Source organism: Manis pentadactyla, chromosome 15, assembly GCF_030020395.1.
Source record: "Manis pentadactyla isolate mManPen7 chromosome 15, mManPen7.hap1, whole genome shotgun sequence".
NCBI lineage: Eukaryota > Metazoa > Chordata > Mammalia > Pholidota > Manidae > Manis > Manis pentadactyla.
In genome coordinates this window covers 15,725,570-15,851,768 of record NC_080033.1, presented here as the reverse complement: position 1 = coordinate 15,851,768, position 126,199 = coordinate 15,725,570, and the positions used below count along the sequence as shown (strand labels likewise).

The window sequence follows — 126,199 nt, the reverse complement described above, 5'->3', positions numbered from 1 at the left end:
TGGGGATAGGGTACTGCCACACACGGACAGGAGTGGCAGTGGCTTTTAGTTGGACCACTATTGGTGCCCAATGCTTTGCCCATCCAATGCCTCCCGTCTCAGCCCATACTTCTGGAATCTCTTTTAGCCACTTATGGAGGAGCTCATAGTTGTCTTTTTCTCTTCTCTGGTTAAGGTAAAGTCTATGTTCATCATAAAGCGATAAGGTAAGAATGCTGACAGGGGCTCCATTCTGGTCATTTACAGAAACTGAGTCACCCTCAAAGTGGATGTGGGCTCCCACCTTGGACAGGAAATCTCTCCCAAGAAGTGGGTAGGGGCACTCAGGGATAACCATGAATGGCTGGGATACCCATCCCAATTTTAAGTCTACGGATCTTTGGGTAGTCCATGAATATGGTTAGATCCTGTGGCTCCTTGTACCCAGGACTGTTTGGGAGAAAGGGGCCCCAGGGGGTTCTTAAGAATTGAATGTTCTGCTCCGGTGTCAACCATAATAGTCACTGTCTTCCCCTCCACATTCAGGGTTACCCAAGGCTCAGGGAGGGGGATCGAACCCCATCCCCCTCAGTCGTCTAAGCCTTCTATCTGGAGGACCTTGGGTTGTTCCCTGGCTTCTCTCTTGGGGCATTCATTTTTCCAGTGGCCTCTCTCTTTGCAGTAGGCACACTGGTCTTTTTGCAGAGAGTTCGGCCCTTGGGGGAGGTTTTGGAATCTCGAGGGCCTCGTTGTTCAGTCAGCCTTTTTAATTCTCGGTTCCGGTCAGGACCTTCTAACAAATTAGCCAACAAAATCTTAGCTAACCCGTGGGTCTGTCACTCTTCTGGGGTGTCTCGGTTATTGAACACTTTCTCAGCCACTGCCAAAAGTTTGGCTAGCCTTTTTCCCTCAAAGCCTTCTAATCTTTGTAACTTTCGTCTGATGTCTGGGGCCGATTGATTGACAAAGGCCAAATTTACTGCAGACCAGTTTTCAGCAGCTTCTGGGTCCAGGGGAGTATAGGTCCTGTAGGCTTCCAGCAGTCTCTCAAGGAAAGCTCCAGGAGATTCTGTGGGTTCCTGTTTCACCTGACTTACTTTAGACAAATTGGGATTTCGTGCTGCCACCCGGAGACCCCCCATCAGAATCTGGCGGTAGACAGTGAGCCTCTCCTTACCTTCATCCATATTGAAGTCCCAGCCAGGCCTACTCAAGAGGAACCTGATGTTTATAATATCTAAATCCGTGGTTGGTCTCCCATCAACCCCAGGGACTAGTTTCCGGGCTTCAGTCAGGACTCTCTCTCTTTCTTCAGTGGTGAAGAGAACCTGTAAAAGCTGATGACAGTCATCCCAGGTGGGCTGGTGGGTAAAAAGGACCGAATCTAACAAGTTTATAAGTTTACTGGGTTTCTCAGAGAAGGAGGGGTTCTGCATTTTCCAATTATACGAGTCACTGGTGGAGAAAGGCCAATGAACTAAGAACTGTTGGCCATCAGGGCCTGGTGGGCCCGCCACCTGCAAAGGTCGGGCCACTGTGCCTGGGGTGTTCTTGGGAGCTCGTCGGTCTCGAGAGCGAGTATGGGGAGGACTCATGGGTGGGTCCTCCAGGTCAGGTTCCTCTTCCATAGGTGAAGGTTCAGGAGGATCGGGAGGAGGAGCGGATTCATATGACGGCAGATGGGGAAAGGATGGCTCTTCCGAAAGGGGGTCCGATGGGGGGAGGACAGGATAAAGAGATGGGGTGAAGGAACCGAGGGATTGGGATTCGACTTGCAGGGTGCCTTAGAGGAGCGTGGAGCTTTAGAGGAGGCAGTGGCCATGAGGGTTGCCTTTAAAGGTGGAAGAAGGGGAGCGAGCCATTCAGGTCGACTTTCCACTAGAGTCTGCCAAGTGGTGATGTAAGGAACCTGGTTGGGGTGCCCAGCATGTCCATATACAAGGTCCTTGACCCTGAAAATAGTGGTAAGGTCAAATGTGCCCTCCTCAGGCCACCCGACCCCGAACTTAGGCCATTCATTCCTGCAAATGATAGAAAGTTTACCCTTTTTGACAGCAAAACCAAGATTTTCAGCCTGGGTTCGAAAGTCACTGAAGTGAGATATGAAGATAGACAGGGGAGTACAGGGAGTAGAGTGCGACTGGCCCATGCCGAAGAGAAACAAGAAGACAAGACAGACAAATATGAATACACAAACAGAGAATACAATGTAAGGGCGCCTCTTTCCAAAAAAACCAGATGAAGAGGGATGGCCTCTCCCATAAATGGGCTCCATCACGCTCTCCAAAAAGAAACAGAAACCAGATGTGGGAGGATGGCCTCTCCCGTAAAAGGACTCCATCAGGGAGCGACCTCCCTTCTCCTGCCAGATTGAAAAATAAAGTCCAAAAAAAAAACAGAAGTGAGCGAGGGACGTCTCCGTGCTCACCAAGGTGTGGGGAAAAATAGTGCATCCACCTAGTCCCCGGACCGCCAGATCAGGTTTCCATAGACAAACGGCACAAATACAAGGACACATGGCACATAAACAGGCAATCAAACACTGCAGTCACACTCACACTTACCTGCACGCTCCACACAGTCACCGGTTGTGGGAGTGCGATCCCAGACGAGCCCCCAAATGTTGGGTCCATGTAATCTACCTCCAAATAACCGGGAGATGCGTGGATGCAAAAGCAAGAGCATTTATTGGGTAGCCAGCATGCTGGGGTCTCGCATGCGCAGGTGGAGACTCCAAAGTGCAAGTTTATTCTTCTTTTATCCCAGAGCGGGCCGTGTGCAAAGTGGGCCATGCGCAGACATGGGCCATGCCCAGAGCAGGCCATGCACAAAGCGGGCTGTGCACAGAGCGGGCCGTGCACAGAGCGGGCATGACCTGTTTCTCACAAAATGAAGTCATTAATAAAATGGAGTAGCTTATGCCCAGACTCTTTAGTCAGGACTCTTCAGGTAGTTGGGTGGGAAGAGTTGGGGTTCATATGAGAGAACTGAGAGTGATAAGGGCAGACTTCATGATACACCACCATTCCAACCATCACATCCATGTTCTGCTCTCTCACTCAGCCCCTCAGAAGGTGGACTCAGATTAAGAAGCCTGTAGAGGTTGTGGTTCAAGATGGTGACAGAGGGGGCTCCTGAGCACACCACTTCCCACAGATACAGCAAATCTACAGCTACATATGAAGTAATTCCCTCTGAAAGAAACTGAGTGACTCCTACTCTTTAGGTTATTGAGTAAAAACCCACATTGAAATGGGAAGGAGAGGCTGAGACACAACCTCACCATAAACCCCTACCTGGAATAGTGGAACACAATCTGGAGGAAAGTCAACTTCCAGCTTCCCCCTGAGGAGTGAAATGTTTGGGCCATATATCTGGTACCCCTACATTTAAGACTTCTGCCTTAGAGATAGGCTCCCAAAATATTTAGCTCCAAAAGCCAATAGGGCTTGTGTCCATAAGACCTACAAGGCTATCGCAAACTGAGAAACAGTTCTTAATAGGCATTTTAAGACTCACATGGCTATCCCCCCAGGATTCAACACAGAGGAAGCAGAATGAAACTCCTAGTCTTTCTGTGAAAGATGCCTATTTGTTCATCTTAAAACTATGACTTGGGAGTAGGTTTCTAATTTAACACACATCTAGGGGCCAACTGCATTTTCCTCCAGAGACCAGGGATGCCAGAAGGCACGATCCATGTTCTCCCTCTCCAACACAGGTCACTGGAGATTCTGGGAAAGGAGCTTTTGCACATGTCTGATACCCCGGCTATGGTGGCTTCCATCCAGAGGATACATCCCTTGAAAGCTTAACTCTGGTTGCCAATGGGGCAGTTTTCATGGGTTCAATGGATGGTCGTAAACAAAGGAATTGTTCTTAACTGCCTTTCTGCCCAGGTCTAAGTGCAGAGGGAGCAAACAGAAAAGCTTATCTCTTAGTCTTTCCATGAAAGAAGTATATTTGCATGCTTTAAAAGCTGCTGCCTGGAGGTCTGGTTTCCAACTAGCCTATATCTGGGTGCTGACTGAAATCCTCCCTTTGGGACACTGACAGGTCTTGACATACCCTAAACTACTGGGAGCCACTAAGAAGAAAGGCTGCTTGGATAATCACAAAGGTTTCATAGACAACCAGGAGACAAGGCATGGTTGAATGATTCCTTCAAGACTTGAAAGGGTGGCTATTTTAGCAAAAGCACAGAAACCAATACAGAGTAAAGGAAAATGAAGAAATGGAGGAATGTGTTGCAGACAAAACAACAAGATAAAATTCTAGAAATAGACCTTAGTAAGATGGATGTGACATCTGATAAAAAGTAAAAAATAATGGCTAAAAAGATGTTCATTGAGGTCAGAAAACAATGCATGAACAAAGAATTTCAACAAAGAGAGAAAAATATAAGAAATTACCAAACAGAAATCAAAGAACTGCAGAGTACTATACTGAAAAAGAAAAATTCAACAGAGGAGTTCAAAAGCAGACTCAATCAAGCAGAAGAAAGGTGGACTAAAAGGGCAGTGGAATTCACTGAATCAGAGGAGCAAACAAACAAAAAAAGAGATGAGTAAGGAATTTAAGGAACAACAGCCCTAGAGAAAAGCAGGTTTGGATTACAGCAGGAAGAACACTTGAGAAGAAATGTTTCAAGGAAAAAAACCCCTGAAATACTAGTTTTCCTAATGCATTTAACTACATAACTCTTCTCAAGATTACTAGGAGGCTGTGTAGTGAAGAATTAACTCCCTAAGGAGAGTGTGGCCTTATCTGGGCTTCTAGAAGGTAACTCTAAACCCTTGGAATTTCTAAGTGATAGGAATGTCTCTGTGCATGATTGGCCCCTCAGAGCACATCTGATACTTTTTATATTAATGAGGTGACTTATCATGGGCTCCTCAATAGTTTATGCCAAAGAGATGACTCAGGGTAGCAACTGGGCATACCAGAAAGAACATCCATGTGATTAGAGGGTTAGTGCCTTCAGCCATATAATAGCCAGACCTCTAGGGATGGGAAGGAGGCTGGGAGAATGAGTTCAGTCATATGGCCAGTGATTCAACCAATCATGCCTATATAATGAAGCCTCAATAAAAACTCTGCATATAGAAACCTGGGTTGGCAATACTCCATGCACATATTATCACTCACTGCATCTACGGAGACCTGGAAACTTTTGTACTTGTAACTCTCTAGGTCCCACAATCTGCTCTACATGACTTTTCCTTTGGCTGGTTCTGATTTGTGTCCTTTTCCTATAATAAAGCTGCAATATTTGATGGACAGTGACTGTAATGAGGTATGTGGTGGGGACTTGATAATGGGGGGAGTCTAGTAACCATAATGTTGCTCATGTAATTGCACATTAATACCAAAAAAAAAGAAACACTACAATACTAAGTACAGCATTTCCACAGAGTTCTGTGAGTTGTTACAACAAATTATTGAAACCAGAGGCATCTATGGAGACGTCTAAATTTGTAGACAGCTGGTCTGAAATGAAGATGGCCATGGGAGCCCTTTGACTGCAGCTGGTGTCAATCTTGGGCAGACTTGGAAGTCAGGAGGATTATGCCCTTAGCCTCAAGTGTGGCCCCAGCTTCAGGGCCTTTGTACTTGACTGTTGCTTCTGCCTAGAAATGTCTTCTCCCAAATTACCATGTCTGGCTCCCTTCTCCCCCTTCAAATCTTTGCCAGATTTCATCTTCATAATGCAGTCATTCCTGACAATTCTGTTTAAAGTTGCATCTCTCCCCTCATCCCTATTGCACTTCTCTGCTTTCTTTATTACCATCTCACTGCACAGACAATTTGCATATTTGATTGACTCTTTCCATCCTCTAATCTCTGGCAATACTGCATGCAAATCTCATTGCAGACAGGGATTTCTGTCGTTGTACTGATGTATCTTGTTAACCTTAAAAATAAAAGTTGGTTACTGCTCTAGAAGGAAGTACTCCTAAGGCTAAATAGCAGTCATCAGAGAAAATAAAACTACAGTAAAGGAAGTAAACCAATTACTAAGCAAATACAAAGTTAAATCTGCTACCCACAAAGTTAGTCAAGGAATGAACAAAGAGTATAGAATATGACACCCAAGATATAAAGAGTGGAGGAAGAGGAAAAAAAAAGAATCTTTATATTGTGTTTATAATAGTGTAATAGGTGAGTTAAGTTAGGCTGTTAGATAGTAAAGAAGCTGCTCTTAAACCTTTGGTAACCATGAATCAACAGCCTGCAATGGCAATAAGTACATACCTATCGATAATCACCCTAAATGTAAATGGTCTGAATTTACCAATCAAGAGACATAGAGTCACAGAATGGATAAAAAAGCAAGACCCATGTATATGCTGCCTACAAGAGACTCACTTCAAACCCAAAGACATACACAGACTAAAAGTGAAAGGATGGAAAAAGATATTTCATTCAACTAATAGGGAGAAAAGAGCAGGAGTTACAGTACTTGTATCAGACAAAATAGACTTCAAATCAAAGAAAGTCACAATAGAAAAAGAAGGACATTATATAATGATAAAGGAGTCAGTCCAACAAGAAGATATGGCTATTATAAATATCTATGAACCCAACACAGGATCACCTAGATATGTAAAAAAAATACTAACAAAATTAAAGGGAAATAGAATGCAATGCTTTCATTTTAGGTGATTTCAACACATCACTCACTCCAAAAGATAGATCAACCAGACAGAAAATATAGAAGGAAACAGAGGCACTGAATAACACATTAGAACAGATGGACTTAACAGACATCTACAGAACACTCCATCCAAAAGCAACAGGATACACATTCTTCTTGAGTACACATGGAATATTTTCAAGAATAGATCATATACTAGGCCACAAAGAGGCCTCAGTAAATTAAAAAAGATCGGAATTGTATGAACCAGCTTCTCAGACCACAAAGATATGAAACTAGAAATAAATTATGTAAAGAAAATGAAAAAGCCCACAAACATATGGTTGCTTAACAACATGCTCCTAAATAATCAATGGATCAATGACCAAATAAAAACAGAGATCAAGCAATATATGGAGACAAATGACAACAATAATTCAACGCTGCAAAATTTGTGGGATGCAGTGAAGGCCATGCTAAGAGGGAAGTATATTGCAATACAGGCCTTCCCCAGAAAATAAGAACAATCCCATATGAACAGTCTAAACTCACAATTAATGAAACGAGAAAAAGAAGAACAAATGAAGCCCGAAGTCAGTAGAAAGAAGGACATAATTAAGATTAGAGCAGAAATAAATAAAATCGAGAAGAATAAAACAATAGAAAGAATCAATGAAAGCAAGAGCTGGTTCTTTGAGAAAATAAGCAAAATAGATAAACCCCTAGCCAGACTTATGAAGAAAAAAAGAGAGTCTACAGACATAAACAGAATCAGAAATAAGACTGGAAAAATCACTATGGACACCACAGAAATACAGAGAATTATTAGAGAAAGCTATGAAAAATTATATGCTAACAAACTGGATAACGTAGAAGAAGTGAACAACTTTCTAGAAATACAACCTTCCAAGGCTGACCCAGAAAGAAACAGAAAATCTGAACAGACCAATTACCAGCATAAAATTGAATCAGTAATAATCAAAAAACAACCTAAGAATGAAACCTCTTTACCAGATGGTTTCACTGCTGAATTTTATCAAACATTTAGTGAAGACCTAATACCCATAATATTTAAAGTTTTTCAAAATGTAGAATAAGAGGGAATACTTCCAAACTCATTCTATGTGACCAGCATCACCCTAATACCAAAACCAGGCAAAGATAACACAAAAAAAGAAAATTACAGACATAGATGCAAAAATACTCAACAAAATATTAGCAAACTGAATTCAAAAATACATCAAAAAGATCATCCCTCATGATCAAGTAGAATTTATTCCAGGGATGCAAGAATGGTACAACATTGAAAAATCCATCAACATCATCCACCACATCAACAAAAAGAAGGACAAAATCCACATGATCATCTCCATAGATGCTGAAAAAGCATTTGAAAGAATTCAACATCCATTCATGACAAAACCTCTCAACAAAATGGGTATAGAGGGCAAATTTCTCAACATAATAAAGGCCATATGTGACTAATCCATAGCCAACATCATACTTAACAGTGAGAAGCTGAAAGCTTTTCCTTTAAGATCAGAAACAAGACAAGGATACCCACTCTTCCCACTTTTATTCAACATAATTGTGGAGGTCCTAGCCATGGCAATCAGACAACACAGAGAAATAAAAGGCATCCAGATTGGTCAGGAAAAAGTTAAACTGTCACTGTTTGCAGATGACATGATATTGCATATAAAGAACCCTAAGGAATCCACTCAAAAACTACTAGAACTAATATCTGAATTCACCAAAGTTGCAGGATACAAAATCAATACAGAAAAATTTGTTGCATTCCTATACACTAACAGTGATCTAGCAATAAGAGAAATCAGGAAAACAGTTTCATTCACAATTGCATCAAAAAGAATAAAAAACTAGGAATAAACCTAACCAAGGAAGTTAAAGACATATACCCTGAAAACTACAAGAAACTCATGAGAGAAATTAAAGAATATACCAATAAATGGAAACACATCCCGTGCTCTTGATAGGAAGAATTAATATTGTGAAAATGGCCATCCTGCCAAAAGCAATCTACAGATTCAGTGCAATCCCTATCAAAATACCAACAGCATTCTTCAACAAACTAGAGTAAATAGTTTTAAAACTCATATGGAACCACAAAAGACCTCAAATAGCCAAAGCAATCCTGAGAAGGAACAATAAAGTGGGGGGAATTACACTTCTCAACTTAAAGCTCTACTACAAAGCCACAGTAATCAAGACAATTTGGTACTTGCACAAGAACAGACCCATAGACCAATGGAACAGACTAGAGAGCCCTGATATAAACCCAAGCATATATGGTCAATTAATGTATGATAAAGGAGCCATGGATATTCAATGGGGAAATGACAGCCTCTTCAACAACTGGTGTTGGCAAAACTGGACAGCTACTTGTAAGAGAATGAAACTGGATTACTGTCTAACTCCATACACAAAAGTAATCTCAAAATGGATAAAAGACCTGAATGTAAATCATGAAAGCATAATACTCTTAGAGGAAAACATAGGCAAAAATCTCTTGAATATAAATATGAGCAACTCTTTACTGAATGCATCTCTTTTAGCAAGGGAAACAAAAGCAAAAATGAACAAATGGGACTACGTCAAACTAAAAAGTTTCTGAACAGGAAAGGACACCATTGGCAGAACAAAAAAGGCATCCTACAGTATGGGAGAATATATTTATAAATGACATATCTGATAAGGGTTTAACATATAAAATATATAAAGAGCTCACATGCCTGAACTCTTAAAAAAGCAAATAACTGAATTAAAAAATGAACAGAGGGACTGAACAGGCAATTCTCCAAAGAAGTATTTCAGATGACCAAGAGGCACATGAAAAGATTCTTCACATTACTAATCAGCAGGGAAATGTAAATTAAAACCACAAGGAGATATCACCTCACACCAGTTATGATGGCCAACATCCAAAAGACAAGGATCAACAAAACAAATGCAGGAGGATGCAGAGAAAGGGGAACCCTCCTACACTGTTGGTGGAAATGTAAATTAGTTCAACCAGTGGAAAGCAATATGGAGGTTCCTCAAAAAACTAAAAGTAGAAATATCATTTGACTTAGGAATTCTACTCCTAGGAATTTACCAGGAGAGAACAATTTCCCTGATTCAAGAAGACATATGCACCCCCAAGTTTATCACAGCACTATTTACAACAGCCAAGAAATGGAAGCAACCTAAGTGTCCATCAGGGATGAATGGATAAAGAATAAGTGGCACATATACACAATAGAATATTATTCAGCCATAAAAAGAAAACAAATCCTACCATTTGCAACAACATGGATGGAGCTAGAGGGTATTATGCTCAGTGAAATAAGCCAGGCAGAGAAAGGCAAGTACCAAATGATTTCACTCATTTGTGGAGATTAATAACAAAGCAAAACTGAAGGAACAAAACAGCAGCAGACTGACAGACTCCAGGAAGGGAGTAATAGTTACCAAAGGGTAGGAGTTGGAGAGGGTGGGTGGCGAGGGAGGGAGAAGGAGATTAACGGGTATTATGATTAACGCACATAATGTAGGGCAGTCACGGGGAAGGCAGTATAGCACGGAGAAGAGAAGTAGTGACTCTATAGCATCTTACTACACTGATGGACAGTGACTGTAATGGGGTATGTGGGGGGGACTTGATAGTAGGGGTGAATATTGAAAGCACAATATTGCTCAAATGAAACCTTCATAAGATTGTATATCAATGATACCTTAATAAAACAAATGAACAAAAACAACAAAAATACATAAATATGTAAAAGTCAGTTACTTTACTAGCAAAAATGGGTTTATTTAGGAAATAGCAGAGAACTGCAGTCTGAGACTTGCAAGCTTTGCAAAACCGTAGGCATGTCCAGGAAACAACAGAAAGGAACAATCTTTTATAGAGTATAGGTTCAAGTTGGGAGGGCTGTTCTTAGCAAAAGTTCATTGGAATAAATCGAAGTCCCACATATCATTGCTTCTCATTGTTTGAGTTGTGACAGTTGTTTTCTGGCTGAGCTGTGGAGGGCAGGAAGAAGGCAGAAGAAGCCTTCCTTCTTCCTGCTGGGTAATAAAACAGCTAAAACAGTATGGCGTCAATCCCTTGCGATGGCGTCTGAGATTTATGAGGAGTGGTGGGTGTGAGAGCTTCCCCTGCAGGCCTCCCAAAGCCATGTCAGTGAGGTTTCCCTTTATTAATGTCCACAATCTTGTCTATCATATAATTAGCACTCAATATGTATTTGCTCAATAAATGGACCTTAGAATAGAAAAAAGGCAGTTTCATTTTCTTGTAGGATTGTAAATTGGTTTAAAATTATATGAACAGCAGTCCATCCATAACAAAATTACAAGTACATTTAATCTCTGACTTGTTCAGGGGAGAGGTCAGTTCTGAGATGCAGGAAAGTCAGAGTACAAGGTGAGGAAGGAATTTATTAAAGCGAGAGTGTCAGGGAACGACAGATTAGAATAGTAAAGGAAGTGCATTAAACTGCTACTCAGAATGGGGCACATCCCCTGCTAACTTCTTAAGCCAGTGTCACCTGGTGTCCAGTGTCTGTTTGGATCTGCACTGCATGGGAACTGAGTCCCTACCACCCCAGGAATTGGGGGAGCCTCAGAGCACTGGATGGAGTGAGATTATGTTCTGTGAACTTCCTAGAGACAAAGAAAGGAGACTTTCAGGCAGGCTACTAAAGAGCATGACTGTAAGCTGTATTTCCTTCTCGGACACCCAGGTGACCGTAATTTGCAGGCATTGATCTAAGCCCTCAGCAGCCCCTCCTTACTTATCTGAAATAGGACAGAGGGAGTGAAGCTTTGAGCTTAAATTTGGAGAATTAGAATGACAAAAAAAGTAACACAGACTCCACTGGAGAAGCTCAGAGGAAAAACTTTGTAAGTTGAGCAATGAGAATTTTATTTGAAGCAAAAAGGTGCACATTCGGAGAAAGAAGAATGTGGGCTACCTCAAAGAAGAGGCAATGAAAGATTGGGAAAAGGCTGCGCACTTAGAAAATGCAGGTGACCTCAGAGTGACAGAGGCGCAACTAAAGTTTTAGGGTCTGGGGTTTATAGGTAGTTGAAGATTTTCAGGAATGCAGTAAAGGGCCAGGTGTGGACTGGCCCAATTGTCCCAGAATGTTCATCTTTATTTTTTTTAATTTTTATTTTTTTGTGGGAGAGCAAGGCACAGGTTTTTATTTAGAGATAAAGTGAAAGGACAGAGCTCCCGGCTCACACCAGGAGGGAACAAAAGAGTCCTGTTCATCTTTATTAAGACATTAGCTTTCTTCTTTTTTAAACTTAACACAAGAAATTTACTGCTTTGATTCCTTTCCAGGGTATCAGCTTCTATCTGGAAGCATATCAATCAAGACTGTCTGCCCTGCTTCCAAGGTGAGCCACTGTCCATTTGATTAAATGGAATCTTAGCTTTAAGATAGAATTCTTTCTGAATAAGCTGGGCCTTTGAGCAGGCTAAAGTAAATCTTACAATGGTATATGTTCTAATTGACACAGTGAAAACATAGGCTATGCTGAGATACCTTTCTTTATCTGGGGAGTGTTCAACATTCTAGGTCAAGTTGCTCCTGGGCTTCTGAGCTTTCTATTTTTAACTGGTTAACCCTTCGAGTCCTTTCTAGTGGGTTTTACTGGCCTTATTCTCTTCCCACCCTGCTTATATCTATTTTCCTGCCTAACAGACAGCATTTCCAGTTTGGGGATTTATCATAGATACACTAGTACATACATTCAAATCTCTTCGTACACAGTATGTAGTAAAGAGTCAACGTTGCATGCTCAGGATTCCCAAATGCTGTATGTTCCAAAGAAAGGACTGGTCCTTGACTAGCCCCCCAGGAGAAAACTTCTGAGCCCTTGGAATATCCTGCCTGACACAAGTGTCTTTAAATCTCTGAGACCTACAACCACAATGGATAGTTTATGTTAACAATGTGATTCATGGTAAATGTCTGCTTTTTGTATGCCTGAGGTGCTAGGCCACACTCTGTTAGTTTGACCTTTAGGGAACTGGAAACTGAATAGTTAAGGTCATTCATGTAAGTGCTCAAGCCTCTGTGAATGACCCCCCAGTTAAAAGTCTGGGAATTAAGGCTCAAGTAAGCTATCCTAGTTGACAACACTTTGCATATGCTGTCACACATCATTGCTGGGAGAATTAAGTGCTGTCCGTGCAACTCCACTGGGAAAGGACGACTACAAGCTTGTACCTGTTCTCTCTGGATTGTACCCCATGCTTATTTTGCCTTTGCTGGTTTTAACCTGTTTCCTTTCACTTAAAAGACCATAACCATGAACATGAATAGCTTTTTGGGGTCTTTAGAGCACTTCAGTTAAATCATCAAACTTTAGAGTGGTCTTGGGAACCCTCAACACAGCAAGGGTATTTCTTACACATTACAAATATGCATAAACCTGGAAATAATCTAATGGAGCTTGGAAAATGAATTATTCACATGCAGAAGAATGAAGTTGGACCCTTATCTAATATCGTATAAAAAAAGTAACTGAAAATGGAACCAGGACCTAAGCAAAAGAGCTAAAACTATAAAACTCTTGGAATAAAATACAAGGAAAAATCTTCATAACATTGGATTTGTTAATGCTTTCTTGGGTATGATACCAAAAGCAGAGACAACAAAAGAAAACATAGATAAATTGGGCTTCATCAAAATTAAAAACTTTTGCATATCAAAGGACATTATTAATAGAGTGTAAAGGTAACTGACAGAATGGAAGGAAATATCTGCAAATCATATCTGATGAGGAATTAACATCCATAGTATATAAAGGACTCCTGCAACTCAGAAACATTAAAACAAACAACTCAGTTTAAAAAAGGATTGAATACATACTTCTCCAATGAAGATACATAGATGGCTAGTGAGCACACAAAAAGATGCTCAACATCATTAATCATTAAGGAAATGCAATCAAAACTGCAGTGAGATACCACTTCACATTCATTAGGATGACTGTTATAAAAGGATATACATATAACAAGGGTTGGTGAGGATATAGAGATATTAGACCTCTTGTGCATTGCAACAGAGAATGTAAAATGCGGGGGCAACTGTGGAGAACACTATGGTGGTTCCTCAAAAAATTAAACATTTAATTACCGTATGATTCAGTAATTCCACTTCTGTGTATACAAATATAAGAACTGAAAGCAGGGTTTCAAAGATATGTTTGTGCACCCATTAATCACAACAGCCAAAAGGTGGAAACGACCCAATTGTCCTCCAACAGATAAATGGATAAACAAAATGTGGTATAAACATACTTGGCCTTCAAAAGGAATGAAATTCTGATAGAGGCTACGACATGCATGAACCATGTGAACCTTATATGCTAAGTTAAATAAGCCATACACAAAAGAACAAATACTGTCTGGTACCAATTATATGAGAGATGCCTAGAATAATCAAATTCTTAGACACAGAGTTGCATTATGTTATCTGGGGCTGAGTGGAGGTGAATGGCTAATTATTGTTTAATGGATACAGAGTTTCAATTTAGGGTGATGAGAAGTTCTGGAGATGTCTAGTGGTGATGATTACACAACATTGTGAATATACTAATGCCACTGAACCATACATTTAAAAATGTTACAATGGTAAATTTTGTCATATGTATAATTTACAATAAAAAATAAGTAAATAAATGAATACACCTAGGATAGAAATAAATTTGTTGGTATAAAGTCAGTAAATGTTGAAGCCATGGTAGAGGAGTATGGTTGCTCCAAAAACAAAAGTACAGATTAGGAGAAGATGGTTAAGGACAGAATCCTAACTTTTAAAAAGACGTGGGAAAACAATTTACTAATGTTGTTACTTTTGTTAATTATTTTTGTGATCAGAGGATCAGAATTACAAAAATGCAAGAGTGGTTTCAAGGAAATCAAGGAAATTGTCAATAATGTGGTTATGGTGACTTTCTGGAAAGAAAGAAATATGATAAACACAAAAAATCAACTCTTCCTTCTCATGTAAAGATGACAATACAAAAATTAATGTAGAAAGAATATGTTCCCAAAAGTATACAGTGAAAAATTACTCCTTTGTACCTATTCATCATATTGTCCCCAATGTCTGCCACAAAAATCACTTTTATTAATTTCTTATGGAAATTTCATTTATTTGTGCAAACACATTTATTCTTATTTTTCCCCTATGTTATACAAAAAGTTGCATAGTTTAACATAAGATTCTGCATTTTGTTTTCTGCTTTTGCTGCATGTATCTTGGAGGGTTTTCATATCAGGCCATAGACAGTGCTCATTTCTTCCTTCAATTAGATAGAATCATACTGTTCAGTGGTTTATTTATGGCTATGTGAAGACTGCTGCATGAATAACCTTGGATGACATGTGTTATTGTAACTATATCTGTAGAATAAATCCCAAAGGTGGGATTGCTCAGTGAAAGGGTAAATGCAATTTGAATTTTGAAAGATATTGCCAAACTGACTTCCAAAAAGTTTGTACCAAGCAGCAGTCTTTCTAGCAATGTAAGTTTTCAAATTTTGGTAATTTTTGCCATTCTATTCATAAGGAACAGTATCTCTATATAGTTTTGTTAGGAAGGAAAGGACTTGGCTCGGTGTTGCAGGGAAGTCAGATACAGTGAGAAGAGAGACCAAAATCAGGAAAGCAAAGCAAGTTTTAATACACTCTGCAGAGAGTAACAGAGCGGGCCTGCCTAAGATAAGACAGGCAGGCGTGGATGCTCATTCTGAGGCTTCTTTTATGTGGTTTTGGCAGGGCAGAGAGCTCCTTGATTGACAGCTGTCAGCTCTCTAGGCTTGTTCTGATTGGTGAAATGGGGACAGGGGCTGTGCTGTGTCTGTGCTTCTGATGTTTTTATCGGGGGGACCTTGGACATTTCCTGAGTCACTCTTAGACCCTGTGGCTTCATCATTTTTGTCTTTCTGGCTCTATTTGATCAACTCCCTGAGTCGTCTTTGGGGCACCCTTTCTCCTTTCCATCCCGCTCATTTCTGTCTTTCTGCCTAACAATTTTAATGGCATTTGTCTTATGAGGTTGAGCATATTTTTGTATTTTTTAGAACAATATGTAGACTGTTCTGTGTATTATTAATAAATTTCTATTGGGTTGTTAGGCTTTTTAAAGCAATTTTTTTGGAAGGTACTCCTTATGTAGTAGAGAGATTAGCCATTTGTTCATAACATAACAATATTTTTCCAATTTGTCAAACTTTTTTTATGTAGTAGGGATGATCAATCTTTTGTTTTGGTTTTTGGATTTTGAAGTTTGGAAAGGCCTTCCTCACCCCATGATTATAAAGTAATTGACACAAGTTTTCAGTCTTTGTAATTTAATTTAATTTTTTGTTTTAGTTTCAAATTCTGAACCATTTGGAGTTAACTCTGGATTTAGTACCTGGCATAATCATTCTTTTTTCCAGAAAGGTTACCAAATTATCCCTATTACCTTTATTGAAAACTAGAGATGCCCCATTCACCATACACTAAAATCCTTTTTTTTGTTCCATTTTTAAATCATTTATTATCTTAATTACATAATCTTTTACCTATCAAATCTTTTTTTATTAAATTGATGCTGCAGGAAGATTTATCCATTCACACACACACACACACACACACACACACACACTCCCATTGCAGGAAGATTTACACACACACACACACACACACTCCCACTGCAGGAAGATTTACACACACACACACACACACACACACACACACACACTCCCACTGCAGGAAGATTTACACACACACACACACTCCCACTGCAGGAAGATTTACACACACACACACACACACACACACACACACACACACACTCACTCACTCACTCCCATTACTTGATTCTTCAGCACCCTTGCCACCCCCAATTCTCAGGCCCTGACTTTTACAAAGAAGTTAGTAACAAAATAACTCTAGCCCTTTTCGCAATGTCGGAAACTCCCGTGTTACTATTAGCAATTCCTCCCTTCCAACCTCCCCAGTGTCGTTGCAGGTTCCTGTTCTCCTCCCTTTCGGCCACCTAGAACAACTTTGGTCTCAGAAGCTCAGGTCCCACAACTCTGCACTAAGGAATCCCAGGCCACACTTAGGCCCGAACAAAGGCCAAAATCGCGACCCAGGAAGCCTGCTCATTCCTTGGAAGCAGTGACACGCCCAGAAGCCTCCCGCGTGTGGCTCAGAGCAGTCTGTGAAGAAACAAGACGAATTTCAAACGGTCTGTCCACCACTTTCCCTGCTCCGAACTACATTTCCCAGAGGGCTCGGCGGTGCGAAGTATCGTCCCTTGCAGACTAGCCCTCCTCTGTCTGAGCCAGTGCTCAGGCGGATGGTGGGACAAGAATGGGAAGGAAGCCTATTTGAAACGCGCGGAGCGGCCTCTGAGAGCCACGGCCTGAGGCTGAGCCAACCTCCGTGAGTCCTCTGGTGCCGGGACCTATGAGGGGGCGCAATCCTTTGCCCTGGGCCGCAGCTAACCCCGGATAGGAATGCCGACAGTGGGGAACCATCTTGACCGTCACAGGTAAGTCTATGACTACATTTCCCAGAGGACTTCTGTGCATGAACGTGATTCTCGCTGAATTCAGGCTCAAAGTCACGCGCCGGCGGGATCCTCAGGTTTGCACGGGCAACTGTTCTGTTGCTGCAAAGGGATTTGCAGTTTTGGAAGCTTGGAAAACCCTGAGGCAAGGAACCCGCGGAGAGGGCGGGGCGGGAGCCCCAGCGGAGGAGGTGAGATTGAAATTGTGACTGTCTGGTGGTGTGTAGTGAATGACCGTGTGATTGTGACTGGCTGTTTCTACGGTGTGTGGTTCCAGTGAGTAGGAGCCTGTGACTGGGCTGGTGTGACTGGATGCGATCCTGTGGTGTGTGTGCGCGATTAGGACCACGTGCGGCATTGTGTGGGCAGGTGTGGGGAGCTTGTGACTCGAAGGGTATGATACACCGTTTGTCCCCTGTAGGGGTGTGTGATTGTGTGACCGTGTGCTGCAGAATACTGGTGGGGGTATCTGTGAATACTGTGGTTTTATCTGTGGTTAGTGTGATGATGACTGGGACCATTTGCAGGTGTACGCTGCCTGTTACAGTGCGGTCGTGACTGAGTGTCCTCTTAGTAAATGTGTGATTGTGTTTATGTAACCGTTTGAGGCCCTGGGGGGTGCGGCCCTGTTGTTTTGGTAGTGATTTACCTCTGGCTGTATGTCCCCATGGAGGCTGTGTGATTGTTTGTGTTACGGGATAAACTATGAGGATTTTTCGCCTGTGTATAACTCTCTAAGCATTATACTGTAGTTTTCCCCGTTTTTGAACTTTATATGAGTGTTACCATATTTTTGCTTATTTGTACAACTATGTTTTTGAGAATTGTCTGTATTAGATGTAAGAGTGGCTCATTTGTTTTCTTTGCCATATTGTATTGCATCCTATTATTTAGCCCTTCTAGTAAGTGGTGGACATTTGAGTTATTTCTAGTTTTTGACTTTATAAACAATGCAGGAGCATTCTTCTACACCTGCCTGAATTTACCTACGTATGGAATTGCTGGTTCATATATCTTCCACTTTACTAAATAGTGCCAAAATATTTACTAAACTGGCTGCACATATTTATATTTGCTCAGCAACTTTTTAAACATCTTATTGCTCTATATCCCTATCAAAACATAGTTCTGATAGTTCTTTTTTAAGTTTATAGTACAGCATAAAGTGCACAAACCTTAAGTATACAGCTGTGTAATAGTTCCCTAGATCAACATGAACTTGGTCAGCACCCCAGAAATTTCCTGCATGGCCTTTCCCAGTTATTTCTCTCCCAGAATCACTATTCAGAATTGTTTCACCATTAGTTTTAGCCATTCTTGAACTTCATATATAAATGGAATTATGTAGTCTGTGCTCTTTTATTCCTGGCTTCTTTTGTTCCATGTTATGTCTGTGGGATTCGTTAGTGTTGTTGAGTGTAACTGTACTTAATTCTCATTATTTGGGGATATGTTGCAGTTTATCAGTTGATTACACTGCTGATGGACATTTAATAATTTCTAGTTTTGAAGTACTATAACATACATGCTTTTCTCTTGGATGAATACTTAGCAGTGGAATTGCCAGGTATATGTTTAGTAGATAATTACCAATTTCTTGTGTGGTTATACCAATTTACACTCCATCCAGCAATGTATGAGAGGTTCAGTTGCTCCACATCATCTCCATTATTTGATATTGTCAGTCTTTTATTCTGGTGGTTGTATAGTGGAATTATTATTTGCAGCTTTAATTGGTGTTTTCCTGATATGGAATGATGTTCAGCACCTTTTCATATGTTTATTGGCCATTTGGATATCCTGTTTTTGTTTTTTTAAAAGATGTAATTGGCTTTATTAAGTGATGCATGAATCGGGCAGCATTCTCTCTAGCAAGTGGAGAGATGCTCCTGGATTTCCTGTTTTTTAAAGTGTGTATTCAGGTCCTTTTGCTCACTTGCCCTTTTAAAAAGTTTTTTCATTTAAACTACTTTTTTCTTTTCTTTCTTTTCTTTTTCTTTTTTACTGCATCCTGTGATTTTCCAATAAAACTTTAATGGTCCCCATGCCTGATCTGAGGGGCTGCTTTCCAACCTGGAGGTGACTCATACTTTTTTTTTTTTGGTGTCATTAATATACAGTCACATGAGCAACATTTTGGTTACTTGATTCCCCCCATTCTCAAGTCCCCACCACATACCCCATTACAGTCACTGTCCATCAGCTTAGTAAGATGTTATAGAGTCACTACTTACCTTCTCCGTGCTATACTGCCTTCCCCGTGCCCCACCCACATTATGAATACCTTTTTATTTTCATACTGTAAACAGTGTAAAGCATTCCCATATACTCTTCTTTCAGGCGACCATGGTACAATTATGAAAATCAGAAAATTTACACTGATATGTGACTTTGGACTAATTTACAGACCTTATTTAAATTATGGTAAATGTCCTATCAGTGCCTTGTTCTGTTCCAGGATTCAATCTGAGATCCCATTTTGATTTAGTTACCTTGTCTTCTCCCATGTTTAGTCTTTTTATCTTTCTTCTGAGGAATACTGACCAGTTATAGTCTATATATAAAATTACAGAATGTCTTTCAAGTTGCATTTGTTGGTTGCTTCCCTCATGGTCAAATTTAGACAATGAATTTTTGGCAAAAAGATCACAAAAGATGTTGGATTCTTGTCAATGTGACATACTAGCAGTCATATGATATCAGTATATCTCAAAGTAAAGTAATATTTACTTTGATCACTTGGTTACGGTGGTGTTTGCCAGGTTTCTCTTCTGTAAAATTAATATTTTTCCCCTTTAATTAGTAAGTTTCTTGTAGGGAGATACTTTGAGACTGTAGAAAAATGCTGTTGTGGGTAAAATTGTAATATTTCCAGAATATCTCACCTGGCTTTAGTGCTTTTGCATATCCACAGGGGTGGAAAGAAGTTCATCTCCGTATCAGTGGGTAATTACCTGGGCAACCGAGGGTGTGTCTGAACCTGAGAGGTTAGGGGGAGGTCCTTGCTTGCTTGCTTCTGCTGGAGCAGGAAAGAGAAACAGCCCTGGACTGCAGTTTGTAAGCAATAAATGGATTTTAAACTATTTCTCCCTTTGACTGATTTCCGTTTTAGAGGTATTTTGCCCCAGGATTTCCTCTCCCCAGACTTACAACTGTTCTCATAATACTTTAACCCATTAACTTTAACATCCATTGATAATTCTTATCTGTAAAAATCATTACTGTGATGTTTGCCCAGTGATTTCTCTTTGCATCATTCCTTCTGTGTTTATTAATTTAAATTCTACTGTATTTAAGAAGAGCTGTCTCTCAGGCCTCATGTGTTTATTCAGTTATTTACTTACATAGATACTTATTTTATCCTATGAGTTTTAATCCATTATTACTGTTACATACTTTGTTGCTCAAATTGCCCCAGATTTGGCTGTTAAGACCTTTTTCAAACTGGCTCCTGTGTCTTTTTCAACATGCTGTTATTTGAGCACTTTCTGGCACCGTGATGTTCTAGGCTCATCTCGTACTTGCCCTCCTCCAGCCCTGGAATCAGCAGTTTCTCCCACAAGCCCTGTTTCTGCTTTGGTGAATGAATTTATATAACGGGCTCTGGACACTTCGTGTGCTCATTGCTTTTGGGATGTGTGGGTAAAATTGTAACAGTTCCAGAATATTTTACCTGGCTTTAGTACATCTGCATATCAGTAGGCATTCAGAGGTGGAAAGAACTATGGCTTTAGTGCATCTGCATCATTCCTCAGGAGTGAGAGAAGTTCATCTCCATATCAATGGGTAATTACCTGGGCAACTGAGGGCTTATCTGTACCTGAGAGGTGACAGGGAGAGCCAGTTTTTGGCTTCTGCTGAAGCAGGAAAGAGAGAAGCAGCCCCAGACTGCAGTTTATGAGCAATAAATGGGTTTTAAACTTTATTTCTCCCTTTGACTGATTTTGGTTTTTAGAGGTATTTTGCCCTGGGATTTCCTCTCCCTGGACTTACACCTGGCGCAGTTGGCAGGATTCCTCTGAACCTGAAATCTGTTATAATGGGTGTGACCTTTGGGAGGGCCACCCATAGAAATGATGGGAAGGAGTGGCACTTGAGCTGAGGGACATGTGTCTATACTCGTGTGGTCGTGGAGGTGCCACCACTGCTGCTGGCCGCACCGACCACAGCCCTTGGCCCGAGCCTAAGGCTACTGATTCTGCCACTGCTGCTGCTCCTGCTGCCGGCCGGAGCCTGGTCACAACTATGGAAAGGAGCAGAGGTCACCTTGATAGAGAAGCAACTGGCTGCTGTGTACCACGCCTTGCTGGCTACAGAGCCCATTGATGGAACAGCTCTGACCAAGGTAATAACCACCTATCCCATTGTGGGGTGGGTGAGAGACTGGACCCAAAGACCATGGAGTGCCAACCGTATATGATGTGACAGGCCATTTGCCTTTGGCATCCCCAGGGAATACTGAAGCAGACTCATTGACCCAGGTGCGATACCTAGAAGGAAAGCCTGCCTCTGATGTGGCCCAGTGGCTATATCAGCATTTGTTGCATGCAGGGCAAAAGACAATGTGGGCTGTAGCCCATTGGTGGGCCTTGCCATTGACCTTTGAAGAAGGCAGCTGAGCCCAGAAGGAGTTCCCTGTCCATTGTGCAGATCAGCAAACCACCAAGAGGGGCCTAGAGTGTCTCTTTGCAGCCTATGGCCAGTCGCCAGTGATTGAGAGCAATCAAGGCAACCACTTTATTGAACATCCATTGTAAGGATGGGTGCAGCAATTAGGAGTAAAATGGACGTGGCCCTGGACATTTCAACACATGGACCGGCAATGGCTGGCTCTTCTGGCACTTTGGGGAAAAGACCTGGAAGCTGGCTTCCTGTGTATTCCTGGAATAACAGAACTGGCCCCCCACAATCATGGTTATTTGCTTCTACAGTCCTTGTGTCCTGGATGCACCCCCTGGCTGCAGCTGCCGCGATGGCTGGAATGGACGAGCTTTGGACTTAATCTGCATGGGACTTTGAACCTAGCTGAATCCTCTGGTTTGAGAGTTATGATTGTGTTGCTGTTGTCAAGAAAAAATGCTTAAAGAGAGGCTTGACTTTATCTAATGTTTGGTAAAAGTTTTGTGAGCAATCTAGCATGGTTGTTAGGAATGAGTAAACAAGTGTAGGAACATATTTTGTTCTTAGAGGTTGTGCTGTAAAGCACATTTACTCAATCTGCATAGGCTGAATCTTCTGGCGTGAGGATTATCAAGATTTTATTGCTGTTGCTACTATATGTTATTAGATAGGTCGGAAGAGGGGGAACGAGTAAATTGCAAGGCAAGATTTCTGGAGGGGTGGCCTGTGGGTAAAACTGTAACATTTCCAGACTATCTCGCCTGGCTTTAGTACATCTGCATATCAATAGGCATTCAGTGGTGGAAAGAAGTATGGCTTTAGTGCATCTGCATCATTCCTCAGGGGTGGAGAGAAGTTCATCTCCATATCAATGGGTAATTACCTGGGCAACGGAGGGCTTATCTATCCCTGAGAGGTGAGGGGGAGGGCTGGTTTTTGGCTTCTGCTGAAGCAGGAAAGAGAGAAATAGCCCCAGACTGCAGTTTTTGAGCATTAAATGGGTTTTAAACTTTATTTCTCCCTTTGACTGATTTCGATTTTTAGAGGTATTTTGCCCTGGCATTTCCTCTCCCAGGACTTACAGGATGTAATTGCTGTCATTTCTGTCAGTGAATAGAGCTAGAAAATATAGAAATGTATATACACACACCTGTATATTTTTATCTAGCCATCTATTTATTTGCATATATTAAAAAACTACCAAATCGTAAGAGACACTACAAAAACAAAAAACAAAAAACTACCTCTTATGGCTCAAAAAAAAGCTAACATACATCTAAAAACAGTGAAAGGAAATTAATGTAATACTTAATTTGTTTCCAATGTTTTTCTGAAAATGACCCATTTTTAGCTCATATGACTAAAATACTAAGCAATAAGTACTGTTAGATAAGTCAACATAAAAAATTGCCACTTAGTAAGTAGGCAGTTTATGCTAATCTCATGCAATCCAAGTATAATAATAAAACCAAGATTAGTATAGGGCAAGCAACAAGGACATTATAACCTGAAAAGTTGTGTTTAAAACAATTTATATTTGCCTTGTTCTTGTTAATTACAAAAAATACTAATTTTGAAATTATAAACAGCATTCAAGCATTCAAAAATGTATGCTAATTAATTGGTATGGCTTTGTCTCTAATTTTAATAATTCTGTAGTTTTCTAAATTTGTATAAGAAAGAAGTTACTTCCAGGGCTAGTCATAGAGGTTTATTTGTGTGGAATGGACAAAGAGAATAAGTGAAAAGCAGGTAAATGTTAAGGAGAAGAAGTTGCTACATGGTCTCTAAAATGAAGAGTAGCTAATGTTTACTGAGTGCCCACTTGGAGCAGTATGATAATCAAAAAGAATGACTCTAAATGATTGTAAACATCAAATACGTAAAAATTGATTAGTCCATGGTGAAAAAGAGAGAGATGCTACACATTTGCTACTATTGCAAACATTCAAATCCCATTGGCATACAACCTCCCACTCAGTAAGTCAAACATCTGATATAATGTAAGCAAAACCTTCAACAAACAAGTAGAAACAAGATATGCAATAGTAATATAGTCCTTAAAATAAGTATATGTAGTATGTTAGATACAATTAAGTGAATTATTGTTATGATTTTATATGTACGAGAAAAATTTGAAAGCAAGCTGTGTAGCTTAAGAATTTCTTGTTATTCATGAGGTTATTCAAATATATGCTATCCATATATTTCATTTCAAAATAGATTATTAATAAAAAGAAACTTGATCTATAAAAACAAAAAACAACAACACTACCAAGTCATATTCATACTTTTGATTCCAATACAGTACTACTGAATTCTGTCAAGAACTGTGAAGTGAATGAGATTTTTACCCTACTTGTAAGTTAACAAGTTAGCTTGCCATTTTTCATTCACAGATACTGGCAGAAGACATGAGACTTTTGGGTTGGAGGTGAAAAGACTGTTTATTGCTCATAGCAATAGCAAAAGTATCAACATTTTCCTGCTCCGGTTCACTTGTACCCATACAGTGATTCAGAATACACAGGTGTTTGTGGGCTCCCTTGAATTGAGGGAAACTGAATTTTTTATAATGGATTGGAAGCATGCCTGACCTTTGCCTTAGAGAGAGATTATCTCTGTCTTCCAAGCTGTTCATTATATAAACATCTTGGAGAAAGAGTCCAGAATACCAGCATTGAGTGCCTGTAATTGCAAGATGTGCAGAACCACACAAGACCAATGGAAAATGGTCTCCCATCAGGTTTGACCATTTCCTTATTTGTAACTCCCTTCTCCAACAGTGAGACAACTGTTTTTTAGTATCAATTTTTTATATAAATCCTAGAATACATCATTTGAAAATTGATAATGGTTACTTGTGAAGAAAAATTTACTAGCTACAGTAAAGCAATTGTATGCAACATTTTTTTAACCTTTAGTATATAGTATAAAAGTATATATAACATTTTCCAAAGTTACTCCATTTAGTTTTTTTCCTTCCCACCCTCTTCAGTGTAGCTTTGTTACCCATTTTCATACCTGTCATGTGTTATACTTTGGGTTTCCCCACATCCTGATTGATTATAACCTGTCACAATGATGCCGGGGTTCTTGTTTGCCGGTTGAAGAATGAACTTAGCAAACACCCAAGGTAGGAGAGCCAGGGAGAGGCTTTTATTGAGAGGCAGTGAGAGGACAGAGCTCCTGGCTCATGCCAGGAGGGGACAAGAGAGCCCGTAGTTGTGCGTTGTCTAGGGGTTTTATAGGCAGTTGAGGATTTTTGGGAACCAGATAAAGGCTTAGGGGTGTGGACTTGTTAAATGGTCCCTGAATATTTATAATTAACTTAACACAAGAAATTTACTGGTCTGATTTCTCCCTGGGGTACTGGAGTCTTGGTCTGGGAGCATATCAAACAAGGCCGCCTGCCCAGCCTCCAAGGTGGGTTGAGGTATTGTTTGTTAAAGAGTAAGTTAAGAATCTTACTTCTTAACTTCCTGGGTGTTAAAATGCGATCTTGTCTTTAAGGTGGAATCCTTCCTGCCTTTTACTGTTTTGTTTATGGCTGGGCCTGCATGCTAAATTAGTTGCCCAGTTTGCAAATCACCTCATCAGGTCTGAAGGAGGAAAGACAGCACATAGGCCTGGGCCTTTTAGCATGCTAAAGTGAATCTTACACATGATTACAAATGATTAGCATAATAAAAACATGTGCTACTCTTCTTTATCTGGGGAGTATTAACTGATCTCACTGAAGAATGACTCTAGAGCTTAATGTTTAACACAAAGTTTTGGTAGGGGGATTTCCTTGAATGCAGTTACATTGCTCTGACTAAATATTCTGCCTTACTTTTTCCAGAGGCCCTCACCCTACTCCGACTACACCCCAAGGTCCCTATCTCAACAATATTTGAGATGAAACATTAATGTGGTTCCTGTCCACCCCCTATACATAATCAGCCTCATTAGTTTCTACTTTATCCATCTGGTATTTCTTTTGTGCATCTGAGTAGATGTATGTGTTCTTGTGAGTGATCTCTTTTTTGCATTAAAGATAGCATACTCTAAGTACTTCTTTGAACATTGTTTTTTTTACTTAGTGATGTGTCCTGGACATTGTTCCACAGCAATTCAATGAGATGCTTATAATTGTTTTTTTTTTTTACAGCAACCTAATATTCCAGTATATGAATTTATCATAGTTTATCATAGTTCAAATCATCTCCTGTTAATAATGGGCATTTAGGTCATTTACAATATTTTGCTACTAGGAACACTGCTGTAATAAATAACTGTATATATGTATTTTTGCATTGCTGGGGCTATATCTTCAGGGTAGATTCTTAGAAATGGGATTGCTGGGTCAACAGGTAGCACATCACAAAAGGTAGCATAAAAGTACATATGCAGGTTTGTTAGGTATTGCTTAAATTCCCCTAAAGAACTGTTGTTCCAGTTTTCATTCCTACTTGCAATGTGTAAGAGCACCTGTTTCCCCCCCACAGCCTAGCCAACAGAATGTGTTGTCATGCTTTTTAGTTTTTACCATTCTAACACCTGAAAAATAGTATCTCAGTGTTGTTTCTTATTTATTTATTTATGAGTGTGCTTGAACATTTAAAAATCTTTCCTTGGGATTGCCTATTTATGTCTTTCCCCATTTTTTTCTAGCAGGATTTTAGCTCTTTGTCTTTTATATCACTGTGTTTTTATATCTTGAGAAGAAATCTTTATTTATTCCCCAGATCTTGAAGATACTCTCCTGTGTTTTCTTTTAAAAGCTTTATAGATTTTATGTACATATTTAAGTCTGTGATCCATTTTGAATTAACTTTTATGGATGGGGAGAAGTAGGGGTAAAGATTAAGTTTCTTTGTTTTTTGTGTTTTTTTTTTCCATTCAAGTATCAAGTATCTTATTGTTTCAGCATTATTTATGAAAAACATCACCCTTGTTCATCTGAATTGCAAGGAGCTTTTATCATAAATCACATGATATTATATATGTAGTTCTCTTTGACTCTATTGTGTTTTATTTGTCTTTTTGTCAGTACCACTATCTTGAAATCTGTAGCATTAATCTAAATTTTTTCTTCTTTTTAAAGACTGTCTTGGCTATTATAATACATCTGACCACAGTGTATTAAATTTTTTTAAAAACCACTGTCTTAGATATGCTTATACTTTGTGTAGAATTTCTCTGTGTGTTCTTGAGAAATATTGGCCCATAATTTTCTTTTTTTTCTGATGTCTTTAATAAGTTTTAGGCTTATATTAGCTTTATAAAATGAATTAGGAAAAAATTCCCTGTGTTTCTTCATACACTACATGTAAGACTGAAGTTATTCCTTGTGGGATTAATATATAATAAAGTAAACATCAGAATCCTTGTTCTGTGAGGCTTGCTCAGTCTCCAGATCCTTGATGACGTGGTTGTTCTAAAAGGGGAAAAACAAGACCAGAAGGTGAACGTGCCCGAATATGTCCAGAACGCTGGGCACACAATAGGTCTTGTTGATGCCGGGGTTCTTGTTCACAAAGCTGAAGAACGAGCTTCACAAACACTCCAGGTAGGAGAGCAAGGTACAGGCTTTTATTTAGAGATAAAGTGAAAGGACAGAGCTCCCAGCTCAGGCCAGGAGGGGTCAAGAGAGCCCGGGGTGGTACATTGTCTAGGGGATTTATAGGCAGTTGAGGACTTTTGGGAACTGAGGGCTTAGGGTGTGGACTGTACCACCTGCCCTGCCCTCAAGGTAGGCTGGGTTGTTGTCTGTTTGCTAGGGCTGTTTACAGTGAAGTCACGGGTTATGCTGAGATACCCTTGGGGAACACTCAAACATTCCAGGCCAAGTTGCTCCTGGTCTTTTGACCTTTAATTGATCTCACTGAAGATGTCTATATTCCTAGTCTAGTATCTTTACCATAGAGAATTAGTGTGACCTTGAGTTTGCATAATGCTGAACACAGAGTTTCAATAGGGACTTTACATTGTTACATTGCTCTGACTGTAAATATCTTGCGTTGCTTTTTCCGGAGGCCCTCACCCTATTCTGTCTAAGGCCATGGTCCCTGTCTCATTGTGACTCCCCTTGTGTTTTTCTACAATAAATAAATACTTCTTGGGAGTGTCACGTCTCAATGGGCTGGAGACTGCATGAGAGCTAAACACAGATTTAAGAACTGATAGTATTGAATTCCTGCTTGAACCCCTACAGGTATTCTATAGATGTTAACATTTACTTGCTCAATAAATATGAGGAGTGCCTTCTTGGCATCACTCTTGTGCTGCAATGCCTTGAGTACCCTGGCTGGTCCTTTCAGATCTTCAGCATTTCGTCACGTTCTCCCAAATCTTCAGGTCAGAAGTAAGGGGGGACTGACATTCCTTAAATATGGAAGAATTCACTTGTGAATCTATCTGAGCCTGAAGTTTTCTTGATAGGAAGATTTTAAGTTATGGAATCAGTTTAACTCTTAAGATGTTCTGTTGTTTTGTTTGCTTCATCAGTTTTGGCATGTTTTAAAAGGAATTTGCCTATTTCACCTAAGCTTTTAAACTTTAAGAACATAAAGTTATTAGTATTCTCTTACTATCTTTTTAATATCTGTGGCATGTGTAATGATGTTCCCTTTTTTATTCCTGATTTTGTTCATTTGTGTTCATCTCTCTCTTTTTTTCATCAGTGCTGACTGTACTGTGTCTTTTCTTCCTTTGTGTACTCCAAGATTTTTTTCCTTTCTGTTTGGTTTTTATCAGTTTGACTATGATATGTGTTTGTGGTTTTACTTTTTGTTTTGTGTGTTTGTTTTTATTTTTGTTGTTCTTTAGATTTACTAGATTTCTTGAAACTAGTTGAGGCTTTTGATCAACTAATCTATTCCAATATTAATTCCTCTTCCAATCTCTCTTCTCCATTGAGACTCCACTTACATATATGGTAGATCTTTTGACTGTACCCCATGTGTCTTTTATACTCCTGTTTTTTCTGTTTTTTTTCCCCCCTGTACTTCATGTGGACTTACTGTTGACTTGTTTTTGAGTTCAGTAATCCTACTTTCTGCTTCTGTGGTCTCATGTTAAAAGCATGCAGTGGTTCTTAATTTCTTAATTTGCTAATCTGGATTGTCTATTTAATTCTTTTTTATGGATTTTGATTCTGTGTAGTTTCATCTTATCCAGTTGCCTTTTTTTTTTTTTTTTTTGGTTGTCTTTAACATTTTGATTATAGCTGTCTTAAATTATTTGTTTGCCAGCTCTGGTATCTGAATTGCCTGTGGTTCTCCTATTTTCTGTTCTTATATCCTTGCAGGTCTAGTAATTTTTTAATGTATGGTAGATACTGTTTTATGTCTAAAACAACTGTGGGGGCCAAGTCCAGCCACTACTTACTTCTAGTCTTCTCATTATATAAGAAAAAATTAAACTGCTTTTAGGTCTTTGTTACTAACAAAGTTCCTAGCATACAGGGAAGTTTTCAGGATAATGCTGAAAATAATTTAAAACATTATATATTGTTATTAAAATACAGGTTTATTATTTAGAAAATGAGTGCAAAATTCTCAAAAAAATTTAAGTTATTTACTAGATTTCAAAGGACTCTTTTTCTGCAGTGGTATATTTTGGCTGCAGTGGTATATTTTGGCAGCACTCCATACCCCAGGTGTGGTCATTTTGCAAGCAAACTACAGTCTTGGCCACAGAGGTTGTTGGCTTTAAAAGGGAGGAGTGGATTCCCCCAGATGCAAGAATTCAGCATGGGAGGATGAAGAGAGTTGGGATTGTGATGTACAACATGGAGCTATTAAAGTAGGATTGTTTCCTGCCCATTTTGCTTGGAATGTGTGGCACTTGAGGATGTCCTGTTAACCAGGGACAGGCCAAGAGAAGAAATCAGAAATGGGGACTTAAAGTAAGGAGTGTGGGAGAGGGAACTCTATTTCCAAGTCATTCTGGATTACTGTTGATTCTTTAGTATCCAGCACAATGCTTGGCACATAATAGGCTATGTGGTTGATGAAAGAATTCTAAGAGTTTAGTAAATAGTAATAATAATAATAATATTAAAGGAGTGTTTTCAGGTTTTAATAGGAAGACACATTTATGAATTACTTTAGTTTTCATTTCCTGGAATATGTATACCCCTGGGGTAAAAGTAGCCATTAAATAATCAATAACATGGTGCTACTTCCTGGGTGGTGAGTTTTGTATGAAGTTATTGATAAATCATTTAATGATAAGGAATTTAGCGCATAGAGAATTCTCACATTTATACTTTTATAATCCTCAGTTTATTGTATTCCTATGTCTTATAAAAAACTTTAACATTTAAACATCCACCACAAATTCAGTTAGTCCCACTAAACAATTTAAACTTAGTATTTTAATGTAACTTATTCTTTTAGAAGCTCATAGAATATACACAGTTACTACAAATTTTGTTCTGTATGTATAGTGAAAAGTATCAATAATGTGGGTTTAGTCTATTTCTATGTTCTTTAATTAAAATTATGCTAATTTTAATATATAAAGTTTCAGTGATACTACTTTGTTTGCTCTTCTGAATTTCAGTGTAAGGCAAGGCTCATTAGCCCCAAAAGTCTTCTCAAACTAGGCAAGATTAGATCTGGTTTACCAGTCAGTTGTTTCTTGATCAGGACTTGGGTCTTGATTGTACAACCCAAGATTGCTAAAAACTGGTTTGACCAATGTCTATCCAGACTAACCTGCATATGATCAACTTTTAGGAATTAATCATTTAGAATTCATATATGGGTAAAATGATGCATGTACAGGATTACAGCATTGTTCGTTATAGTGAAGGACTGGAAACAGCCCAAATGACCCTGGGCAGCAGATTGGTTGACTTAAAGTATATCAATTTAATGGAATACAGTGTAGCTGAGAGAATTTTATAGCTGTGTAGGTACTAGTTGGGATCTGGTCCAAGATAGATTAAATAAAAATAGTAATGTGTGTAATAGTGTGCATAGTATGCTATATAATTTGTGCTTAAAAATATATATTTTTGTATGTATGTATATACATACTATATTCTCCAAACCGTATCAGGTTGTCCCAATCTGGCCTGAGGTTCTGGGAGTAGGGGGTAATGAGAGATTTGCCTGTTTTTCTCACTAATACCCCTCACGTGTTGGTGTAGAGTGAACAGAGTGGAAGTGATTGTTCTAGAAGCTATGTAGCACGTGGGATCTCATGTAACTTCTTTTGCCTCCCCCAGCTCTTACCTTTTTCCAAAAGAGGAGCCCAGAGGAGGACTTTCTGCAGATATCAAAGCCATGGCTCAGGTGAGATGCTGTTTCCTTTTGCTTATCTATAGTCATTTTTACCCCTAGTACATGTGAACATTTGCTTTCCTCATTATGATGCTTTTGGTGTTTAAAAAAAGCAGAACAAAAATTTTCAGGCAGTTTACTATAAGCTGTGCCAAAGTTCTCTTACCCTTGCTCTAAAGAAAAAGGTCTCTAATAAGCCACTATAAAAATTTCTCTCTTGGTGGAAATGTTTATAGAAAAAAGAAATGGTTAGATAATCATTTTGGAAAAAAGAAAAGAATGTCTGGTTAAAGATTTTACACTCTTAAATTACAGATAATGGTTAGAGGGCCAAGTGGTTAGGTAAGGTTTTCTGAAGGGGTCTTAATCAGATTAAAATCTGCCAGAAAACTGCTTTTGTATTTCATCAAGAATCCTTACTTCTTCCCACTAACATTGTGACTTACATAATGTAACAGTGGTCTGACTGAGAGGTTTGGAAAATTTTTTTACACTGGTTAGCACAGACCCCTTCAACGACCAGACCCCCATTGCCCTCCTCACATCCCCATTCTTCTTTTAAACAATATTTACAAACTCATTTAGTAAGTCCTTCAGCATCATCTATCTCAGACTTCTGCCAATAATCTTTATAGGATAGAAATGTGTTCCCAATTTGTTTGTTTTTTAAGTTGAAGTATCATTAATATACAATCTTATATTGGTTTCAAATATATAACACAGTGGTTTAACAGTTAGCCATATTAAATTCTCACTCTACTAGTGTAGTTACTATCTGTCAACATAGAAAGATGTTACAGAATCATGGACTATATTCTCCATGCTGTACTCTATCCCCGTGACCAACTTGTATTAAGATTGAGAATTTTGGCGCCCCTTTATCCCCCTCCCTCTCCCCCTCTGCCCCAGCTCCTCCCTTGTGGTAACCTCCAGTTACTTCTCAGTGTCTCTCCATTTGTTAATTCGTCCAGTTTGCTTGGGCAGTGATTTAATGGGCTAGAGATGAGAAATCAGGGGCACCTCATAGGGAAGAGTCCTGGTCATCACAGACCTAGGTTTCCCAATAAGAAAATACGTGGAATGGTTTTGTGTGTTTCAGTCTTAACACATGGAAGGATGTCCTGGTGTCTGAGTCTTTTCAGTTTGGGAGTGTGGCTGGTTGGTAGTTGGTGCAAAGCTCTGACACTTCACCAGATCATCCATGATGTGCAGGCGCAGTAATGCTATCGTGTGCATCTGGATCATCCTCCATCAATTCCTGTAGCTCAGGAACAAAGGGAATTTACAGTTAGTAAATGATAGTTATAGTTAAGATTGGGCCAGTGTTGAGGAGGTCTTTAAATGTCACCTCAGCATCTAAAAGTGAAAGAAAATTTGTCGTTTATATCGACATAATAGAATCTTTAATTTAAAAATATGGTTATGAAGATAATTTGTTATAACAAGAAGTAAATCTTATATATAGTAGTGTGATATGAGAATGGATCAGTTTTTAGTTATGTGCAAATTTAATTTTCTAAGATAAAATATTTTAAAAGTCATTTTACATGTCCACAAGTGAAGTAGTACTGTTCCAATCTTGCCCATCACCAGTCCCACTCCCAAAAGGTGGCTGCCCTCAACTCTTGAATATGGATGGCTTAATTAGTATTTTTCGTTGAATCAGTTTTATTCATTATCTTTTAACTTACTACAGAGTGGAAGGGATATTGTGCTTCCATATTGCACACTTCATTTCCTCTGATTGTTGTTAATTATATCACAATTTTTGATAAATCAATAGCATACACAATATTATGCCTGCAAGTATCACTCCCTGTTGAGCCAGACGGTGGCTCGATTGTTTCAGCCTTTCATTTTTGCTGGGTTAATCACTCTTCTCCCCAACATCTGCACGGCTGTCCATGTATTTACATCCAAAATCTCCAAAATCATTGCCAAATGTGAGTCAGTATGTTTTCCATCAGGTTAAACACATCTGTTCCTTTTGGATAGAAACTTCTGTTTCCGTTCAATTTTTCATCCTGCTCTCATCTAGTCTGGTTATTTTCTAGGCCTGCTATATAGTTTTCCCAAGATTTCCCCTTTTTTTGTTGTTTTCCTTTGCTGTTCTCTTGTGTTAATTCACCTGTTTCTTGAATCCTGTGTCTTCCTGTTCTGGTTTAGTCCCCCATTTTGGCGGACCACGTCCTCTGGTAGTTTCCTAAGATACTGTGCTTGAGTCCTTTCATGTCTAGGAATGTCTTTTTTCAACCCTTCACAGCAGATGATAGTTCAGTTGTAGAATTCTAGGTCACAATTTCTTTTCTCTATCAGCATATTGAAAAAATTTTATTATTCCTTGTTTTTAGTCATGTTCTTGAGAACTCTGTTGCCTCTGATTCTTGATTCTTTTTATATGACCTGCTCTCCTTTGGATGCTCTTAATGTCTTCTCTTTATCCCTTATTCCAAAAATTTTACTCAGCTATTTGGGAAAAGAAAGAAGAGGATCACATATAATTGATGACTTACTCTATGGCAAGTATTGTGTGAGGAGGTGTTTGTATACTATTTCATTTAATTGAGAAACTCCTCTTAGCTGGATTTTGTATCTTTCTAGACTTGTTTGGGTAATGGCAGTGTCCCACCATATACAGGCAAATTTGTCTGGGGGAAAACAGAATGATGTGGAAGCACAATGATTCAGTCCCACATTATCTGTTTGCAGTCCTCCACTTGTGTCCTAAATATTCAGCCCTACTCTATATGCTTGCTGTTTTCACTTCTTCTACCTTTGTTTTTTCTTCTCTCTTTCCTTCACAAAAACACTTCCTTTTATTAATCAAGTGATATACATGGTTGTTGTTCTAGGAGTCAGTGATGTTCAGTGATGTGTCCATAGACTTCTCTCAGGAAGAGTGGGAATGCCTGAATGATGATCAGAGAGATTTATACAGAGATGTGATGTTGGAGAATTACAGCAACCTGGTTTCAATGGGTAAGGACATCTGTCCATAATAATTCAGATTTTGCCCTTAGAAGGTCTACTTCCTCTGGTATGAAATACTCACCTACCTTTCCAGTAACCAGTTGGATTTCTACATCCTGTTCTCAGAGGAGTGTTTTTAATATAGTAGAGTTAGAAAGTGGAAGCTGCACTGAATTATGGGGAAAGTTTCAAGTCCTCTGTTACGTTTCATAAATCTGACACACCTTTCTTTGTCTCTTTCTTAATAATGAAGGGACTGGATTTGAATTCTGGGATAGTCTGATCATAAACTTACCTCATTACTTCTCTTGTAAGCAGGGCATTCTGTTTCTAAACCAGATGTGATCTCCTTCTTGGAGCAGGGGAAGGAGCCCTGGTTGGTTGACAGAGAACTAACGAGAGACCAGTGGCCAGGTAAGTAGGCATGGCAGGTAATGAATGACCCAATGGTCAGTGGAGAGATTGCATGTTTGAGATACTATCTGGGCATTTACGCCTTAAAAACTTAAGGCCCAATGTGCAGAAGTAACCCTTCTCAGCATCAGCTTTCAAATGACCACCTTTTCCCCAACTTAACACACTCTGCCTGCTTTGTTCCTCTTATACTCTCTCCCAACTCTAACTAGTTGCTGCCCTCCTCTGCCCTCTCTAATGATAATTCTTTTTTTACCTGTATTTTGGATCTAGGTCTTTATCAGCTTCTCATCCTCTTTTGTATTTAGTCTTAAAAAAGCATCACTGTCTTGTGAAACATTTTTTCTATTTTGCCAAAGACTTACTTCTTTAGGGTTTTTTTAGATACAATAGTTCATACAGTCATTGATTCATTCATATTTTTAATGAACTTTTACTGATTTTTCTTATGTGTGTGAGGTACTCTGCTAGGTACTGCAGAGATGAAAAAAGGAATAAGCAATTTTAGGATTTGTAGTTGAGTAGGCTTACAAGAACATATCTGTATATAACTTGTATAAAGTAGGATCACCACAAGAGAGGCTAAAATAGGGAGCTCAGCGGAAAGTGAGGCTGAAGATACAGAAGAGATGCTGATACAAATAGATGTTATAGAGGGAGATTTGAGCATGCATATCATTGACTTTATTTCATTGACTTTATTTAGATAGACTTAGAAATAAAGAGCCTGTGCCTCCACTGAAACATAACAGCTGGCAAAGATAGAGATTTGGTATGAAGGAGGGAGAGCAAGACAACATATTCATTCATTCAGTATCTGTTCATTGAGTATCTCTTGTATGTCTAGCACTATTCTCAATACTGATATTATAACAGTGAATGGAATATGCAAAATTTCTATCCCCAGAGCTTACCCTCCAGGGAGAGGAAAGATGAACAAATGAATATATAATGTATTGAGTAGTAGTAAATGCTAATAAAAAGGAACACCAAGTGGAGAAAGAGGGTGGGGGGGCAGTGCTATTATGTTATGTGTCATGGTAAGAGAAAATTTTTCTAATAATGCTGGCATTTGGGCAGACACCTGAAGAAGTACAGCAGTAAATCACTGTATGTGGTAACCGGGAGTAAGAGCACTCCAGAAAGAGGAAGCAAAACATTCAAGAGCCCTGAAGCAGGTGTGCCTTGTCTGTGTTTGAGGAACAACCAAGAGGCCAGTGCTTTATCTGTCCCGATTGTTAACTGTTCAGTTTTTTTTTCAAATAAATCCAAGACCGCATGTCATTTCAGCTTTACATAACGTCAATATGTAATTCTAAAAAATATGGACATTTTTCTCCCTTACATAACTTTAATGCCATCATCATTTTACAGTGATTTCTTCACACACTGGATTGTTTTAATGTCATTATATTGAATACTGGTGAGAATGGAGATTTTCGCCTTAATGGTGCTATTATCCTCAACTTCTCCACTGCTATATTTTATACTTTGTATCTATTACTATCCTTATTTTTTCAGTCACTTTTTATGGTCTTTATGAAATTAAAACATTTGCCAATTTCCAGAAACTGCTTTTAACTTGATGATTTTAATTTGGATTGGCATCTTTAATGTGTAAGTCTTAATGTGTTTGTATTCAGCTCCTTTATGGTTATTGTGACTTCTGCTTTTAGACAATTAATTGTACTCTACAAATTTTATAGATATTTTATTCTCTTCTTTTAACTTTCTGCAGTTTGTTTTTGCAATAAGGTATGAATTGAAAGTACGAATCAGTTACCTCCTACACACACACACAGGTCTTATTTTAGCACCATTTACTTAACAGCTGCTCATTTCATCATTTTTATGTGCCTATTCAGTAATAAGTTCTGACTTATGTTAGTCTGTATTTCAGAACCTCTTTTCTGTTTCTCTGATCCATCTATCCACTTGTACCTACAGAAATAGACATGCTCAGCAGACAGTATATTTTAATTATTTTTTTGCAAATTATCACAAATACAGAAAAGCAACAAACTATATGTGGATATTCAAACAATTATGAAACGAACTTTCATAGAACCATCACCCAAGTCAAGAACTACAACATTACCAGCACAGATCTCTTTGTGTCTATAGTATCTTTGTATCCCTTCATAGTTTTACCACCTAAGAGTACCACTAACAACAATATAGTTCAGTTTTACTTGAGTTTTATATTTATATACTTGGAATCTAGTTTAATTGAGCATTTTGTTTTAAGATTTATACACACTTATTGTTTATAGTCAGAGTTGATTCATTCTGTTGTATGAATATACCACACTTTTATCATTTTTACTGTTATGGACAGTTGGGTTGTTTCCAGTTGTTGACAGTTACAAACAGCTACTATATGAACATTTTCTATATTTTAGGACTAGTAGAAAAATGAATGGGTCATAACACATCATATGTTCAACTGTCTAATTTTCAACTTTTCATTAATACCTGTACATACTAGTTTACAGTCTCAACAGCAGTATTTGAGAGATTCCATTGTTGCACATGATTCCTAACATGGTATTATCAGACTTTGATTTTTACCCATTAGTGAATGTATAATGATACTTCAGTGTGGTTTTAACTGGCATTTCCCTTCTTACTGTTGAGTTTGAACACATTCTCATACCACTCTTTTGGTCTTTTGAAATTCTGGTCTTTTGAAATTCTGTAGTGAGTTACCTGTTCAAGTGTTTACTAGTTTTTCTTTTGGATTATCTGTATTTTTCTAAGTGATGTGTAAGGATTCTTTATCTATTTTGCTTATAAGAACATATATCTTATACTATGAATTGTCTTTAGCTTTATGGTTTCTTTTTGTGAACAGAAGTTCTTAATTTTAGTCAAATTTCTCAGTCTGTGATTCAAATTTGGGTCTTATATAAGAATTTCTTCCTTAGTCTATTTTAAATTTTACATAAACAGAATCACACTATCTCTACTTTTTTGTCCTGTCTAAGAAATCTTTGTTTACCTTAAGACCCTGAAGATATTCTCCTACATTTTCTTCTTAATGTATGATTGTTCCTTTGTAATCTTTTCCTCTAATGAGCTAAATTTTTACTGTAATGTATTCAGATATGATTATTTTTATTCCCCTCATATTTTGCTTCTGGTAATATTTTTCAATCTGAGGACTCATATATCTTTTTTTATTAATAAGAAATCTTTGGCAGTCATCTGTTCAAAATTGTCTTGTTAACATTTCCTCTTTTCCCTCTTAAGCTCCTACTAAACAGACATTAGAATATCTGGATCTTCTCCAGTGTCTTCTTATTCTTCTTCCGTTTATATTACCATTACATAGGATTCCTTGGCTTGATTTGTTTTGACTCACTAATATATTCTTCATCTATGACCTTTTGGCTCCAGAACCCATCCATTTAGTTTCTTAATTTTAAAAAAAGTATAGTTGTTTGTAAAAAATAGTATATACCCAATAGGATATATGTAATATATAGTTAAAGCAAAATTGTAAGATAATGACATGTAAATCTCTAGATTTGCACATGTAAGAGATTTGCTAGGAAATATGCCCAGCAAAATAATTGCTGGGTCTTGGCATACATATTTATGCAGCTTTACAAGGTAATACCAAACTGTTTTCTAAGTGTTTGGATCACTGTCTTTTCCTATACTTGATTATATTATCATATTTCCCTATAATAAGATTCTTTTCATATTTTAAGAATCTGATTGATGAGTATAAAATCTTATTTCATTGTCTTTAATTCAGTTTTCCTGCATTTTGATCATTTTTGTATTAGGCTGTCTTCAAAGATTTACAGAAATTATGTATTTTCCAGGTACTAATTTTTGGTCAGTACCATGTTTTATAGACACCTTTTCTAGTTGTAGCTTCTTTATTCATTTTCTTTATAATATCTGTTGATGAACAGTAATTCTTTATGTTAATATGGTTAAATAATATAATTAGGTTAAATTATTTGTAGTTTATGAAAAAAATTATACTTTTTTCATGTATGCTTCATACTTTTGGGGTCTTTGGAAACCTTCCTCTAGCCTAGTTTTCTGTTTTTTCTTCTAAGAATTTTTATGTTTTGACTTTCTGATTAATAAAGCCCTATTAATATGTAACTGGAATTGATTTTTATGAATGGTGTGAGTTGGAAGTCAGTTGTAATTTTTACCCATATGGAAAACATATTATTACAGTAGTCTTCCCTTTATCTGCGGTTTCACTTTCCATGGTTTCAGTCACCTTTAGCCAACCACAGTCCAGAAGATCAGTAGTAGCCTAACAGTAGGTCATAATGCCTGTTGTCACTCACCTCATTTCATCTCATCATGTAGGCATTTTATCATCTCACATCATCGCAGTAAGAGTGATTACAGTACAATGAGATATCTTGAGAGAGAGAGGCCATATTCACATAACTTTTAATACAAAATATTGTAATTGTCCTGTTTTATTATTAGCTATTGTTGTTAAATTCTTACTATGCCTAATTTATAAACTAAACTTTATCATAGGTATATATGTACAGGGAAAAACACAGTAAATATAGGGTTTGGTACTAACTGTTTTCAGATATCTACTGGGGATCTTGGAATGTATCCCCCACAGATAACTGTATCTTTGACCAGCTGAATGAAAAGTCCACCATATATTTTTCACTGATCCATAATGTTCCTTCTGTCATATATTAAAATTCCATATATTAATAGGCCTCTCTTGTTCCATTGTCTTTTTTATCTCTTCCTTTCATAATTACCCTTGTTTTTATAAAAAGTCCTTATCTCTGATGGGACAGATCCCTTCACCTATTTCTTGGTTATACTTGTATTTTTGGTAAACTTAAAAATAATATTAAATAAAGTTTCATTAAAAATGTTGAGTTTTTTCAGTGTCCATTTATGATAAGAACTCAACAAAGTGGGTATGGAGAAAATATACCTCAATAAAGGCAAGTCTTCAGCTAATATATTTGATGATAAAAAACTGAAAGCATTTCCTCTAAGCTCAGGAACAAGACAAGGGTGCCTACCTATCCTTTTATTCAACATAGTACTTGAAGTCTTAGCCAGAGCAATTAGGCAAGAAAAAGAAATAAAAAGCATCTAAATTAGGAAGAAGTAAAATTGTCTATTTCAGGTAGCATGATACATATAGAAAACCCTAAAGACTGCACCATAAAAAATTGTTTGAATTAATAAATTTACTAAAGTTGCAGGATACAAAATCGATATACAAAAATCAATTGTGTTTCTGTACACTAATAACAAATACTCAGAGAGATTAAGAAAATAATCACATTTACAATTGTATCAAAAAGAATAAATAACTAAATAAATTTAACCAAGCAGATGAAAGACATGTATATTGAACACTATAAGACATTGATGAAATTGAAGACAACACAAGTAAATGGAAACATACTCCATGATTATGGATTGGAAGAATTAATACTGTTAAAATGTCCACATTACTCCAATCTATAGATTCAGTGCAATCACTATCAAAATTCCAAGACACCTTTCAGAGAAATACAACAAATAATCCTAAAATTTGTATGGAACCACAGAAGGCCCTGTAGAGCCAAAGCAGTCTTGAGAAAGAACAAAGCTGGAGGAGGCATTACACTTCCTGATTTCAAACTATATTACAAAGCTATAGTAATCAAAACAGTAAGGTATAAAGCCAGAAACATAGGTTAATGGTACAGAATAGAGAGCCCAGAAATAAACCTGTGCATATATGGCTAGTTAACTTATGAAAAAGGAGCCAAGAGCATACAGTGGGGAAGGACGGATTCTTCATTACATGGTGTTGGGAAACTGGACAGCTGCATGCACAAGAACAAAACTGGAACACTATCTTATACCATACACACAAAAAAATCAACTCAGTGGATTAAAGACTTGAATGTAAGCCACAAAACAATAAAACTCCTAGAAGAAAACATAGACAGTAAGCTCCTTGACATTGGTTTTGGATTTTTTGGATTTGACACAAAAGCAGAGGCAGCAAAAGCAAAAGTAAGTTGAATGGACTAACTACACTTACAAGCTTCGGCAACAGCAAAGGAAACCATCAACCAAAGTGAATAGGCAACCTGGAGAGAAATGGGAGAAAATATTTGCAAATCATATACCTCATCAGGGTTTAATATCCAAAATATTTATACAGAACCCATATAACTCAATAGCAAAAGAAAAAAAATCCAATTGAAAAATAGAAAATATAAAAAGAAACACAGAAATTATAGAACTTAGAAATAAAATGGCCAAAATTTAAGGAACTCATTGGATAGGCTAAATAGGAGAATGGTGATAACAGAAGAAAACTAATGAACTCCAAGTCAAGTTAACATAAATTAGTTGATATGAATAACAGAGAAAAAGATTTAAACATAAAAAGAATACAACTTCACTGACATGTAGGATAAAAAGGCTTAATGTTTGTGTTATTGAAGTCCTAGGAGAAGAGGAGAAAGTTCAGGACTGAAAAAAGGTTTTCAAGAAATAATGACTCACCAAATTTGGTGAAGGATACAAACAAACATACCAGTTGAGAAACTCAGCCATCCCAAAGAGGATAAACCCAAATAAGTCCATACCAAACACATCATAATCAAATGGCTGAAAATGGTTGACCAAAAAAAGTAATGAAGGAACCATAAAAAAATAGTGCATTAATTATGAGAACAAAACAGTTTGAAGGACTAGATTCTCTTCAAAAATCATGAAGGTCAGAAGAAAGTGGAACAATATTTTGTGGTAAAGAACTATCAACCCAGAATTTTGTATCCAGAAAAAACCTTTCAGGAGTGAAGGTGAAATTAAGAAAACAACATTGCAAATGTACATGGCAGCTGAGACTGGCCTCAGGGTCCATGTGGGACTAGGTAGCAGTAGGGACAGTGGCTAATGAGGGGAAGTCTGCCCTGTCTCAAGGGGGTAAGACTAAATTCCAGGAGACAGCCGTCATATGAGAATGGAGGCCCAGTGGTAAGAAAAGCCAGAAATCCAGGTTTCTGTATTAAATATCCTGATAGCTCAAGGCTGGTAACTAACTCAAAATTATAGGAACTGTTGGGGTCAATACCAAACGCAAATGTGAGTAGAATACAATGTGATTAATTAGGTTTTTACTTCTATGGGGTTTTTTTCTTTGAATTTCAGAAATTCTACCAAGATATAGCTAATATATGTGTATATATATGTATGTGTGTGTATATATATATATAAAATACACACATATATATTATATATATATATCTATATAAACTTTCCTCAGAAATTCTCAGCATAAAAGGGAACCATCTGATTACTAACCATGTTTTTTTACCCCAGAAATTTGTTTTATTGTTGGTTCTGCATCATCACCATATTCTCCACCTGGAACTTGTTTTTATATTTACTTCCTGTCTAATTTTCCTTCCCCATGACTCTGTCACCCAATTTTTTTTACCATTTCTATCCTTTCTCATTCTGGGAGTTTTTTTTTTTCAGAAATTAATCTGATCATATAATTATGATGAATTAATTATGTTTGGCTTTTCAGTATGGAATTGGAAGATTTAGCTTTATACCTTTCCTCATCCTCTAAGTATATATAAATTCACATTAAATCATTTTTATGTAAACAGTTTTCATTGCTGAGCTCTGTTGCTGCATTCCACTTGTATGACTTTTTCTTTCCCATGCAGTTAATCCTTGTCTTTATTGAGAGTTGCTTAGTTTCTGGGTACCTGTCACTAACCTTTTCTCAGACACATCAGGTAATGGGTTTGTTTGTTTTTTACCTGAGACATCCTTCCTCTAACCCTCTGTTCTTCTGCCCCATTTGAGACTATTACATAACTGTCATTTTAGAATTAACCTTCATGATAATCCCATGGGTTCCCTTTACTGCTATTCTTTGAATTCTTTTTAATTCTCTTCTGTACTTGGATGTCTTAGATATTTTTGTATACCTTGACTATGGATCTCTTGCCTTCATCTTTCTTGGTTTATTCCTTCATTGTTCTGAACCACATCTTCCAAAGGCAACCAAGGAAAGTCTGCAAGAGAAGTAGATAGGATATTTTGGAAATCCATGCATATCTGAAAATGTTTTCAATTCATCATATTTGGTAATTTGCAGATACAATTTTATGTTGAATGTAAGTTTTTCAAAAATTTGAAGGCATTACTTCAATTGATTTCTAATATTTTCTAACATCTTTTGTTATTGAGAAGTCCACAACTCATCCAGTTTCTTAATTCCTTTATGCAACTTTAATCTCTTTGGAAGCCTTTGAATTTATTCTTTATTTGTAATACTCTAATATTTCATGTTGAGGTATCATGATGTTGATTTTTTTCTTTTCTTTGGCTGGGCACTTAATGAAACACTTTATTCTGAAATTTTAAACTCTCTTAAATTTTCTTATTTTCTTAATCACTGATTCCCCATCATTTTCTCTGTTCTCTTCTCTTTCAAACTTTGACCCACTTTTTGTATCCAGTGCCTGGGACCTTAGTAAAGGCTTACTAAATTTTTTTAACGATTGAACACTCATAATTCACTAATCAAGTTTCTTGTCCTAGCCCTCAAAATTTTTTGTTTGCCTTTTCTATTTTCCTGTTTCTTTTTATGTCATACTTTCTGTGAGATTTTATTAAGCTTAATCTTTCTGTTAATTTTTATAAAAACATTTTTCTTTAAATATTTCCTTTTCTGATATTCTCTTGTGGGATTGTTGTATGTTGGTTTTAGAAGCATTCTTTTGACTATTTTAAGAAATTTCTCCATTGTCTCTCTTTCCTGAGTTCTTCCTTGTTTATTTTAATCTTTCATGTTTGAGATTTACCTGAAATAGCTGGTGACTCAAGGCTGTATCTCATACAAAACTGGCATTAGAAAGCTTGTTTGTGTCTAAGGATGTATAGATTTGGTGGTGGTAGTCATTGGAGAGTGATCTGCTGCAAACAGTTCTGTGGTTGATGCTGCCTATCAAGTCTTTTCTCTTGGGCTGGTTTTCTACAAAATGGAATCTTCTACTTTCTGAAAATAAATGAAATAATGGCTGCCAAATTCTGGGAGTTTCTGGGTGTAGTGTGCTAGGAATCAGTCTGCTTTATGGGGTAGGTCTGAGAATCTGAGGTCTGTCTGTTTCTCACAGATTTTCAACTAATCTTCCTTTTTGCATCCCCTCATGTTCCTTACTTTCAAAGGCACCTGAGATTGTGTTTCTTGAAATTACCTGGATTCTACAATAGATACAACTTAGGTTTCAGGTTTTTTGTGGTTGGTATATTATTTATCACCATTACATCTACTCTCTAGCTTCCAAAATGAGGTTGCTGTTCTTTCCTCTCCTGTTCTCTTTGTCCTCATAGAGTTCCTCTTCCATTTAATCTCATTACTATAACTTTTATTGGGACCTCATGAAAGCAGTAATAAATGCATAAATTCAATGTGCTGTGTTTGAAAAGAGTATGTCCTTTTTTTCTAGAGGAATTTTTTTGACACTTTTTATTAAGGAATACATATTTAAATACTAATTGAGTTAGTCAGTAAATATTTGTTGATCTTACACTAAGTGCCAGATACTGTGCTTAGAGTTGGATAAAGACATAGACATTTTCCTTGCCTTTATAGAACTTAAGACCTATTGAGGGAAAAAGATTAAATAAATATGTAATTACAAATTGTGAAAATTGTGTTGTTAAAACAGAGTGCTGAAAGTGTAATTACAAGGGGGGTATAATTTGGTGATAGGATCAGGGAAGGCTTCAAAATGTATAACCGTTAAAGTAACCGCTAAAGTAGTTACCAATCTGAGAGTGAAAGAAAATAGCTTCTCTATGAGGAAAAGTACCTAGAAAGGCCTTAAGAGGAACTAAGACTTGGGAGCATTTGGCGGACTGCAAAATAGAGCCAGTATGAATGGAGCTTAGTAAACCAAAAGGGATCATAGTGTGAAATTTGGTTGAAGAGGCAGGCAAGAACCGGATCATTTAGAGCTTTGTAGACCATGTTCAGGAGCTTGGCTTTTATTGTAAGAGCAATATATGGGAAATCACTGAAGGGTTTTAAGCAGAGCAGTGGAAAGCTAATGCCATTCTAGTGACATGGATTCAAGATTGCAAACTTCAAGGAGGGAAACCTAGGTAGGAAGCTATTCCAGTATTTCGAGAGAGAGATACTTTGTATTCGGTATTGAAGATAGAAGAGTGTATTTAGGAGGAAGACTAGGCGGCAGCTGCTGAATCCTCCCTATGAGGAAGAAGAAGAAAATGGTACTGGAATGATTTTCACTTTTTTGGCTTGAAGGTTTCATGCTGGGTCTATAGTGTGATCTCAAAATATTTCCTTGCCTAGTATCCCCATTTTTTAATAGAAATTCTTCCATTGTATTATCCCCAAAGTACTGAACACTTATTTTATACCAAATACTTTTAATATGTTATTCCCAAACCTCACAATGAACATAAGAGATGGTTAAATTCTTATTATACAGATTGAGAATTGGGGGCTCAAAGATGAGCTAATTTCCCCAAGAAAATAAAGCTTACCATTAACAGTTTGAGTTCAAACCTCATACAACTGAATCTCGTACCTCTGATTATTCAGTAGTAATATACTGCCTCCCATTATATCCTGTTCTGTTCTCTCTGACCTACAAATACCCTTCCTGTCAGTTGGTTGGCACCATTGTAGTGCATGTGCTCTTATTAAGTCCTCTCTTTTCTCCTGATATAATAATCATCACAGAATTCCAGAGCAAATAGTATTTTCATTAAATCCCAAATAGATACCTTATCTCTCCACAAAAGAATCCTCCCTATCCACCACTCATGCTGGATTCATTCAACTCTTGACTTTTCTTAAGCTATTCTCCCATCTGGATTGCTACTCTCTATTCCCTTATTGTTTGTTAAAGAGACCCTGGGCCTCCCGTTCCTAAATCTGGATCAGTGCTGTCCAGTAGAACTTTCAGCAGTGAGGGAAATGTCCTATGCCTCTGATTTCCAGTACAGCAGCCGCTATCTGTAATTGGTTCACGAACACTGGAAAAGCAGATAGTGCCATTTAGGAACTGAATTTGAATTTTTACTTAATTTTAATTATGTTAAATTTAAATAGACACTTGCTAGTGGCTGATATAATGGGCAACACAGCTGTAACCAGTGGCTGGCAAACTTTTTCTTAAAGGGCCAGACAGTGAATATTTTAGGCTTGTAATCAATGTGGTGGCTATGTTCCAATAAAGTGTTATTTATAAACATTGTTGCAGGGCTGCAGGCTCTAGTTTTTGGACCCCTGGGAATCTCCCCTTAGTCATATTAATTTAATCCTGACAACAACCCTGTAGGTGTAATCATTCCCCTTATTTTACAGTTCACACTGTGGATGCTCTTATGCGTGTGTGTGTGCATATGCTGTCAGATTGTATATGTGCATGTGTGTGTGTGTATGTTTAGAGCCATCCTGTAACAAGAGGTAAGACTAAAGCAGCTGTATATTTAGCAAGCTCCCCTAAGCAATTCTGATGTATTGCAATGTTTGGAAATACTGTCTCATCTCACTATGTGATCTCTCCTCATTCTTCTTTTCTCATCCATTAAAAAAAAAAATTCAGTTTAATTCTCCCATTTTGATTGAAGTTTTATTTCTCCCAAACAGAAAAATGTGAGTGATTGCTTTCATATTTTCTTTCAGTCCTGGAACCAAGATATAAGACCAAGAAATTATTTCTGAAGAAGGAAATTTATGAAATAGATTCAGCCCAGTGGGAGATAATGGAAAGACTTACAAGACATGACCTTCAGTGCTCTAGTTTCAGAGATGACTGGGAATGTGATGGCCAGTGTGAGATACGACACAGCTCTCAGGAGGGACATGTCAGTCAGCTGATGCTCACCCATGAAGTCCTGCCCACTTTCAGTCAGCATCCATCCTTCACATTACAGCAGGTCATTAATAAAGAGAAATACTGTTCGGCTAAGGAATATAGGAAAACCTTTAGACATGACTCACAGCTTACTACACATCAAATAATTGATACCATTGAGAAGCCCTATGAATGTAAGGAATGTGGAAAGGCCTTTAGACATCCCTCAAGACTCAGTCATCATCAGAAAATTCATACTGGCAAGAAACCGTTTGAATGTAAGGAATGTGGAAAAACCTTTATTTGTGGCTCAGACCTTACTCGGCATCACAGAATTCACACTGGCGAGAAACCCTATGAATGTAAAGAATGTGGAAAGGCCTTTAGTAGTGGCTCAAACTTCACTCGACATCAGAGAATTCACACTGGTGAGAAGCCTTATGAATGTAAAGAATGTGGAAAGGCCTTTAGTAGTGGCTCAAACTTTACTCAGCATCAGAGAATTCATACGGGGGAGAAACCCTATGAATGTAAGGAATGTGGCAATGCCTTCAGTCAGAGCTCACAACTTATTAAACATCAGAGAATCCATACAGGTGAGAAACCTTATGAATGTAAGGAATGTGAAAAGGCTTTTCGTTCTGGTTCAGACCTTACTCGACATCAGAGAATTCATACTGGTGAGAAGCCCTATGAATGTAAGATATGTGGGAAGGCCTATTCGCAGAGTTCACAACTTATTAGTCATCATAGAATTCATGCTGGTGAGAAACCCTATGAATATAGGGAATGTGGGAAGACCTTTAATTATGGCTCACAACTTATTCAGCATCAAAATTTGTACTGGTGATAAGCCATAGAATGTACGAAATGTGTGGGAGGCTTTTAATTACATCTCAAAATTATTCAACATCAGAGAATTAACTTGATAATAGTCCCTCTAAAAATAATATAGAAACATCTTATTTGGTGACCAGAAAAAAATCATGTAGGCAAAACACCCTATGAATAAAATACATTTTGGAAGTCATTTATAAAAGCTCATGTTTCTCTTGACATCAGATAATTAGTGAATAATGAGAATGATGCACTTTTGTCACCTTCCTAATCTTATCTTAAACATCAGAGGAGTCATGCTAAAATAGTCCTGTGATTTACATTCTTTTTCCCCTAATTTGTCTGTAATTGTTATATTCTTAACCTTTTCATCCATCTTAAACTTATGTGACTATAAAATTCCAACTGTTGACATTATGGTTTATAAAATACCTTTATTTTTATAATACCTTTAATACCTGAGAGAAGTGACCTTTATTTTTGAAGATTGGCTTATTCTTTTTGCTCTTTTCAAAATGTACTCTTATTTTTAAAATTTCACGAACAACTTTCCCATCAGTAAATAGAGATCCTTTTATAGTTTTATGGTGTTGCCTTGTGTTGCTGTAATATCGATCAAGTCCCTGTTGGTACACATTGTAGTTTCCTCCTGAGGTTTTACACACATTGCCTAGATGGACCTTCTCTTGAGGCATATCTGTATTCTTGATTTTAATTGGAAAATAAAGCTTGAATGTATTTTCCTTACAAAAAATTTAAAGACCCCATCCTTATACTCATTTACCTTCCCAAAAGGATAGTCATTATTTGTTCAATATTTATCCTTCCTGAGCATTTTTCTGTTTTTAAACATATATGTCTCAGTAGAAATTATAAAATGGGGATAATTATAATACCTACCTCATAATTTTGTGAGGATCAGATGAACTAAGACACTGAAAGTGCTTAGAATTGTGCCTGTCATAAATTGAGCCACTGAATTGTTCATCATTGTTATTGCCTTCATCATTATTATTAGTATTATTTGTTGAAAAAGTTGTTCCACAGACCTTATTCAACATCAGGCAGAATATATAATTGAAGAAAGACCCCTTGAGAGTAATAAATTTTTAAAGTTTTCTGTCATCACTTATCTCCTATGGAATATGAAGTAATCTTGGGTGTTGGTGGGGAAAGTAATGTGTTATGTGTGGGGAGAACTTTATTCAGACTGTCATCCTTTTTACTACTTCATATAATACCTAATACAAAACCAAATGGATATAGACAAAACATTGGTGACAAGAAGTGTGAAAAGAAAGCATTTTGTTTGAAAAATAATGGATATATATATATATACAGAAAGAAAATTATAATTACCAACTTAAAATGTTATATTGAATATACCACTTCTTTCTGATACACCTGAAAACCTAAACAAAATTATTTTTTAGGAAAATAAAAATTACTAGTAATGACTAAAAGAATTAGAACTCTTGGAAGACTGCCTTTTAAACACAGGATAAAGCAGAAATTTAGCATGAGGTATTGTAGCTATTACTAATGAAGCACCAAAACCAATTTCTTTTCAGGCAAAATGTTATCAAGTATTCAAAGAACTGTTTGTTATATAGAAGTGGGCATTCTGTAACATACTCTACCATAATCTTGATGTTAGAAACCAATTAGGAGGACAATAAAAAGGAAGTTATTTTACAGTATCATCCATGAAGGTATAGACAAGCATACCAAAGAAATTAGTAAACTAAAGTATCTATTAAAAGAACAGTAGAAATGAACCTGGTTGGGACAGTAGTTAAAGAGGATGCTCAGGGCTCAGTTCCAGCTAACTGATGCTGTGAGGAAGTAGAGGCCCCATTTTGCCAGCTCTTCGGACTTTGAGAGAATCCAGAGTTTTTTTAAGTGTGTAATCGCCCTTAATTTTTAAATGGCTGCTTTGATTTTTATTTAAAAACATCATGAGGACAAAAGAAGATAGATTGACTTTACAAGTGGCCTGTGGGTTACTTTTGTTCTGGACACTAGAGCAGTAAGTGTGCAAGAGACTTGTAGGAGTTTTCAATAGGTCAAATCCTTTGGTCACATGAAATTTTTTTTTTATTAAGGTGTCATTGATATACACTCTTATGAAGGTTTCACATGAAAAACATTGTGGTTACTACATTCACCCATATTATCAAGTCCCCCCCACATCCCATTGCAGTCACTGTCCATTGGTGTAGTAAGATGTGGCTCCAAGGAAAGTTAGGGGAGGGGGAGGGAATAGTACCACACCAGATAATTTATCCAGAATTTCTTAGGTGTGTACAGTTGTAGATTAAAAATATTTCCAGAGACAAAGTAGCTAAACTAAGTATAAAGGTTGTTTTTAAAAAGGACTTGATCCAGCCCTATTATTTTCTACATGCATTAAAAAAAATTCTAAGCATCATGTAAGGTAAAAAATAGGGTATGTTTTATATGTTGTATACCCCATTCCTAAGCTATACACACACAACTGAAAATGAAATAGTTAGCCTATAGAGGAAAAGTAGACCATCACAATTTTGTGCTAGCAGCAAATACGTCACGGGAATTATATACTGTGTTCTAGACCAAGAGTCAGAAAGTTTTTATGAGGGACCAAATAGTAAATATTTTAGCTTTTGCTTTTGTGGGCCGTACTATTTCTGCTGCAATTACTCAACTGTGCCATTATAATGTGGAAGCCTACTAAAAGTCCTGGATTAAAAAGATCCTGAAGTGAATGTTCCACAGCTTAGCTTGGTTTAGGTTAGTGTTTTGAGATGGACTATTCCTGAATCTCAATTTTCATGCTCTGTAAGCAGCTTCCTACATCAAAAGGATAGCATTCTGTGGAGGGAAAAGCCACATATCCCAAGTTTCTGTAGGTTGTCCTTCCGTGCCCCACACCCTTACTTCTTAGATCTCATGTTAGAGGTTTTTTGTTTTGTTTTAGACATTGAGTTCCTTTACTTCTTACAGGTTCATGCCTTTGAAATATTTCATAATTGAGAAAAGTAGAGTGGGCAAAATATCTGCCAATGAGAGAATCAGTAAAGACAGGTCTATTGGTTTACATTACTATCAAAATGAGAATGGCTAAATGAAATTTTATATTCTCTTATGAGCATATTTTAAGTCATTTACTGAGTTCATCTAAAATTACAGTTAATGCATTTGCACCCAAACCAATGAAACAAGACGAGACAAAAAAACGGTATCTCTGCCCCTCTCTGTTCCTCTCTCCCTTCCCCTCTGTCCATTTCCTTCTGAGTAATGTTTAAACCTCGTGTGCACATACCCCATGTATTTCTTTGTGCTTAAACATTAATGAAAGTTATTTTAGTATATTTAACTGAATATTTTACAGATTTCTTTGTAACTTGTTTTTTTACATTCAGCTGTACCTTTTGGATTCCCCTTCAAGTCAGTAAATGTTGATTTAACTTAGCTTTTTTAATGGTTATAGTATATTAGTATACTTGTACTAACATCCATTCAACTATTCCCCAATTATGATATTTCATATTGTTTCCTCTTTGCCACTTAAAAGGAGTGCTGCAATAAACATTCTTATATTATATTCTTGTCTGTTTTATTTTTGTTAAGTAGGTTCCCCAAAATATTTTTATTTTCAAAGCTCTTAGGAAGGTCTTACTGGAAATTTCAGAGGGCAAGAGGATAAAGGAACTGTGTGCAATTTTTCATATACATGTTTATGTGGGTTTTTTTTTTATTAAGGTATCATTGATGTACAATCTGATGAAGGTTTCACATGCGCAACATTGTGGTTGCTACATTGACCCATATTATCAAGTGCTCCCCCCCCCCACACCCCATTGCAGTCACTGCCCATCAGCACAGTAAAATGCTATAGACATAGGCTTAATATTTTAATCCATCTGGAATTCAATTCATTATTATATATGGTGTGAGAAGAATGTTTTGTTTCCATCCAGAAATAAAGCCAGTTATGCCAAAACCAATTACTAAGGTATTCATCATTCTCTTACTGAATTGAAATGAAAATGCTGTTTATCATATATTAAATGCTTATATCCTAAAATCTATTTCTGTGCTCTGTTTTCCAGCAATCGTTGAGTTATACTTTTCAGTAACTTGGAAGTAAAGATACCTGTATTATTAATATATAGTTTTTATTTGGAAATAAAGCCATATTTCTTCATTAGAATTTTAAAATTATTTTATTCAATTCCAGTAAAAAAATCTCTTTGGGATTATATTTTGAATTTTGTTCAATTTAAATAGAGAGGCTCCCCAAATGAATTCACAGTTGACATTGAGTGAATAGTCATTAATGCATGTATACCTTGAAATTTCTGACAAGTCCTTATCCTCTAATATCATTATAATGTAAAGTTTCACAATACTTAAAATACACTAGTAATATCTGAAATTTTAATCTTTTATTAGAGTATTAATTATGATGTGATAGATTATCTTTTATAATCTGAAAGATAAAATTATCCATCTCACAGTTATACCTATTTTACTTTCTTATTTCATGTTTTAGACTTGATGACAGTGGGTGTTGGGCAGAACTTTTTACCATATTTTCTTCATTTTTACAGACTGAAGGATCAGTTTTTGAGGGTAATTTCTGCTTCCTATTTTCATCCCTAGTCATTTATGTGTCATAAATGATTTATTGCTATGGTGAAATGTGTTAAAACTCATAAATCACCTCCTTCTATTTGACCATGAATTTCTCACATTCCCCGGGGGAGGCTGTGATTCTCTGCGCCTACCTTGCAGGCCCAGTGCTCTGCTTGTATGGGTTCCAATATCTAGGGTTTAAATGAAGTATTAGGTTGTGTATTTTAACTCCAGATTCTAGCTGCCTCTTTTAATAAATCATTACCTACATAAATGCTCTATTTCTCAATTAGTGGAGAAAGCAGGAAGAATTTTAACTCCCACAGAAATTTCTACCACAGTCACCTTTGTTTCATTTATCCTTTAATGGGAACACATTGGTTAGAGTCAGTTTGTTCTACTTTTTGTTAATTTGAGTAGATAAGGATTTATTCAAAGAATATTGAGTTGCTCATGGAAAAACAGTGCTGAGGAACGAAGACGGAAAGCCAGGGTCAGTGCTGCAAGTGAAGAACCGTGGTGAGGTCCGCACTGCTGCTGGACATGCATCCCCAGCTTACACTCCTGCCAGCATGAGTGCTGGACTCGGTGCTCCTGCTACTGCCTCCTGTGTACCTGAGGTTACTTATCACCCCGCTGGACTCTCCATAGTCCCTGTTCATTTGTTCCTTGCTGTTCTGAGATATGTGTGTTTGCTGAAGCCCAGGTCCCATCCCTGTGCATTAGCTGCTGGGAAGACAGATGCACTTTCAGTTTAGGGAGCATCAGCCTCTATTTAAAGATGGGTGTTTCCCGTGATAGCAGAGGTGCACACATTGGTCAGCCAGATGCATGGCCAGTGTTCACAAGATGGCATCCCACTAACATATGTCATTCTTCCCATAACAGGAAATGAAGACCTTACTGAAAGTAATACAGCCTTTCCTCATTCAACTGAAAATATAATGGGTAGCGTCTAAACCTCCTCCTGTCTGGCAGGATCTCCTGGGTAGGCATTCGTAATCTTTTGTCTAAGCTGTAACAACTTACGTAAAAGGAAAAGGAGAGTAAAGAAGAAATGTCGTAGTAACATATAACTGTATATCAATTACATAGATACTCCAGTCTTTCTGTAAATGAGGGTTGTGACCCATTCTTTTTAGTTAGCAGATTGGGGAGTTTTTAAGGCAAAATGACCCAAAACTTCTTTAATAAAGGATCTGAATTCTTTTTGGTTACTACAATTTTCTATCAATTTTTACTACTGGAAATGATAGCAGGAATTAGCCCAACAGAATCTTTGGGTTCTATCCATGTTCCATTTGAAAATGTCAGATCCCTTGAAAGCCAGGATCCATCAGCCTGGCAAACACCAGTCTACCCCTCCCTGCCTTTCACCCCAGCCTTTGGTCTGTTGCCCATGGTCACAAGCACCGAATAGCCAAATTACAGTCTCATTTCACATTTTATTGGAGTCACTGGTGAAAACATTCCTTCATGTTTTCTCTATATGATCTTAGACAAAGTATCAAAATTTCGGTAATATTTTTGATCTTTAGGTTTGACTTTATAATTAGTCTTTCAGAGTATCCTGATATTTGATTATAGTAATTAATGTTGCAGATATAAAGGGAGAGGAGCATGAGAAACAGTAACACCCTTGCAAGTCAACAACCTCAGACAAAGTAATCATAGGATCTTCAAGCAAAGTATCTCTAATGATGCATCTTAAAGTTTATGTTGTCCACTAAAGTATAGTTATATGAACTTGTTTTTTATTTGCCTAATTCATTTTTTCCATCTTTAATTTCAAACTTGAATCCTTAAGTTACAGATGTGTTTTGTAAACACCATGTAGTTGAATTTTTAAGTCAATCTGACAAACTATCTCAGAGTATTAGATCCATTTTTATTCACTGTATTTACTAATATACTTGGCTTTAAATATACCATCTTTATTTGTGCTTTTCTGTTTATCCTGCCAGTTCTATATTCCTTTTAACCTCCTTGTTCTCTTCATGATTTAAAAAAATTATCATTTTGGTTTTTACCTCTACTAATTTGGAAATTCTACATTCTATTTCTATGTTTTTGTAAGGGTTACCTCAGAAAATACCAAAATCATACCACAACCTGTGAAGGTCCAAAACATTACTCACTCCCATGATAATAGAACTTTTATCTACCCACTTCCCAATATAGATTACTATTCTCTTGTATTTTTCTTTTCTTTTTTTTTAAGCCCCATAGACATGACTTTTTTAAAGTCAATGATCATTCACCTTTGCCCCCATGATTCCTGTATACTTTTTCATTTCTTCTTGTGCCTCAGCACTCCCGTCTCGGGTCCTTTTCCCTGTGTCTGGCTATAGACTTCCACAATAGACGTTATTTTATTTCAGCTTCTGTATATTCCACTCCCTTGACTTTTCAGTGCTGCTGTGAAAAGTCAGCTGTCAATCTAATGGCTACTTCGAAGGTGATTTATCCTTTTTTTCTTTTGCAGCTTTAAGATTTTCTCATTGTCTTCAATTTTGTGCAGTTTCTCCATGATGGGTCTAGGTTGGGGACTTGAAACAATGGTTTAGAGACTTTTATCATCTTTGGAAATTATTCATTTACGGTTTCTTATAATACTGAAGTTCAGTTGCAACTCCAACTCAAGGTATGTTAGACCTTCTTACCTTCTCACTCTATTTTACATATCTTCTAAACTCTCTTTGGTATATTTCCTTATTTTGTCTGTCTGTCACAGACTCTAGGTAATTTCTTTTTATCTGTCTTTCAGGTGATTTTTGTGTCCAATTTTGTGCTCAAACGGTGCACTAAGTATTTAATTTTGGTTTGGTCCTTTTTCAAATCCATGTAATTTTTATAGCTCTCTTACACATATTTTAAGGAAATAAAATCAAGCTTTAAATACAAGCCAAATTCTTTGGTTACTTGTGATTGTGATTCAAATGAAAACCTATTGTTGCTTGTCTTGTGTTTCTGTAGATTTTCTCTCACAGTACCTTGTTTCATTGTAGACTTAGTTTCTTTTACCACATGCTTCCCACTGCCCTTGAAAACAATTATTTGTGAAGATTCCCTGAGATCAAGAAACAGTTGATATTACTTCTGCCAGGTAAGGAGGGCAGCTTTGGAAACTACCTCAAGCAATGATCAGAGCTTGAATTCCTGTCCCACCAAAGTTATGTCAGTTCAGGCCCCAAACCTGCTTAAGAGCTAGTAAGCATAATATCTTACCCTTTTAGAATTCCAGTGTTTGTTCATTCTCTGAGAAACTGGAGGTTTTCCAGCATTTGCTGGAAATTTTTTTAGGCTTGAGTGGCTATTAACAGACTGACTTTAGAGGCAACAGCACTGACTTTTATATATCTTTGCGCATTTCCCATGCAGACCTTCCTTCATGGACCACTTGCACTCCTCTCCCAGAGGTGTGGCAAAACCTCAGCCTGTTCAGTTTGGCCCGCTGTGCTTTCCAGTGAATATCTGTTGGTGTTCTTTTGTTTTTAGATCACTTCAACTGCCCCATTACTTCCCTTGGTTTCCTTCTTTACAGACACACCATATAGGTACTGTGTTTTGTTTTGTTTTTTCCCCCACCTGCTTATATTTGGGCGTTCATGGTGATACCATCTGTATTAGTTTGCTGGGATTGTCCTAACAAATTACCACAGACTGGGTGGATTAAGCACAGAAATTTATATTCCCACAGTTCTTTGAGACGACTAATCCAAGATCAAGCTGTCAGCAGGTGTCTTCCTGAGGCCTCTCTCCTTGGCTTGCCGATAGCCACCTGCTCGCGCCAGTATATCTTCAGTGCGTCTCAGTGTATCGTTTCCTCTTCTTATTGGGACACTAGTCAAACCACCCTAACAGCCTCATTCTAATTAAATCACCTCTGTAAATGTCTTGTCTCCAAATACAGCCTCCCCCTGAGGTACTGGAGATCAGGCTTTCAGCATATGGACTTTAAACCCCCATAAAATTGCCTCATCTACTTTTGCTTAAATGTTGTCAACAGGTTTTTGGTTTTGTTTTCTGATTGCTCTATTTTTTTTCCTATTTGCTCTTATTAGTTTTTTTTATTAAGATGTCATTGATATACAATCTTATGAAAGTTTCACATGAACAACATTGTAGTTTCAACATTTACCCTATTATCAAGTCCTCACCCTACCCCATTGTACTCACTGTCTATCAGCGTAGTAAGATGCTGTAGAGTCTTTACTTGTCTTCTCTGTGCTGTACCACCTTCCCCGTGCCCCACCTACATTATGTGTGCTAATCATAATGCCTCTTAGTCCTCTTCTCCCTCCCTCCGCACCCACCCTCCCCAACCTCTTCCCTTTGGTAACTGCTAGTCCCTTCTTAGAGTCTGTGAGTCTGTTTGTTCGTTTTCTTTTTCCTTCAGTTTTGCTTTGTTGTTACACTCCATGAATGAGTGGAATCTTTTGGTACCTGTCTTTCTCTGCCTGGCTTATTTCACAGCTGATTGCTCTATTTTTATATGGGGATTTGGGAAGATTTAAAAGCTGTGCTGCTGCAGCCATGATTTTTCTAGTTTGTTTACTAGCTTTACTGAGGTAAAATTTCCATAAAATTCTTCAATTTTAAGTGTACATTTGGTGAGTTTTGACAAATGTATATAATCATTAACTTGTTACCACAATCATGGTAGAATGTTACCATCACTTGCTCCACATCACTAATCATCAGGGAAATGCAAATTAAAACCACAATGAGATATCACCTCACACCAGTAAGGATGGCCAGCATCGAAAAGACTAAGAACAACAAATGCTGGCAAGGATGCAGAGAAAGGGGAACCCTCCTACACTGCTGGTGGGAATGTAAGCTAGTTAACCATTGTAAAAAGCAATATGGAGATTCCTCAAAAAACTAAAAATAAAAATACCATTTGACCTGGGAATCCCACTTCTTGGAATTTACCCAAAGAATACAACTTCTCAGATTCAAAAAGACATATGCACCCCAATGTTTATTGCAGCAGTATTTACAATAGCCAAGATATGGAAGCAATGTAAGTGTCCATCAGTAGATGAATGGATAAAGAAGATGTGGTACATATATACAATGGAATACTATTCAGCCATAAGAAAGAAACAAATCCTACCATTTGCAACAACATGGATGGAGCTGGAGGATATTATGCTCAGTGAAATAAGCCAGGTGGAGAAAGACAAGTGCCAAATGATTTCCCTCATTTGTGGAATATAACAATGAAGCAATACTGAAGGAACAAAATGGCAGCAGACTCACAGACTCCAAGAAGGTACTAGTGGTTACCAAAGGGGATGGGTGAGGGAGGGTGGGTGGGGAGGGAAGGAGAAGGGGATTGAGGGATATTATGTTTAGTACACATGGCGTGGGGGATCACGGAGAAAACAGTGTAGCACAGAGAAGGCAAATAGTGAATCTTTGGCATCTTACTACACTGATGGATGGTGACTGCACTGGGGTATGGATGGGGACTTGATAATATGGGTAAATGTAGTAACCACATTGTTTTCTCATGTGAAACCTTCATAAGAGTGTATATCAATAATACCGTAAAAAAAAAGAATGTTACCATCACTTCAAAAATTTCCTTCATGCCTGTTTGTAGTCAGTCACCTCTTCAACCCCTACCCTTGGCCCTTGATAGCCACTGATCTGCTTTCTGTCCACAATGTCACCTTTTCTAGAGTTTCCTATAAGTGGAATCATATAGTATATCTTTTTTTTTAATTGAAGTATCGTTGATATATAATCTTACATTTGTTTCAAATGTACAACACAGTGGTTCAACAGTTACCCATATTATTAAATCCTCATCCCCTCTAGTGTGGTTATTATCTGTCAACATAGATGTTCCACAATCATTGGCTATATTCTCCATGCTGTATAGTATATCTTTTATGTAAAGCTTCTTGTATTTAACATAATTCTTTTGAGATTCATTCATGTTGTTCTGTGTATCACTAGGTTATTCTTTTTTTCTGATGATATTGCATTGTATGTAATATTCTAATTTATCTGTTCACTAGGCGTGGTTTCTAGTTTTTGGTAATGCAAATAAAGCTGCTATTACCATACACATACAAATCTTTGAATTAGCAGGTATTCGTTTCTTTTGGGTAAATACATAAGGGAGTCATGTCTGGGTTGTATGCTGAGTTCAACTGATCAAGTTCATTCAACTTTATGAGAAACTGCCAGACTGTTTTTAAAAATAATATACCATTTTGCATGTACATCACCAATATTTGAGCATTCCAATTGTTCCATATCCATGCCAACACAATATTTTTCAGTTTTTTAAAGAAAGTTACCATTTTAATGGGTATATAGTGTCATCTCATTGTTTTAATCTATATTCACTTACATTTTAATTTACATCTCACTGTTTTAATTTACTAATGATACATATCTTTTCATCTAGGTTTTGTTTTATGTTATTAACATCTTTTTTGGTGTTGTATCTATTAAATCTTTCATATATTCTGGGATTTGGTTTGTAGTTTTTGTTGAAAATTTTTACATTTATATTCATGACAGATATTGGTTTGTAGGATTCGTTCCTCTGATTTTTTTTCTAGTTTGATATTATGCTAATACTGGCCTCAAAGCAAAGTTGGAAAGTATTATTTCCTCTTTTGTTTTTTGGAAGAGTCTGTGAAGACTTGCTATTAATTCTCTAAAAGTTTGGTAGAATTAACCAGGAGGCATCTTAGTTCAGTCTTTTCTGTTTGGGTAGTTTTTAATTATTAATTCAATCTGTTTATTTTTTATGGATTTATTCAGATTTTCTATTAGTTCTATACTCAGTATTTTACGTCTTTCTAGGAATTTGTCCATTTCATCTCAATTATCTAATATATTGGTATACAGTTGTTCATAGTATTCCTTTATAACTAAAAAAGTTTTCTGTATTGCCACTAATAATGTCCTCTCTTCCATTCCTTATTTGAATAATTTGAGTTTCTTTTTTCTTAGTATAGGTAAGTGTTAATTTTGTTGATGTTTTCAAAGAACCCACTTTTGGTTTTGTTGATTTTCACTGTTGTTTTTCTATTCTCTATTTAATTAACTTCCACTCTAATCTTTATTATTTCCTTCTGTTTACTCTAAGTTTAGTTTGCTATTATTTTTTCAGTATCATAAAGTAGAAATTTAGATTACTGAGTTCAGATTTCTTCTTTTTTAATGTAGAAATTTTACTGCTATTAGCTTTAGCTGCATCCAGTTTGGCAGGTTATATCTTTATTTTCATTTATCTCGAAGTATTTTTAAATTTACCTTGTGATTTTTTTCTTGACCATTGATTTCCCCACCCGTATGACATGGAAATTCTGTGCCATTTCTACTTTATTTTTTGCTTTCTTCCATGTTTTGGATAATTTTTCTTAAAAATATTTATCCAAATTCTTTTTTATACATAATTGACACACATTTTACTAATTTCAGGTATACAAAAGAATTATTTTATATTTGTATTATTGCAAAATTATCACCATAATATCTAGTTCACAATTGTCAGCATATAGTCACAATTTTTTTTTCTTGTGATGAGAACCTTTAAAATCTGTTCTCCCAGCAACTTAAAAAAATGCAGCATAGTATTATTGACTGTAGTTACCACGTTGTACATTACATTCCCATGCCTTTCCATTTTATAACTGGAAGTTTGCAACTTTTGACCACTTTCATCCATTTTACTCACCCCCTGCCCCCAACCCTTGGCAACCACCAATTTGTTCACTGCATCCATGAGCTTCGTTTTTTTTGTTTGCTTTATGTTTGTATGTGTACATGAGACCATATGGTATTTGTCTTTTTCCATCTGACTTATATCACTTAGTATAATGTCCTTAAGGTTCATCTATGTTGTCACATATGGCAGGATTTCATTCTTTTTCTGTGGCTGAATAATATAACATTGTGTGTGTGTGCCACATTTTCTTTATCCATTCATACATCAATGGCCACTTAGGTTGTTTCCATATCTTGGCTATTGTAAATAGTGCTTCAGTGAAGGGGTGTGCATATATCTTTTTGAGTTGGTGTTTTTGTTATTTTGGAAATGGAATTGCTGGATCATGTGGTAGTTCTATTTTTTATTTTTTGAGGAACCTCCATACTGTTTTCCATAGTGGCTGCACCAATTTGCATTCCCACCAACAGCACACAAAGGTTGCAGTTTCTCCACAACCCCACCAACTCTTGTTATTTTTTGACTATAGATGTGCTTTCAAGTGTGAGATGACATCTCATTGTAGTTTTGATTTGCATTTCCCTGATGATTGGTGGTGTTGAGCATCCTGTATACCTGTTGGCCATCTGTATGTTTTCTTTGGAAAAATGTCTATTCAGATCTTTTGTCCACTTTTTAATTGGATTATTTGTTTTTGTTGTTGAATTGTGTAAATTCTTTATATATTTTGGCTATTAACTCATTATCAGATATATTATTTGTAACTATTTTCTCCCATTCAGTAAGTTGTCTTTCCATTTTGTTAATGGCTTCCTTTGCTATACAGAATCTTGTAGTTTGATGTAGTCCCACTTGTTTATTTTTGCTTCTGGAGTCAGATCCAAAAAGTCTTCACCAAGATTGATGTAAGGCAGCTTACTGCCTATGTTTTTTTTCTAGGAGTTTTATGGTTTCAGGTCTTATATTCAAGTCTTTAATCCATTTTGAGTTGTTTTGTGTATGGCATAAGATAGCTGTCCAGTTTCATTCTTCTGCAAGTGGTTTTCCCAACACCATTTATTGAAACGACTGTCCTTTTCCCATTGCATATTCTTGGCTCCCTTGTCATTATTAATTGGCCATATATGTGTGGGTTTATTTTGGGGCTCTCTATTACATTCCACTGATTCATGTGTCTGTTTTTATGCCAATGCCACACTGTTTTGATTACAACAGCTTTAAAACATAGTTTGAAATCATGGACCTATTGATTATTTAGGAGTGCATTTTAAATTACATATTTGTGAATTTCCCAAATTTCCTTGTTATTGATTTCTAATTTCCATTTTAGCAAGAGAACATAATGTGCATGTTTTCAATCATTTAAAATATTTGAGGATAGTTTTGTAACCTAGTCCATGGTCTATCCTAGAGAGTGTTCTATGTATACTTGGAGAGAATATGTATTCCAGAATTGCTGGACAGTGTATTCTGCAGATGTCTGTTAGATTAGTTGATTTATAGTGCTGTGTAAGTCCTCCATTTCCTTGCTGATCTTCTACCTAGTTTTTCTATCCATTACTGAAAAAAAAAATTACACTCTCCAACAATTATTGTTGAATTGTCTATTTCTCTTTATTTTTTCCAATTTTTTAAGTCATTAATTATTTAGGAGTTGATTCCTAAATAATCAATGGTATTAGGTGCATATATATTTCAAATGTTATATCTTCCTGATAGATTGAGCTTTTTATCAATATAAACTATTCCTCTTTATCTCTAGTAACATTTTTTTGTCTTATACATTTTGACTGTATTGATATAGCCATTCCAGCTTTGTTATGGTTGGTGTTTGTATGGTACACCTTTTTTTATATCTTTTTTGTAACTTTGAATCAAAGGGTGTCTCATATAGAAAGCATATAGTTGGATCTTGTTTAAAAAATAGTCTGATAATCCCTGCCTTTGGTTGTATTTTTTAATACATTCACATTCATGTCTAATATTACTGATACTGAATGTATTACTGCCATTTTACTTTTCATTTTGTATGTCTTATGTCCTTTTGTTCCTCTATTAACCTTTACTTTTTTTACTTAGAAAATATTTTCTAACATAACATTTAAATTATTTTAATAATTTTTTTACCAGAAATTTTTTAGTTATTTTCTCAATGGTTACTCTAGGACTTAGCATATATATCTTACATGATCAAAATCTACTTCAAATTAAGTCCAGTGAGATATGATTATGTTTCTCTTATATAGCTCTATTCCTTCCCTTTCTTTGCTTTATTATCATATATATTACACCTATATATAGTGCAAACACAACAATCCATTATATTAACAATTGCTTTATATAATGTTACACCTATTAAAGATGCTTGGATAAGAAAGGAGAACAAGTATATATTTATAGAGTTCGCTGTATTAACTTATTGACCATTTATGATTTTCTTTTGTTCCTGTGGATTGGAGTTATCAACCATTTATCTGGTGTTGTATCCTTAGCCCAGTTCAGCTTTGCTCGTATTCACCTTCTTTGTACTGTTAACTAGCAAATATATTATATTTCTATGTGTTATAGGCCCCCAAATATTATATATTTTATTTTATTCATTCCTATTTACCTATTTATTTTTTAGCTGATAAATTTTATTTTTATTCCATCCTCAGAAAACACTAGAGAAACTGAGCCAAAAATACATGCTGATTTTCTATAAAAAGTATAAAGGGTTTTTCAAATTATGTGTACCATAGGCAAAATTATTTAAAGTCAATAAAACTTTAAGGAATTATACATATTGTTTCCTTCTACTTCCAATCACCTTAGTTCCTCCAAAGTTTGAGTCCTAATCTTCAAGACGGCCCTTTTAAAATGAACTTTGCTCAATCCACAGTTATTGTCTGTCCAAAATTCTTTTAATTGGGCTTCTTTGCTCACCATTGAATATGGACATACTTAAAAAATTCTCCACCTATAATCTCTGGGATCCAGTTTCTTTAAGCAATTTATTTTAGGGCCACGTTTACAGTCAGAATAGATGAATCTGCCTCATTCTTAGTTTCAGACATCCTCTAATCATGAATAAGTTCAAATCATAGTCCCTCCTAAGCTGTCACCCCAGAAGAGTACAGATCATTGGAATATGCAATACCTAAGATTTTTTTTTAATGATTATTATGTATTTCATAGTTTTACAGACCCTTCATATAGTTCTTCCCCACAGATCTAACACATAGTTCTCTGAGTAAAGGAAACCACATATATATTCAGTGAGGTTTCCATTGATATAAGTCTACAGAAAAAGCTACATCAGGATAGACATCAACTATTCAGTTGCTTTTAAGTAAGTAAAGAGAAAAATGGGGAAAAAAGCACATTTATAAATTTTTATAATTACATGATTGTCCTTACTAGTACTCTTTGTTTTTCATATGGATTTGAATTAATGTTTGGAATCATTTGCTTTCAGCCTGACAAAGTTCCAGTAGTATTTCTTGTAAGATGTATCTGCTAGCAAATAAATCTATCAGTTTTTGTTTATCTGGGCATATCTTTATTTCACCTTTATTTTTGAAAAATAACTTTGGTGGATATAGGATTCTTCCTTCACTTTTGTTCTTTTAGCACTTTGAGTATGTCATCCTTCTGCTGTCTAGCCTCCATTTTTGCTATTGAAAAGTCAGCTATTAACCTTATTAGTGTTCCTTTATATATGACAAATTGGTTTGCTCTTGATGCTTTCAATATTTTTTCTTTGTGCTTAACTTTCAGCATTTTTTATGATAATTATATTTTTGTGTGTGGATCTTTCTATGATTATCCTTCTTGCAGTTCATTATGCTTCTTGGGTGTGTGAATTAGTATTAGAAAATCAGTTAATATGATTCTCGACATTAACTGATTAATGGTAGAAAACCACAGGACCATTTTTAAACTGCAGAAAAGAGCCTTTGATAAAATTAATATCCATTCATCATCAAAATTCTCAGAAAGATGAGGAAAGAAGAGAAGTTCTTATAACTGAGAAAGGATATCTAAGAACATGAAGAAAATGTTATACTTAGTATTGAAATGTTGAAATGTTTCCCTTTGAGATCATGGGGCAAAGCAGCAATGCCTGCTACCATTACTGCTAAGCCACAGTGTGCAGGCTGCATCACTTAGTGACTAAACAAGGCTACACCATATGCAGTGCTTCTAGTTCTGTGCTAGTAATAAAATGTTGCTCCCATTTCACACAGATAAGGCCATTCCAGTGTGAAGACACTAGATGAATATGAAATATTAAAATCATGTTCTGTTCCTGGATGGTCATGCATTTGTGGACTCTTCAATGACTAATGATGATGAGAGCTTAGCTTGAAACCCATATCATACTAATAATTATCAGTTTCCCTACTTGCATGAAGAATTGAGTTGCAGTCAAAACACTTACCACATTTCTAACATGTACCTTTTCTTTTATGGATACACTTTGATGAGTGAAAAGATTTGACCTACAATGGAAACATTTACCACATTATAGTATTTGTATGACTTCATTCTTCCATGCTGTACATTTATTAGGTTTATTTTCTGCAAGGACTTTCTGAGCACTACACAGCATTGATTAAAAACCAACATCTCAATATGGCTTTTCTACCATCTTGAATGGTTGTATATTAATAAGAATGTGTCTAAATTTCTTACCCTTCATAAACATGTATTGGGTTCCAAACTGATGTGCAAGCTGTCATGTCTAACAAGGCTTGACTTTGACAAAAATTTCCAACATGAGGAACGCACATCCTCTGTTTTCCAATTGTGTCACTAGTGTTGTTACATCCCTTGGGTATCTCCTCTATAACCTCTTCCGGATAGCTACTTTGGGTTTGTGGGAATTGCTCTACTATATAGAAGTCTTTGCTAAACAGCTCCTCTTCCTCTGTATCTATGGGAAGATTGATCTACATGTATGATACTTTGTTTGGAACTTTCTGGTTCACTGATTTTTTTTAACTTAAAAAATATGTACTTCACTCCTGCAGAGTATGTCTGAAAATCCTGTGCCCTGTATTCCTAGTAAGTTCCACTTGCCAGGCAAAGAAACAAAGGAGGACATGAAGACAGAAATGTGTTTAATTAGCCACATAGCTATACAAAACTTTATTGAACATTCAAAGGTATGTACATAATTGTCACTTAATTTTGTGTCAGTTGATAAAGAATAAACATTAGACTAATATACACCAGCGTAGTGTTTCCAAAGGAGTCACAAATACCTTTGCATTCAGGCATAGACCTTCCACAAACGTTAAATGTTTGAGGATGAATGCAAGTAAATGGGAAACAAATGACCAAGTGCTGCTCGCAGCCCTATTCCCTCATGTAGATTTTGACATTAAAAGAAAGAAATCCCTTTCTCTGTTACCTTCTCTCAATGTCCAGTTCAGAATTTCTGAATTTGTATAGACTGTGCCAAGCAGAAACCAAAATTACTATCCTAGAACAATAACAGGAGAAAAGTGGGATTTATTTAGCAATAACACATTTCTGAAATTGTCATACGTGATATCACTGAGGTCCCATGACATCTTTTGAGAGGGTTTATGGATTTTCTATTCCCCGAGGGACAGTGCGTAGGCACGTCTTGAAAGCTGACTACCATTTTAACAAAGGAAGACCCCACATAGAATAAGATACAGAGGACTGAAAGAAAATGTGCAGAAATGTTCTAAGAGAACAAAAACAAAAAATAATTAATTTTAAGACTTACCTTAGGTTTCCTAACCAAGGTTTTTTTTTTTAATCAATATATTTTTCAACCAAAATATATCAACAATTAAAACAGGAGACAGAGACTGCAACCCCATCACATCCCGTAATGTTCTTGAATCTGACTCTCTCAGTCATGGTTGGGTACTTACACCTCAAGAGTCTCTGGTAAGATGACTGAATTACAGAGTTATTTTCTTGGGATGTGTCTTTCTGGCTGACTGCCTATCTGTTCCTAATAAAAATTGTCTGGAGCTTTGGATTGAGAGCAATAACCCAATCGATGATACTCAATTACAGATCTTCTTGGTAAGAGAGGCCCAGATCTTAGAGCAACCTGGACAGTAAGCCTAAGATTCTCAAGCTGAGCAGGCCCCTGTCCCACCCCTCAGGAGACATTTTTGGTTGTCACAGCTGTGAGTGGGGGAGGGACTCTTAGACTCTCAAGGGTAGAGGCCAGGGATGCTGATAAACATCGTACAATGTGCAGAAAAGCCCCCAAAACAAAGAATTACCTGACCCAGCATATCAATAGTGTTGAGGTAGAGAGTTAATTTGACAGCATCGTAAGGTGCACAGGAGGAACACAGGAATTCTGGTCATAAACTTTGTCTATAATATAAAAGATATGGTTTGTTTTTCTAAGTATTAAAATATAAAGGAAGCAGAGTGGTAACACAATTATTTGTGACTGCATGTGAAGAATGGCCAGTTGTCACCTCTCTCCAGTAAATCTCCAAGGAGGGGAGGATGCCTTAAATAGCCGTAAATGGAAAATATGCTATGTTAGCTCAGAAATCAATTGCTGAAATCACCCACTTCCACCAACCTGAAGTCTCTCTTCCCAAGCTAAAGAACTTTCTGTCTCCCTCTGTGGTATCTTAACACCAATGCCTAATTGTACATATATATATATATTCATATATATATATATATATATATATAACTTTACTCTGCACTATTTCTGAGTAGTATGAGATTATGTATGTGTTTTATTTCTGAATCATTTGGCCTAAAATGGTATTTAGGCTAAGAAAACGGTTGTATCACAGGAAAAACTACTGGTCCTTTTAGGAGCAGAGGCATCAAGTAAAATCATTTTTCTGTTTTTTCATACTGGTTTACCTCTATCAGAGGAGAAATATAGGCAGGAAAGCATCTGGTTTCCTGAACAAAGAAATGGGGAAAAATCTCCAATAAGGTGAGTTGGGCTCATTTTTTATGCTCACAAAAGAACACAAATCTATACTTACAAGAAGCATAAACCAAGAATTCTGCCTGCAGCCCAGATTTCTAAAATGCTAGGAAGGTCACCTTCCCTATACTTTAATTATGCTTTGGCAACCTCCTCTTTGGCCCTTTTTCTGGCTCCTTGGCTAGAGAAAATGCTCTGCAGGCATTATTTTTTTTGGAAAATGAACCTTTGCAATTACTTTCTGTATTTGAGAAATAAATTGCAGGCCAGGATAGAATTCAGAATCCCTTCCCCCAACCAAAAAAAAAAACCACCACAAAAACTCAAGCAGATGGAGTCACATTTTCCTTCCAGGACTGTGAACAATATTAGACATCTAACTCATATAACTTTTCCTTATATTAAAAAGAGTGAGGCCACTTTTCTCTCAAGGGAAATAAACACAGCCACATCCAGCATGAAAGGATATTATGAATCTATTAAAATATTAAGGGTATGCAATAAATGTTCATGATGTAATTTTAAGTGTTCATAATACATAATAGTGAAGTGACATTTAAATATCACTTTAATAGATCTTGTAATACATATCAAATAGATTAATTTTTTTCCCTTTCTTGTGGATATATAAGGAAGTGAAATTTTCTGTGAGAACATACTAAAGGTCATATTAATCTTGGTGATTTGCACGAGCTAATTTATTCTGGAAATAATGTACACTCATACATCACTAGTCACTAGACCACTCATATCTATACATAGTATACTTTGTCTGGATTAATAGTTTACATATGGAACCCCTGAATTTAACTTCTCCCCAGTTTTGTACTACTTCCACTATTATAAACAATGCTGTGGTGAATAAGTGTTCACACATATTTTTGTGTATTTGTCCCAGTATTTCCTTAAGATAACTTCTAAAAGTTGAACCACCGGCTTTTGATACATATTACTAAACAGTCCTCATGAGCATAACTGTTTTCTACTTCCATGCCTACCCTGGTACTCTTCATCTTTTAAAATTTTCTCTAACTTAAAATAATTCATTTTAATTGACATTTCTTTCAAGATATTTATTCACACTAATTTGATTAAATTTGTATGTTTGTTAGCAACATATTTTTGCTTTTATTAACTGCCTATTCATATCCTTTTCCCATTGCTATAAACTTTTTTTATTGCTCTCTCATTGCATTAAATATGAATACGTTGTTGTAAAGATACAAGACACATTTGAAATTTCTTGTAGGCTTTGAAGTCACTAAGAATGCACTGGCCTGCCATCCTGAGGAGCATTTCACACTCAGAAGCCTACCTGATGATCTTATGTAGAGTAAGTACAATATTGTCATTTATAATAGGAATTATATATTTGATCTTCCTCCTGTTTGTGGCACAGTACTCCTAAAACCCTTGGAATTTCCTGTGAAGAGAGTGATCAAAATGTCTCTTTTTTTATTAAAGGACTGTTGGTATACAATCTTATGTTGGTTTCAAATGTACATCCCAGTGGTTCAACAGTCCCTGTGATCAACTTATATTGTGATTGTAAATTATTGTACCCTTATATCCCCCTCTGTCTGACACCCACCTCAGCCCTACCCCCTTGGTAACCCCTAGTCACTTTTCAGTGTCTATGAGTCTATTGCTGTTTTGCTTCTTCAGTTTTGCTTTGTTTTTATATTCCACAAATAGGTGAAATCATATGGTATTTGTCTTTCTCTGCCTGGCTTAGTTCACTGGCATAATACTGTCTAGATCCATCCATGTCGTTGCAAATGGCAGGATTTTTATGGCTGAATAATATTCCATTGTGTATAGGTACCACATCTTTATCCATTCATCTATTGATGGACACTTAGGTTGCTTCCAAATCTTGGCTGTTGCTAAGTGAAATGATAAACATAGGGGTGCATATATCTTTTCGAATCAGGGATTTGGTTTTCTTCAGGTAAATTCCTAGGAGTGGAATTATTGGGTCAAATGGTATTTCTATTTTTAGTTTTTTGAGGAAAGTCCATACTGCTTTCCACAGCAGTTGTACGAATTTGCATTCCCACCAACAGTGTAGGAGGTTTCCCATTTCTCCACATGCTTGCCAACATTTGTTGTTTTTTGTTCTTTTGGATAGTGGCCATTCTAACTGGCATGAGGTGATATCTTATTGTGGTTTTAATTTGTATTTCCCTGATGATTAGTGATATGGAGCATATTTTTATGTGCCTGTTGACCATTTGTATTTCTTCTTTGGAGAAGTGTTGGTTCAGGTCCATCGTCCATTTTTTAATCAGATTATTTTTTTAGGGGGGTTGAGGCATATGAGTACTTTATATGTTTTGGAAGTTAACCCCTTAACAGATAAGTCATTTACACAAATATTCTCCCATACTGTAGGATGCCTTTTTATTCTGCTGATAGTGTGCTTTGCTGTACAGAAGCTTTTTATTTTGATGTAGTCCCCCTTGTTCATCTTTTATTTTGTTTCCCTTGCCTGAGGAGATGTGTCCAGGAAAAAATTGCTCATGCTTACATTCAAAAGATTTTTGCCTGTTTTCTTGTAAGAGATTTATGGTTTCATGACTTACATTCAGGTCTTTGATCCATTTCAAGCTTACTTTTGTGTATGGAGCTAGACAATAATCCAGTTTCATTCTCTTAAATGTAGCTGTCCAGTTTTGCCAACACCAGTTGTTGAAGAGGCTGTCTTTTCCCCATCGTACACTTATGGCTCCTCTATCATATATTAATTGACCATATATGCATGGGTTTATATCTGGGCTATCTATTCTGTTCCATTGATCTATGGGTCTGTTCTTGTGCCAGCAACAAATTGTTTTGATTACTGTAGCTTTATAGTAGAACTTGAAGTCAGGGAGCATAATTCCCCCTATGTTGTTCTTGCCTCTCAGGATTGCTTTGGCTATTCGGGGTCTTTTGTGGTTCCATATGAATTTTAGAACAATTTGTTCTAGTTTGTTGAAGAATGCTGTTGGTATTTTGATAGGGATTGCATTGAATCTGTAGATTGCTTTGGGCAGGATGGCCATTTTGACAATATTAATTCTTCCTCTCCATGAGCATAGGATAGATTTCCATTTATTGGTTTTTTAATTTATCTCATGAGTGTCTTGTAGTTTTCAAAGTATAGGTCTTTCACCTCTTGGTTAGGTTTATTCCTAGGTATTTTATTCTTTTTGATGCAATTACAAATGGAGTTGTTTTCCTGATTTCTCTTCCTGCTAGTTCATTGTTAGTATATAGGAATGTGACAGGTTTCTGTCTATTAATTTTGTATCCTGGAACTTTGCTGAATTCAGTTATTAGTTCTAGTAGTTTTTTTTGGTGGATTCTTTAGAGTTTTGTATGTATAATATGTCATCTGCAAATACTGACAGTTTATCTTCTTCCTTACCAATTTGGATGCCTTTTATCCCTTTGTGTTGTCTGATTCCCGTGGCTAGGACCTCCAGTACTATGTTGAATAAAAGTGGTGAGAGTGGGCATCCTTGTCTTATTCCCAACCTTAGAGGAAAAGCTTTCAGCTTTTTGCTCTTAAGTATGACATTGACTATGGGTTTGTCTTATATGGCCTTAATTATATTGAGGTATGTACCCTGTATACCCATTTTCTTGAGAGTTTTTATCATGAATGGATATTGAATTTTGTGAAATGCTTTTTCAGCATCTATGGAGATGACCATGTGGTTTTCATTGTTCTTTTTGTTAATTTGGTGTATGATATTGATTGATTTACAAATATTGTACCATTCTTGCATCCCTGGAATCAATCCCACTTGGTCATGATGGATGATCTTTTTGATGTATTTTTGGATTTGGTTTGCTAATATTTTGTTGAGGATTTTTGCATCAATGTTCATCAGGGATATTGGTCTGTAATTTTCTTTTTTTGTGGTGTACTTGTCTGGTTTTGATATTAGAGTGATGTTGGCCTCATAGAATGAGTTTGGAAGTATTCCCTCCTCTTCTACTTTTTGGAATACTTTAGGAAGGATGGGTATTAGCTCTGCTTTAAATATTTGGTAGAATTTGGCTGTGAAGCCATCTAGATGTAGAATTTTGTTTTAGGGAGTTTTTTGATTACCAGTTCAATTTTACTGCTGGTAATTGGTCTGTTCAGATTTTCTGTTTCTTCCTGGATCAATCTTGGAAGGTCAGTGTGTCTCTTGATATGTTACTGAGGTGACTTTTGGAACACCTAAGGATGGGTCTGGCTGCCAGGAAAACCAACCCTGTAATTGGATGTTTGGAACTTTCAGTCCCACCCACTCTGACACCTGGTGGAGAAAAGAGGGATTGGAGGTTGGATTAATCACCAATGGCCAATGACTTAATCAATCATGCCTAGGTAATGAAAGCCCATAAAAAAACCCAAAACGGGTTAGGAGAGCTTCTGGCTGATGAACATATGAATATTCTGGGGGAACGACATGGAAGCTCTGTGCCCTTTCCCCCGTACCTTGCCCTTTGCATTTTTTCCCTCTGGCTGTTTCTTATCCTTTTATAATAAACCGGTAATCCAATAAGTAAAATGTTTCTATGAGTTCTGTGAGCCACTCTAGCAAATTAATTGAGCCTAAGGGGGGGGTTGTTGGAACCTCCAATCTATAGGTAGAAACACTGGTGATAACCTGGACTTATACCTGGCATATAAAGTGGGGGAAATGAGGGTTAGGGAAGGAAAGTCTTGTAGGACTGAGCCTTAACCTATGGGATTTGATGCTGTCTCTGGGTAGATAATGTCATAATTGAGTTTAATTGTAGGACACCCAACTGGTCCATGAATTGGTTTTGTGAGGCACTCCCCCAACACCACCCCCCCACACATTGGAATGGGGTCCAGAACCCTTCAGTAAACAAATGTGGTGTTTGGTCCAATCTACAACTAAGGAGTGACCACTACAGCAGCACCCTTCCTCCCTGCTCGGGGACCCGCAACCACATAGGTTTAGGCCAGCACCCCAGTAGTAATGCATTCAAGGATGCCCACAAGCTCCAAGCACTGCTTCCATAATAAGAACTCATTTGTTCAGCTCTTGCCCAGCTTGGGAAAGCTATTTCCTGAGCACCTTGTTTCCACCAATGGGAGTGGCACTATGAGTGTCAAGGCTCTGTAAGAAGTAGAAGAATTGATTGCTAGCAGGCAAGGCAAACATCAAGTATTGGAAGAAGTCAGGACTGATTTCAAAGAAAACTCAGTATTGCCCTATAAATTGTATTATACTACCTCACCGCTCGGTAACCTTCATGCCGTGAAGATGTATCCATTCTAATGATGTCACTCTCTCACCTAACTTCAGGTGATAGCTGGCATGAGAGGAAACAATAGAAATGACTTAAACTTAAAGGTAAACATACTGTACAGAATCCTTATTAAAACCAAATATTGTAAATGTATTTGAAGCTGAGTTCACAGGCCATGTAAAATCAAACTTATTAGCTGGCATTCTATAAAGCGCTTTCCTTGTTTATTAATTTTTTTCTTATTTAATGGGATATAATCAATTACAGAAATTATTGTTGGAACAGGGAAAATAATTATTTCAAGTAGTTTTTAAACACTAACTGTATAATTAAGAGGAATATTCTCTAAAACAGGAGCTGACAAATTTCTTTTGTAATGGGCTAGGTAGTAAAAACAGTTGATCCTCAATTATTTGTGGATTCTATATTTGCAAACTTAGCTACTTACTAAAATTTATTTGTAATCCCATAGTCAATGCTCACAGCACTTTTGTGAGTCATTTGTGGACGTGTGAACAGTGATGAAAAACGAGCCCCCCAACATACATGTTCTCAGCCTAAGTCAAACAAGGTGGCCCTCTGCTTTCTTGTTTCAGCTGTTACACTGTAAACAATGTCCTTCACAGTCTGTTTAATACCACATTTTTTTTCTCATTTTTGTGTTTTTTATTGGTAACTTTGCTGTTTCAAATGATCTCCAAGCATAGTGTTGAAGTACTGTCTGGTGTTCTTAGGTGCAAGAAGACTGGTGATGTACCTACCTTACACAAAAAAATGTGTTAGATAAGCTTCATTCAGGCATGAGTTATGGTGCTGTTGACCAGGAATTGTGTTAATGAATCAACAAAATACAAAAAGTGTATTTAATAAAAACACATAAAACAAGGTTATGTACTGATTAGTTGATGAAAATGTGACCAGAAACTTGCAGGAAATTAATCCTGTTTTTCCCTTAGGAGCAATGGTTTGCTAATCCAGTGTTTACAACAACTGTAAAACTATTGTGAATAATGAGAATAGACTATTTTAGGCTCCACAGGCCATTCAGTCTAGTTACTACTCAATTATTCCCTGGTAGCTCAAATGCAGCCATAGGCAATACATAAAGGAGCATGGCTATGTTCCAATAAAGCTTTATCTATAGCCACTGAAATTTGAAGTGTGTGATTTTCACACCTTACAAAATATCCTTCTTCTGTTTATTTAAACACTTAAAAATATAGACACCACTCTTTTAAGCACTAGCTATACAACAGGAGGTGGGTCACATTTGCCTGTGGGCTGTAGTTTACCAAAACCTGCTTTCGAAGTACAACAATACTAGCTTTATTGTTAGTAATAACATGGACATTGCAATTTTAAACTTTTATGGTGATTCTAGGCTAATGCAAATAAATACGTTAATATTACAGAACCAGGATTTCTAGAGAAAGGACTGGTATTGAAAAAAAGCAGAAATGTAAAATAAAAGATAAGAGGGGGGCCATCAGGTGAGAAATTGGGGATCAACAGAGGTGAGGCTTAGAACCTCTCCCCTCCTGTTTTGAGAGAAATCTTCTGCATCCGTGGATGTTTTATTGCCCTTGTCTAGCTTGGATTAACACATAGTCTACAGGCACACACCTGATCATCTACATTTGCTCTCTTACAACACTAAACTAAGTTTTCTACCTTTATCTTACATCTACCTACCACTTCAGCATTTTATTAAAAATAATAATAATAAAGGGAGAAATGTGGGATCCACATATAAATCAAGTATAAAAATCAAACGAATATTCATATTTGACCTGTTTATAGTTCATAATGCGTGATCAAAACCGAAAGTTTCTGTGATGACTGCCCTTGCACTGTTCACCATGTAAGAACTTATTCACTATGTAAGAATTTGTTCACCATGTAAGAACTTGTTCGTTATACTTCAGAAGATTGGAGACTGTTGAGAATTAGGCTTGGGGTTGATTAATGATTGTGCATTGAGTCCCCTATACAGAATTTTATTGTTGTTAACAACCATTTGATCAATAAATATGAGATATGCCCTCTCAAAAAAATAAATAAATAAATAAAAAATAAAAGATAAGAATAAAACCCTGGAATGTTAAATTTGAATTAGTAATGTCAGCATGAACTCATGCTTTGAGTCTTAAGTTTCTTGCCCTCCTTTAACAAAGGGAAAAGAATGCCTGATCTAGAACCCAAGATATTTGACAGCCTAATCCAGGGTTGTCTGCTCTTGCTGTACCGCTTCTCTTTAATGTAAAGATGTTCTTTGTCTTAGGGCTTCTTAAATCTTCCCAATAAAATCGCCTTAACACTAAGAAAGAGGGAAAGCCCACTCCTAGGAATCTGGGGCAGATGCAAATCAACTGCTGCACGACAGGAATTTCCATTGAAATCTTACTTTAAATCTTAGTTATAAATATAAATCTTATTTATATTCTCCATAACAAACCTGTGATTAATTGTAAAATAAATGCATAATTTCCAGAAAAATCAGTTTTTCACCAAATTCTTCAGTAAAGCTAATGCTCTTTGAGGATATAGCCCTCCTTTCTGTATCAGCGTTGAGGAGAGTGAGACTCCTGGTCACATCCCATCATCCAGATAGCCATCTACAGTCCCACGGGAACACAACGGAAACACCCGCCAGACAGGCGCATCGTTTCTCAGACACGTACTGAGTGACTCAAATCCATGGTCTGCAGGGAGGGCCCAAGGAAAACAAATCTATCAAAACAGCCCCACAAAAATGTTCAATTAGACACGTTCACAGGAACACAATCTTATGCACTCAGTCTCACAGACACCCCCCCCACAACATTCTGTCCTACATAGCCTAACACACAACTCCAGTCTTAAATAAATCTTCAGACCGCATCTCGGTCCCCGCAGACGCGCCGTCTCAAACAAAAACCTCACCCAAAGAAAAAAATCGAACCCAGAACCACTCCAAATAGACGCACAGTGCCGTCCCTCACAGAAAGTCGCCGGACTCCCTAGTTAGCCCCACGGAGAGTGACGTTTATGCACAGCCCCGTAACGAGGCAGTGACTCCTTCCCGCCCCATCCCAGGCCCTGCCGCTACTATTTCAGGACAAAGAGCCGGGAACCCCGCCCTCTCTGGGGCCCAACTGCATTTTGGGTTTACTCAGCCGGCTGGCTGGAATGATGCTCCGCCTCCTGGGGCTGGCTGCGCCTGCGCACTGAGTGCGTACAGCCCGAGCTCCCGACAACCACAGCGCGCGGCCCGTTAGCCTCGGAGGCTGTGGACACCCCTGAGGTGTTGCATCCTCGCTTCCACTGGGCAGCGCTGGGAGGCGAGACTGGCGCCCCAGGTGAGTAGCCCTGCCTCGGATCTTTGGCTCGGGGAACAAACCAACCATCCTTATGAAAGGCTTTGCTGCCCGGGGATTAGGAGAGGGAGGGGCAGCGCTACTGCAGTGCACAGCGTCAGCGGTGGCGCAACCTCAGGCTTAGTGTGCGTGAAAACGACGTTGATTTGTGTGTCTGTATGTCTGTGGGCGTGGCGTGGCGTGGCGGGGCTGGGGTGTGGCATCGCATCATGTGCCGTTCACGGCTTGGACTGATGGTTGATGGCGTTTGTGTGACTGGAGCTGGCCATGGGCAGTGTAACTGACCCTGGATTCACTGTTGAATCACAGACCTCTTAAAGCACGGGCTCAGCCACAGAGACATTGCCCCGGGTCAGAGATCTGAGCGAAGACGAAAGACTTCCAGCAAAAAAGCTCAGGCCCGATCTTGGAATAAGAATGTTAGAACTGTATGTGCGCCCCAGGCTGGCCCCTGGGAGTGCTCCCACCCCACTACATGCTGGGGCTCGCGCGAGCCCACGCACTCACAGTTCGCAGGGCTCCAGCTGCAGGTTTCAGGGCCACGGAGTTTGCTCCAGGAAACTGCTGTGAAGTCCAATTCCAGTCCATACATCCGCGATCCGGGCTTTTTTATAGTACTGGAAAAGGTCAACGGTACTTTTCTCTCTCATTCGTTGTAGGGGACAGATGTGGTCGTGGCGTGCCATAATTTAGCCAGGCTGGGTTGGGTTCCAAGAAAGGCCTGTTCTCTAAAGATTCCCTTCTTTCCCAAGTCCTGTCAAACAGAAGAGCTCAGAGGCGGAGGTGGAATAAATTGCTAGTGCCCATTTAAAAGTTAATGTCAAGGCGAGCGAATATTTCCTCTTGTTCTGTGAAATAACATTTTTAGTTTTTAGGACATGGGAACATTGATTCCTTCCTAAAAGTCCTGCCCTTTGAGTGATACCTAGACCTCTTCCCTCCTGCCTATATGTATATATCCATTTGGCAGGTACTTCCCATTACTTCTGTGAGCTTTCTTTTTGTAACAGTGTGTCAAGCTCTTTGAAAACTGCTTGGTACTTCATAAGTACTTAATAAACATTAGCTATTTGTTGGTAGGTAGTGATTTGGGACATCTGCCTCCAATAAATAAGAAAAACGATCTAATCAGGAAATACCAAGCTAATTGTGATGGGCATTAACTAGTTTTGAAGAGTAAGATGCTCAAATGGTGTGGAATACGAATTCTTAACCAGAGATAATTTAAAATAATTTGGAGTTTTCAGGAAACCCAAAACCCCTTGCAAATTGTATGTAAAATTGTTGCAGGTATTTGTTAATATGCCTTTTTTCATTTTCATAATTTAATGAGATTATCAGATATTATCCAAAAAGATTCACATCCGCTAGCCTAGAATCAGACTAATTAATATCTGAAAATGTGCATTGAGATAACAAAATTAGTGTCTAACAATAGAAAATTATTAAATAAATCACACCTCACTTATGTGCTGCAATTGTATGCCATTAATATGTGAATCATGAGAAATGAAAAAAGTAAATGATCAATTTTAAGCAATAGTCATAATTTTGAACAAGATGACTCAAGATTATAATTATGTATATCTTTTAATAAACTACAGATTTGTAAGACATTTTGCAAGGATTGTATCTAATACCAAATTTTAACTCTTCTAGAGAAAGGGAGAGAGAAAGCATGTATTGTGTACCCAATACTGTCCTATTTTGGTATACCTTTAGTAAATTCGTGAATGCTGCTTACCTTGTGTTCAGTTACAAAAGAAAGATAGGGAAGGTAGCTCCTTGTTTTGATTAGCAGTAAAGAACTGATCAGTGTTACTTATTTCTGCCATGTTGATTTTTTTGCTGAACCCACTCATGTCACAATAGGCCTTTAGACTCACATTCTCTTAACAACTAGAAGGCACTCTTTCTCCCCAGCTCTGTTTTTTATTTGTATGAAAATAGCTTATTTTTGTTTCTGATGATAGGTTTATTGTCTTAAAAAAATACAGAGAACTAAGAACTTATAAAGAAGAAAAGTTTTAATTGCCCATAGTTCCACCATTTAGAGTTAATGAATATTACTATTTTGATGTTTGTTTTCCCAGATACTTTTTTCTGTGTACTTTTGTGTATATGTTTGCTTTACAAAATAGAATCACAAATATTATTTAAGGAGATAAATATTGTCTAACACTTTGAAAAGGGAGTCTAGTGCAATCATAAGATTTATATTGCTGTGTCTATACAGAGTGAGTGGAGTACAGTGGTTCCCCTCTAATCTGAAAAAATAATGTGCACTTGTTAGGATAATGGAGACATTTACCAGAGCAACAAGTTATCAAGTAAGATACCCATTCAGAATCAGAGACTTTTTTTAGTGGTTTGAGGTTGCTCTTCTTTACAGATTTATAGCAGGGAAAAAAGTGGGAGTAGTGATAAATATTCAAACCTGTTATACATGAGAACTCGATCAAATTTTTTAATGTGTTTGGTATGACACCTTACATCAGATTTCTTGAGTTTTATGGTGGTGAATGGGAGTCTCTTTGGAGCTGCTAGGGATGGAGAGAAAGGGGGCCATGCTCTACTTCTTGATTTTTGTGAATCTTTTTTGCTAATATTATTAAGTAAGAATTACGTTCTCAAGCTTGGTTCTAAAATTTACTGATGATATAGGAAAGAGCAGTTCTGAAATTTCAAAAAGCTTACTATATGAAAAAGGGCATCCTAATAATAAACTATTGAAAATTATTAAAGATAATTTATAAAAAATATTAAAGATAATTTTCTTTAATAAATGGTATGCATGTAATGTTTTTCATGTTATTCAGTACTTTTATTATGCTTTATATATTTTTTATTTTTAATGCTTTATATATTTTATATGCTTTATATATATTATATTACTTAACCTTCACAACTCTTTGTGCTTTATATATATTATATTTATATATATTATAATGCTTTATATATTATATTACTTAACCTTCACAACAACTCTATTAGATACTGTTATTTTCCAGTTTATCTATGAGGGAACAGAGGCTTTGAAAATTAAGTAACATGTCCAAAGTCTCCTCGTTGATAACTGTCAGAGCTTAGATTCATATCCTGGATCCTGACAACAAGGCCTGTGTTCTTCATGTATAGGAGTCAACCATCTCCCAGCATTATCCATATTCTTTGGTGAACTTCCTTGCATATATGCCCTTGTGTACTTTTACAATATTTTTAAGGTTAAGTCCCTAGAATGGAATTTCTAGGTTGAATCATCAGACATTTATAAAGTTCTCACAATATGCCTGATCCTCTGATCCTGTACTTATACTTGGGGAAATTAAAATGTCTAAAATGACACGGCTGCTACTCTTGAGTTGCTTATTATGTGTTAAGGTCCATAACCCTCTACAGGAGTAAGACTAAGATAAGTGTGATAAAAGTTATTGAAGAACTCAGGTGGCATAACTTATTGGTCATTCCTGGGAAGAAGAGACATCATCTGATTATAACAAGAATTGTCAGGGTTGCTGCCAAATAATACTAAATCCGTGGGATTTTGTGGAGGTAAGTGGATTTTATGTAATCAACTTTGTACCTTAAAGTTTTTAGTCTCATGATGTTGATACAAAGTGAGACCACTAGGACAGGAAGATTCAGCAGTTCTTTGGAAGGCATCATGGCTAAAATGACTGGTTCAGAAGCAAGACAAATGCATCAGCCAACTTATAAGAGGCAGCAGCAGTGAGATAAGGCATTGGTGGAGGATGTTTAACCATTCTTTTCTAGGCAGAATTCTAACATTCATAAACAGACTTACAAATCACAGTTGGATCATATATTGGGAGCTAAAATAAATAAAAACAGCTTGTTTTCTTCCAAGTTCAAGGGATGACTGCTTTAAAAAGAGAGACTCTTTCACTAATTTGAAGAAAACTTCCTTTCTATAAAAATTTTAAAACACAGTTCTAGTATATATGGCTATATAAAACTGTGAAGTAAATGTAAGCAAAAAGAAGAAAATTAAGATCACAATGTGAAAATAAGCAGTCGTTGCAGATTTTTTTTCTGTCAGTGCCTCTTTATGCTAATATATGTATACTTTATAAATGTAATCATAATGTCCATTTAATTTTTCTAAAGGCTACATGTCTTGAATTTTTTTGTAGATCCTTATATATTTTCTAAAGCTTAGCATTTCGTGAGTACTATGCACATACTTATATATGTACATGTAGGTGTTTTTGCCCTACTGTAACAGGATCACACTAGTCACAACTATTGTTATCTTCATTCTTCACTCAACAACATGTAGCAAACATACTTCCATCTTCCAGTTAAAGATCCACATCATCATTTTTAAATGGCAAGTTTTTTTCAGTCAATGGATGCTTTTAATTTATTTAATCTATTTTCTCCTGAAGGACATTTAGGTTCTTGCCAGCTTTTTTTCCATTATGAAAAATGTCTATCACCACACTTTTACATCTTGTCCGCATATACATTTATTTTCTTTAATCCCCAAAGTATAATATATGTGTCAAAGGATTTGTATGATTTAAATGCTGCTTGTACGTATTTCTTAATTCACACAGTCTGTAGGTTAAAATGTCCATTTCTCACAAACTTGCTAATATGGGCATCAGTGAGATTTAATGTCTTTTGGTGATTTGATGTGTTACTTCTATTAGTGAGGAATAGAATAGAAACATACTCTATTATGTTTCTGTCATTGGAAGAAGATATTTTAGGTTTCAGAGGCAGGAGCTAGTTTGAATGGGAGCTGACTTTGTGATTAGAAAAACAAGAATTCCAAATGCAACTTGGCTACTTATTAATTGAATTTCTCAAATGATTTCACTTCTTTTAGTGTAAAACTTCTGATCCATTGCATAGATAGGATAACTATTATACTACTTAGCAATCCTGAGGGTACAGTTAATGTATGTACAACCCATTATACAGAAGTTCTTGATGAGTAGATATGTGTTACTGTCTGCCTGCTGAGAGCATGAATCCACACCTCTTCAACCTAGGTTGTAAGAAAGAGAATGGCAAATGAAGGCGTGCAGGAAAGCAATGTGGACGATTCTGATTGAAAAGAGTGATGAGCCCAGAAGATTCTGGAAGTTATTGTCCTGGCTGCAGGTAGGCAGGGCTGTCAGTGCAGTAATTTGGCAATGATAATGGCTGCCAGGGTTGGTTCCTAATGAATCTCTTTGTATCTGATGAATTCCATCAGGCTGTGAGGCTTTGAAAGAGATTCTGGTTTAGATGATGTATCCACTTACCAGCCCTGGAATTTTCAATTAGGGATTGGATGTGTCCAGACTCCCCATATTGCCCTCTGGTGTTGGGGGGTGGTGGCGGGGGAGGGAGGAAGGACATACTGATTGGAATATTTTCAGAGTTCTGAGACCTATCTGATCTCACGATCTCTTTTTCCTCCCCTTAGCTCTGGCCTCTGTAAACTCTGCTTCTCCAGCCTAGTAAACCCCAAGGCGAACTGACCGGTTCTTGAATTTCTAAATCATGGCCCATGTAAGTTACTGTTCCTCCTTATGGAAATAACCGTCATGTTTAGGTTGTAGGAGCATTGCCTTATCCTGAAACTTCCTACCTATCAGATCCCCATCTAACAATCTTCTCTCAATTCCTTCAAATCCAGTGAGGCCATGAGACTAAGCACAATGCCTATCCTCTGAATGCTCTTTTTTACAGTCATTGTTTATGTACTCATTGAACAAATCATTCAGCTTCTCCTGTATGTGCTCAGTCTTCTGCTAAGAGCTGCAGTGAGCAGAAATGAAATCCCTTGAGGGAGATGTTTGACCATCTCTCAGGAGCTGATGAGAGAGGAGGGGCCCATTTAACTACTCATGGGAAAACACCGGACCTTTCCATACTGGAGTTTTCCACATACAGCTTGTACTTGAACAACACAGATTCACTTACATGTGGATTTTTTTCAGTAAATATATTAGAAATTTTTTAGAGTTTGCAACAGTGTGAAAGGACATTTTCTTATCTCCAGCTTATGCTATTGTAAGAATACAGTATACAATACATATAAACATACAAAATATGTGTTAATTGTTTATCAGTAAAACTGTTTAACAGTAGGCTATTAGTAGTTAAGCTTCTGTAGAGTCAAAAATTATAGGCAGATTTTCCACTTTGTTGAAGCGGTGGGTGCCCCTAATCCTTGAGTTGTTCAAGGGTCGACTGTATATAAGATTTGCTGCTGGTAGCCTCAGCATCAGCCTTTGTGAAGCTTATAGAACTGCGTAGGGATGTGGTTGGGTCTTTCATGCAGAGAGATCAGGGATCTTTCTTGGGAATCCGTAAGAGTTATACAGTAGGAACAGGGTTCTGTTTGTAGTTGAATAGGATGTGCTAGTCTAGAATGACATCTTTGTGATTATGGATCATAAGTATCAAGAATCTATATCTGTATCTTCTAACTCAGGAACAACTAATGCATACAGTAAGGGATGGAAAATCATAGCAAGTGAGAAGGTCAGATACATAAATAGTTGTAGATTCTCAGAGTTGAGGAGAACTGTAAATATTTTTTATAGACAAAAAAATATGTAAGTATAATGATTATCCTATATATCCATTGCATAGACTGTTATACAACCATTTTTTAAAGTTCATTAAAGCATCTGTCATAAATTGGAAACTGCATATGATCTGATCTGATTCAATGATGAACTTGAAAGAAATTCTTTAATTGTATTCAGATCCTGTTCTAACATAATATATTGTAGGGAAACTTTTAAAAAAAATTTGTTCTTTAAGGGGAAAGGGTGGAAGAACTCACATTTCATAATTTATGAAGGAGACATATAGTAAGTAGAAGGCCTTATACAGTATTTCATTTAATTGGAAAATTGATTTTATTTTCTTTCCCAGACATGTTTGGATAATTTAGATGTGCCAGACTATACAAAAGGCTGCATCTGTAGCAACAGGATTCTTCGAGGACACATGGGCATGCTGCTGCCGGCACACTGATTTCCTAACTCATGTTACAAGTTCCAGCCCAAGCCTCTTTGCTTGCTATCTGGTCTTTTTCCTGCAGTATCTCTTCCCTCTTTTCTCCTTCCTTCTTAAAGCGAATTTTCTTTAATTTCAGTTGTATTATATGGTTTGTCATTTCAGGGATCAGTGATGTTCAGTGATGTGTCTATAGTCTTCTCTCAAGAGGAGTGGGAGTGCCTGGACTTAGAACAGAGGGATCTGTACAGAGATGTAATGTTAGAGAACTATAGAAACTTGGTCTCATTGGGTAAGATTATCGGCCTCTACTAATTCAGACTCTATTCTCTGTAGTATCAACTTTTTTCTCTGGAATTTCAGGAATATCTTTAAAGAACCTGTCTAAATTTCTGCTCCCTGTTCTCAAGGGAATGATTTGAGCTTTATTCGTTTGGAAGTGAGCCCTTCCATTAAGCATTTTCATCTTTCCCATCCTTAGGTGGCCTTCAGGCCTTCCTTAATGACAAAAGAGCTGGATTTGAAATCTGGGTGGCTCACAGCCTTACCAGTATCAAATAGATCACATTTCGCTTTGTGTATTTAAACTCAGAATTGCCATAGGAGTTTTGTTATTTGTTGGTATACCTGTAAGGAAAATAGCTTCTCTATCAAAAGGACACATAATTTTTGTAGTGATAAGTTGGATCAACAAGATTTATTTACAGTTCAAGAGAACTCATTTCTTTTGTTAATAAACACACTCACTTTTGCCTACTTTTATAACTGAAAGTTGAAAATCCAAGAACTTTGCATTTAACATTGTATGAATATCCTAAGAAATAACAATAAATGTCTCAGGATGCTTCTTATTTTCCTATTGGCCAAATAGCAACAACAATAAATAATAGTTAATAAAATATATGTAGCACTTATATATATTCTAGGCAATGTTTAGATACAGATATACATTATTATAACCTCAACAATCATGTACAATAGGTACTATTATTATCCCTATTTTATAGATGAGCAAAATAAAGCATACAAGTAACAACAACCTGGGATGTTGCATATTTGAATCCAGCTGGTCTATGCTCTCAACCACTGTGGCCTCTTAAGAAAGAGGACTTGTATGAATATAAATTAAAATAAAACCTTTTTCTCCCTCTTTAATCTCTATTATGTAACCTAAGTATTAGTATTTTTTAACCTCATTGCCCTTCTGTGTTCTAAAGACTTTATCAATTACCATTTGACCTGTAGTTTGTTAAAAATTTAACCAAGACTGAATCAAAGTAATTATGAATATATTTTAAATTTCCATATATCCTTATGTTTCTTTTCTTCTAATCAGGATGCTTCATTTCTAAACCAGATGTGATTTCCTTATTGGAGCAAGGAAAAGAGCCCTGGAAAGTTGTGAGGAAAGGAAGACAATATCCAAGTGAGTAAGGGCCAGTTGTGCAGGGGGACGCCATCACCAGAGGAAACTGCCCAACAAATTTGGTCGGAGGCATACCCTTCTGATGTTGTTTAGAAAGTGCCCTTTAAAGTTCCATGGCCTGAGGAAGAAATTAAGGTCTTAGTTGGCAACAGTAATAGAAGTACTTCTTTGTGCCATTTACCACTCTTCTTTTTTCTCTTCAATTTTCCTTAACCTTTGAAGGGTGCATGGGATATAGATGCTATTTCTTCATTTCCTATTGAGAACCATTCTACCTGTATTTTGATTCAGTTGCTTTCTTTTTTTCTGTTGATAGATAGAAAGAAAGAACTTCCTCTCTCCCTCTGAGCTAGGCCCTACCTAGACATTATCAATTGGTGGTAAACAAAACCAGTAGAATCCCTGTCCCCATGGAGTTTACCTTGTAATAAGAAACATAGTAACTGTAAGTAAATAGAAAATGTGATGTCAAGTAATAAGAGAGTGCTATGAAAAAAAGAAGAGTAAGGGAATAGAATGGTGTGGGATAGGAGGCTATTTTAGTTATAGTTAGAGAAGCTTTTTTTCTTCTAGCTTTTCTCATAAATTTTAAATGAGGAACTAAAAGACTACAAAGAAGAAAATATGTTTGACGTTGTAATAACAGATGCTTTATCAGCTATTAAAGTTTCATTACTGTAGATTATTCTAGAAGATAGATCCTTAGATCATGGAATATCATTCTTATTTGCCTTTTTTGACACAGGTGTATGTATCTACCTTCACATCAGTAAGAAACATGAATGTAATAGACTATAGGGAGACCGATCCCTTGGTGTAGCTTCTACCTCTGTGCTATTTTCATCTCTTTGAACCTCTTGTTTAAAAATGCCCTTAAAATTATTTATATAGAGACATACATTGTCATTTTGTATTTTGCATTCTGTATGTTTAGGTTTGTCTGAGATGTGTTTTAGTTTAGAGGTTCTTATTTGTAACAGTAGTGTCATTTCATTGCCCACACTCTTTATAAATGTTAGTATCTTCTGACTCACTGTCTACCAAAGGAAAGAAAAACATGCTTTTTCTTCCTAAGTCTCACTTTTTTCTTCATTCACATTTAGGTAATTAAATGATATTTAAAAGTATTAATACTAAAAAAAAAGTCAGAGGTTCCAAGTGAATAAGATGATATCAGTTAAGCCATGAAGCATTTAGTCAAAGTCACAACTGTTGATTCAAAGTTAGACATTTTAAGCAATATTAATTCTTTTTCTTTTTCTTTTCTTACTTTCTTCCTTTAAATAAGTTTTATTGAAGTAGAATATGCATACAGAAAGGTGGACAAATGAGGAGGGAAGGCTTTTTTGAGGAGGTGATATTTGAAGAGAGATGTGAAGTAAGGGCCCAAGCCATGTAACTCTCTAGGGAAGGAGCTTTCTGAGCAGACAGAAGAGGCTGCAGGAGGAAGACAGCTTTGCATGTTTGAGGAATGAGAAAGGTCCTTATGGCTAGAACCAGGGGTAGAAGGAGAGAAAATAACGACATGAGATCAGAGTTAGGCAAGGGCTAGATGATACAGTCATCAAGAGAAATTGAAACCTAGTCTGCTTTAGGATCTAAAATGATCCCTCTGGTTTAGTACAAAAGCAAGAAGGACCAGTATGGAGGCAATTTCAGCTGTGCAGCCTAGAAGTAATGGTGGTTGGGAAAGAATGGCAATGGTAGGAGGTAGGAAGAAGTTGTCAGACTTTTGATATGTATGAAGGTAGTGCCAAAAAGAAGACGCAGATGGGATTGTTAAGTGTAGTCTGTGGGGAAGAGTTATCAAGGGAGGAGATACGGGTGTTAGCTTCCACTGCTGGGTGAATGGTGGAAGCACAGTGTACAGAGGTGGGGAAAGTAGGAAGAGCAGGTTGGAAGGTAGACACTGAGTTGATGTTTTGGATATTTTAAGTTTGAGGTCTCTTACTATTTTTTCCAGTTTGAGATGTTGAGTAGGCAGTTGAAATACATACACCTGGAGCTCAGGGAGAGATTATGGCCTGATATACATCTTGGGTGTCTTTACTTTATGGTTGGAATTTAAATCTGTGGGTCTGAATGTGATATCTAAGGCACACATGCAAATAGAAGAGAACAGATAGGGGAAGTGGACTGAGGATTGATTCATGGGGCACTCCACCATTTAGACCTTTGAAACAAAGGAGATGGAGAAGGAGCAGCCACAGACATAAAATTAAAATGTTTCAAAATAGTAGGAATAGAGAATGAGGATTGAGAATTAATCCCAAATTCTGGCAAGATGGAGAATGCTTGTGACCTTGTCAAGAGTTATTTCAGTGGAGTCAGGTTAAAATGTGGCTGGAGTGACTTAAGAAGAGAAGGGTTGGTGAGTCAGTGATGAGAATAAGCACAGGACAATCCTGGAGGAGACTGTGTGGAGGGAAGCTGAGAAATGGAGTTCATAGTTACACTGGGAATATGGGTTGTAGGCTCTATTTCATGATACACTAAATCATTTTTATGTGCTCATGGGAGTGATTCTGTAGGTGGGGGAAGTTAATGTGAGAGAGAAAGCATGGTTGTGGGAGCCGTGTCCTTGATGTGGAGCTGGAGGAGGGCCATAGGGTCCAGGGAACAAGAAAGAGTAAAAGGGAAAACTAGTTAATGAAGGCAGGTCTGTTGGTCTGGGTGGAGAGAAGACAGCATATCCTTCTGTTGCTGCTGTTTTCTCAGTGAAGTCAGAAAGATGACCATGAATAGAATGTGAAGATTGCTCAGCAGTAGTATTCTGTATTGGTTTATTCAGAATGTGATTGATTGGTTATCAGAAGTACAGTTCCTTGGATTTTAGGTTTGATTACTTTCAGATCTTTGTATTCCATCCCCAGTGCTCAAATGCAAATAGGACTTCCTTGGAACTAAATCTATATCCCAGACCTTCTTATATCAACAAAGCAAGGTGGTTAATAGTAAAATGCCCAAACAGACTAAGTAATAAGTCCAGGTGATTTATGTGACATTTTCCATTTAATTAAGGCTGGTTCTCTTACAGAGGGGGAATCACATTTATGCTTTTTTAATATTTAGATATTTTTAGCTGATTAAAGGAAGTGTTTGTATTTTTATGTTTCACATCAGCAATCTTTATTAATACAGTAGAAATCCTTTGATTAAAAAGAACTAGTATTTGGTGTGTTAACTCATAAAAATGGGTCAGATATTTCATGTACACACCACGAAAATACTAACTCTCGACATTAAAATGTGTGTCTGTTTGCCAATACTTTGAAAATGTGTCCAAGCCTGCCTTTCTACTGTGTCTCATTAATTTTTTTTTTTTGGTTCAATTTTTTTTTTGGTATCATTACTCTACAATTACATGAGGAACATTATGTTTACTAGACTCCCCCCATCACCAAGTTCCCCCCACATACCCCATTACAGTCACTGTCCATCAGCATAGTAAGATGTTATAGAATTGCTACTTGTCTTGTCTGTGTTGTCATTAATTTTTTATCTAAACCACGTACATAATCCATAGTCTATTTTTAGTTTGAAATTTTTTTAAGTATAACAAGAACCAAACCTCAATGTGAATGTAGACTACATCTTGATTGCTATGTTTTCCCCCATCTTTTACTGTTGGCCCTCCCACACTTAATTTTTGACAGCTGTGATTTCTAACTGTGTATATTTATGACCAGTTTTTCCAAAATGTGCAATTTTATTTTCATAGAATCAGGCTCTTCTCATAGTTACTCATGAATTTACATGTTGCTTAATTAGATTAGATTAATCTAATTCCTCAGTTTATTCTTTTTTCTAATTTTTTAGAGGTGGGGGTAGTGAAACCTGCCTAAACTTGTTGGGAACAAGCACAACTGAATTAACGCTGCTGTCAGCTGGCCCCATCCATGTGACTGTGCCCCCAGAACATGACCGGCCACTGACTGGTCTCTCGTGCCCTGTCCTCCATGTCTGTTGCCTACTCTGGAGACAGACAATAGTAGCTGCTCTCTGGCCTACGGGAGGTCATCTGCAGGATTCAGTGTACCTGTCAACTTGGAACACAGTATTTATTCTGTTGTTAGCCATTGTCTCCACACCTGCTTGACTTCTTGGCATGAATATGTTTGGTAGGCCACCCTCACCTTGTGCAGAGAAATCTCCCTTTTGTGAAAATGTAAGGTCAAATGCTTCATGACTGTTTAAGAGTTTTCCTCATGAAGGTTATGCATATATTTTATTTATTCTTTCAGTTACTATCATGACAGATCTCTTTTTTTCCCATGGTATTGTTAAATACATCTATGGAGGCTAATAATTTTTGTATTCAGATTTTTTAAATTTATTTTTTATTTTTTTATTTGAGAGGGCATCTCTCATATTTATTGATCAAATGGTTGTTAACAACAATAAAATTCTGTATAGGGGACACAATGCTCAATGCACAATCATTAATCCACCCCAAGCCTAATTTTCGTCAGTCTCCAACCTTCTGAAGCATAACGAACAAGTTCTTACATGGTGAACAAATTCTTACCTAGTGAATAAGTTCTTACATGGTGAACAGTACAAGGGCAGCCATCACAGAAACTTTCGGTTTTGATCACGCATTATGAACTATAAACAATCAGGTCAAATATGAATATTCGTTTGATTTTTATACTTGATTTATATGTGAATCCCGCATTTCTCCCTTATTATTATTATTATTATTATTATTATTATTATTATTATTTAATAAAATGCTGAAGTGGTAGGTAGATGCAAGATAAAGGTAGAAAACAGTTTAGTGTTGTAAGAGAGCAAATGTAGATGATCAGGTGTGTGCCTGTAGACTAAGTGTTAATCCAAGCTAGACAAGGGCAATAAAACATCCACAGATGCAGAAGATTTCTCTCAAAACGGGGGGGCTGAGGTTCTAAGCCTCACCTCTGTTGATCCCCAATTTCTCACCTGATGGCTCCCCTGCGACTGTGCCTGTCTTAGGTTGTTCCTCCCTTGAGGAATCTTACCCGTCTCTGGCTAACCAGTCATCTTCCGGGGCCATACAGGGAAATGTAAAGTTGGTATGTGAGAGAGAGGCAATATTGTTTGAAAAGGTTAGCTTTTTACTTCTTTGCAGATTTATGCCCTGTGGCTTCTATGCCCAGCATTTGTCTTGAGGTATCTTTACCACTTGGAAGAATTATGATACTCGGTAAATTCGATATGAGGCATGAATTCTATTTAAGGGTTGTAATTAGGAAGGAAGAAGAAAAGCTATAGGAGTAGCAGACGGAAGAAAACATGGGAAGATTATTTCTTTGACATATCTTCTTGTAGAGTAACAAGCATGTATAGGTTTTAAACTACTAATTAAATTGCATACACATATTAACATAATAGAAATACAGTTACATAACCAAAGCAGACCTATAATTACCAGCCATCTCCAGTGAAACCAAGAAAACCAGTTAGGCACCTTAGGCATTTGTGAAAACTTATCTATGATATGGTGGATATTGTCCACCTGAACTTGAACAGTTTGAGAGAAATCAGACAAATTAAAACAACCCATTCCTGGGGACTGTTCACATCCCATATGTTCTTTTAACAGTAGATAGTCTGTAGTTGTAAGATTTTGGAGCGCTACAATTTGCACTTCTCCTGATTCTTGGTTGAGTTCCAACCGTATAGATCCAGTCAAATTTGTTGTTTTACTGTATGCACAGGCCAGCTTAGAAATCTCCTTCTTCATTCCAATGGCAAGTCCAGGAACCAGTGGGATGAATGCAGCTACAACTGCAGCATCGCCTGGATCTTTGTTGAGGTTGTTTGATGATCATCTTCTGGTATGACTCTTCCAGAGAGTGCTGATATTGGAAGTTCTTCTTCATATCGTATCTTAGTTCATTTTCTGGGAAGCCAAATTAGGCTTTGATCCTCTGTATAAACACAAACAGACCCTTTGCCCACACTTTGATATGCCCTTTATACCACTGTGTAGAACTCATTGGAGGTCACCACACAGGAACTGCTTTTTATTTATTTATTTTTTTTTAAGAGAAAGGAATATTATCAGAAAAATGTACCTCCATAGCTGATCATCTGACACCCTTTAAGTGATCAAAATTAAGGATATTTAAAGCATGCATTAATCGTTGATTTACAGTTAGTTTTATCCTATCAGGGAGTAATCCCCCTTTTCTTTCTTTGTTTTTTTTTTGTTATCATTAATCTACACGTACATGAAGAATATTATGTTTACTAGGCTCTCCCCTATACCAGATCCCCCCTATAAACCCCTTTACAGTCACTGTTCATCAGCATAGCAAAATGTTGTAGAATCACTACTTGTCTTCTCTGTGTTGTACAGCCCTCCCTTTTCTCCCAACCCCCCCATGCATGCTAATCTTAATACCCGCCTTTCTTCTTCCCCCCCTTATCCCTCCCTACCCACCCATCCTCCCCAGACCCTTTCCCTTTGGTACCTGTTAGTACATTCTTGGGTTCTGTGATTCCGCTGCTGTTTTGTTCCTTCAGTTTTTCCTTTGTTCTTATACTCCACAGATGAGTGAAATCATTTGGTATTTCTCTTTCTCCGCTTGGCTTATTTCACTGAGCATAATACTCTCCAGCTCCATCCATGATGCTGCAAATGGTAGGATTTGCCCTCTTCTTATTGCTGAGTAGTATTCCATTGTGTATATGTACCACATCTTCTTTATCCATTCATCTACCGATTGACATTTAGGTTGCTTCCAATTCTTGGCTATTGTAAATAGTGCTGCGATAAACATAGGGGTGCATCTGTCTTTCTCAAACTTGATTGCTGCGTTCTTAGGGTAAATTCCTAGTAGTGGAATTCCTGGGTCAAATGGTAAGTCTGTTTTGAGCATTTTGAGGAACCTCCATACTGCTTTCCACAATGGTTGAACTAATTTACATTCCCACCAGCAGTGTAGGAGGGTTCCCCTTTCTCCACAGCCTCACCAACATTTGTTATTGTTTGTCTTTTGGATGGCAGCCATCCTTACTGGTGTGAGGTGATGCCTCATTGTAGTTTTAATTTGCATTTCTCTGATAATTAGCGATGTGGAGCATCTTTTCATGTGTCTGTTGGCCATCCATATTTCTTTTTTGGAGAACTGTCTGTTCAGTTCCTCTGCCCATTTTTTAATTGGATTATTTGTTTTTTGTTTGTCGAGGCTTGTGAGCTCTTTATATATTTTGGACATCAAGCCTTTATCAGATGTGTCATTTTCAAATATATTCTCCCATACTGTAGGGTTCCTTTTTGTTCTATTGATGGTATCTCTTGCTGTACAGAAGCTTTTCAGCTTAATATAGACCCACTTGTTCATTTTTGCTGCTGTTTTCCTTGCCCGGGGAGATATGTTCAAGAAGAGGTCACTCATGTTTATGTCTAAGAGGTTTTTGCCTATGTTTTCTTCCAAGAGTTTAATGGTTTCGTGACTTACATTCAGGTCTTTGAACCATTTTGAGTTTACTTTTGTATATGGGGTTAGACAATGGTCCAGTTTCATTCTCCTACATGTAGCTGTCCAGTTTTGCCAGCACCATCTGTTGAAGAGACTGTCATTTCGCCATTGTATGTCCATGGCTCCTTTATCAAATATTAATTGACCATATATGTCTGGGTTAATGTCTGGATTCTCTAGTCTGTTCCATTGGTCTGTGGCTCTGCTCTTGTGCCAGTACCAAATTGTCTTGATTACTATGGCTTTATAGTAGAGCTTGAAGTTGGGGAGTGAGATCCCCCCTACTTTATTCTTCTTTCTCAGGATTGCTTTGGCTATTCGGGGTCTTTGGTGTTTCCATATGAATTTTGAATTATTTATTCCAGTTCATTGAAGAATGTTGCTGGTAATTTGATAGGGATTGCATCAAATCTGTATATTGCTTTGGGCAGGATGGCCATTTTGACGATATTAATTCTTCCTAGCCACGAGCACGAGATGAGTTTCCATTTGTTAGTGTCCCCTTTAATTTCTCTTAAGAGTGACTTGTAGTTTTCAGAGTATAAGTCTTTCACTTCTTTGGTTAGATTTATTCCTAGGCATTTTATTCTTTTTGATGCAATTGTGAATGGAATTGTTTTCCTGATTTCTCTTTCTATTGGTTCATTGTTAGTGTATAGGAAAGCTACAGATTTCTGTGTGTTAATTTTGTATCCTGCAACTTTGCTGTATTCCGATATCAGTTCTAGTAGTTTTGGAGTGGAGTCCTTAGGGTTTTTTATGTACAATATTATGTCATCTGCAAATAGTGACAGTTTAACTTCTTCTTTACAAATCTGGATTCCTTGTATTTCTTTGTTTTGTCTGATTGCCGTGGCTAGGACCTCCAGTACTATGTTAAATAGCAGTGGGGGGTGTGGGCATCCCTGTCTAGTTCCTGATCTCAGAGGAAAAGCTTTCAGCTTCTCGCTGTTCAGTATAATGTTGGCTGTGGTTTTATGATATATGGCCTTTATTATGTTGAGGTACTTGCCCTCTATTCCCATTTTGATGAGAGTTTTTATCATGAATGGTTGTTGAATTTTGTCAAATGCTTTTTCAGCATCTATGGAGATGATCATGTGGTTTTTGTCTTTCTTTTTGTTGATGTGGTGGATGATGTTGATGGATTTTCGAATGTTGTACCATCCTTGCATCCCTGGGATGAATCCCACTTGGTCATGGTGTATGATCCTTTTGATATACTTTTGAATTCGATTTGCTAATATTTTATTAAGTATTTTTTGCATCTACATTAATCAGGGATATTGGTCTGTAATTTTCTTTTTTGGTGGGTTATTTCCTGGTTTTGGTATTAGGGTGATATTGGCTTCATAGAATGAGTTTGGGAGTATTCCCTCCTCTTCTATTTTTTGGAAAACTTTAAGGAGAATGGGTATTATGTCTTCTCTGTGTGTCTGATAAAATTCCGAGGTAAATCCGTCCGACCCGGGGGTTTTGTTCTTGGGTAGTTTTTTGATTACCATTTTAGTTTCTTTGCTCGTAATTGGTTTAACTTTTGTGTTTCTTCCTTGGTCAGTCTTGGAAGGTTGTATTTTTCTAGGAAGTTGTCCATTTCTTCTAGATTTTCCATCTTGTTAGAATATAGGTTTTCATAGTATTCTCTAGTAATTCTTTGTATTTCTGTGGGGTCCTTCGTGATGTTTCCTTTCTCATTTCTGATTCTGTTGATGTGTGTTGATTCTCTTTTTCCCTTAATAAGTCTGGCTAGAGGCTTATCTATTTTGTTTATTTTCTCAAAGAACCAGCTATTGGTTTCATTGATTTTTGCTATTGTTTTATTCTTGTCAATTTTGTTTATTTCTTCTCTGATCTTTATTATGTCCCTCCTTCTGCTGACTTTATGCCTCATTTGTTCTTCTTTTTCCAGTTTCGATAATTGTGATGTTAGACTATTCATTTGGGATTGTTCTTCCTTCTTAAAGTGTGCCTGGATCGCTATATACTTTCCTCTTAAGACTGCTTTTGATGCGTCCCACAGAAGTTGGGGCTTCGTGTTGTTGTTGTCATTTGTTTCTATATATTCCTTGATCTCTATTTTAATTTCTTCATTGATCCATTGATTATTTAGGAGCATGTTGTTAAGCCTCCATGTGTTTGTGAGCCTTTTTGTTTTCTTTCTAGAATTTATTTCTAGTTTTATACCTTTGTGGTCTGAAAAATTTGTTGGTAGAATTTCAATATTTTGGATTTTACTGAGGCCCTTTTTGTGGGCTAGTATGTGGTCTATTCTGGAGAATGTTCCATGTGCACTTGAGAAGAATGTATATCCTGTTGCTTTTGGATGTAGAGTTCTATAGATGTCTATTAGGTCCATCTGTTCTACTGTGTTGTTCAGTGCTTCCGTGTCCTTACTTATTTTCTGCCCGGTGGATCTATCCTTTGGGGTGAGTGGTGAGTTGAAGTCTCCTAAAATGAATGCATTGCAGTCTATTTTCCCCTTTAGTTCTGTTAGTATTTATTTCACATATGCTGGTGCTCCTGTGTTGGGTGCATATATATTTAGAATGATTATATCCTCTTGTTGGACTGAGCCCTTTATCATTATGTAGTGTCCTTCTTTATCGCTTGTTACTTTCTTTGTTTTGAAGTCTATTTTGTCTGATATTAGTACTGCAACCCCTGCTTTCTTCTCGCTGTTGTTTGCCTGAAATATGTTTTTCCGTCCCTTGACTTTTAGTCTGTGCATGTCTTTGGGTTTGAGGTGAGTCTCTTGTAAGCAGCATATAGATGGGTCTTGCTTTTTTATCCATTCTATTACTCTGTGTCTTTTGATTGGTTCATTAAGTCCATTTACATTTAGGGTGACTATTGAAAGATATGTACTTATTGCCATTGCAGGCTTTAAATTTGTGGTTACCAAAGGTTCAAGGATAGCCTCTTTAGTATCTTACTGCCTAACTTAGCTCGCTTATTGAGCTGTTATATACACTGTCTGGAGATTCTTTTCTTCTCTCCCTTCTTATTCCTCCTCCTCGATTCTTCATATGTTGGGTGTTTTGTGCTGTGCTCTTTTTAGTAGTGCTCCCATCTAGAGCAGTCCCTGTAAGATGCCCTGTAGTGGTGGTTTGTGGGAAGCAAACTACCTCAGCTTTTGCTTGTCTGGGAATTGTTTAATCCCGCCATCATATTTAAATGATAGTCGTGCTGGATACAGTATCCTTGGTTCAAGGCCCTTCTGTTTCATTGCATTAAATATGTCATGCCATTCTCTTCTGGCCTGTTGGGTTTCTGTCGAGAAGTCTGATGTTAGCATGGTGGGTTTTCCTTTATAGGTGACCTTTTTCTCTCTAGCTGCCTTTAAAACTCTTCCCTTGTCCTTGATCTTTGCCATTTTAATTATTATGTGTCTTGGTGTTGTCCTCCTTGGATCCTTTCTGTTGGGGGTTCTGTGTATTTCCGTGGTCTGTTCGATTATTTCCTCCCCCAGTTTGGGGAAGTTTTCAGCAATTATTTCTTCAAAGATACTTTCCATCCCTTTTCCTCTCTGTTCTTCTTCTGGTACCCCTATAATATGGATATTGTTCCTTTTGGATTGTTCACACAGTTCTCTTAATATTGTTTCATTCCTGGAGATCCTTTTATGTCTCTATGTCAGCTTCTATGCGTTCCTGTTCTCTGGTTTCTATTCCATGAATGGCCTCTTGCATCCTATCCATTCTGCTTATAAACCCTTCCAGAGTTTGTTTCATTTCTGTAATCTCCTTCCTGGCATCTGTGATCTCCCTCTGGACTTCATCACATTTCTCTTGCATATTTCTCTGCACCTCTGTCAGCATGTTTATGATTTTTATTTTGAATTCTTTGTCAGGAAGACTGGTTAGGTCTGTCTCCTTCTCTGGTGTTGTCTCTGTGATCTTAGTTTGCCTATAATTTTGTCTTTTCATGGTGATAGGAATAGTTTGCAGAGCTGGGACGAGTGATGGCTGGAAGAACTTCCCTTCTTGTTGGTTTGTGGCCTTCCTCTCTTGGGAGAACAGCGACCTCTAGTGGCTTGTGCTGGTAGCTGGGTGCAGACAGGGTTTCTGCTTCCTGCCCGGCTGCTATGGCGTTTATCTCCGCTGTTGCTGTGGGCGTGGCCTGGCTCGGGCTGCTGCTCCAAAGTGGTGGAGCCGCGTTGGAGCAGGAGCGGCTGGGAGGCTATTTATCTCCGTAAGGGGCCTCCCTGCTCCCTGCAGCCTAGGGGATTAGAGTGCCCAGAGATCCCCGGATTCCCTACCTCTGGCCTAAGTGTCCCACCCTACCCCTTTAAGACTTCCAAAAAGTACTTGCCAAAACAAAACAACAACAACACCAACAAGAAAAAAAAATTAAAAAAAAATTAAAAAAGAAAAAAAAAATGCCGCTCACTTGTCTCTTGTTCTCCGGCGCTGGCCTCTGGTACCCGCTCACTGGTCTTGCTGCCCTGTTTCCCTAGTGTTGGGGTCTCTGTCCCTTTAAGACTTCCAAAAAGCACCCGCCAAAACAAAACAATGACAAAAAAAAAAAAAAATGGCCACTCGTTTTTCTTTATTCTCCGGCGCCAGCCTCAGGCACCCGCTCACCAGTCTTGCTGCCCTGTTTCCCTAGTATTGGGGTTCCTGTCCCTTTAAGACTTCCGAAAAGCACTCGCCAAAACAAAACAACAACAACAACAACAAAATGGCTGCTCGCTTTTCTTTTGTTCTCTGGTGCCAGCCTCCGATACCTGCTCACTGGTCTTGCTGCCCTGTTTCCCTAGTATTGGGGTCCCTGTCCGTTTAAGAGTTCCAAAAAACACTCGCAAAAAAAAAAAAAAAAAATTGGCACTCGCTTTTCTTTTGTCCTCTGGCGCTGGCCTCTCGTACCTGCTCACCGGTCTTGCTGCCCTGTTTCCCTAGTGTCCAGGACCCCACGCATGCACTGTGCCTGCGCTCTGGCCCGGATGGCTGTGGCTGGGTGTTCAGCAGTCCTGGGCTCCGTCTCCCTCCCGCTCTGCCTCCTCTCCTCCCGCGGGAGCTGGGGGGAGGGGTGCTTGGTTCCCGCCGGCCGGGGCTTGTATCTTACCCCCTTCGCGAGGCGCTGGGTTCTCGCAGGTGTGGTTGTGGTCTGGATGTTGTCCTGTGTCCTCTGGTCTTTATTCTAGGAAGAGTTGTCTTTGTTATATTTTCATAGATATGTGTGGTTTTGGGAGGAGATTTCTGCTCTACTCACGCCATCTTGGCTCTGCCCTCTGTATTCTGATTTTATATCCTACTACCTTTCCTAAATTCTGTTAGCATTTGTATTATTAAAACCTCTTAAGTTTTCCAGTTATGCAATCATATCATCTGGAAATACTGCTTTACTACCTACTTTTAAATTCTTCTGTTTTTTTTCCCCTAATATTTAATTATGTTGACTAATAACTCCAAGGCTGCCTTTTTGTTAAGGTAATATATATTTTATCATTTTAAGGAAGTAATCACCCCTGTTTTATTGAGGTGGGTTTTTTTAGTTAGGAAAGTACATTTTTTAGTTGTCTTTTCAACATCTATAGAGTTAATCATATGAGTTTTCTTTTCCTTCCTTAGCTCTCTTAATATATTGAATTATCCTTATATATTTTCCCATATTGACCACTTTAATCTTCTTTGAGTAAATAACACTGGGTTTTTGAACATGCTATTTTATTAGATGTTTAGAAGTTTTACATCAGTTTTCAGAAAATTATTATGTAGTTTTCTTTTTATGAGTGATCTTTAGTTAGTATGATATTACTTCATGAAAATAGTTTGGAAGTCATCCTTTTCTTAGTTCTCATTCTAAATAGAATTCAGATGGCCTGTTCTTTAAAGCTTTAGTAACCTAGTAACCTTTTTAAAGCTTTCTTCTTGGAATTAAGATGGTAAGTCTGACCACATTCTGTTTGTTGTATGGAAATTAATCTGTTTAAGCATTATATCTGTTCTGGTCAGTTTGGGTAAATTATATCTCCCTAGAAAATTACTTGTTTCAGCTATGTTTTAAAATTTATTGGCCGAATAATCTTTTTTTTCACTATCTGCTCTTTTCATTACATTAAATAATGGTTTCATCTGTTTTGCTGTGTTTTTTTTTTAAGGAATGTGCTTTATATATTGGTTCTTTTTTTCTGTTTTCTAACTAACCTAATTCTGTTTTTATATCACTTAATTTCTTCTGCTTTTCTTCAGTTTATGCTTTTTCTAACTTTTTAGAGTGGGATTTTTAATTCGTTTTTTTCTTTCATTTTTATTGCTGTATTTAAGTTTTAAATTTTTTCTAAACATGATAGTTTATTTTGTTTACTAATTTAACATAGGGTTTTAAAAATTACTACCAGTGCTTTCTAAAAAAAATACTATTTTAGACCTTATTTCTCTGTTGATCTAAGAGTTATTTAATACAGACTTATAATATTTGAAGCGAGTTTAGTTTTTTTATTATTATTTCTGGTTTTAGTAGAAAATGTCTATATAATTTCAATTTTTTTATATAGACCACATTATAATAATTAAAAACATTGGGTTTTTTTTTGTCTCTCACACTCAACTCATTCAGCACTTAAGTTTTCCTGACTTTTCCTCCTACTGGCTTACCATCCTCTGGTTATATCCAATATGATGTTTGTTAGCAAATTTTTTCACACTCAAGTGACTATAGGACCCTTAATCTCTATTAGTGAGTTCCTTACATAGCATATCTACTTTTTTTTCCACTAAGGATTTCTTAAGAACTTCAGTAAGGTGTAAACAGGTTTCCCTGTCTGAAAAAAATCACTGGTACACATTTCTAGGAAATACAGGAATGGCCTTGCCTCTGAGGGAATGGAAGAGAAAAGTCCCGAACAGGGGGATAAAGAAACAAAACCAGTTGAGCATTTGTAAAACAGATAAGTTAACAGAATAAGCTTAAAGAGAAACTGAGTAGGTAGAACTCCGTGGTTCTGATATGGATACAAAAAGTAACCTGTAGCTATGTGAGGGAGAGAGCGGACATAGGGTATAAGCAAAGAAGGATGTATAGGAATATACATCCTCCACTTTCCATTTATATGTTTAGCTGGGATAGCTTGGGTGAGTAAAGGGAATATTTAATCATTGTACTAATGTGTGACAGATTAGAGGCAGAGAAATATATTCAGAATAGGTATGTAACTATGGGAATTAGATAAATGAAATCTATTATGTGCTGTTGATAATGGAGAGTCATAGAAATTCTTACTGCCCTTGAGGTTTAGGGATAAGAAATAAGCAGAATAAAAATGGCAAAATTAATAAATATGTAATCTCAACATAGATATTTGTTGATATCCATATATAATATAGATATAAAATAACAACATAGTTTTAGATACTAACAGTAGAGTCAACCTTAAAGGAAGTGACTTTTAACCTAAGACCTCAGGATGAGAAGGAGCCAGGTATGCAAAGAGCGCAGTCAGAAGACTGTGAGGTACAGAGCGGACCATGAGAAGTCCTGAGAGATGGAAGTAAGTTGGACATGTTCTCAGATCCGAAAGGGGACCTCTTCAGGTAGTAGCAAGAGGACAGTGATTTGAGATGATAGGTTATTGGTAAGTACGGGCCTTTAAATGAGAGGAATTTTAATTTTATTCTAAGAATAAAGAGAAATAGTTGAAAAAAGTTAAGTATGAACTCTCAACTTTTCATCTCCATCAGAATCATGTGGAGAATATTAAATATTGGATTGCCTAGGACTGTAGAATCTGTTTCAAGTGCTTTCACATAATGTAGGGGGTCACAGGGAATGCAGTTTAGCACAGAGAAGAGAAGTAGTGACTCTATAGCATTTCGCTATGCTGAGGGACAGTGACTGCAATGGGGTGTGTGTGTGGAACTTGATAATTTGGGTGAGTTAGTAACCACAATGTTGCTCATGTGAAACCTTCATAAGATTGTATATCAATGATATCTTAATAAAACAAAACAAAACAAAAATTTCAATTTAGATGACCCTTTTTAACAAATTTTTTTCAATTAGTTGAACCAAGTGATACTCAGAGTCTTATGGGCTTCTCCACATCATCCTGTTCTCTAGTTATTAGCATTAAATAAATATGAATTAAAAAACAAGTACTTTATATATAACTTCAATATTCATAGCAAGTTCCCTGGTTACTCTGATCTACATCTCAGTTTGAAAACTACTGACTTAAAATGTTTACTAAATCACCAATCTCACTTTCTTACACGAACTCTCATTTTTCCTGGTGTTCTCTTATGCTTTTTTTTCCAAATTGTTTAACAATATTTTTAGAATTTCACTGGGTGCTACTTTGTCTTTTACTTCTATTGTAGAATATTACTTCTTTTAGAAAAAAGATACTTACTACATGATCGCTCTTGTTTTCTTACAGATTTGGAGACCAGGTATAAGACATTATCTTCAGAAAATGACATTTATGAAATCAGCTTATCCCAATGGAAGATAATGGAAAGAATTAAAAAACATGGCCTTAAGGGCCTCATTTTAAAAAATGATTGGGAGTCCAAAAGAAAATTTGAAGGACCAGAGGGATATTTTGGCCAAGTGAAAATTACATCTCAAAAAGTGTCTTCTTATCAGAAACGTACATCTCTTATGCCACATCAGAGAATTCATTTTGTCGAGAAACCCTATGAATGTAAGGAATGTGGGAAGGCCTTTAGAGTACGCCAGCAACTTATTTTTCATCACAGAATTCATACTGGTGAAAAGCCCTATGAGTGTCAGGAATGTGGGATGGCTTTTAGACAGACTGCACACCTTACTCGACATCAGAGGCTTCATTCTGGTGAAAAAATCTATGAATGTAAGGAATGTGGAGAATCCTTCATATGTGGCCCAGACCTTAGACTACATCAGAAAATTCATATTGGTGAGAAGCCCTATGAGTGTAAAGAATGTGGGAAGGCTTTTAGAGTACGTGGACAACTTACTCTCCATCAGAGAATTCACACTGGTGAGAAGCCTTATGTATGTACAGAATGTGGAAAGGCCTTTAGACAGTATGCACACCTTACTCGACATCAGAAGCTTAATATTGGTGACAAACACTATGAATGTAAAGAATGTGGGAAGGCCTTTTTGTGTGGCTCTGGCCTTAGGGTACATCACAAACTTCACACTGGTGAGAAACCCTATGAGTGTAAGGAATGTGGGAAGGCCTTTAGAGTGCGACAACAGCTAACACTCCACCAGAGGATTCATACTGGTGAGAAACCCTATGAATGTAAGGAATGTGGGAAGACCTTTAGTCGTGGTTACCATCTTATTCTTCATCACAGAATTCATACTGGTGAGAAACCTTATGAATGTAAGGAATGCTGGAAGGCCTTCAGTCGTTACTCACAACTGATTTCACATCAGAGTATTCATATTGGTGTAAAACCCTATGACTGTAAGGAATGCGGGAAGGCTTTTAGATTACTCTCTCAACTTACACAACATCAGAGTATTCATATTGGTGAAAAGCCCTATAAATGTAAGGACTGTGGGAAGGCTTTTAGATTGCGCCAAAAACTTACTCTACATCAGAGCATTCATACAGGTGAAAAACCCTTTGAATGTAAGGAATGTAGGAAGGCCTTCAGACTTAATTCATCCCTTATTCAACATCTGAGAATTCATTCTGGTGAGAAACCCTATGAATGTAAGGAATGTAAGAAGGCCTTCAGACAACATTCACACCTCACCCATCATCTGAAAATTCATAATGTAAAAATGTAAGAAAGTCTTTAATCCCGTGTTGTAGGACACTATGAATGTAGTAATTAATCCCCTTTGCTTCCCTCATACATGCCACCTTGGCATGGCATAAGAGGTTTTATATAATTAAAAGCACATGGTATTCCACCACCATTCAAATCTGATAAACTTCACATTCATTCTAAAAAACTAATCCTATTAATACAACAAATAATGGTGAAGTCTTTTAATTTGTAAGGTTCTGTTATTTTGCCTTGACATATATTGGTTAAGAAATTGAGCCATTTATATTCTGTGGAATTGCCCACATGCTGGATTTGGCTGTTTGCTTCTCTGTGTCATTAATTTTTTCCTTTATTGGCCAAGTTTCCTGTAGGCTGGCAATTACATTTAGAAACTAAATTATACCTCTGGCTCAGTATTTTGGGCAAGAACATGTCACAGGTGGTGCTGTGTGCAGACGTTGCATCACATCAAGGACACAGCCTGGCTGACCTAATTTAGAGATGTTAACATAGATTAATAGGCTCCCTCATTCTGCTCAATTTTTTAAAGGCTTCCTATCAATCTTCGTCACCTGGTCTTTGCATCTATTGATATCACCACCAAGATCCATTATTTCATAAATTAGTATGGTTTCTCAAAATTCTTTTGACCTTCAATAGCTACAATTCTCTAATAATAAGAAACTTCCCTTCAACTTCTGGTTGTCTTAAAATATAGTTCTTAAAGGTAAAACACTTCATTTCACCTCTTCATTTATTAAAAATGCCCTAATATACTCTATAGCTGACCAATGCATTTGTTAAGAAAAAAAAGAAGCTATCAAAGGCTATGGGGGTCATAAGGACACAGGAGCCCATTTGAAGGAATTACCACAGACCTAAGACAGGACAATTTGAGCATTAAAAAAGGCTACAGTGTATTTTTAAAAATAAATGCAGTGGTTATAATACACATGACTTAATTTCCAAATCGTTTTTTAATGTTATCTTTTGTTAATTTTAAGTTAAATTTAGACTGGGGCCAGAGAATATGGATTGTAGAATATCTGTTTTTTTAAAGAATAAATTGAAAAAGAATTTCTCATTTTCATTATTTTAACAAAAATAAGTTCAACAGGGATAAGGGTTAGTGGAAGGTATTTGCATACTTATTGCTCCCATTGTCTGTCATGTGAATGTTCAGAAGAGGAACAGTAATGATAACAATAAAAAATTTAGTGGCTTAAAACAACCATTTTATTATGTCTCATGATTTTGTGGGTCAGGAATCTGCACAGATGCTCAGTCGGTTGATATTTTGATGTCAACTGAGGTCACTTTGTGGCACATAGCTAGCAGCTGGTTTGGAGGATCCAGAATTATTTCACCAAAACTAAGACACTCAAATGTCTGATGTTTCGGTGGACACATCTGAGGATGGCTTATTTAGCAAGGTGCCTCTTCCTTTCTATGTAGTCTCAGGGCCTCTTCATGTGCTCTCTTCAGCATAGCAGCCAGATGTTTTAAACATAACATTTCAGGGTCTGAACTTGAGTGTTTTATTTCAAAAGATGAAGTAAACTCTACCAGTAAAGCCTGGGTCCAGAAACTGGCACAGTGTACTTCTACTGTATTCTACTGGTCTAAGCAGCCAGTCTGCCCAGATGCAAAGGGAAGGATGTGGATCCCATCTCTTGATGGGAGGAGTGTCAAAGAATTTGCAACAATCTGAATTCTGCCACAGCACTGTAATACCATTTTACAACTGAAAAAGTTATAGCACACAGCAGTTAAACACCTTGTTCAATATAATACAAATAAGAAAGTGATGGGATAGATGATCATAGATTAGGTCAGCCAGGCCATGTCCTTGATGTGATGCAAGGGCTGCACACAGCACCACCTGTGACATGTTCTTGCCCAAAATATTGAACCAGAAGTATAATTTTGTTTCTAAATGTAATTGCCAGTCTACAGGAAACTTGGCCAAAAAAGGAAAAAATTAATGAAACAAAGATGCAAACAACCAAATCCAGCATGTGGGAAATTCCACAAAATAAATGGCCTGATTTCTTAACCAATATATGTCAAGGCAAAAATAACAATCTTACAAATTAAAAGACTTAAGGAACTTACCACTTAAATACAGTGTATACAATGCATTGGAATGCATTGGAATCCTTGGGTTAAAATGTACCCAAAATTTGTTTTAATCAGGTATGGTAAGACACACATACATGGCAATGATAGTTATGAAGCAAGTTTATCTTTAGAGATGCCTTGAAAAAGGAGGCACTGCATGCCTTGCAAGGCTTTATTATGAAACAGGTAGGGGGAGGGCAGAGCATGGCTCGGAGCCTTTACTGAATTTTTCCCCTCAAAGGAATGGGTGACACTGGGTAGGTACACTGAGCAAGTTTAGGATTGGGTAGTTGTAATAATTTTGGTGGGCTCTGAGCTTAGGGGTGGCCCCTCCTTGTCTGTACCTGGCCCTGGGATGATTTAGGGTGGGGTGATATTGCCTTGGTGTGTGAAAGTTTGATCAAGGAGATAGTTGGGGTATGGGCTCTGAATTGGTTGGTTTGTATAGGTATGCTCTCAGGGAAGTCAGCTGTCTAGGAATTTGCTAGCCCTGGGAGGGGTACTCTCTCCAGGATCAAGTCCCCAGATGCCAGAGCATAAGAATACAGAAAATAAGTAAACAAGGTCAATAAATCGTGATTTGTACAAATAGATAAATGTAAGCCTAGAGTGGTTATTAAGTTAAGCAATTACTGTTTGTTTTGTTAGGCATGATCATGGCATGGGTCTGGATGTTGGTGTGTGTGTAGGTCCTTATGCATTAGAGATCCAACCTGAAGTAGTCAAGTGTGAAATTAGGTCTATTATTTGCTTTAAAATACTTGAGAGAAACAAAAAGTGGGCTGAAAAACTCAAACAAGATTTGCAAAATGTTGCTAAGTGTTGAAACTGAATAATGGGTACACAGGGTTCATTGTATTACTTGTACTACCTTTGCATATATTTGAAAATTTCCATAGTAAATTTTCAAAGTAGAAAATCAAATCTAAAATGTTAGACTACTTAGTGATACATGATAATGTGATGTCTACAAATAAAAATTTATGGGAAATGAAAAGGCTACTTGGTAGAAAATTAACCTGAATGCACTTAGAAAACCTGGTTTGAGGAACTAGTGTTTGTCTTGTTCACCATTCTGTCCCCCTATCTACAGTATAACAGGCAATTGATACATATGTTGAAAAAAAGAAGCATTAGCTTAAGCCAGAAAATATTTTTTTTAACTAGTATATTTTTTAAACTTCAGTAGCAGGAATTTAAACAATAAATGCAGAAATTAATGTAATAATTAATAAAAGACTTTATCCAAGGATGATCTCTTTGAAAAGACCATTAATATAAAATTGGCAGTTATTATTGAGGGAAAAAAGATGAATCATTTATGGCTTTAGGTATGGGAAAGGTGAACTAATTATATACATCAATGAGATTTAAAGTTTTTAGTTACATGTATTACTACATATATTTCAATATGTATAAAAATACAATTAACTATCTAGAGGAACCTAAATAATTAAAGTTGCTCAAGATACTGTAGAAAATGTGAAATGATTTACCAGGAATATTCAGGGGCCTGACCTGTTGTCATTTAATTAGGTATTCAGATTTTAGTTTTTCTAATGTGCAATGTAACAATGTTGGAAAAAATAACAAGATGCAGCCTTAATATCTTTTAAAAGAGTCTTATTCTCATTTATCTTAGCTTCATCAGCTTTAAAAAAGGAATGAATTATTTGAAAAACAGTTACTCAACATTGAAAATTTTCTACCTTCCACAGAATAAAAATGAATATTCACACTTCATTTTCAACCAAAATTCTGTAATGTCACTGTAGTCATACATAAAGACTTGTACTTCTAGGTTCATTTTGTTGAGAGTGGTCAGACTGGGCAGATGTCATTGAATTCACTATCTAGAGCAAAATATATCTTTCCTACTCATGATTTCAAATTGCCTTTGATTTGTAAACAGTATATACAATGTTTACACAAAAATAACCACACCAAAAAAAGCATTTTAAGTGCTATAATAAAATTAATTTTTGCTAATAGGTCAATGTGTTTCTCCTGCCTAGTAATATTTTCAATGTTAAAGAGGTCTCTGGAGACAGTATATTAACTCAAAATTTCTGAAAGTGTTCCACAAAACATTAGTAGTTACGGTACTTGAAGAAAGTTATTTTTGTGGTCAAACAAGCATGGGAGTTCTGAATACTATAAATATTTTGGGGGAAAAAATCACATTAAGTGCCTAACAATAGATTATCAAAAAAGTTTCATTTTACCTAATCCAATGTATCACAGACATCATTGTGGAACTCCCATCCTTAATACCTACTGCAGATGTGATTCTGCTTTGGCAGATGTTGCCATAACCAGAAGAAATGGCTTCAAGGATACAATTGTCAGCATTATGGCAGGTGTATGGTTATCTGTATGGCAAGGAAAGCAATTCATAGCATGTTACCCAATCAGCTGCTTACATTTTTTTAATAAAAAATTTTGCTTTTCAATAGAATAGAAAACCCCTAGCCTTATTCTTTATATTAATACACTGATATGTATTTAGGCCATTTATTGATCAATATTTAGGTTATATACAATTTCTCATTGAAAGATACCTTATTGAATATGTTTGTTTCTTGCTAGACATAAGCAAGAATTTCTCTGAGGTACTTTTATCGAAAAGTGGGATTGCTCAGTCACAGGTTATATTCACTTTCAACCTCACTAGATATTGCTGTAGGAGTGGAGAACATCATTGTAGTGCCAATTTACAATCCTTCAAATAGTAAAGTATCATTTCCTTCTATCCCCATTTCTGGTATGTGCTTTATAGTGAGTTAAGCACCCTTTCACATCTGTTCATTTCTAAACAATACAACTTGCCAATTCATGACTTTGTCCATGTTCCTTTTTCAAAAAAAATTTCACATAAGAATTAGGGGATTCTTAAAAATATTCTAGATCAAAATCCTTTAAATTATTATAAATGATAGACTTGCCTTCTCCCAGATTATATTGGCTATTTATTGTAATACTGTCATATGAAACTTTCAGTGTAGATGCAATCACAGCTTTATTCATTACCCAATAATCTTTTTGATGTAATTTATTTTTAACTAGATTCTTGGTTTTCTAAGCAGCCATATCAACTGCAAACGTACAATTTTGGTTTCTATTCTGAGTTTAGAGTTATTTTATTAATTACTCATTATAATAATCAATCTCCACAATAAGATTTAGGTTAGTGGTGGTAGCAGGGTCTGGCTGTTTTTCTCTGTTTTTAATAGAAATCACTTACAGTAATGTTTGCTCTATGCTTGAGGTAAACAGACTTTGTTGTGGCTCAGTTGTTTCCTTCAGTCTCTATTTAAACTTTTTAAATTAGATATGCCTTCTGGTCATTGTCAGATGTCATTCTGGCACATTGATAAAGTGCTTTTCTACTTGAATTGGTTAATATGATGAGTTGTACTTTGGTCATTAAGGCAGTATATGTTATTGGTGCAGGAATGAACAAATAGACTGATGGAACAAAATAAAGAGCCCCCAAATAGACCTTTGTATATGTGGTCAAGTGATTTATGGGATATGGTTGGGACATAGTAGTCTATTCAAGAAGTAGCACTGGGTCAGTTGTATATCCATAATTATAAAAAATCAATCTTGGGAGGGTGGAGAAAGATGGTGGGTCAGGAAGCAAGGCAGAAACCTCCTCCCACACACAAACCAAAGATGCAACTATAGCATATCAATTAAACCTGAAAACGACGTGATGACTGCAGAACAGACCACCTACACATGGTGAAGAACAGCGGCAGAGCCAGGATCAGGACCCTTCCACCATCACAGCCCACAGAGCAGGGAGGGGACAGATGCAGAGGAACTCTGCACACTTGGCCCTGGAGATCTTTGGGAGTCCACAATGCACTAGGTTCCAGTGATTTTTAGAACTGAACACCAGGGACAGTTGGAGCACTCTGGGAGGTGGAGACTCCAGCTGTTTGTGGAGGACAGGCATGCTCTGCTGGTCCTGCTAAGACCCAAAGCAGAGTCAGCAGTTTGAAAGACTTGCCGGCAGTGGGAGGGGTAACAGAGGGGTGAAGGTTGGACAGTGTTCTCTCTGTAGGAGAAAGGGCATGTGGATAACATTTCCTTAGCCCAACAGGTTGGGCATTCTTGGGAGGCACAGACACTCCATCCCCCTCACTGGCAGCTCAGCCTGAGGTGCTTCCCTGCACGCCCCCCCCACACTCGCCCCAGCAACATAGTTTGCTGCCTGCCAGGCAGAGATAGGCTTTACCATATTTCTCAGCCCTGTCTCAGCCCAACTAAGGAGGTGCCTGCAGGAGCTAGCTCCAAGTGCTGCTTTCTCCTTGCAGGAAACACAGCCTGGTGCCACACATGCCCATCTGACTTACTGTTTCTGAGCTGCACAATCACCCTCCCCTCCCCATTAACCCAGCAGCCCCACCATTGCTGCAGGGCAGGCAGAGGGCAGCCCTTCCCACAACAATCCCAGCAAAAGCACCCCCACTTTGCTCACAAAGGCCCAGATGAAGCCAACTGTCTTCCAGGGTAGACAGAGATACACCACTACTGAGCAGAAGACAGGCGGCCATGCCCACAGCTTACCGAAAGCAACTAGGGCTCCACTGCAAAGGAGAACCAGGAACTGGAGAGGAAAGAGTCTTGAACTTCGGTGCACCAAAGGATAACTTCTTCATAAAGTCATTACTGTCTAGACCAGGAAGCATAGCAGATCCATTTAATTAAAAAAAAAAAAACACAGAAACTCTGACAAAATGAGGAGGCAAGAGGAATATGTTCCAAATGAAACTACAGGATAAGACATCAGAAAGAGGGCTAAGTGAAACAGAGATCAGTCTTCTTTGTAAATATTTCAAAGTAACAGTCATAAATATGCTCACTGATCTGTGTATTGAAGATCTCAGGGAGGACTTTAACAAAGAGATACAAGATCTGAAAATGAGCCACTCAGAGTTGAAGAATACAGTAGCAGATATGAAATATACAATGGAGGGAATGAGTAATAGCTGCAAGTAGAGGAGACGATCAATGAGATAGAAATTAGAGAAAACAATGAAGCTGAGGAACTGAGAGAAAAAAGAATCTCTAGGAATGAAAGAATGCTAGGAGTCCTGTGTGACAACTCCAAATGAAACAATATTTATTTAATAGCAGTACCAGAAAGAGAAGGAGAGACAAATGGATAGAAAGTCTCCTTGAGAAATTAGTGGTTGAAAACTCCCCTAATTTGGAGAAGAAAATAGGTCATGGAATCACAGAGAGCACCTAACAAAAGGAACCCCAGGAAGACAACACTAAGACATATAATAATTAAAATGACAAAGAAGGATAAGGAGACAGTATTGAAAGCAGCCATAGAGAGAAAAAAGATTGTTTATAATGGAAACCCCATCGCAGGTTTCTCAGCAGGAACTTTACAGGTCAGAAGGGAGTGGCATGATATTTTTCCTGAAAGAGAAGGACCTTTAACTAAGAATCCTCTACCCAGCAAGATTATCACTCAAATTTGAAGGAGAGATTAAACAATTCCCAGATAAATGAAGGCTCAAGGAATTTATAATCACTAAACCAGCATTATAGGATATGTTAAAGGAACTGCTGTGTATGGAAATGTTCCTAAGGCTAAATAGTTTTCATCAGTGAAACCCATAGTAAAGGGGGTAGCCCAATTACTTACCAAGGAAGTACAAAATTAATACAAAAGTAGTAAAAACAAATATACATAAAATCAGTCAAAGGATACAGAAAAAGTGAAGATTATGAGATCTAACAAAGTGTGGAGGAGGAGTAAGAAGAAAAATGAAGTACTGTTAGATTGTGTTTGGAATAGAGCAATCATCAACTTAATATAGACTGCTATATAGTCAGGAAACTATCCTTGAACCTTATGGTAACCACAAACCTAAAGCCCATAATAGATACATAAAAAATTAAAAAAGAGAAATCCAACCACAACATTACAGAAACCATCAAATAACAAGAGAAGAGTAGAATAGAGGAAGAAAGGCACAGAGAGGAGCTATAAAAACAATGAATAGAATGGCAATAAGCACATGCCTATTAATAATTACCTTAAATGTAAATGGACTGAAGGCACCAATCAAAAGACATAGGGTGGCAGAGTGGATAAAGAAACAAGACCCATCTATATGCTGCTTACAAGAGACTCATTTCAGACACAAAGACATAAAGAAATTCAAAGGTATGGAAAAAGATATTTCATGCAAATAATGGGGAAAAATAAGGAACAGCAGTACTTAGAAAAAATACATTTCAAAACAAAGAAAGTAACAAGAGACAAGGACATTACATAGTGAAAAATGGCCAGTCCAACAAGAGGATATAACCATTAGAAATATCTGCATCCAACATAGAAGCACTTCAATATGTAAAAGAAATGCTAATATAATTGAAGGGGGAAATAGTTTGCAACACATTCATTTTAGGAGACTTTAACACAAAACTCATATCAATAAACAGTTCAACCAGACAGAAAGTAAATAAGGAAGACAGAAGCACTGAACAATACATTAGATTCAATGGATTTAACAGATATCTACAGAACATTCCACCCAAAAGCAGCAGGATATACATTTTTCTAAAGTGTACATAGAAAGTCCCACAGAATAAATCATATACTAGACCACAAAAAGAGCCTCAATACATTCAAAAAGATTGAAATTGCATTAGGCAGCTTCTCAGACCAAAGTGGTATAAAAAACTTTCAAAAAAACCTACATGGAGGCTAAACAACATACTTCTAAATAATGGATCAGTGGACTAATTAAAATAAATCAAGCAATACAAGGCATCAAAGGAAAACAAGAATTCAACAGTCCAAAATTTGAGGAATGCCACAAAGCAATTCTAAGATGGAAATACATAGCAAAACAGGCCGACCTCAAGAAACAAAAGCAATCCCATATAAACAGTTTAAACTCAATTAAATAAACTAGAAAAAGAAGAACAAATGAAACTGAAAGTTAGAAGGACATAATAAAGACCAGAGCAGAAATAAATAAAATAGAGAAAATGTAACAGAAAAAAATTAATGAAAGCAAAAACTGGTTCTTTGAGAAGATAAAAATAAGACAAACCACTAGCCAGACTTGTCAAGAAAAAAGAATACACAAATAAAATCAGAAAAAATGAATAGTCACAATGGATACCACAGAAACACAAAGAATTATTGGAAAATATTATGAAAAATTATATGCCAACAAATTGGACAACCTAGAAGAAATGGACAACTTCCTAGTAAAATTCAACCTTCCAAGACTGACCCAGGACGATACATAAAATCTGAGTAGACCAATCACCAGCAATAAAATTGAACTTGTAATAAAAAAACTCCCAATAAACAAAAGTCCAGAACCAGATGGCTTCAGAGATGAATTCCAACAAACATTTAAAAACTACTATCCAAAAGGAAAACTGAAGGAACAAAACAGCAGCAGAATCACAGAACCCAAGAATGGACTAACAGTTACCAAAGGGAAAGGGACTGGGGGGGATGGGTGGGAAGGGAGGTATAAGGGCGGGGAAAAAGAAAGAGGGCATTACGATTAGCATGTATAGTGCGTGGGGGGCACAGGGAGGGCTGCGCAACACAGAGAAGAGAAGTAGTGATTTTACAGCATCTTACTATGCAGATGGACAGTGACTGTGAAGGGGTATGTGGGGGGGACTTGGTGAAGAGGGGAACCTAGTAAACATAATGTTCTTTCTGTAATTGTAGATTAATGATACCAAAATAAAAAAAACTAATACCCAACCTTCTTGAAGTATTCCAAAAAGTAGGAGGGAATACTTCCTAATTGATTCTATGAGGCCAGCATCACTCATACCAAAACCAGACCAACAACAAAAAAAAGAAAATTATAGACCGATACCCCTGATGAACATAGACCCAAAAATTCTCAATAAAAATTAGCAAGCCAAATAAAAAAATACATCAAAAGGATCATCCATCACAACCAAGTGGGATTTATTCCAGGGATGCAAGGATGGTATAATATTTATAAATCAATCAATATCATACACCACATTAACAAAAAGGAAAAAAACCCACATGCTCACCTCAACAGATATTGAAAAATCACTTGACAAAATTCAACATCCATTCATGATAAAAACTCTCAACAAAATTGGTACAGAGGGTAAGTACCTTAACATAAGAACATATATGACACACCCACAGCCAGCATCATACTTAATAGTGAAACGCTGAAAGTTTTTCTCTAAGATCAGGAACAAGAGATGGATGTCCACTCTGACAACTTTTACTCAACATAGTACTGGAATTCCTAGCCATGGCAATCAGACAAGACCAAGAGATAAAATGCATCCAAATCACTAAGGAAGAAATTAAATTGTCACTATTTGCAGATGGCATGATATTATACATAAAAAACCCTGCAGACTTCACCAAAAAATTATTAGAACTAATAATTGGATTAAGCAACATTGCAGGATACAAAATTAATACACAGAAACTTGTTGCATTCCTAAGTACTAACAATGAACTAGCATAAAGATAAATCAGGAAAACAATTCCATTTATAAATGTATCAAAAGAATAAAATAACTAGGAATAAGCCTAACCAAGGAAGTGAAAGACTTATACTCTGAAAATTATAAGACACTCGTAAGAGAAATTAAAGGCAAAAATAAATGGAAATCTATCCTGTGATGTCTTGCTGGAGGGGGACTTCAGCTCCAGGCAAGGTCACTCTGGATTCAGTGAGACAAAATAATGACAATGGAACATTGGGGGTAAAAAGTATTACATTAAGCTTTATTCTCATGGTGGCAAGTCAAGGAATAGAATCACATCTGCATCCAAGTCTGCAATTCATTTATATTGCCAACTCCCAGAGCCCAGCACAGCACTGGACACAGCTCTTTATAATAGCAACACAGATGATTATGGCTCATTGTAAACAGTTGTTTAAGCATGAATAGGCCAATTACATCATTACATGTGCACACTGGGCAAGTAGATTAGGTTCAGGTGAGCATCCTGGCCACAGGAACTTCCATTTTCCCTACACATGCTCATGGATAAGAAGAATTAATATTGTCAAATGATTATCCCATCCAAAGCAATTTACAGATTCAATGCAATTCCTATCAAAATACCAACAGCATTTTTCAATAAACTAGAATAAGTAGCTCTAAAGTTCACATGGAACCACAAAAGACCCCAAATAGCCAAAGCAATCCTGAGAAAGAAGAACAAAGCTGGGAGTATTATGCTCCCTGCTTTACTAAACATTGCAGGCCAAGTTGTTCCTGGCCTTTTGAGCTTTAACTGATTTCACTGAAGATGCCTATATTCTTAGTTTGGTATACTAAAAAGCTACAGTAATCAAAATAGAATATTACTGGCACAAGAACAGACCCATAGATCAATGGAACAGAATAGAGAGCCCAGATATAAACCCACCCATATATATCATCAACTAATGTACAATAAAGGAGCCATGAATATGCAACGGAGAAAAGACAGCCTCTTCAATAACTGGTGTTGGGAAAAATGGACAGCTACATGTAGTAGAATGAAACTGGATTACTGTCTAACCCCATACACAAAAGTAAACTTGAAATGGATCAAAGCCCTGACTGTAAGATATGAAAACATAAAACTCTTAGTAGAAAACATAGGCAAAAATCTGTATGAGCAGTTTTTTCCTGGATACCTCTCCTTAGGCAAGGGAAACAAAATAAAAAATGTGAACAAGTAGAACTACATCAAACTAAAAAGCTTCTGTACAGCAAAGGACACCATCAGCAGAACAAAAAGGCAACCTACAGTATAGGAGAATATATTCATAAATGATTTATCTGATAAGGGATTAACACCAAAAATATATAAAGAACTCATACACCTCAAACCCCACCCCCCAAATAATAACCTGATTAAAATACTGCAGAGGACCTGAGAAGACATTTCTCAACAGAAGAAATACAGATGGACAACAGGCACAAGAAATGATGCTTCACATCTCTAATTGAGACAGGGACCATGGGTTTAGGCAGAGTAGGGCAAGGGCCTCTGGGAAAAAAGCAAAGCAGGATAATTACAGTCAGAACAATGTAACAATGTGCAAAGAAGCCCCTACTGAAACTCCATGTTAAGCATTACACAAAGTGAGAGTCCCACTAATTCTCTAGCGTGAAGATACCAAACTAAGAATATAGGCTTCTTCAGTGAAATCAGTTAACGTTCAAAAGGCCAGGAGCAACTTGGCCTGGAATGTTTGAATGTTCCCCAGATAAAGAAAAGTATCTCAGCACAGCCCATGACTTCATTGTGTCAATTAGATCATGTCATTGCAAGATTTACTCTAGCCTGCTAAAAGGCCCAGCTTATTTTTAACTGTACCTATATGCTGTTTTTCCTTCCCTAACCCTAATCAAGTAATCCGCAACCTAGGCAAAAGATAAATTTGGTAAGCAAGCCCAGCTATAAACAGCCCAAAAAGTTAAGAAGTAAGATTCTTAACACACTCTTTAGCAAACAGACAACCCAGCCCACCTTGGGGGCAGGGCAGGCAGTCTTAACTGATATGCTCCCAGAGGGAAGCTGTTATCCTAAAAAGGAATCAGAGCAGCACAATTCTTCTGTTACTCATCAAAAATGTGCATTCTGGGACCACTGAACAAGTCTGGACTCCTAGCCCTTTACCACATCCCTAAAAATCCTCAGCTACCTATAAATCCCCTAGATAACACACCACCATGGACTCTCTTGTTACCTCCTGTTGTGAGCCAGAAGCTCTGTCCTCTCACTTTATCTCTAAATAAAAGCCTCTCCCTTGTTCTCCTACCTTGAGCGTTTATGAAGTTCATTCTTCAACTCCATGAACAAGAACCCCGGTATCATAACCATCAGGGAAATGCAAATCCAAACAATAATGAGATATCACCTCACATCAGTTAGAATAGCAAGAAATAACAAGTGTTGGTAAGGATGTGGAGAAAAGGGAACCCTTATACACTGTTGGTGGAATGCCAATTGGTACAACTGCTGTGGAAAGCAGCATGAAGTTTTCTCAAAAAACTAAAACTAGAGAGGTGGAGCCAACATGGAGGCATGAGTAGGACAGTGGGAATCTCCTCCCAAAAACATATATAATTTTGAAAATACAACAAACACAACAAGCCCTAAAAGAGAGACCAGAAGACGCAGGACAGTGGCCAGACTGCAGCTACACCAGCGAGAACCCAGCGCCTGGTGAAGGGGGTAAGATACAAGCCCCGGCCTGGCGGGACCCGAGCGCCCCTCCCCCCAGCTCCCGGCGGGAGAAGAGCAGGCAGAGCGGGAGGGAGACGGAGCCCAGGGCTGCCGAACACCCAGCCCCAGCCATCCGGGCCAGAGCGCAGACACAGTACATGCCCAGGGGGCCCTGGATACTGGGGGAACAGGGAGTAAGACCTCTGAGCGGGTGCCGAAGCTGATGCCCCTGTGACAAAGAAAAGCGGGGGCTTTTTGAAGGTCTTAAAGGGACAGGGACTTAACAGCTTGACGGAAACAACCCAGGTCACACTACAGCAGCTGGAAATTACAGGGAAAACCAGGTGCACTAACACCCTGGGCAACAGCTCTGAGACCCCTCATGGAGGCAAACAGTCAAGCAGCCCCCCCATCTATTACCCCACCGGGTGCTGCGAAAGCAGAGAAGCAGCCTGAGACAAATTCCGCCCACAGAAAGGGAAATTTCTCCCTTCCGGCCAGGCAAGACACAAAGACCCACTCTACACGCAATTACCGAACACAAGACACTAGGGGTCGCAGTTGTCCCAGGAAAGAAAGGCCAGTAGCAAGTGAAAATTTTGGCCCTCCCAGCTGACAGTCAATAGCACCTGTCAACATGAAAAGGCAAAAAAATATGATCCAGACAAGACTAACCCAGACAGCTTCGGCATCTGCTACATCTTCCCCTGAGAAGGAATCTGGGGAGATAGATTTAGCCAGTCTTCCTGAAAAAGAATTCAAAACAAAAGTCATAACCATGCTGATGGACTTGCAGAGAAATATGCAAGAACTAAGGAAGGAGAATACAGAAATAAAACAAGCTCTGGAAGGACTTCAAAACAGAATGGACGAGATGCAAGAGACCATTAATGGACTAGAAAACAGAGAACAGGAATGCAGAGAAGCTGATGCAGAGAGAGATAAAAGGATCTCCAGGAATGAAAGAATTTTAAGAGAGCTGAGTGACCAATCGAAAAGGAACAATATAAGAATTATAGGTATTCCAGAAGAAGTAGAGAGAGAAAAGGGGACAGAAAATGTCTTTGAAGAAATAATTGCTGAAAATTTCAGCAAACTAGGGGAAGAAATGGCCTCTCAGACCACAGAGGTACACAGAACTCCCATGACAAGGGATCCAAGGAAGGCAACACCAAGACACATAATAATTAAAATGGCAAAGATCAAAGACAAGGACAAAGTATTACAGGCAGCCAGAGAGAAAAAAAAAGGTTACCTACAAAGGAAAACCCATCAGGCTATCATCAGACTTCTCAACAGAAACCCTACAGGCCAGAAGAGAATGGCATGATATACTTAATGCAATGAAACAGAAGGGCCTCGAACCAAGACTACTGTATCAAGCACGAATATCATTTAAATATGAAGGAGGGATTAAACAATTCCCAGACAAGCAAACGTTGAGGGAATTTGCCTCCCACAAACCACCTCTACAGGGCATCCTACAGGGACTGCTCTAGATGGGAGCACTCCTAAAAAGAGCACACAACAAAACACCCAACATATGAAGAAGGGAGGAGGAGGAATAAGAAGGGAGAGAAATAAAGAATCATCAGACTGTGTTTATAATAGCTCAACAAGCGAGTTAAGTTAGACAGTAAGATAGTAAAGAAGCTAACCTTGAACCTTTGGTAACCACAAACTTAAAGCCTGCAATGGCAATAAATTCATATCTTTCAATAATCACCCTAAATGTAAATGGACTGAATGCACCAATCAAAAGACACAGAGTAATAGAACGGATAAAAAAGCAAGATCCATCCATATGCTGCTTACAAGAGACTCACCTCAAACCCAAAGACGCGCACAGACTTAAAGTCAAGGGATGGAAAAAGATATTTCAAGCAAACAACAGAGAGAAGAAAGCAGGTGTTGCAATTCTGGTATCAGACAAAACAGACTTCAAAATAAAGAAAGTAACAAAAGACAAAGAAGGACATTACATAATGATAAAGGGCTCAGTCCATCAAGAGGATATAACCATTAAAAATACATATGCACCCAATACAGGAGCACCAACATACCTGAAACAAATATTAATAGAACTAAAGGAGGAAATAGAATGCAATGCATTCATTCTAGGAGACTTCAACACACCACTCACTCCAAAGGACAGATCCACCAGACAGAAAATAAGTAAGGACACAGAGGCACTGAACAACACACTAGAACAGATGGACCTAATTAACATCTACAGAACTCTACATCCAAAAGCAACAGGATACACATTCTTCTCAAGTGCACATGGAACATTCTCCAAAATAGACCACATACTAGGAAACAAAAAGAGCCTCAGTAAATTCCAAAAGATTGAAACCCTACCAACAAACTTTTCAGACCACAAAGGCATAAAACTAGAAATAAACTGTTCAAAGAAAGCAAAAAGGCTCACAAACACATGGAGGCTAAACAACACGCTCCTAAATAAGCAATGGATCAATGACCAAATCAAAATGGAGATCCAGCAATATATGGAAACAAATGACAACAACAACACTAAGCCCCAACTTCTGTGGGACACAGCAAAAGCAGTCTTAAGAGGAAAGTATATAGCAATCCAAGCATATTTAAAAAAGGAAGAGCAATCCCAAATGAACGGTCTAATGTCACAACTATCGAAATTGGAAAAAGAAGAAAAAATGAGGTCTAAGGTCAGCAGAAGGAGCGACATAATAAAGAACAGAGAAGAAATAAATAAAATTGAGAAGAATAAAACAATAGCAAAAATCAATGAAACCAAGAGCAGTTTCTTCGAGAAAATAAACAAAATAGATAAGCCTCTAGCCAGACTTATTAAGAGGAAAAGAGAGTCAACACAAATCAACAGTATCAGAAACGAGAAAGGAAAAATCACGACGGACCCCGCAGAAATACAAAGAATTATTACAGACTACTATGAAAACCTATATGCTAACAAGCTGGGAAACCTAGGAGAAATGGACAACTTCCTAGAAAAATACAATCTTCCAAGACTGACCCAAAAAGAAACAGAAAATCTAACCAGACCAATTACCAGCAACGAAATTGAAGCAGTAATCAAAAAACTACCAAAGAACAAAACCCCCGGGCCAGATGGATTTACCTCGGAATTTTATAAGACATACAGGGAAGACATAATACCCATTCTCCTTAAAGTTTTCTAAGAAATAGAAGAGGAGGGGATACTCCCAAACTCATTCTATGAAGCTAACATCACCCTAATACCAAAACCAGGCAAAGACCCCACCAAAAAAGAAAAGAAAACTACAGACCAATATCCCTGATGAACGTAGACACAAAAATACTCAACAAAATTTTAGCAAACCGAATTCAAAAATACATCAAAACCATCGTACACCATGACCAAGTGGGATTCATCCCAGGGATGCAAGGATGGTACAACATTCGAAAGTCCATCAATATCATCCACCACATCAACAAAAAGAAAGACAAAAACCACATGATCATCTCCATAGATGCTGAAAAAGCATTTGACAAAGTTCAACATCCATTCATGATAAAAACTCTCAGCAAAATGGGAATCGAGGGCAAGTACCTCAACATAATAAAGGCCATCTATGAAAAACCCACAGCCAACATTATATTGAACAGCGAGAAGCTGAAAGCATTTCCTCTGAGATCGGGAACTAGACAGGGATGCCCACTCTCCCCACTGTTATTTAACATAGTACTGGAGGTCCTAGCCACGGCAATCAGACAAAACAAAAAAATACAAGGAATCCAGATTGGCAAAGAAAAAGTCAAACTGTCACTATTTGCAGATGACATGATACTGTACATAAAAAACCCTAAAGACTCCACCCCAGAACTACTAGAACTGATATCGGAATACAGCAAAGTTGCAGGATACAAAATCAACACACAGAAATCTGTGGCTTTCCTATATACCAACAATGAACCAACAGAAAGAGAAATCAGGAAAACAACTCCATTCACAACTGCATCAAAAAAAATAAAATACCTAGGAATAAACCTAACCAAAGAAGTGAAAGACTTATATTCTGAAAACTACAAGTCACTCTTAAAAGAAATTAAAGGGGACACTAACAGATGGAAACGCATCCCATGCTCATGGCTAGGAAGAATTAATATTGTCAAAATGGCCATCCTGCCCAAAGCAATATACAGATTTGATGCAATCCCTATGAAACTACCAGCAACATTCTTCAATGAACTGGAACAAATAATTCAAAAATTCATATGGATCCACCAAAGACACCGAATAGTCAAAGCAATCCTGAGAAAGAAGAATAAAGTAGGGGGGATCTCACTCCCCAACTTCAAGCTCTATTATAAAGCCATAGTAATCAAGACAATTTGGTACTGGCACAAGAACAGAGCCACAGACCAATGGAACAGACTAGACAATCCAGACATTAACCCAGACATATATGGTCAATTAATATTTGATAAAGGAGCCATGGACATACAATGGCGAAATGACAGTCTCTTCAACAGGTGGTGCTGGCAAAACTGGACAGCTACATGTAGGAGAATGAAACTGGACCATTGTCTAACCCCATATACAAAAGTAAACTCAAAATGGATCAAAGACCTGAATGTAAGTCACGAAACCATTAAACTCTTGGAAGAAAACATAAGCAAAAACCTCTTAGACATAAACATGAGTGACCTCTTCTTGAACATATCTCCCCGGGCAAGGAAAACAGCAGCAAAAATGAACAAGTGGGTCTATATTAAGCTGAAAAGCTTCTGTACAGCAAGAGACACCATCAATAGAACAAAAAGGAACCCTACAGTATGGGAGAATATATTTGAAAATGACACATCCAATAAAGGCTTGATGTCCAGAATATATAAAGAGCTCACACGCCTCAAAAAACAAAAAACAAATAACCCATTTAAAAAATGGGCAAAGGAACTGAACAGACGGTTCTCCAAAAAAGAAATACAGATGGCCAACAGACACATGAAAAGATGCTCCACATCTCTAATTATCAGAGAAATGCAAATTAAAACTACAATGAGGTATCACCTCACACCAGTAAGGATGGCTGCCATCTAAAAGACAAACAACAACAAATGTTGGCGAGGCTGTGGAGAAAGGGGAACCCTCCTATACTGCTGGTGGGAATGTAAACTTGTTCAAGCATTTTGGAAGGCAGTATGGAGGTACATCAAAATGCTCCAAACAGACATACCATTTGACCCAGGAATTGCACTCCTAGGAATTTACCCTAAGAATGTAGCAATCAAGTATGAGAAAGACCAGTGTACCCCTATGTTTATCGCAGCACTATTTACAATAGCCAAGAATTGGAAGCAACCTAAATGTCCATCGATAGATGAATGGATAAAGAAGATGTGGTATATATACACAATGGAATACTACTCAGCCATAAGTAAAGGGCAAATCCTACCATTTGCAGCAACATGGATGGAGCTGGAGGGTATTATGCTCAGTGAAACAAGCCAAGCAGAGAAAGAGAAATACCAAATGATTTCACTCATCTGTGGAATATAAGAATAAAGGAAAAACTGAAGGAACAAAACAGCAACAGAATCACAGAACTCAAGAATGGACTAACAGGTACCAAAGGGAAAGGGACTGGGGAGGATGGGTGGGTAGGGAGTGATAAGGGAGGGCAGAAAAAGAAGGGTATTAAGATTAGCATCCATAGCGGGGTGGGAGAAAGGGGAGGGCTGTACAACACAGAGAAGACAAGTATTGATTCTACAACAGTGTGCTACGCTGATGGACAGTGACTGTAAAGGAGTATATAGGGGGGACCTGGTATAGGGGAGAGCCTAGTAAACAAAGTATTCGTCATGTAAGTGTAGATTAATGATTAAAAAAAAAAAGCAGTTCCTATGTGGTGACCTCTAATGAGTTCTACACAATGATATAAAGGGCATATAAAAGTGGAGGCAAAGGGTCTGTTTGTGTTTATACAGAGGATCAAAGCCTAATTTGGCTACCCCGAAAATGAACTAAGATACGATATGAAAAAGAACTTCCAACATCAGCACTCTTGGGAAGACTCATGACAGAAGATGATCAGAAAAAAAAAACTCCAACAAAGATCCACGCACTGTCACAGGTGTAGATGCACTCATCCCCCCAGTTCCTGGACTTGCCATGGGAATGATGAAGGAGATATCTAAGCTGGCCTGTGCATACAGTAAAACAAAAAATTGGACTGGATCTATACTGTTGGAACTCAACCAAGAATTAGGAGAAGTGCAAATTGTAGCACTCCAAAATCTTACAACCACAGACTATTTATCGTTAAAAGAACATATGGGATATGAACAGTCCCCAGGAATGGGTTGTTCTAGTTTATCTGAATTCTCTCAGAGTGTTTAAGTTCAGTCGGACAATATCCACCATATCATAGATAAGTTTTCACAAATGCCTAAGGTGCCTAACTGGTTTTCTTGGTTTCACTGGAGATGGCTGGTAATTACAGGTATGCTTTTGTTAGGTAACTATATTCCTACTATGTTAATGTGTGTGCACAATTTAATTAGTAGTTTAAAACCTATCCATGCTGAAGTTACTCTACAAGAAGATATGTCAAAGAAATAATCAATCTTCCCATGTTTTCTTCCACCTGCTACTTCTATAGCTTTTCTTCTTCCTACCTAATCACAACCTTTAAATAGAACTCATGCCACATGTCAAATTTACCGAGTATCATAATTCTTCCAAGTGGTAAAGACACCTCAAGACAAATGCTGGGCATAGAAGCCACAGGGCATATATATGCAAAGAAGTAAAAAGCTAACCTTTTCAAACAATAAGGCTTCTCTCTCACTTACCAACTTAACATTTCCCTGTATGGCCCCGGAAGATGACTGGTTAGCCAGAGACGGGTAAGATTCCTCAAGGGAGGAACAACCTAAGACAGGCACAGTCACAGGGGGGCCATCTTGTGAGAAAATGGGGAGCAGCAGAGGTGAGGCTTAGAACCTCCCCCCTCATGTTCTGAGAGAAATCTTCTGCATACATGGATGTTTATTGCCCTCGTCTAGCTCGGATTAACACATAGTCTACAGGCACACACCTGTTCATCTACATTTGCTCTCTTACAACACTAAACTCTGTTTTCTACCTTTATCTCGTATCTACCTACCACTTCAGCATTTTATTAAAAATAATAATAATAGAGAAATGTGGTATCCACATATAAATCAAGTTTAAAAATCAAATGAATATTCATATTTGAATTGACTGTGTATAGTTCATAATGCATGAACAAAACTGAAAGCTTCTGTGATGACTGCCCTTGCACTGTTCACCATGTAATTTATTCACTATGTAAGAACTTGTACTCCATGTAAGAATTTGTTCGTTATGCATCAGAAGATTGGAGACTGACGAAAATTAGGCTTGGGGTGGATTAATGATTGTGCATTGAGTATTGACCCCCCTATACAGAAATTTATTGTGGTTAACAACTATTTGATCAATAAATATGAGAGATGCCCTCACAATATATATATATATATATATAAACACACTTCCAATTGTAAAATAAATAAGTAACCGTGATGTAATGTATAGCATAAGGAATATAGTCAAAATATTGTGACAACTTGGTATGGTGATAGCTGGTACCTAGAATTATCATGTATATAAATGTTGAATCACTGTGTTGTACACCTGAAACTAATGTAATGTAATGCTGTTGTCAATTACCCTTCAATAAAAAATAAAAATAAATAAATAAATAAATAAATGAAAACTAAAACTAAAAATAGCATTCAATAAAGTAATCCCACTTCTAGGAATTTGCCCAAAGAAAACCATGTCCCTGATGCAAAAAGATATATGACCCCTATGTTTATTACCAAATTATTTACAATAGACAATATATGGAAGCAACCTAAGTGTCCATCAATAGATGAATGGACAAAGAAGATGGGGTACATATACACAATGGAATATTATTCAGCCATTAAAAAAAAGAAATCCTGGCATTTGCAACAACATGGAGGGATCTAGAGGGTCTTACGCTCAGTGAAACAAGCCAGGCAGAAAAAGAGAAATACCATATGATTTCTTTTATTTGTGGAATATAAAAACAAAGCAAAACAGAATGAACAAAACAGCAGTAGACTCATAGACACTGAGAAGTGACTGGTGGTTACCATGGGGGAGGGTTTAGGGTGGGTAGGTGGGGTGGGTGAGAGGAATAGAGAGGCACAAAAATTCTCAGTCATAATATAAGTTGGTCGTGGGATAGTCATACAGCATGGAGAATATAGTCAATGATCTGTAACATCTTTCTATGTTGACAGATATAATTGTACTAGTGGGTGTAAAGATTTTAAAATATGGGTAACTGTTCAACCACTATGCTGTATATTTGAGACCAATATAAAATTAAATTGTGTATCAATGATACTTCAATTTAAAAATATCTCTAAATTGATGTTTTTCTCCTACTTAGGGAGTTTACATTTTTGGGGAGGAAAACATTAACTGCCTTTCCTATAACATCATAGCAAATGTATATGATACCAGCATAGCCATGATGTCAGGCTGATGATGTCAGCCATGAACACCTAGCTAAATTAATGTTTCCAAGTTTCTCCACTGTAAAGTAACTTTTTCCTGCTTCCCATGCTATACTCTTTGGAAGTCACTATGCACAATCTACCCATAAGTAGTGGGCAGTAATGCTTCAACAACTTAGAATTTTTCTTATGGGTTATTTGTCCATTCTCCCTTATTTACTCATTCAACAGTTTATTTATGTCAGGGTAGACCATGGATATTTATTTGTTTGGGTTATAATACAATATTCTATTTCTTCTTTGTTTTTTGCTCAAATTGTTCCCACTTTGGCTATTGTAGACTCTTTAGATTGCAGACTCCTGTGTCACTTTGACATACTCCATGATTTTTTTTTTGAGCACTTCCTTTACTTTTGTTAAAAAGGACACAGGCCCAACACGGTGTCATTTCTGCTAGCCCAAATCACCAAACCAGGGCTTAATATCTAACATATTTTCGGCTTCAACCTCCCCCAGAAATGTAGTCAGTCAGGATTTTTCTAGTCAGCATAAGTCAATGCCATGTGTCCTCTTTATCCTCCAAATGAATTCACCTAATAAAAATCTTTTGTCCCCAGATGGTGACATCACCCAAAATAATTTTTTGTCTTGTTTGCTTTGTTACAGTAGGTAGATAGCCAGACAAGAGCAAGGAGGGAGTTGGGAACTTTTTGGCCAGTATTTATATTTGGTTAGGTGCTTGTTTTTGAAAGGCTGGAGGCACTGGAGGGAGGAAAGTGAGGACAGTGCAAATGGAACAAAGACAGCACCAAATAGCTCTGTGTCATATAAGGAAGGAACAGACAGCTCTTCTGGGATTCCAGTCCCGTGACATGCTGACAAACTCCGGATGCAGACCCCCTCCATTCGGAAGGAGGAGACCTCTGGCTGTCCATCACCCGACCCTGAGCCAATAAAAAAATTCCCCACATACCCCTAGCGAGGCCCACTTCCCCCTCCCTTCCCTGTTCTCTTAAAAACTCCCGGCCTGCCCTCCTGGGCGTGACTTCTCCAGCCTGTATTTACATAGACTGGTGAACCTCGCCCGGGAATTGTGCTCAAATAAACTGCCTGGCCATTCGTTGCCCCTCATCATCTGCTTATTTCGGCTAGAATTTATCTTACAGTTTTTATCCTGTATATTGCATGTAAACTGTTCTCATGGGATTGGGCAGTGAGGGTATAGATAACAGACCTGCCAAAACTGACTGGTTCTAACATGGAGGAGAAGTTCACCCTGACTTCACCTCAAAATACATTATATGCTCATTAGTATACTAAAAATCACACCCCTTGGCACCCTGGCAGTTCCGAGGCACACCATCTAAGGACAAAAAGAGGGCATCACGTTATTTCCCAGAATTCCCCTCCCTCTTCCAAGAAACCTCTCCTTTCCCAATCTATAGTCCACCCCCATCCTTAAACTCCAGCTATGAGACCACCCAATTCAAACCCCATAATGCTGCTCATCTCTGGAGTATGCCTGCACTTTCTCCTTGTGTGTGTACTTTTCCTTTACTAAACTTCTCTGATTGTAGCTGCTTGCCCTGCTCATAAATCTTTCTCTACCAGAGCCAAGAGCCATTTCCCAATTTGAGGTCTCACCCAGTGCGCAGGGAGATCTTCCTGGATTGGATTTCCTGACCACTTGAATTCCTTATCCTGTCTTTAAAAACCTCTCCATTTCTGTTCTTCAGAGCATCTCTCTACTGGCTACAGGGGTGCTGCCTGATTCATGAATTGCTTAATAAGGCCAATTAGATCTTTAAATGTACTTGGATGAATTTTGTCTTTTAATACTTTCTAGTACTATAAGATATTCCAGGCTCATCTCATATATTCCCTGCCCAGCCCTAGAATCAGCCATTTCTCCAAGGAACTCTGGTTTGTTTCAGTGTAAAATAGCATTTGAAACCATGATCTGGCAGAGGGATTGCTAATTTTTCCTGGGAGGCCATTGCTTCTAGGCCCTGTCACTAGACAGAGCGAGAAAATGTATTTGTGTATATTAAAACAAATATCTATAATTATTTATACATGTGTGTGTTAAAAAAATTCAAAACTAGACAGAACTAGAAAATGTATTTGTGTATATTAACACAAATATCTATATTTGTACATGTGTGTGTGAAAAAAACTTAATGGAGCAAATTAACAATCTAATTAGCTTTATTCAATGATTCATGAATCAGGCAGAATCCCATCTAGCAAGTAAAAAGGAGCTCTGAGAAGCTGTACAAAAAATGGAAGGGTTTTATAAGCAGAAATGGGTGGGACAAGAAAGTTAAAAGACTGGATTATTTCATGCAAAATTAACTTCCCTTAGAGGAAGGCTAGGGTTCTTATTATGCAGATTACCTCAGTAGACCTGATTAAAAAATTCCAGACAGACGAGTTTAAAATTCCATTTTTGGGAGTGGCTGAAACTGTAATTACATTAGGTATTAAGTGGGGTTTAGCAAAAGTGACTCCATTTTGGGCCTGTTGTTTCCTTTTAACAGAGTATATCTATCCATATCTGTATCTATGTTTTATGTAAACATATAAATATGCATATTATGTATTTATATATCTGCATATTAAGCTAAACGAGAGTTCATACTGACTTCTCTGGCTCTAATCCAGTAACAAATAATTCATTCTAGCCTTTTGTGATATTGTGACTTATATTAAGAAACATACATTTGATCTTCAACCCTGTTTCTGGCACAGAGCTCCTAAAACCCTTGGAATTTCCTAAGTAATGAAGGCAATAAAGGTGTCTTTTGTTATGTTAATGAGGAGACTTTTGGAAAGTACCTAAGGAAGGGAGCTATTGCCAGGGGAGCCAACCAGGTAATTAGAATCAACTTCCCTACCAGCCGGTCCATCACAATTCTGGGGGAGGGAGATGGGTTGGAGATTGATTTCAGTCTCTGATGGCCAATGACTTAATCAATATACCCATATGTGGGGTAAGTCACAGAATTTCCAGACTCTTCCACCCGGCCTTAGTCCATTTATTTATCAGTAGGTGTTTACCACTGCAGCCTCCACGGATCCAGGTCAAGGGGTGGAGAGAATATGGCCATTCTCTCCTTCCCTCCATTCTTGGTATGTACTTGGCCTGGCATCTGCCAGTCACCAAGGACCCACCCACAGAGTTCCTTCTGGAAGGGGCAGGTGGGGAAGTGAGCGTGCAACATGGCTGCAGAGACACAGAGCGCAGAGCTTTGCTAACAGGGACCAGGGAGAAAGGAGAGAGCACACTGCAGCCAGAGGGGACAGACAGAACCAGGTTTCACTGGAGCAATAAAACGGGTTTCTCCTTCCCCTTGCCTTACTTTTGGTTCCACTGGATTATTTGATCTGTGAAGGAGACACCCTTCCCTTGAGAGTTACATTTGGTAGAGCCCAGCAGGGTCCAATGAACCCAATATCTGTCCTTATATGTCTGATGTTTTGGAGGGATGCCCCTATAGATGGTGGGGAAATACCCTTGAAACCCCACTGTGGGTGGTGCGGAGACACCCAGGAACCCCACCTATGGGTGGTGGGGATTCACATGGGGATTACCCATAAAGGATTTGGTCTGGGATAAAGTGCATCAGAGAGGAGTGGGCCGCTGG

General features: G+C 37.4%; 2 protein-coding genes, 2 long non-coding RNA genes and 1 other non-coding gene across 14 annotated transcripts; 4 read left to right on the top strand and 1 right to left on the bottom strand.

Annotated features, from left to right (window-relative positions):
- Positions 1-16,612: 16,612 nt before the first annotated feature.
- ZNF566 (zinc finger protein 566) lies at positions 16,613-51,572 on the top strand. 8 transcript variants are annotated; one of them, XM_057493486.1, is made up of 5 exons: positions 16,613-17,190; positions 31,052-31,118; positions 33,959-34,085; positions 34,392-34,490; positions 46,192-51,570. In XM_057493486.1, the coding sequence occupies exons 1-5, from the start codon at positions 17,156-17,158 to the stop codon at positions 47,211-47,213; spliced, it is 1,350 nt and encodes a 449-aa protein (XP_057349469.1). In that variant the 5' UTR covers positions 16,613-17,155; the 3' UTR covers positions 47,214-51,570. The 8 variants fall into 8 exon arrangements, with proteins under 8 accessions (XP_057349469.1, XP_057349475.1, XP_057349471.1 ...); XM_057493488.1 differs by having other exon boundaries at positions 16,936-17,190; positions 34,416-34,490; positions 46,192-51,044; XM_057493487.1 differs by having other exon boundaries at positions 16,936-17,190; positions 34,395-34,490; positions 46,192-51,044.
- Positions 19,485-22,842, top strand: LOC130681148 (uncharacterized). Its single transcript, XR_008994201.1, has 2 exons — positions 19,485-21,553; positions 21,661-22,842. It is a non-coding gene; the product is annotated as an uncharacterized LOC130681148 (long non-coding RNA).
- Positions 51,573-62,707: 11,135 nt separating the features above from the next.
- On the bottom strand, positions 62,708-62,836 carry LOC118912674 (small nucleolar RNA SNORA18). The gene has a single exon (XR_005024865.2). It is a non-coding gene; the product is annotated as a small nucleolar RNA SNORA18 (small nucleolar RNA).
- A 544-nt stretch (positions 62,837-63,380) lies between these two features.
- On the top strand, positions 63,381-68,274 carry LOC118912572 (uncharacterized). The gene is made up of 3 exons (XR_005024835.2): positions 63,381-65,432; positions 66,399-66,465; positions 67,709-68,274. It is a non-coding gene; the product is annotated as an uncharacterized LOC118912572 (long non-coding RNA).
- A 6,646-nt stretch (positions 68,275-74,920) lies between these two features.
- On the top strand, positions 74,921-104,789 carry ZFP82 (ZFP82 zinc finger protein). Of its 3 annotated transcripts, XM_036885765.2 has the most exons (7): positions 74,921-75,059; positions 80,099-80,210; positions 80,518-80,603; positions 81,981-82,134; positions 82,230-82,356; positions 83,401-83,490; positions 99,340-104,789. In XM_036885765.2, the coding sequence occupies exons 4-7, from the start codon at positions 82,000-82,002 to the stop codon at positions 100,689-100,691; spliced, it is 1,704 nt and encodes a 567-aa protein (XP_036741660.1). In that variant the 5' UTR covers positions 74,921-75,059; positions 80,099-80,210; positions 80,518-80,603; positions 81,981-81,999; the 3' UTR covers positions 100,692-104,789. The 3 variants fall into 3 exon arrangements, with proteins under 3 accessions (XP_036741660.1, XP_036741662.1, XP_057349452.1); XM_036885767.2 differs by lacking the exon at positions 81,981-82,134 and having other exon boundaries at positions 74,922-75,059; XM_057493469.1 differs by lacking the exons at positions 80,099-80,210; positions 80,518-80,603; positions 81,981-82,134 and having other exon boundaries at positions 74,956-75,059.
- Positions 104,790-126,199: the final 21,410 nt, after the last annotated feature.

Excerpts from the sequence above, each read along its gene's own strand:
- ZNF566 (XM_057493486.1), top strand. The coding sequence starts at position 17,156 with ATGCCGACAGTGGGGAACCATCTTGACCGTCACAG. Across the intron at positions 34,086-34,391 it reads CAGCAACCTGGTTTCAATGG|CAGGGCATTCTGTTTCTAAA; the intron begins GTAAGGACATCT and ends TTCTCTTGTAAG. Across the intron at positions 34,491-46,191 it reads AACGAGAGACCAGTGGCCAG|TCCTGGAACCAAGATATAAG; the intron begins GTAAGTAGGCAT and ends ATTTTCTTTCAG.
- ZFP82 (XM_036885765.2), top strand. The coding sequence starts at position 82,000 with ATGTGCCAGACTATACAAAAGGCTGCATCTGTAGCAACAGGATTCTTC. Across the intron at positions 82,357-83,400 it reads TAGAAACTTGGTCTCATTGG|GATGCTTCATTTCTAAACCA; the intron begins GTAAGATTATCG and ends TCTTCTAATCAG. Across the intron at positions 83,491-99,339 it reads GAAAGGAAGACAATATCCAA|ATTTGGAGACCAGGTATAAG; the intron begins GTGAGTAAGGGC and ends GTTTTCTTACAG.